The 144,179-nt window shown below is 42.2% G+C and overlaps 1 protein-coding gene across 1 annotated transcript; it reads right to left on the reverse strand.

The window, feature by feature from the left end:
* Window positions 1-7,515: 7,515 nt before the first annotated feature.
* On the reverse strand, window positions 7,516-104,370 carry LRRC8C (leucine rich repeat containing 8 VRAC subunit C). The gene is made up of 3 exons (XM_082266558.1): window positions 104,236-104,370; window positions 20,757-20,898; window positions 7,516-10,522 (listed from the first exon to the last, which is right to left on the reverse strand). Exons 2-3 carry the CDS (start codon window positions 20,892-20,894, stop codon window positions 8,258-8,260), a joined length of 2,403 nt encoding a protein of 800 aa, XP_082122684.1. The 5' UTR covers window positions 20,895-20,898; window positions 104,236-104,370; the 3' UTR covers window positions 7,516-8,257.
* Window positions 104,371-144,179: the final 39,809 nt, after the last annotated feature.

A 144,179-nucleotide genomic window follows, 5' to 3' on the forward strand; every position in this document is an offset into this window, starting at 1 on the left:
ATGTATGAATTTGCCCTGCCAAAGGTTGAGTCTGGGAAGACAGGACTCTGTTGGTTGCTCATTGCCCTAGTTTGATTTGCTGTGGTTTGACAAACAGAAATTGCAGCAATAGTTGGTTGCAGAGCTGAACCTTTCAAGAGTAAAGAGAGCCCTTAAGAGCGTCTCAAACTTTCTTCAGGGGAATCTTTGAATGAAGGAACATCTTCAATGGGTACAGTAAGATGTTTACTTAAAGAGTTTGTTACCCCAAAACTTCATATTCTTGATATATGCCTGCTGTACCATGTACTTGTGTGAGAAAGTATCCTGTTCTATTTATATTGCTTCCTTTGTGCGAAATCCCCGGTGTTTCTGTTACTCCCTCTGCTTTCCTATTAAAATCGGACCACCCTTAGCAGGAGAGCACACCATGGTCAATTCTCTAGCTATGCTGGGAACTCAGTGTGCTCTCCTCCAATGATCAGACTTGTCCTGACACGCCCCTGCAGAACAGCCATTTAGTGGGAAGCTCAGTGTACTGCTGCTTCTCCTCCCCCAGCTCATATGCAGCTGGGAACAGAGGGAATGTGATCATTTCTATTTTAAACTGAATGGGTTGTTTTACAAAGTGATCATTTACAATCACTTTAAGGCTGAGATGACGGGGCCTATTACCAGAACAGCCCACTTTTTTGTGAATTTGTTTTCCACTGGATAGAGCCTGACAATGATTCTCAGAGATCTGAAATCTTTCCGAAACTGTTTTGTCATAAATTGTCCATTCAATTTGTTCATGAATGGGGAATTTTTTAGACTTAGCAGGTCACTTAGTACCCAAAGGGACATGGCGTGATGATGGCTAGTTTAAGTGTGACAATCCCATCACTTTTGAGCACAGCAGCAGTGAGCATATCAACATTGACAAGCATACTGTGTGAAGCTGTAACAACAGATGTATAGGAGCCTGGGGGGGGGGGGGGGGGTGTGAGATAAATATTTAGAAGCCCTACTCTAACACTGCCTCTGGGTCCTCAATGTCTTCATCTTCTAATATAGGCATTTTACTTTTTGACTCTGGTAAAAACAGCAGAGAAAGAGGAGCCTGGTGTGTTTGAGTCCTGGAAAATGATGGCTGCATTAAAGCCTTTAGTTGTCTGAGAAATTGTGACATAGTTGCAGAAAATAAATATAAATGTAACCGCGCAAAGTGCAATACAAGCAGCAGCTTCAAGTGTGACAGCACCCAAAATAAATAAAATAAAACAAGCTGCGCTGTGAAGAAAAAAGTGACTCGCTTAAAATCACTCAAAAATGTAAATATGAACATAAACGCAAGTGACAAAAATTATAGCAGATAGATGAAGTGTCCATAATATATGAATCAAATAAATGTGTCCAATAAATCATAAAAATATTGAGTCTCTCAATAATCCAAAGAGTTCCCAAGAACCGTGAATGAAGAATATGAAGAAACAGTATCCACCAGTATGTGTATTGACCTCCACCAGTAGTATATACTGTTTACCAGATCTAGGTGAAAAAAGAGCCAAAGATATCAAGCATAAACTGTTATGGATATTCAGGGGCAGCTCTCCGCTATCCATCCAAGGATTTAGACAGTATGGACAGGCATATTAAGGTACCTTGACAACATCACTTTTGACTAAACATACGTCGGTCGTGGCGAGCTGACGTCACCGGAGCGGGACAAAGGGTGGGTGGAAGAGCCGACCGGCCGTCGGCTTGTGTTCATCTAATTGCTCATACCTACCCTGCATTTTGTAAGTGCAATACTTTATTATACCAATAAATGTTATGGTTTTACGCTATGGATTTCCATATATATCTTCCACATGTTATTGTGATCTGATGGTGGATGCCCCTGTCCATACTGTCTAAATACTTGGATGGATAGCGGAGAGCTGCCCCTGAATATCCATAACAGTTTATGCTTGATATCTTTGGCTCTTTTTTCACCTAGATCTGGTAAACAGTATATACTACTATTGGAGGTCAATACACATACTGGCGGATACTGTTTCTTCATATTCTTCATTCACGGTTCTTGGGAACTCTGGATTATTGAGAGACTCAATATTTTTATGATTTATTGGACACATTTATTTGAATTAAAAGGAAGGTGGGAAGTGCCTGAATACCATATAAAAGGCTCTAGGAGGAAATGGCAGTAATAGTGCAACCAGCGATTTGATGTGTTACCTTATTCATCCACATCAGACTAAGGTCTGAATGGTGGAATTTTAATGTCAAGTTTGAAAAGTTTACCACTGTATAAGTGAATTAGTTTCTAATGGCATCTGTGTTCGGACCTATGCACTCGCTCCTGGATGCATGTCAAACTTTGACATGCGATTGTGTTCTACTTCTATGGGTTGTGGGTTGCCTGCACATGCATCTGCCAGAAGCTCTGCACGGAGGACGGGCTCAATTGCCCATCTAAATGAGCCCATAATAAAAACTATTCAGGATACACATAGGTGTAAAGAAAGTAACAGAAATATTATTTCTCAAACTTGCTATGGGGCTCCAGTAACGGTCCAATAATCAGAATGACCCTGCCTTAACTGTTAATGTTGGTGGTCCCTATATATTTATAGGTCCAGGCTTTGGCCATTACTGTAGTCATACCTCGAACGAGTCTTCGGGATCTGGGTTCCATAGGGATGGCCCACGGCCCTGCATAGCACTCTGTGGCTAACTATATCCATTGCATGAAGTGCTAAGGTGAGTACCAAGACAGGATCCATAGCACAAAGCAACAATACAGGCCATCCCCACATTGTGGGGTCTGATTTTGGCTCCCGGGGTTTGACCATGGTTCTTTGGCTATTAGTGTTTTATAAACAGTGAGGGGTTGATTGAAGAATCCAAAGTAAAATAATAAAATGAGTTACGCTAAAAGTGATTTCTCCAGTAAAGAGAAAGGGTCCATAACCTTAGGACTAGAGCTGCACGATTATTCGCTAAAAAAAATCATGATTTTGATTCAATCCCCCTCAAGATCTTAAAGGAGTTGTAAAGTCTCAAGGTTTTTCATCTTAATGCATTCTACAGTATGTATTAATGCATTCTACCTTCTTGGTTGCAGCTGTCCCCCAAACCCCCCCGTTATTCTTACCTGAACCCAAACGTTTTAGCGATAAGCACGAGCCCAGCAACTCCAGCTGCTGTCTCGGGTCCTCATTGGATGGATTGACAGCAGCAGGAACCATTGGCTCCTGGTGCTGTCAATCAAATTCAGTGACAGAGGAGTGGGGGTGGGGGCGAGCTCTGCTGTCTGTGTCCATAGAAGCAGCAGCGGGACTCATAAGTGTGCCCGCACGGGTGCCACCATGGAAAGCGACTCTACGTGGGGGCACCCAATGAAGAGGAGGAGCGCCGGGGCACCTCAGAAAAGGAGGACAGGGGTTGCTTTGTGTAAAACCATTGCACAGAGCAGGTAAATATAACATGTTTGTTATTTTTTTTTTTTTTTTTTAAAAAACCTTTACAATCAATTTAATCTGGCATTTCCATGATTTATGTAACAGTGCAGAGCCGTTCTCTGCTTACAGCTGTCAAAGAAAAATAAAACAGCTGGCAAAGTTTATCACAACATTACTCAGTGCTGAGAGATAAAGAGAAACAATGCATCATTTGGTTCCTTTAGATCAAAAGGATGAACTTCGGTCTGTGAATGAGGTCAGTTTAACCAATTAAAGACTAAAGGCCCGTACACACGATAAGAAAATCTGTAGGGAAAATTTGTCCGACGACCTATCTGCCGATTTTCGGATTGTTAGTATAGTGCATTCGACAGCCGACTTAGACTTTTCAGCCGAAAAAATCCTGATGTGCAGGCTATAACATTTTTGTCATCCGTCAACACAACGTCTGATTTTTGTCTCATTAGTACAGATTTCGACGGAAAAAAATCTTAAGAGCAAGACTAGGCATGCTCAGATTCGAAAGAACACATACAAATCAATCCAACACGACATCACTTCTGAAGTAGAATTCTGTTGTACGGGAAAATTCATATGAAAATAAGTTCTTCACTTTCCACATCAGACTAGCATGCCACAAAAAACTAAAGACAGATCATTCGATAATTTGATCGTGTGTACGGGGCTTTAGCCTCTTTCTGACATTTGTTGCTTACAAGTGAAAAACATTTTTTTTAGCTAGAAAATTACTTAGAATCCCCAAACATTTTATATATTTTTTAGCAGAGACCCTAGAGAATAAAAAGGGGGTTGTTGCAATATTTTATGTCACACTGTATTTGTGCAGCAATCTTTCAAACACAATTTTTTGGGGAAAAAATACACTTCAATGAATTAAAAAATTAAAATAAACAGTAAAGTTAGCCCAATTTTTGTATAATATGAAAGATGATGTTACACCGAGAATTGTGATCTTTATTTTAGGCAAAAAAAAAACTTGATTCTCATTTTAGCCAGAATCTTGCAGCTCTTCTTAGGACACTAGCAAAATACTGAAGACTCACTAGGTGGAGTAGGGTTACAGGAAGATGCCCAGGGTCTATGAATATCAAGCCTGCGTCCTACATTTTACAGTATGTATAAAAATTAAAAATGCCATGGTCACAAAGTTTGGTAAAGACTACCCAGATTTTCCAGAGAGCTTGTAATTTTTTGGAAAGGTACACAGCAGTATGTGTTTGAGAAAAAAACATTGAATGAGTGTGTATATATATATATATATATATATATATATATACTCACAAAAGTTGAGTACACCCCTCACATTTTTCTAAATATTTTATTATATTTATTATTATTTTATATTTTATTATATGTTTTCATATGACAACACTGAAGAAATTACACTTCGTAAAGTAGTGAGTGTACAGCTTGTATAACAGTGTAAATTTGCTGTCCTCTCAAAATAACTCAACACACAGCCATTAATGTCTAAACTGCTGGCAACAAAAGTGAGTATACCCCTAAGTGAAAATGTCCAAACTGGGCCCAAATAGCCATTTTCCCCCCCCCGGTGTCATGTGACTCGTTAGTGTTACAAGGTTTCAGGTGTAAATGGGGAGCAGGTGTGTTAAATTCGGTGTTATCGCTCTCATTCTCACTCTCTCATACTGGTCATTGGAAGTTCAACAAGGCACCTCATGGCAAAGAACTCTCTAAGGATCTGAAAAAAAGAATTGTTGCTCTACATAAAGATGGCCTAGGCTATAAGAAGATTGCCAAAACCCTGAAACTGAGTTGCAGTATGGAGGCCAAGACCATACAGCGGTTTAACAGGACAGGTTCCACTCAGAACAGGCCTCGCCATGGTCGACCTAAGTTGAGTGCACATGCTCAGTGTCCTGTACAGAGGTTGTCTTTTTGGAAATAGTCATATGAGTGCTGCCAGCATTGCTGCAGAGGTTGAAGGTGTGGGGGTCAGCCTGCCAGTGCTCAGACCATACACAGAACACTGCATCAAATTGGTCTGCATGGCTGTCGTCCCAGAAGGAAGCCTCTTCTAAAGATGATGCACAAGAAAGCCTGCAAAAAGTTTGCTGAAGACAAGCAGACTAAGGACATGGATTACTACTGGAACCATGGCCTATGGTCTGGTGAGACCAAGATGAACTGTGGTCTGTGGTCTGATAAGATCAAAATAAACTTGTTTGGTTCAGATGGTGTCCAGCGTGTGTGGCGGCAGCCAGGTGAGGAGTACAAAGACAAGTGAGTCTTGCCTACAGTCAAGCATGGTGGTGGGAGTGTCACGGTCTGGGGCTGCATGAGTGCTGCCGGCACTGGGGAGCTACAATTCATTGAGGGAACCATGAATGCCAACATGTACTGTGACATACTGAAACAGAGCATGATCCCCTCCCTTTGGAGACTGGGCCAATGGGCAGTATTCTAACATGATAACAACCCCAAACACACCTCAAGACGATCACTGTCTTGCTAAAGAAGCTGAGGGTAAAGGTGATGGACTGGCCAAGAATGTCTCCAGACCCTATGGAGCATCTGTGGGGCATCCTTAAATGGAAGGTGGAGGAGCGCAAGGTCACTAAAATCCACTAGCTCCGTGATGTCGTTATGGAGGAGTGGTAGAGGACTACTGTGGCAACCTGTGAAGCTCTGGTGAACTCCATGCCCAAGAGGGTTAAGGGAGTGCTGGAAAATAATGCCGGCCACACAAAATATTGGCACTTTGGGCCCAATTTAGACATTATTAGTATTATTGTACTCACTTTTGATTCCGGCAGTTTAGACATTATTGGCTGTTGAATTATTTTAAGGGGACAGCAAATTAAATTTTTTTACAAGCTGTACACTCACTACTTTACAATGTAGCAAAGTGTAATTTCTTCAGTGTTGTCACATGAAAGATATAATAAAATATTTACAAAAATGTGAGGGGTGTACTTACTTTTGAGAGATACTGTATATATGTGTGTGTGTGTTCTATATCTATATTTTAGATTGGTCAAGGCAAGCTGGCTAAACTCTTACATTTTCAAAAACTGTACATTTGATGACTTCAAGATTTCATTTGCTTTTAACATTTGATTTTGGAATAAATGTAATCTCCTGAATGGAAACTCATACACTGTTACACATTTGTTCATTCAAGAAAAAATTTCCATCCTGTTCCTTAGAATTTTCTCATTACTATGGTTGAAAACAAACTTTGATTTGACACCCCTCACTATTAGAAAATCGAATAAACGGTTTAAAAATGAACAATTTCCAACAAAATTCTACTAGTGTATCACCAGCGTTGGAGTTTATATTTTAGTCTAATTGAAGTGCCGTAGAATTATCAGTGAAGTGCTGTGGAATGATCTGAGTGTTTAAACAAGACAGTTAAAAAAAAAACACAAACTGAAAATGTTTTTGCATTCGAGGATGGGCCAAACACTTCCTAATGCCTCGTACACACGCATCGATAATCGGCCGACCGATCATCCGACTTTTGTCCAGAGTGGTGTTTTGTTGGTTGGAATGTGCCTAGACTGCACACGAATTTTCTCGGCCAACAAAAATCAACTTCACAAGTGATGTCATGTGCTGGTTTACTTTCCGTGTGTTTTTTCTTCTCTGAGCATGCCCAGACTTGCTCATCAGATTTTTGTCTGCCGAAATCTGTACTGACTGAAGGAAAATCGGCCGTTGTGTTGACGGCCAATAAAAATTTTATAGCCTGCACACCAGATTTTTTTTCGGCCGAAAAGTCGGAGTCGGTTGTCGAAAGCATCATACTAACAAGCCAAAAATCAGCCAATCGGAAGTTGGCCGAAAATTCCCGGCCAATAATCGATGCGTGTGTACGAGGCATAACTACTCATCAGCAGCTACAGAATGGGGATGATTTACAAAAGGCAAACAGACTGTGCACTTTGTAAGAGCAGTTTCACAGTCTATTTGCCTTTAGTAAATCAATTCCAATATGTTGAGGTGAAGTTACTGACAAAAAAGCAACTTTTACTATTTACTAAATATAACATTTTAAAATTAATTCAATAAAAAAAGCAATTGCAGTGTAAATGTGTAAGGTGTTTGTTAAATAAGACTTTAATGAAGATCAGAGAGGATTTTGGAGCCGTTAATGTAGAAATGATAAAAATATTTCAGCAGTTTGCCGTTCCCTGGAAGACTAGCAGGATAGGAGCCAAATAATAGACAAGGACAGAAAGCTGTGAACACAATGAAAAATAAGCACTAATTAATATGTCTGGCCATAATGTAAAACTTTAGCCTTGTATTTAGAGTATGCATTTTGATAGTCTGCCTATGCAATTGATTTAAGGCACAAAATAACATTACATTTTTTTTTTTTTTTTCATTTTTGGCATTCATTCACTTCACATAAAAACAAATATAAGTAATAAGCAATGTATCAGTGACATATTGGTCCCTATAACGGTAAAAAAAACACAAATAACTGTACAACAGGATATGGTCAAAAAAACATAAAATGTTTCTCAGAACCTCATACAGTACCTGAGCACTTAAAAATGTAAAAGTCTAGCATGTCCATAAAATGTATATTGCCCTGCAATATTTTTTTAAAATGCCATATGTTTAAGGTCAATATGCATCATGATGTGTTAAATAAAAAAAACACATTTTATACAGGAGTAATGCCCACTATGAAAGGACCAAGTTAGGAAAATAAAATCATAAGGCAATTTGAAGTCCATTATTAAGGTGTAGTAACACCCCCAGTAGTTTGTGATTGTATTTCCAAGGCCAAAAAGTAACAGACCAATATAGTAGTGCTGACAGACTACCAAGTGTTACTCTAATTTCATTTGTTCTCTAACATCAGATGGAAGTGTCTCAAACAAAGATTCTTCTACAATAAACCCATGTTTCTTCAAGGATCTACAGTCTCCAAGTTCTGGTGGTAAAGTCTCAAAGTGATTACCTTTAATGTCCAGATGAGTTAGGAACACTAAGTTTCCAATTTTTGGTGACAGTGAGCACAAGTTATTTTTTCCAATCCTTAAAGTTTTCAGTTTCTTGCAAAAATATAGTTCATCTGGAACGCTTTCTACTTTGTTGCAAGATATTGAAAAAAACTGCAAGCTTTGGAGAACCCCAATCTCAGGAGGAATGAACCTGATGTCGTTATAACACAAATCTAAATGTCGGAGTTTGTGACACAAGAACAAGTGAGAAGGAAGCACTTCAATTTTGTTGTTGTTGAAGCATAGATGTTCCAAACTGGTAAGCTTTTTTATGTGTTCTGGGATGTAAGTAATACTGTTGTGCCAAAGCTTTAAGGTGATTAATTTGCGCAAGTGTTGGAAACTGAGAATTTCTTCAATTGACTTGAGATTATTTTCCTTCAGATCCAGTTCTTGGAGTGATAACAGACTGAAAATGGCATGGGGTATGCGCTCTAAATCACAGTGTACAAGTTCCAGCGCGGTCACGTTTATCATCTTCTTCAAATTGTTCAGCATTACCAGCTTGGTGCCATCATTATGCATGCACAATTTTTGAAGATGTCCAGCAACATCAACAGCCCCTTGAGGAATTTTAGATAAATTACTTTTGATATATAGTATTTTTAGACTCTTAAGCTCACGAAAAGACTCAAGGTTGATGTTTTTTGACAAATCAGGGCTTAAAGAGCCAATGAGATAGAGTTCCTCTAGATTCCTTAGGCTGTACATCCAAGGTGGAAGTTGTTGAACATCGTCAAACTTCACTCTTAGTATCTTTAGGTTTTCTTTTAGAAATGCCAGGGCTGCTGTGTGAATTTTGATGGAACACTGATACAAAGTCAATTCTTGGAGATTATCGAGCTGAGCAATTGTTGCTGGTATGATGACATTATTAATAATTTCCAGCTTTAAAGACTGTAGCTCTGTAACTTCAAACACAGTGTCGGGAAGACCAGAAAGCATAAACAGTTGTAGCTCCAAACGGTTGGAGGCATTTGTTTGTAACCTCTGCCTCAACTTATCTGCTGTCCATTCATTATTTAAGTTCAACTGCTTCAGTTTGTTTTCACTCACTTCTGAAAGGAAAACAGCAAATCTTTTGGAGTACAGTGGGTCATACTGATCAATCATATGAAACAAAAAGGCAAAGTCATTTTTGACATCAGGTATGTCATCAATGCAAGTCTCCTGACGCACATATTCAAAAGAGTATTCCTTTAAGGATCGATGGAACAACCAGTAAAGTGTATAAAGACAAACTAATCCATACACACCAACAAAGCACAAGTAACAAAAGGATAGTTTGGAGAACAGATGTGCCATGGTGTGGTTACAGGAAAAGTTCTTATAGCCGGTCATATCTTGTATGTCAACATCACAGTCCACCGTGAATTGTACTTTTGAAACAAGTGCACTGTTATAGCAGATAATAATGAGGAATTTAAGAACCTTAAGGACGGTCTGACGAACATACATAGCATATAGCAAATCCCCTTCCTGAACATGGAGCCGGAACTTTTTTACTTTTTCAAACAAGGCCTTGGCTTGTTCTCCTTCTTTTTTGTCCAGGGCCCCAGCGGCTGCTTTATCGACCACAATTTTTTCTGGTATTGATTTGAGTGACTGAGTCTTAACAAGGGGGCTCTCCACAGCAGCAGGGTTACTAATGGACTTACTCATATTGTTCTTTCGATTATCCTTCTCCTCTGGATCCTCACCAGACACTTCAGATAAGGCTCGTGTTGTCCAGGGGGAGTCAAAACATTTTCCAAGTATGGAAATAAAGTGCTCGATTTTTGAACTTGAGCCGGGAAATTTGAACCAGAAGTTGCTACAAACCATGAAGATTAAGGTGTGAATAAGCACTAGATATGGAAAATATTTAGCATACCAGTGAAGAGCACGCTCGTAACAAATTTGATTAATAAAACTATACTGCTGAAGATCCAGATCTGTTTTTAACCCTTTCATTTCCACAGTCCCAGAAGGCGTTAATGGCTTGGGAGCAGGAAGAGGCACATTGAGGACAGGACTTGATGAGTTATAGACAGAAGTGTTTTGAACTGTATATACTCTTTTTGGCAGACAGATTATCTTGTCCTGCATGACCTAAAAACAAATGGTACAAAAGAGGTAGAATGTTTATTTAGGAATGACACAGAATGACACAACGTTAACATATACAGTCAGGTCCATAAATATTGGGACATCGACACAATTCTAATCTTTTTGGCTCTATAAACCACCAAAATGGATTTGAAATGAAACAAACAAGATGTGCTTTAACTGCAGACTTTCAGCTTTAATTTGAGATTATTTACATCCAAATCAGGTTAAAGGTGTAGGAATTACAACAGTTTGTATATGTGCCTCCCACTTTTTAAGGGACCAAAAGTAATGGGACAGATTAACAAACATAAATCAAACTTTCACTTTTTAATACTTGGTTGCAAATCCTTTGCAGTCAATTACAGCCTGAAGTCTGGAGGTCTTTCAAATGCAATTTTTTGAGGGAAAAAATACACTTCAATGAATAAAAAAATAAATAAAAAAAAACGAAAGAGTAAAGTTAGCCCAATTTATTGTATAATGTAAAAGATGATATTATGCCGAGAATCGTGATCTTTATTTAAGCATTTTATCTCATTTTATTCAGAATCGTGCAGCTCTACTGGAAAACCAGAATTCGATCAGCGCCAATGGCTGCAAGCACTGATCAGTGTATTCTGGCAGGGGGAGAAGTCCCCCTGTCAGAATACAATATCTCAGCGGGAGAGATCCCCACATCAACATTGCTTGTGATGATGTCAGGTCAGGTTTTTTTTTTTTTCATTCAATCCACTGGCTGAATTGAAAAAAAAAAATATGTTTGTACCCAGCCTTAGTTTGGTTATGGTACGGAAGAAACTAAAAAGCCATCTAGCAAAATACTGTGAAGATCCAGTATTTCCTCCTTTAATTCCAGTTTTGGTCAAAATCCAAATCATTCCTATGGGAAAATTTGTTCATGGCTAGCAAGGCCATTGTTATTACAATGGTAAACCAATCACTGCCCAAGCGTATCCCAGTGGAAGTTGTTAATAAATCAGATTATTACTTATGAAAAGGTTATGTATGAGAAACTGTCCTTAGAGAGTTTGAAACTTACGAAGTGAATCTACATATAACTTTGTGATAAAACCACTCTGATTATTCTACTGTAATCTTGGAAATTCTACTATACATTTACCTTAATGGATTTACCCTATTTTATTTTCTTTTATTAAAAAATATATATACATTTTGTTTGGTTAGCGAGTTGCATGGCCGCACAATTACCAGTTAAAGTATTGCAATGCTAAATAGCAAAAAATGGCCCGGTCATGAGTAAAACCTTCCGAAACTGAAGTGGTTAAAGGTTAGGTTCACCCTAAATGAAAAAAACGAATAAATGCACGTAATTTTTTTTCAGAAACAATAGTCACAATTTTTTCCTTCTGACAATGGTCACAATTTTTCCTCCTGACAATGGTCACAATTTTTTCCTTTTGATAATGGTCAGATTGGGGTCATTGTTTCGAAACCAATCTATCCAAAAAAAAAAAAAAAAAAAGGTGCTTTGGCTGCCGCTGTATGTTAAATGATATGTAAACCCAAGAACTAATATATTACAGCTCACCAGTGGTGGTAAGCATCAGTTTTGTTTTTTCCGTAATTTCCAAAAATGTGTCTTTGTAACTTCCTCTGCACCCAACTGAAATCTCAAACAATGTTCTTGGCTTTCCCGACTTTTTTCTGTTAACTACAAAACATGAAATGGGCATGAGGTGAGAAGGAGGTGATTGTAGTTCAAATTAGGTGAGCAACCTAGGGAGATGGCGCTGCTGCTCAATGGATCCAGTGCAGTAATTGAGCATTGTTACTCTAAAACAGAAAGTGTGTTCCTGGCAGGATCACCAGGTCACATCTAAGGATTGGCAAGCTACAATATACTGTATTACATTTTTTATTTTTGGATTTACATACACTTTCAGTGAAAAGAACAGGTTGTGTAGCTGGATAAACATAGTTCAACTTTTTAATCCATGTATTATTAAGTTCTCTGTATTATATACAGAGAAATAAGGAGTTCAGATGGTGCAAAGTTAAAGAATATGTAAACTCACCATTTCATATTCCTGATACAGTATGTGCCTGTTGTACCATGTATTTGTATGAGAATGTCTCCTGTTCTCTTTGTATTGCTACCTTTGTGTGAAATCCCTGGTGTTCCTACCAGTCCCTCTGCTTTCCTACTAAAAACTGACCATACTAAGCAGGAGAGAACACCATGGTAGCTCTCTAGCTGTGCTGGAAACTTTAGCTGTGCTCTCCTCCAATGATAAGACTTGTCCTGACACCCCCCCCCCCCCCCCCCCCACACACACACACACAGCCATTCACGTTCAGTATTGCATTTACTAGTCTGTAGATGATATGGCTGCATAAGCTTTTTCTTTTATTTTCACCTTATAATGCTGAGAATAACACATTTCCTGTCCCTGCGTGGCTATGCTCACTCCACTGTATCTATGGAGGGAGTCATGGTTGCTACATAGGAGGACATTAAATGTCTGCCTTTATTAATCTCCATTACATTAATCTCCATTACATGAGGGGTGGGGAGATTAGTAATTTACAGAAGGAAGATACCATTATTTTTTGCATTCAGCTTACAGGAAGTGGAAAATAAACTGCATTTCTAATGATCTGTACTTGCCAAAAATGTTCTTAGTCTTTAAAGGGAAAACTTATGCAACCACCATCAACATCAAAGAACCGGTAAACTGCAATATGTTTAGGATTTGTTCTTGAGGTTTTTTTTTATAATAAACTCAACTGCCAGCTTTTACTGCCCCCTGGCTCCCTGTGTGAAACTAGGAGGATTTAGGAGGGGATTCCTAGTAATAAGTTTGTGGGGTCTTCTCAGAAATGTATTGAGATAGGGCTTTTGCATAGTTATTGAATTTTGAATAAACGTTATTAAACTAAACAGCTGTAGTTTTAATTATTTCTTACTGCTGCTGTTGGTGAGGATAAAATGAATACCTAGGCTAGCACGCTCTGCTAGTGCACCTCTCCTTAACCACCTACCCACTGGGCACCTAAACCCCTTCCTAACCAGACCAATTTTCAGCTTTCAGTGTTCTCACATTTTGAATGACAACTACTCAGTCATGCAACCCTGTACCCATATGAAATCTTCGTCCTTTTTTTCACACAAATAGAGATTTCTTTTGGTGGTTTTTAATCATTGGGTTTTCTATGTTTTGTGCTATAAATGAAAAAAGACCAAACATTTTATAAAAAAAAAATATTTTTCTTTGTTTGGGTTTTAAAATTTAGCAAATTTAGTCATTTTTCTTCATAAATTTTGGCCAAAAGTTATACTGCTACATATCTTTTGAAAAAATAACCTAAATAAGTATATATTATTTGGTCTGTGTGAAGGTTATAGAGTCTACAAGCTGTGTTGCTAATCATTGAAAATTGGTCACATCTGATGTACTGACGGCCTATCTCATTTCTTGAGACACTAACAAGCCAGGAAAGTACAAATACCCCCCAAATGACCCTTTTTTTGGAAAGTAGACATTCCAAGGTATTTAGTAAGAGGCATGGTGAGTTTTTTGAAGTTGTAATTTTTTTTCCACAATTTTTTTGCAAAATGAATATTTTTTTTTCCACAAAATTGTCATATTACCAAGTTATTTCTCACACACTGTATAGGCATACTTGCAATTACGCCCCAAAATACATTCTGCTACTCCTCCTGAGTATGGAGATTCCACATGTGTGAGACTTTTACACAGCCTTGCCACATACAGAGGCCTAACATCCAAGGAGCATCGCCAGGTGTTCTAGGAGCATAAATTACACATATAATTTCCTGACAACCTATCATACTTTTGAAGGCCCTGGAGCACCAGGACAATGGAAACGCCCACACAATGACCCCATTTTGGAAAGCAAACACCCCAACACATGATCTAGGAGGCATAATGAGTCTTTTGAACATGTCATTTTTTTCCACAAGTTTTTGGAAAACATGAAAAGAAAATGAAAACGCATTTTTTTTTTACGCAAAGTTTTTCATTGATAAGATATTTCTAGCACATAGCATGTACATAGCAAAAATGACACCCCAAAATACATTCTGCTACTCCTCCTGAGTATGGCGATACCACATGTTTGAGACTTTTCCACAGCCTGGCCAAATACAGAGGTCCAACATTCAGGGAGCACCGTCATTTCCTGACTACCTATTACACTTTTGTGAGGCACTGTAGGGCACTGATAAGCACTGTAGTGGCACTAATGTGGCATTGATGAGCACAGATGGGGCATGGATGTGGCACAGATGAACATTGACGTGGCATGGATTTGGCACGGATGAGCACTGACGTGGCCTGAATGTGGCACAGATGAGCACTGGTGTGGCATGGATGTGGCACGGATGAGCACTGATGTGGCATGGGTGAGCAGTGATGTGGCATAAATGTGGCATGGATAAGCACTGAAGTGGCATGGATGTGGCACGGATGAGTACTGATGTGACATGGATGAGCAATGACGTGGCACAGATGAGCACTGACGTGTGGCATGGATGTGGCATGGATGAGTACTGACGTGGCATGGATGTGGCATGCCTGAGCACGGATTTGGCATGGATGAGCCACAGATGAGTACTGAGGTGGCATGGGTTGGCACAGATGAAGCATGGGTGGGCACAGATGAGGCAGGGATGTGGCACAGATGGGCATGAATGAGGCATGATTGAGGCAAGGATAGGCGTAATTAAGGCACAGATTGGCATGCTTGAGGCATGGGTGGTCATGATTGAGGCAGGGATAGGCATGATTGAGGCATGGATGGGCACGACTGAGGCATGGATGGGCATGATTGGAGCACAGAATGGTATGATTGAGGCATGACTGAGGCACGATTGAGGCATGGAGGAGGCAGGGGCGGGCGGTGCTGCATGTTGTACAGCATGCGAGGAGAGGAGAGAACAGAATCGGACATGTGCCAGTTTGTTAACAACTGATCGCTCCGCCATTGGACAGTGCAATCACGTGGTAAAGGCCACTGTCATGTCATGGATCGGAGATGCAGGACCCGGCAAGCATGGACACTTCCATGTGCGCGCCCCAGGGGGGCACTTTGCAGCCCACTAAAATCAATGTCAATCCAGCGATATAAATGTCAACAAGCAGTTATATTTTTCAGTATCTAAAGGATTTATTTACCATTGTAGCCGTGGGATTATAGGAGAGCATTTAGTAGCATTCAATTGCACAAAACTTTAGTAATGTGTGATCATGCACAGTTAAAGCTGATGATCACCCTGAAAATAAACTTCCCTCCTCTCCAACCCCTCTCACCTAGGCAAATGACCTTCACTGCGTCTCCTGGGATAGGCACGTCACATATCCCAAGAGGTATAGTCTTTCATTCATAATAGAAGGATGGGGCATGCCTCACTGAGAGGCCCACAGGCTGAGCCCAGAAGAGACGCCAGCCTCCAGATGGTGACGGGGAACCCGAGTGGTGGCAGAAGAGAAGATGATCTCAGCAGGACAATGCTAGATCCAATGGGTCAGTGAGTATCTCAATTGTGCATAACCTGGTATTAACTGGTAATAACCCGATAAAAAAAAAAAAAGAAAATGAAGGGGAGCGTAAAGGACCTCTTTAAACACCTCTTTCCTGCTACTTGCGTAAATTACACAACAGGAGCCATTTGTTCCATCAGTGTAGCAATAAGCTACTAATCTTTGTAATTGCTAGTGCTCTTAGTAGAGCACTTGAAGTGTTTCTAAAGAATCAAGGTTTTTTACCTTCATGCATTCTATGCATGAAGGTAAAAAACCTTCTGTGTGAAGCAGCCCCCCCTAATACTTACCTGAGCCCCATTGCGATCCAGCGGTGTGCACGAGAGTCTCGGCTCTCTAAGCACTCTTCCTCCTCTTTGGCTGGGACAACAGCGGGAGCCATTGGCCATGGTGAGCCAAAGAGAAGAGAAAGGGGGTGGGACTGAACTTCAGTCTAAATGGACAGGCAGCAGCTCGGGTGCCCCCACAGCAAGCTATTAGCTCTGGGAACACTTGGCAGGAGGGAAGGGCCAGGAGTGCCAGCGGGAGACCCCAAAAGAGGAGGATGGTGGCTTCTCTGTGCAAAACCACTGCATGGAGCAGGTACTGTAAGGATGACATGTTTGTTATTTTTAAACAATTGCCCTTAATATCACTTTAAATAACTAAAATCACCTGTATAACTGAGACTTGGTAGGTTTTATTATATTATTTTATTTTTTATTTAATTTTGACTGAAGCCATAAGGGTCACATTATATCTATAGTGTTATGTTAATGGCAGGTGTGCAATGATCCAAAGAGACATTCTGCTACTGGTCCCCTTCACACTTATACATTGTGGCAACTCTTGGTTGACCCGTGGATCATTAGATATTGTCCAAAACTTTTACTGCAGAAAGATCACATCACAAAGGACCAAGTGTAATGTTTCGGAGTCGTGCAGGACTCCTTCATCAGGCATGTGACAGCCAATCACAGTGGTCACATGAATGCCAATCCTTCCCGCTCCCCTGGGTATTAGGAACTTTTACCCACTTGCCGACCAGCTGCCGTAGTTATACTGCGGCAAGTCGGCTCTGTCACGCAAAACGAAGTACCGGTACCTCGTTTCGTGTAGTAGTTAGTGGGGGAGCACGCGTGCCGCCGGAGGGCTAAAGGGGGAGCCAATAAGGGGGTCCAGGGGACACGATGTCCGCCGGACACCCTTGATCGCTCCCCAGAGAAACAGAAAGGCGGTCTGCCGAAGTAAACACAGCACACCGCTGTTCTGTCAGTGATGAACACTGGGATCCTGTGTTCCTCCAATTTAGGAAAACAGGTCTCTGTGTTCATCCAGTAAGTACATCCCACACACAGTTAGAAAGCATCACCTAGGCACACATTTAACCCTTTGATCGCCCTTGGTGTTAACCCCTTCCCTGCCAGTGTCATTAGTACAGTAACAGTGCATATTTTTAGCACTGATTACTGTAGTGTCGGTTAGGTGTCTGATCTGTCTGTCGCAATGTCTCGCTAAAAATCGCTACTGGCCGCCAGTAAAAATAATAAAAAAAAAAAAAAAATTACCTAAATCTTTCCCCTAGATGCGATAACTTTTGCGCAAACCAAACAATATACACTTATTGGGATTTTTTTACCAAAAATATGTAGCAGAATACATATTGGCCTAAATTGATGAAAAAAATACATTATTAGAATATTAGATTATTAGAATGTTATATAGCAGAAAGTAAAAAATATTGTTTTTTATTTCAGAATTGTCGCTCTTCTTTTGTTTATAGCACAAAAAATAAAAACTGCAGAGGTGAACAAATACAGTAAACCCCCCTCCATCGTGGGTGTTACGTTCCAGACCCACCCACGATAAGTGAAAATCCGCGAAATAGAAATACCCTATTTAAAATACACCTTAGGCATGTTTTTATACCTTTTATGGTACTTTTAAAAGCATTTTAAGGTCTTTAAACACACTTTAAAAACAATAGAAACACATTTAAACACATAAAAGATACTGAGAGAGAGAGCAAGAGCAATGGAAAACACAAAAATATTTAATTAGTAATGAATTCATTAATATAATAATATTAATAGGTCTTACAGAAAAAAAACGCAAAATACCGGAACCGCGAAAACTGAACCGCAATATAACGGGGGTTTACTGTATCACCAAAAGAAAGCTCTATTTGTGGGAAAAAAAGGACATCACATTTATTTGGGTACAGCTTCGCATGACGAAAAAAAGAAATTGGGCTAATTTTACTGTTTTCTTTTTTTTTAATTCAAAAAAGTTGTTTTTTTTTTCAAAAAAATTATGTTTGTAAGACCACTGCACAAATACGGTGTGACATTAAGTATTGCAACAATCTCCATTTTATTCTCAAGGGTCTCTGCTAAAAAAAAATATATAATGTTTGGGAGCTCTAAGTAATTTTCTAGCAAAAAAAAACTGATTTTAACTTGTAAACAAGTGTCAGAAATAGGTCTGGTCCTTAAGTGGTTAAGGGGGTAAAACCTTCCGATCCTTAAGTGGTTAAAGGAGATGCCAAGGCGGGTGGGAAGGGGTTAAACCCATATTTTACTTTTGCGTTATTGTAACACATAACACTCTGTGCGGCGAACTTCAGTGTCACTCATTTAGCATGGCACTTCAAAGCACTGTATAGAAGGTGGGGAGGACCCAGACTTCAGTATAGTACATACAATAGGTTGTGGTGTGCCATGTTAAAAAGTAACATGCAGACCTGGTTTTTATTCCACTGTCATTAGTTGGGAACTCATTCAAAATGAAAAGATGGCCTTAAAGTAAAACTAAAGGCAAACGTTTTTTTTTTTTTTTGTTTTTTTTTTTAGTTTTGGATAGAGTGGAGAGGGATCAGAACCCCTGCCATGTTTTTATTTTTGTCTGTGCCCCTATTAAGGAGATTGACCTTCTCTATTTGTCATGTTTACGATGATCATTGAAAGTGAAAGTAAAAGAAAATCCCCAATTTTGAGTTGTCCCCAGAAAAGTAATAGAGGGGTAACTTCCAATGGGGACACTAGTTCTGGTGACCTGGGAGTCCCCAAGAAAGTCCCTTAATTTAAAGGCATTTCCTCTCACTTTCTATTCGGCTATGGGACAGGAAGTGAAGGAAAATCTCTGCAATGGGAATCAGATGGCAAACAAAAATCTGACAGGGTTTATAACCCTCCCTTGCTCTACCCAAAAATAAAAAAAAAGTTTTGTCCATAGTTCTACTTTAACCACTTGCCTACTGCGTAACGTACATTTAATGCAGCAGGTTGGCTATATTGTGTGAAATCATGTACCTGTACGTCATTTCGTGCCACTGCCTCTAGGTGGCGCACGCACGCCAGCGGAGTCCCACTCGCAAGCTGATTAGAGAGAGGGGGGAGGATGACAGGGGAGAAGATGAAGATCTTGTGTTTCTGCTAAGCAGGAACACAGATCTCTGTCTTCCCCCAGTCAGAGCAACTTCCCACAGTTAGCAAGCATCCCCTAGGGACAGATTTAATCCTTTGATTGCCCCTGATGTTAACCCCTTCCCTGCCAGTGTCATTAGTACAGTAACAGTGCATTTTCTTTGGATTGGTGTTACTGGTCCCCAAAAAAGTGTCAGTTAGGTGTCCGATTTGTCCGCCACAATGTCGCAGTCCCGCTAGAAGTTGCTGATCGCCACCATTACTAGAAAAAATAAATAAATAAAAACTCCATAAAAATATCCTATCGTTTGTAGATGCTATAACTTTTGCGCAAACTAAACAATATGCGCTTATTGGGATTTTTTTTTTTAACCAAAACTATGTAGCAAAATACATATTGGCCTAAATTAATGAAGAATTTGATTTTTTTACATTTGTTTTATTGGATATGTTTTATAGTAGAAAGTAAAAAATATTTTTTTTTCTCAAAATTGTTGTTTTTTTTTTTTCTATCTAGCGCAAAAAATAAAAACCACAGGGGTGATCAAATACCACCAAAAGAAAGCTCTATTTTTGGGGGAAAAAAGGACATCAATTTTATTTGAGTACACAGCCATTAGGGGATAAAACCTTCCGGTCCAGAAGTGATTAAATAAAACTAAATTAGACTGTATATTAGTGGAGACAGCATAAAATTGTACAGATGTCTAGTAAAAAAAATACGATTTTTTACACTTTATTATTGGATGTGTTTTATAGCAGAAAGTAAAAAAATATAGTTTTTTTTTCCCCAAAATTGTCGCTCTTTTTTGTTTATAGCGTAAAAAATAAAAACCGCAGAGGTGATCAAATACCACCAAAAGAAAGCTCTATTAGGTGGGAAAAAAAGCACATAAATTTTATTTTGGTAGATCGTCGCACGACCGCGCAACTGTTAAATTAATGCAGTGCCATATCGCAAATAATGGCCTGGTCGTTAGGGGGTAAAACCTTCCGGGCTAAGGGGTAAGTGCTGGATAACACGCACAATACAATGTTGTATGTAGACCGTCACAAAAGGGTGTCAAACCGGTGGCCCTCCAGCTGTTGCAGAACTACAAGTCCCATCATGCCTCTGCCTATGGAAGTCATACTTGTAACTGCAAAGCCTCATGGGACTTGTAGTTCCGCAACAGCTGGAAGGCCAATGCACCGCAACAGTATCGAGACATGAGAATTTAACACACTGAAGTATCACTTTTGGTTGGACGTAACCTTTATGTCCTTACTGGCTTTAGAAAATTGATAGATAAATAAATAGAGTACCTGCAGCGTACAGCCAAATACGCCAATCATCAGCATGGCCATTGAGAGATATTCAGTGAAGACGTCCCACCAGGGTTTCAGCACCCGAAACGCTGGTAGCTGTTCCGAGAACTGACGGAATTCAGTAACTGGAATCATTTTCCTAAAAAACACACAAATACAGATGATAGAAATCAGCCGCATTCACAGACAAGCATGCGTGATAAGATTATATCTACACTACAAACCATACATTTACTGGCAATCATAATTCCCAGTCTAAACATACCAGAGTACAAAGATTAGATCTACATACCCTGACGTTAGAACTTCCAGATCCTAAAAGTGCAATTACCGTTTTCAAACCTTGATGCATATTTTATGGCAAGAAACAAAAGAAATGACAAAGTTCTGAAACTACAGCTGATTATTATCAAGCTAATGAAATCTAATACTTTGCTTTTATTGTTCAATTTCACTGTTAAGTGCAATCCTGGCTTAGAAATGGATATTAAAGGAAATGGAATTCAGCTTGCCCTGCGAAGAACGATACTGCTCAACGTGTGATCCTTTGCACTTACAGTACTTAAAGGGTAACTCCACTTTCGTGGGGAAAAAAAATAGCAAATAAAGAAAAAACAATATAGCGCAGCCCTCAAATTTTCCACTTGCCTGCTCATTTTGGTCAGTGCATTGTCGAGCACAGATAAAGCTGCATTCATGGGCACAGGTGAAGCTGCATTGTCTGGCACAGATAAAGCTGCATTGATGGGCACAGGTGAAGCTGCATTAACAGGCTCAGGTAAAGCTGCATTGATGGGCACAGGTGAAGCTGCATTAACAGGCTCAGGTAAAGCTGCATTGTCAGGCACAGATAAAGCTGCATTGATGGGCACAGGTGAAGCTGCATTAACAGGCTCAGGTAAAGCTGCATTGATGGGCACAGGTAAAGCTGCATTGACGGGCTCAGGTAAAGTTGCATTGACGGGCTCAGGTAAAGCTGCATTGACGGGCACAGGTAAAGCTGCATTGACGGGCATGGGTGAAACTGCACTGAGGGGTACGGGTGAGGTTGCATTGACGTGCACAGGTGAGGTTGCATTGACATGCACGGGTGGGGCTGCATTGATGGGCACGGGCGAGGCTGCATTAATGGGCATGGGTGAGACTGCATTGATGGGCACAGGGGAGGCAGCATTGATGGGCACTGGTGATGCTACATTGATGGGCACAGGGAGGTTGCATTGATGGGCACAGGGGAGGCTGCATTGATGGGCACTGATCAGGCTGCACTGATAGGCACTGTTGAGGTTTCACTGATGGGCACTGTTGAGGCTGCACTGATAAGCTTTATTGATGATACTGCACTGATGGTCACTGATAGGCTGCATTGATGGGCACTGATGAGGCTGCACTGATGGGCAATGGTGAATACTGGCCTCAGTGCTGAACCAGCCAGAGTGTACATATTGCGGGCACAGCCCCCGTCTTCCTGTCAGCCAGATCCTTAAAGGCTGGGAACTCTTCAACCGGTGGAACAGTCCACTTCTTAATAAGGGACTACTCATAGGGGTAACGCCTAGTAAATCGTTTGGGACTCCAAGCGGGCGCTTTGGTCGTCCCCACACTTTAGTGACAATTCTGTCGAAATAGGCAGGGAAAGGAAATACCTTTGATGGCTTGTGAGTGTCAAAGGGAACCTACCCTCCGTCGCAGCTGCGCCCTCGATCTTCAAGGTCTCACACACAGATACATTCAGTGGTTCCACCAGCGCCTTTTCGTGTGCGGTTGCAGATGTGGAGGAATCATCCTCACTATCTGAGGATTCCAGGTGTGTGGTCACAGACCCAGCAGGGTGACCCACGTCCGCAGTGGCAAAATCAGATTCAGGATCTGATGAGACAGATGAGGCAGGGGATGGCAGGGGGTGCTGTTTGCTAGCCCGTCACTCGAAAACCACCTCCATCTGGGGCATAAAGGAATTTAGGACCGCCGTCAGTGCATTGATGGATGGTTGGGACCCGGAGTGCCCAGCAGTCTCAGAGAGGCGATCAAGTGGGGAGATGTGCTCTAAAGACTCCATGAGTCACCAGCGGGACCCCACAAAAAGTGTAAAACACTGCAAAGGGACAACCCCCATCGTGCTGGCAGCGCCACCCTGTCACCAGGCACAAAGCACCAAGCGATCCTCAGCAGAGAGGGAGAGAACACCACCAGACTCACCACCCAGCAGAAACAGGCAACTGCAGCCACCAGGATAAACTGTACTCCATGTGCGGTGATCAGGAAGTTAAAAGATTCAGGAGTCAGCACCAGGGGATGAGGAGGTGCTCCCACCGCCGAAATTGCCACCCACATGGCTCCACTGTCATGGTCACTGCTATGTTCAATGGCAAACCACCGCAAAATGGCCGCCAGACTACACAAACATAGCCGCTGTGCATGGAAACACACAGGCTACAGCAAAATGGCGGCCCTACGAGGCTCCCAGGGACCCAGGAGGAAACCCCTAGGCCTAAAGGACAGACCCAGGCAGGAAAGGGGGCTCTGGCAGGAGCCCCCACCACGTACAACCCCCTGCACAGCCAATCGTCCTGTCGCTGGCGGCACACCTCCCGGCCCCCATCACCAGCATAGCGCCCTGCCCCCCCCAGAAGGTGGACCAGACCACCCACAGAGCCCCAGCATAAGTTAAGGGGGGTAGATTGAGGGGGGTGCCTAACGGGAAGGAGGGGAACCCGGGGGTCTGACCATCCCAAGGAGGGGCCCACATCCACCCCAAAATCCTCCAGTGGAAGAGGGGGGGGCAGCTACTCGCCCATACCAGGAATCAGGCGGGCACCGCTCCAGACAGAACCTCCTTTTCATCAAAATGGGGGGCTGTCGGCCAGGAGGAACACTGGGACTCGGGCAGAGACCTGGGTGTACGTGACCTCGAGAGGCGTTTAACTAGCAGGCAAGCCCCTGTCCGGTGGGGCTATGTCGCGGCCGACCTGGCGCGAAACTGAGGTCTGCGTGCGCTCGCTGGCCAGACTAGGGTGACGACTGGATCTAGATTATCCAGCCTGTCACCCAGTCCGGCAGTTGATCGCAGATCTCACAGGAAAAAAACAGTAGAAAAATGTTTATCTAAAAAGAAAAAAATTGCCAGGACCAGAGATCCCAGCAAGGAACTAGGTCCTTACTCCTGACTAGGCAGAAAAAAAACTGAGAAACTATAGCAGAGGAAGGTAGTATACCCCCTGGGGCTGCCCATAGAAGTAGCCAGATTCTTTTTCTGCCTATTGTCCTACTCCTGTAGGGGGCAGTATAACCCAATGGTCATGAAGATCAGGCACTGTGTCTGTCAATGAACGGAAGAGAAACATGTTTTTTTTTCAAAATTTTCTGTGTATTTTATTTTTTTTTTTAGCAAAAAATAAAAATCCCAGTGATGTATAAATACCACCAAAAGAAAGCTCTATTTGTGTGAAAAAAACAGATAAAAATGTTATATGAGATTGGTTATTGTTCCGCGATATGGTGTGGGCAAGAAGACTGCTGCCTACCTCACATATTCCACAAAGTGGGGTATGGAAATGAATAAGAGAAAGAGGTATAGGTGGCGCTGCCTATGTATTATGTGTATTCCTCATGAAAAAAAAACAAAAACAAGTGAAAAAGTTATATTGGAAGTGATAAACTAAAAAAATATATATGTATGTGTTATCATCTTATGGGAGAGATCGTAGGAGTCCTTGAAAACCTTCTTTGATGAAATTAACCATAACAGATATGGTATTTCATTAACTGGTAGTTGGAATTTCCAACAGATTGACTATCTAGATCTCCAGATATACAAAGTGGAGGACACGTTATATACCAAAACCTTTTTAAAATCAATGGACAGGAATGGGTATATACCTATTTCCAGCTGCCACCACCCAAAATGGAATGGAAAGATTCCCTAAAGGTCAGCCGATGAGATTGCGAAGGAACTGTGACAGGCTGGAGGACTATGATGAACAAGTTGAGAGGATGGTAAAAAGATTTAAAGAAAAGGGCTACCAAAGGAAGCACCTGGAGAAATTGAAGAGTGAAGTAAGGAATATGAATAAGAATACATTACTGACTAAAAGAACCAGAACAAAAGGAAAGGATATGGATTTGGCCTTCATTACAGGAATTAATAAACAGCTCAGATCTATTGAACATATTGCAAAGAAAATATTGGCCCATTTTGAAATCAGACAGGATACTTCCTAAGAGACCTAGGTTTATCTATAGGAGGGCCCCTACGCTCAGAAACCATCTGGTCCAAAACATTGTCAATCCACCCAAAAACGTCAGGCTGTTTTCGTAACTGAAAGGCTTCTATAGATGTAAAAAATGTCTACCGTGTAGAGTTAGTAGGAATCAACCCAGGAAGAAGGAAACTTTTAAATCCTCATTTACCAATAAATTATTTAAGATCAATGAACTGATTACTTGAAATAGTACACATGTCACATATGTTATTGAGTGCCCTTGTTGGCTTCAGTATGTGGGGAGGACCACTAGACCCTATTCGTCAGAATTAGGGAATATATCAATAATATTAGGAAAGGGGTTCCTTAAGCCTAGTTTATCCAAACATTTTAAGGAAGTACACCACAAGGACCCCTCGGGACTCATCTTTTATGGGATAGACCAGATCAAGGGTCACTGGAGAGGTGACAACAAAAAGGTCAAGGTGTCCCAAAACGAGACCAGATGGATATATCAATTGGGGTCCCTACAGCCTGGGGCCTCAGTATTGATATTTATTTGAATTGTTTTATTTAAAAATTTTAGGTTATTATAGTCCAATGGGGATTCTCAAAGTTGTAGCACCTTGGTGACCCTTTATAACATCATGTAGGTATATAAACGCTCTTCTCCTCATATTATTTACACATTCTTATATACATCTCCTTTAGGTGTTTGTTAGACCTACTTCTTAGATTCTATGTTTACTCTGTAGGTCCACCATTCTCTCATTATTTTCTATATACATCACTATAATATGTCTATTCTTTTCAATAATGTCAAAAATGTATATGATTTTATTATTTACTGTCTTATTTCTTATTATTTTACATAACCTAGTATTTTTATTTAATTTAATTTATTTATTTTAATTTTTAGTATTTAATACTCTTATTTTATATTTTAATGTATTTTTAGGCAGAGGTTACCTACCCGAATATATGCATTTCTTGAGATTTGACAACCGGATTAACTGAAGTATGCGATATTTGTGCTGTGTTTATTGCTTGGCATTTTTCTTACTTGTATATGGATTATAGATAGATAGACCCTGGCTGTTGGTAATTTAGATCTCCATGCTAGGGGACAGCGTTATTACCATTAGCTGACACTACTGGCCTAATTTAATAGGGTCAAAAATGTATATGATTTTTATTATTTATGTTATTTCTTATTATTTTACATTACTTAGTATTTTTATTTAATTTATTTATTTAAATTTTTTGTATTTAATACTCTTATTTTATATTTTAATGTATTTTTAGGCAGAGGTTACCTACCCGAATATATGCATTTCTTGAGATTTGACAACCGGATTAACTAAAGTATGCGATATTTGTGCTGTGTTTATTGCTTGGCATTTTTCTTACTTTTATATGGATTATAGATAGATAGACCCTGGCTGTTGGTAATTTAGATCTCCATGCTAGGGGACAGCGTTATTACCATTAGCTGACACTACTGGCCTAATTTAATAGGGTCAAAAATGTATATGATTTTTATTATTTATGTTATTTCTTATTTTTTTACATTACTTAGTATTTTTATTTGATTTATTTATTTAAATTTTTTTGTATTTAATACTCTTATTTTATATTTTAATGTATTTTTAGGCAGAGGTTACCTACCCGAATATATGCAATTCTTGAGATTTGGCAACCGGATTAACTGAAGTATGCGATATTAGTGCTGTGTTTATTGCTTGGCATTTTTCTTACTTGTATATGGATTATAGATAGATAGCTGTTGGTAATTTAGATCTCCATGCTAGGGGACAGCGTTATTACCATTAGCTGACGCTACTGGCCTAATTTACATATGACCACCAGTGTGTTTATGATTGCGTTGCCAAGCAACCACACAGTATAAAGACTGAGAGGTTGACCAAGATGGCGCTGCTCCTGATGACGTCATTCTGAGGAAACGCGTAGAGAGGAGACTAGAGCGCCAATAGCGCCACTTTCGGTTCCGAACTTCCGGTCCGTGGAATGCGCGGCATTCTGGAAATAACGTATCTCCAAACGACTTGAATTCCCCGTACCATTGTAAGTGTATTTTCTGTTTTAATAATAAACAATTTGCTACAGATTCACACTATGAGTTGCCTCTCTTGTCCACATACCCTGTGAGGAGTATCCCCACTGATCAGACCCAGGGAGACGGAGGAGGAGACACAGGTCCGTGTATTATACTATTTGTTGGTGCCTCTAACTCATGCCGGGGTTCAATCTTCTGGTGAGTGTGAAGCTGAGGGGGGAGCACGAGAGGATTCACCTTCTCTTTTTATCACCAAGAGACTGATGCTGCACTTTGGCAAATTTTTTTGCATTTTGTCACTTTACCTTTTTATAAGGACTTATGATTTTTTCAACGCATTAGATTGTTTATGGACTTATCTGATCACTGCACTTGTTGCACATTTTTGCATGGATAAGCACTTTTATTTGGCACTGTATTTTTTGTGATAGTATGTGTATAGTAATTCATTAGTTTGGAATGCTATTATGGCATATCAGGAATTGTTTATTTTTACACTTATCACTGATCTCATATGGGGTTTGTGCGATAGGATTATCTACTTATATATATTTTTAGTTTATCACTTCCAATATAACTTTTTCACTTGTTTTTTTTTTTTTTTTCAAGAGGATTAGACATAATACATAGACAGCACCACCTATACCTCTTTCTCTTATTTAAAAATTTCAAATGGGTACAGTGTTGCATGACTGTACCATTGTCATTCAAGGTGTGACAGTGCTGAAAATTGAACTGGGCAGGAAGGGGGGTAGAGGGCCCGGTATTGAAGTGGTTAAAAAGGATTGGATGTCTGTAGCCTCATTTCACCTAACTTCCTTTCGTAGGTTCTTAAGCTGTGCTATGTGTTTTGTATGTACATATACTGTATATTGAGAAACCTCAAATGAATACAATAGGTTTTAAGGCGACCTAAAGGTTCTTAGGATGGAAGCTTTCAATGAAACTGAGTTAGGGGTACAGAGGTAAGTCCTACTTACTCAACTGCCCTGCTATCTCATATACCAGTTGGTTTAGCATGGAGGTCTTCTATGGAGAGGCTACAAAACCATTTGCGACGTATATCAATGTATTCATGTACAGGAGTTTTAACCTATTACTTTATTGTTAATAAAAATCCCTTGGTCAATAAGAATAATATCATTTATAGAAAGGAAGTACTGCAAAAAATATATCCAGTACTGAATGATTAATGTTTAGAAATAAATGCATCCAGCGTCACTCAGCCTCCCTTAGCTTTCTGTTGATTACATTAAGGCAATTAATTACATTAGGCAAATAAAATCCCATCTGTTATCGATTTAGGAAAGGCTAAGAGTCTTAGAAAATGAATACAGAAGCCCCATCAAGAGTTCCAGATAAATGTATTTGTATTAATAACCAAAATTATTATAATTATGTTATCATATTTCGCAGCCTAGTAGTCTCCTTGGACATGGTATTTTTTCCTATAAATCTGTAACTGCAATACCAATGTTACATGGAAAGCTCTAGGTAATTTATGGATATTTCAAGTCCGGGTGGATGTTGCATGAACAAATAGCTTCTTATATTTCTGAGGAACTGCAACAATGAGGGCTGCTCTCTTGTTACAGTCATTACAAAGGCCTGCTCTCTGTTGAATTCAGAATGTACAGTATTTCATATTTAACAAAATAAAAAAAAACTATCAGTCTCTCAGCTGCAGTAAGACACAAGAGGAGCCAAATCAGGAATTCTAGATAAGATCTCAGAACCCCACCAGCAAAATATTCATTTTGGGCACTCTTAGACCCCGTTCAGACTGCGGCGACACGACTTGGTGGGGCGACTTGTGAAGTCGCGGTGCACATTGTGCACCGCGACCTCGGCGCGACTTGCACGGACTTCATATCATTGAAGTCAATGCAAGTCGCCTCCAGGTCGCCCCAAAGTAGTACAGGACCCTTTTTCTAAGTCGGAGCGACTTGTGTCGCTCCTATTAGAACGGGTCCTGTACTATTCAATGGCGAGCGACCCACCGCGACTTGTCAGGCGACCAAGTCGCCTGACAAGTCGCGCTAGTGTGAATGGACCCTTACCATTGAGATGTCCATGACCTGTGGCAATAAAAAGAAAATAAAAAAACATTGATCAATAGGGTCAGGAGGTGGACTTGAACCTGGGACCTCTGCTTTGTCAAGCAACAGCTCTTTTTGCTGAGCTACCTCAGATGCTGGACATCAGCGCTGCTCGATTAATCATTAAAAAATCGTAATCTCGATTCAACCCTCCTCACAATCCTAATCCATCATTTCCACGATTCATGTAACAAGTGAAAAACCAGAAAGAAAGAGGTTAATCTAACCCCACTTATATTGGGCTTTTAAATGGTGACTCCCAAATGAAAGAACAACCATATCAGTAACTTAATAGAAAAGTCCAAAAATGCATTTATTTAGTATCCAGTCATATATAAACAACCTCATAGTATGTAGGGCCATGAGCAGACATGGGGCCCATAAAAACATATACATTATTGATGTCACTGTACGTATTAACGGATAAAAAGTGCATAATGTGCCAACATGTTTCACGGCCTATCTATTCCGCTTCTTCGGGGCTTTTGCCATCCGTATACACTTCACAGACATCTAATATGTATGTATAGGGAAAAGAAAACAGCAACATAATACACGTACTATATATGCATAAAAATAAATCAACACAAATTTGAACAATTTAATGTATACATGGGACGGGGACGGGGGGAATAAATATGGGTGTTTCCTTTGTGGTTCATTTGCTTTGTGATTTAGTGGGGTTCTCGGGAGACCTGGGCATCACGCTGCTAATACCACGGATACTTGCCTGACTTTAGGTGGGCGGTTTGCCCATACACCTTATGGAGAACACCCCTCTCTACCTCTTATGATGGTGAGACATGATTAGGTATTCATGTGACATGGTTGGATTGATCCTATTTTTGGATCTCCTTAAAAATCTTTTTGGATTCTTATATATGTGTTTAATGCAGAATCTGTCTTCCTTTGTGTCTTTTCTCCATTTCTATTTTTCGTATGCAGGGCCGTATGATCTATCCCACAACTTACAGTGGTGAGCTCCTATGCACCCTTTGAGGGATAATTATATTCGGGAATTTGCAGCGTTTGATGCAATTTTTTTCTGAACTCCCCGACTGGAACACATCTGACAACCTTCCTGGTTCTTTTTTACTTATTTGTGGTAGGTATCCTATTTGTACCATACCCCTTCAAAAACAACCCTTTTTTTTTCTTGATTTTTTTATGTTGATTTATTTTTATGCGTATATAGTATGTGTATTATGTTGCTGTTTTCTTTTTCCTATACATACATATTAGATGTCTGTGAAGTGTATACGGATGGCAAAAGCCCCGAAGAAGCAGAATAGATAGGCCACCAAACATGTTGGCACATTATGCACTTTTTATCCGTTTATACATTATTGATGTCACTGTATGTATTATGTTTTTATGGGCCCCATGTCTGTTCATGGCCCTACATCTTATGACATTGTTTATATATGACTGTGGATACTAAATAAATGCATTTTTGTACTTTTCTAATAAGTTACTGATATGGTTGTTCTTTCATTTGGGAGTCGCCATTTAAAAGCCCAATATATGTGGGGTTAGATTACCTCTGCCTTTCTGGTTTTTCATATGTAGCTATAGGGCTGGTTTCTCCCAAATCTTTCTGACTCACATCTATTACCATTTGAAAAAAATTTCATGTAACAAGTGCTGAGCAGTTATCTGCTCACAGCTGTCAAAAAAAAAGCATCCAGAAAAGTTTATCACAACATTACTCAGCGCTGAGAGAAAAAGAAACATTGTATCATTTGGTTCATTTAAAGATCAAAGGGATGAACTTCGATCTGCAAATGGGGTCAGTTTAACCACTTAAAGATGAAGCCTTTTTATTTTTTTACACTTGTTGCTTACAAGTTAAAAATCAGTATTTTTTGCTAGGAAATTAGTTAGAACCCCCAAACATTATACATATATTTTTTAGCAGAGACCTTAGAGAATAAAATGGCGGTCGTTTCAATATTTTATGTCACACTGTATTTGCGCTGCGGTCTTTTAAACGCAATTTTTGGGGAAAAAATACACTTCAATGAATGAAAAAAATAAACAGTAAAGTTAGCCCAATTTTTTTGTATAATGGGAAAAATTATGTAATGCCAAAAATCGTGATCTTTATTCTAAGCAAAAAAATCATGGTTCTCGTTTTATCAAGATTTGTTCAGCTCTACTGGACAGCACCCTGCCTGATTCATTGGACAATCCTGCCTTGTGCTTTGATTTATGCTGAACCTTGAACTCTTTGCTCCTCCCATGAACTTCCTGATTTAAGCCATGTGTTTGCACTTCCTGTTTGCCAGATTATTGTGCTTCATACAATATTCTGGCCGCTGCCTCTGGCTACCTCTATTGCTACTTGGAATCGACCTTGCCTTGTGACCTCGACTACAAAACTCTTCTCCTGCACTGACCTTGGCTTTTGACCCCAACACTGATCATCGGTCTAGCGGTCCAGCCAATTCAACCTCTTAAAGAACTGAGACCTGTGCTTAGCCTGACATTATCGCCCATTGGTCTCCACTCACTACAGGTATTCTCCTAACACATAGCTAAAAATGATTTGATAAAAAAAGTTGTAGATGAAAAAAAAAAAAAGAGCAGACATGGTTGTGTCTTACAGAGCAACTATCAGGAATCTGTACTAGGTGCACCTATAGATGCCCTGACTACTGCAGAAATGTTAAACTCTTAATTAGAGACATCAGCGATGCAATTCTGAACCCAATATCAACACTTCCTGGAGTGTCGGACTGAGAGATTTTTAATCTCCCACAATGCCCCATCAACCTCCTCCTCCATTTATAGTAAAATACTAATACTCCCTTCACAGATACAGTGGAGAAGTGTGTGTAGCCACCCAGGGACAGTAATTGTTTAATTCACAGGATCCCCAAGTGATAATAAATGGAAAAGGTCTGAATAAAGAAGACAAATGCAGCCACCACATCTAAGAACTAATAATCTGCAATATATACAATTTTGGTTTTGGGGTTTAGATACCCTTTAAAAGCATACTGATAGGTATAAATTATTTCTTACAGCCACTAGAAGTAAACTCCTTGACAATAAATATATCTTACAAATAAGGAGTGTGAATGTCTGGACATTTTATTCAGTACGATTAAACAACAAAACAATAGAGGTGGCAGTTAATACCCTACTATACTAATATATGTTACATCATCAGAATAATAAATAACTTCTGTTTTATGGAACAATAAATCTGCAAAGTTACACACCTACAGAACAATTTATTTCCTCCACATCTCCTGATCACCGAGCATCCTGTGTATGTAGGTTAGTACTGTACTGCATGTTCAGTAAATGAGACATCACATTCACCTAGAACAGTGACAAAGCAGTCATATAAGAACGTAACTACAATGTTGAATTTATTACATACCTGAGCAAAAATTATTTCCATCTGAAATACAGTATATCATTAAAGGCTTTGAAATTGTGCCATTAAATAATGCCACACCTGAAATCAGGTGTGCTTGGTAAGAAATTTACCTTGATGCAGATAGTTACATACTAGGTACGGTTGAATAAAGACAACAGTCAATCCAGTTCAACCTGTGCAGATGTTCCCCCCAAGGTGAGATCTCTTCCATGTCAAAGTTACAATGATATGGCAGCAATTGTTTACTCACATTATTGCTACTGGGCCCAGTAAACTCTCTGTTCCTTTCCCCTTTTTCTTTAAAAGTTCTGCTTGCATTTATATTGGCTTTCCCCCACAACCAAAAAATCATATTGATAAGGTACTTGGCTTCCTTCCAAGCTGGCCCACTAACAACCAAAAATTATACTGATAAGTTACTTGACTTCCTTCAAAGCTTGCCTTCCAACAAACAAAAATCATACTGATAAGTTACTTGGCTTCCTTCCAAGTTAGCTCATCCGACAACCAAAAATCATACTGATAAGTTACTTGGCTTCCTCCCAGGCTGACACCTCCAAGAACCAAATAGCATATTGGTAAGTTACTTGGCTTCCTTCCAAGCTGGCCCCTTCAACAATCAAAAATCATACTGGTAAAGCCTCGTACACACGCACCGATTGTTGGCCGTGAATTTTCGGCCAACGTCCAATCGGCCGATTGTCGGCTTGTTAGTATGATGCTTCCGACAACCGACTGCGACTTTTCGGCCGAACAAAATCTGGTGTGCATGCTATAAAATTTTTGTTGGCCGTCACCAGAACGGCCGATTGTTCTTCAGTCAGTACAGATTTTGGCAGACAAAAATGTGATGAGCAAGACTGGGCATGCTCAGAGAAGAAAAAACACACGAAAAGTAAGCCAGAACATGACATCACTTCTGCAGTTGGTTGTTGTTGGTGACAAAATTCGTGTGCAGTCTAGAGCACATTTCAACCAACACAACAACACTGGACAAAAGACGGCCGATAGGTCGGCCAACAATCGGTGCGTGTGTACGAGGCTTTACTTACTTTGTTTCCTCCCAGCTGGCCCCTCCAAAAACAAAACATCATACTGATTACTTGGCTTCCTCCCAAGCTGGCCCCTCCAACAACCACAAATCACACCTGTAAGTTACTTGGTTATCTTCCACGCTGGCCCCTTTGACCACCACAAATCACACTGGTAAAATTTTCTCCAAAGCTGACCCTAGGATCTGTGCAGGTGTGAAAGGGACATTAGATTGTGAGCTAGTTTGAGGAATGACAGATATGAAGGGTTCTATGAACTTTGTAAATTAATGTGTAATATGATGGTGCTATGCACATTTGGAGAACAAATTCTACATCTCTATCATCTAGCTTGCATCCACCAGTGTTCCTTTTGCTCCAATGGCTAATGATGTCCCGCCTTAAGTTTTGTCTGTTTAGGACACAAGGTAGGGAAGGGTAAGGTTGATGTTTGAGGTTACATGATGGCTTCATGAGAATAGAGAGGAGGCAACAGATGCACTTGTATATGGGAACGTGCGTGCAGGTTATGAATACACATAGCAGATTTAATGAAGACCTGTATTATGGTTTGTATTTTAGGTATAAATGTGAAGGAGATTAGTTTAATGTAAATAAGCTATTAAAGAAAGCTGAAGTTTAAAAAAAAAAAATATTTCTATGCATAAACTGTAATTACACATTAATCTACAATATGTACTTTTGTTTCATCAAAAAGCTCCGGCTTCTAGTAGTACTTAATCCTTTTATATCACTTTAGGACTTCAGTGTCACATGTGTGGGTGTTGACTTGCTGTCAGAAGAGTGGGTGTGGCCTTTCGTGGAAGTGACTGGATTGAATCTAATGCCCCATACACACGTGCAGATTATCTGAAGACTTTTGTCTGCAGACTTACCTTTTCTATGTAGTGCAAGGGCCTTCCAGATTGCATACAAATTGAAAGTGTTTAGGTTTGACCTCATATTATATGGTTTTGGTAAGTCTGCAGACAAAAGTCTGCAGATAATCTGCACGTGTGTATGGGGCATAAGGCAGGGGTCTCCACACTTTCAAAGCAAAGGGCCAGTTTACTGTCCTTCAGGCCTTAAGGGGCCGAACAATGTCCTATTGTTGATTTTAATGGAAGGAATAGTGCCCCATTGTTGGTGTCAGTGGGAGGAATAGTGCCCTATCATTGGTGTCAGTGGAAAAAATGGCATCCCATCATTGGTGTCAGTTGGAGGAGTAGTGCCCCATGGGCCAGATAAAGGCAAGCAAAGGACCACATCTGGCTCTTGGGCCACAGTTTGGAGACCACTGGTCTAAGGAATAGCTAGTGTTCCACCAGAAACCCCCTAATGGGAGTTTGGGTTTATCTGCCAGCTACTACCAGGTCAATCAACAGGTACTCACAGATGTTGAGATGGGTAAGTGCCTGTAGAGCATAAGAAGTAGCCAACTATAACAGTACTGGCTGGTAACGAACCCTAGTAGTAAGGCTGACACACTGTAGTGGACAACTTGTAGCTGGATAGGCTAGTAACAGACTGCAGCAAGACCACTGGTATTGACTGTAGGGGACTGAGGGGAGTTCAACTGGACTCTCAGTATATAAACTCGGTGCTCGAGTGGGGAAAGCCTCTCCCGCTTGATTTTAAAAAGTCGCTCTATGTGGCTGTAACTCTTTGGTCAATACCCAGAAATGTGCACAGCAGTGAGTAACAGATGAGGAACCAGCACTAGACGATGGAAAATAAGTGACCATGCCATTTAGGGTCTGTCTGCGTGGAAACAAAACCTCTGTGTGGTCTCCAATAATCTACAGTACTCCTGGTAGCAGGAGAGGGGACCTTTGCCGAGGGCGTAGGGTCACATAAGGGCACTCAGGAGCGATGTTTATTTGACTGTTATTAAGAAAAAGGTACTCTTTAATCAAAGTGACATTCATTGGTGACATGTGATTTTTTTTTTTTTTTTATAACAGATGCACTTTAACGAAAAGCATTTGCCAGTAAAAGCAATAGTTAATGTAGCACAATATGACTGCTAGAAGTATCTTGAATGGCTGGAAATTATATAATGAAATATAAAAAGCCTAACCATTGTTTTCAGTTAGATAATGCATGTTCACCAATGCATATTGCAGATAAGGAAGTCTGAATACTAAGCACAGGCTCCAGCAGGCTTACAACTCTTGCACAAATTAACTGTAATGATGCTCATAATGGACATAGGATGCTATAGAAAATATACTTCCTGATAGTCAGATTATATTATCTATCCACATACAGTAACTACAATTTCTACATTATTCCTTTTCATATTTTCCCATTACAGCAAGTAACGTTCAATTAGGCTCACATTACAAAACTGAGCATGCAGATGATTTATAGTTGACAGACTTTTGACTAGCAAAATATATACATTGAGCATTATCTGGGTGTCCAGTGTCTTCTTTTGATGTATTGTAGGCTTGGTTTTCAGTAAACCTTTGCCCCAATTGACCGTCAGAAGGTCCGCACCCTTTTTGACCATCACAAACCCAGGGCTTGTGATAGCATTTGCTACCTGGCTCCTGTGCCTTGCTTTAACTCTGGATAGCTTCTATTACTGACCCTTGCCTGGGTATGGATTACTGTTCTGATTGATGCTTGCCTTGACCTTTGCTTGGATATGAATACTCTTCTGATTGCCACCTGCCCTGACCCTTGCCGGTTTCAGTTTGCTGCCTGCCTTGACCCCTTTTCCTGGAGTGGCGATTTTGGCTCTGAGGAAGAGGGTCCTCCCTCGAAACGCGTAAGTTACATCAGGTTTTGAGGATGCCATCACGCTATCCAGCAGTAGAGAAGTGTCCTGGAAGCGAGCGGTGCCCATTTCCTATATGCTTGTTCATATGCTACGTTTGTGAATATATTGTACGCTACCCTTCTTTGATTTTAATAAACTTTTAAGTGGTAATGCACAAGGTCGGTGCACCCTTCTCTTATTGTTTTCTTGTAGTGCCTTTTGGATACCCTTGGTCCTGAGGGGGGGGCAGCAAGACCACTTCATTTGTGTCATAAAACCGCCTAGAAGATTCACCACTCGAGCGCAGGAGAGATATTGTTCCTTTTCCTGGATAACAGACTACACTACTATCTGCTGTCTGTTCAAATCACTGCAAGCTTGGTATTCCACCAGCCCTGGTTGTTCCTGCACACAGCATCCTTCTTCAACCTTACCATCTTTAAGCCATCTCACATAGATAATGAGTGGTAGCAAAATATGGACGGCAGCAGGAAAGATGCGAGGGAGATACTGGCTGAAGAGAGCATAATAATCTGGCAAACAGGAAGTGTAGAGACATGGCTTAAATCAGGAATATCATGGGAGAAGCAGAGTTCAGGGTTCAAGACAAACAAGGTTTAAGACAGGATAATTTAAGGAACTGTCCAGGGAGCTGTCAAGCATTCCAGGTGGCTCAGCAAGAAGAGACAATGCCTGACACAGCAGAGAGTCCAGGTTCAAATCCATGCTCTAAGACAGGCAGGAGCACAACTGTGAAATAGTTGTCAAACCACTAACAGGAGTTGCCTGAACAAGGGCATTCATAGCAAAATCACCAGGTAATACTGAGGCAGAACTCTAGTAGAAAAAAACAATAAAAAAAAAAAAAGAAATTAGCTGGTGTTGCAATACTAACCTTCACTCCAATTTTTTCACCTGCAGTACTTTTGCACCACTAGATGTTCTCAATCTTCTGAGTAAATCACAGCCATTCTCATTTAACCAATTTCTTAGAACCCAGGCTTTCCGAGACCAGCCTCCAGCCTGCAACTGGACAGTGAAGGAGAAGCAGCATAGACCCTCACCTGTCTGTCACTCTGCTTTCTCAAACTATCAACATGCTCATCAGTGGCACATAAACGAATTGGCTTCCTGTGCTGCTTCTTATGAGCTCTGCTTTACAAGTACTGCAATCTATGAGTGCATTGTACAGTGTTTTTGTAATAAAGCACAAATGTGCTGTAATGATCGGCAACCAGGCATATTTGCTTTTATAATACAAAGGCAAGCCCTTAGGACTCACCCCCATGATGCAATGTTATGTGAGCACACCAAGCTCACATCACCATTTTAGAACAAGTTGTGCTAGATTTGGGGGATTCATGCCTATAATGTCTGTGATCGTGATGCTGAAAGGCATTTCTTCCACACCCTATGTACAATAAATGGATGTTGCTTCTGCATGTAATTCTCAGCACAGTGCTCGCTGGAATGCCCTTGAGATATTTGTTATAAAACAGGTTGTTGGGTGGTGTTGAATCTAACAGCTGGTCGTCATGCTAACTATGTCCAACTGATTCATGTTTGGCAATTTATTCCAAATGTAATTGGACAGAACCACTGACATCATAATAACAGACTTATTTTTAAAAAAAAATATGCGACAAAGTGTAAAAACACATGAAATACGTAAGTCAAAAGAAAATGGCTGACGTCTAAGCCAAGAACACTAATGGACAATAGAATAATATGTAAATTCATTTTATTATGTCTTTAAGTAATACTAAAGGCTCAGAGTTTTTTGTTTTAAAAGAACAAACATGCCATACAATGGTTTTCACAGAGCAGGCCCGATCCCACTTATTTTAGGTCCCCAGCTGTTACTCCTGCCCCCCCCCCGTGCAGAGTGCCCCCATTGCAAGCCACTTGCTATGGGGGCCCTTTTGCGTGCTTGCTACCGACCTCTGCTCTGTGCAGCAGGAACGTGGGGCACCTCCAGCACTGGCTGTATGTATGTAATGGCAAGGGGTGAGACGCTGGCTGCTAGGGGATCTATTCTAGTGGGAGAGGATCCAAGGTTGGTAGGGGTGGAGAAAGGGGAAACTCAGAAAGGAGGAATTCCTGCACCAATACTCTGAGAATAAATCCCTGCGTAGCACACCCCCAAACTTTGCACCTAGCGCACCCCTGAAATCTGTACTCTATGTGTAACACCCCCCCCCCCCCCAAACTCTGCACTCAGCTGGCGGCGGTGATCTGCAGTCATTTGCCTAATGGGGATCAGCTGCATGGACGCTATAATACCGGCTCCCAGCGTGGATCATTTGTGCGATCCATTGCTGGGAGAAGGCTGTCCATGCAGATTTCTGATCCCCTGTCATCTAAAAGGTACTCTCTACAAAGATCTCTTCATTTTTTTTCTTCTTAATTTTTTTCTTCTTAATCTTTTCTATTCCTTTGTGGCACTGTTTGAGCCTCTCATCCCTGTGCCTTTCTGCCAGAACAAATGGTGTCTCTTTGGACTCCTGCGATATGCCATTATACATTTGCTCCTCCCTTTTTGGTTTGAGCTGTGTATCTCTTTTGCCCACAGCCATACAGCCGCACTGGGTTTATATGTACTCAGTGTATATTTTTGGTTATATGGTGTGTTTTTCACTGACAACTTTTTTTCTTTTTTATCCATTTTTGTCGTTTTTCTTTATATACAATTTCAATTGTTAAAAGATAAACATGGCGATATTCACGAGACTCTTAAATGGAGATACATTATTGTTCTGGCAGTTCCTCTTTTCTTATCAGTGACATATCATTGTTATTAAGAAAAGAGACTAATATTTACAGTATTTTTTTAGCAATTACATCTTTTTTCTTTACATGGTCTTTTGCAGTATGGACAGGCTTATGTCTGACCCGTCCCGCTAAGCCAAGCTACTATTGGACTCCAGCTGCCCTGAATCAGGATATTTTTGAGGATCACAAACCCATCCCCCCTTTCTCCATCTTATGATGGTTGCATAACATCTTAAAGGAAAAGGAAAAAGGAGAAAAAAACCTTTCAGGCATTTGGCAGTACTTGGATCACAGTTTTCCTCCTGTTTTTAATCTGCAAGCCTTAAACTTATGTGTAAACCAACCCTGTAAGTAAAAACCATCTGTCAAAATATGTTGTGCATATATATTGTATAAACAGATATGATATTGTTAGAACATTATACATTTTATCTTTTTGAATACTTACAGATAGGACATTAGCGTTATCCCTGACGAAGGGGTCTCAAGAACCCCGAAACGCGTCGGATCTTCTGGTCCTTTTGGTTGTGTTTCTCTGGTTACATTGCACATACACCTGAGCTTGCAATTGTTTTTATGTATATATTTGCATGTTCCAATGTTTTCTCTTTTTTTGTATATATTATTTTTTTTCATTAAAACATTTATCAATAATTCTTACTTGTTGCAAACTTTATCTATTGGTGCCTAAAAAGTCCCAATCCCAGGGGAACCCCCTTTCTTCTCCTACACTTATCGGGATGTGGCACACCCATTGAGGTTCTCAGCAGGAACACACTTTGCACTCTGTATGTAATGTACTGCTGGTATTTATTACCTCTCTAAGACTCTTCCATTGTCAGTAAAATTTGGCCACACCCACTATTTGATGCAGTTTTGGGGTGTATGGGGAGGGAGAGGGTGGTTTTGCGGAGGGCGCTGTTGGGTTCCCACACCTATTTTCTGAGAAAAAAAGCCCTGGCCCTGTGTACCCATAAGACAAACAGAGCAGGGCATGGCCCCGCCACTGGCTTTGATTGACATCCAATGGCTTCTGCTGCTGTATCTGAACCAATGAGGAGCAAGAGACCTGAGGGAGCCTCGGCTATTTAGCACATTGCTGGATCAAGATCGGACTCTAGAAATATTGGATCAAGATACCCACGAGAAATATTCCACAAATGGTAATGTGTCAAGAAAATCAAATGCAATGAAGAGCATTCCACGGATCGAAAATTGTCTGAAGATTCAGAATTATTGATATTGACCAGTTGCCGACCGCTCACAGTGATACTACTGCAGTAGGTCGGCTCCCCTGGGTCCAGCGAGTAGACCTACATCGCTGGACTCCTAGTGGTCTCGCATGCTGCCGGAGGCTCGCTCCCGCTGTGTTTAGACACAGCGGGAGTCGGGCCGGAGGAGGAGAGACCCGGCGATCGCCGTCTCTCTTCCCCGATCGTCGGGGAAAGTGTGAGAAGTGTGGGAAGACCCACCTGTAAAAAAAAGCAGGCGGATCTTCTCAGTGACAGACAGGGAGAGATCACAGAATTCAGCATAGCTGAATCTGCGATCTCTGTCTGTGTCACAGAACCCCCAACCCCCCCCCCCACACACACACACACATCAGTAAGCATGAGGCATACATTTAACCCTTTGATCACCCATAGGGTTAACCCCTTCCCTGCCAGTGTCATTATTACAGTAACAGTGCATATTTATGGCACTAATTACTGTAGTAATGTCACTGGTCCCCCCAAAAGTGTCAAAAATGTCAGTTAGGGGTCCGATCTGTCCGCCGCAATGTCGCAGTCCGGCAAAAAAAAAAAAAAAATCGCAGATCGCCACCATTACTAGTAAAAAAAAAAAAAAAAAAAAAAAACAATAAAAATGACATAAATCTTTCCCGTAGTTAGTAAACGCAATAACTTTTGCGCAAACCAATCAAAATACGCTTATTGCATTTTTTTTTACCAAAAATATGTAGCAGAAAACAAATTGGCATAAAATGTTAAAACATTTTGTATTTTTACTTTTTTTTTTCAGAATTTCATATAAAAGAATGTAAAAAATAATGTAATTTTTTCAAAATTGTCTCTCTTCTTTTGTTTATAGCGCAAAAAGTAAAAATCGCACAGGTGATCAAATACCACCAAAAGAAAGCTCTAGTTGTTGGTACAGCGTCGCACGACTGCACAATTATCCGCTAAAATAACACAGTGCCGAATCGCAAAATAGGGCCTGGTCATTGAGCAGCCAAATCCTCCGGGGGGCTAAAGTGGTTAAAGGAGAAGTACAGCCAAAGCTTGTTTGGCTGTCCTTTGCCTGTGGATCACAGGAGTGCAGTTGTTGAAGTTGTCGGCTGACGTCACAGAGCCTGTCCAGGCTTGGGAAAGATTGCGACCATATGGTCGGGATCCACCCAGGTGGGAGCCTGAGCTGGCCGTTCCCGCCCCCTCCACAGCCCAGTGCTCTAGTGAGCAAAGAGGGACAGAACAGAGAGCTGCTGACTTACAATCACTAGTTCTCTGCTCGGGGAGCTCTGAGAACCGAGCGATCTTCAGTGTTTGATCGCTCGGTTCTCAGTGTTAGAGACTGTGGGGGACAGATGCAGCATCGGACCAATGCTCCATCCACCTAGAAAAGTATGAGTCAGCAAAAAAAAAAAAAAAAAACACATACTTCACTTTTAATAAATATCCCCCTTTAGTTTGTCTTACAATAATATTAATATTGTAATAGATCATTACATGTTACCCTGAGTCTAGCGAAAATAAATTCACAATATAAACACGTTCTCTACCCAACAAAGGGGGGGAAATTTTCAGTAAATTGTGGCAAAGAGGTCTGAGAAATATGGCCTGCTTACTTGTTGAATAAATTCAGCTTCGGCAGTAAGTAAACATTTATATTACTCATAAATGGAAAAGGAAGCATATCCACGGAGCATAAGTGACTAAGGCCGGCTTCCTGCAGTCTCATTTCTTCAGTGTTAACTGTTTGAGGAATTTACAATTGGCAGATCTCTGACACAAGCAGAAATATAGTATGTACTTATTATAGACATGCCCTACAAACTAAGGGGTAATTTTCCTAGTTTAGTTTCCATTTCAGAATCAACCATCCTTTGGCATAGCAGTAATTTGGGTTGTCTGAATAGCGCACTGCTCAGATACAAGAAGATGGAGGGACATCTACACCCAAGACTGGATGTGGACCAAAGGGCAACAGCCCACAATTCTGTAACTACATTTTCATTAGCTAAACAACCTTAGACTGTAAGCTCCTTGAGGGCAGGGACTGATGGGAATGTACAGTATATATGTAAACCGCTGCATAAACCGATAGTGCTATATAAGTACCTGTAAAAATAACAATAATAAACACGGCTCATAATGTTATGGTCCTGGAATGTGATGGTCCTGGAATTTAGAACAATATTGGGAGGCTCAGGAAAAAAATAAAGATTATTTTATTTTTAAACCAGGCCAAGCCACCCATAGACCTCTTTCACACGGAGCGGACCGTATTGCGATCCGCTCTGGCACTTTTTTTTTTTCACGGACACGGATGACATTTGTGTCATCCGGTCCATATGTCCGCATATCATCCCATCCGTTTGCGGATGATATATGGACATAATGTATGTCTATGTGATTGAGGATGTCCGCGGATGACACCGCTGACATCCGATTTTGCATCCTTTCCGTTTTTTAAATGGAAGAAAAAATAGGGTTCTGTTCCGTTCCAAAAAACGGAACAGAACTGAAAGGACGCAAATCTGATGCCAGCAGATGGTCATCCGCAATCCCATTGACATGCATTATGTCCGTATATCACCCGCAAATGGATGGGGTGATATACGGACATACGGAACACCCGTGTGAAAGGGGCCATATGCACACGAGCCCTTTTTGTTTAATGACAATATTGCTGAACTTTTTAACAGTGTGTGTGGTATAACAGGACCAGGTGTAGTATCTATTAACCACTTTACGTCTGCTCACAGTAATACTACTGCGGCAGAGTGGCTCGTTATCGTCTGACGACGTAGTATTAACGTCGTCAGACACTCCCCCTTCTGGGCGGCGCTTGCGCGCCGCCGGAGGCTCGCTCCCGCTGTTTTCATTCACAGCGGGAGTCGGGCCAGGGGAGGAACAGCGGCGATCGCCGCTGCTCTGCCCCGATCGCCGGGGATCTAGTGTGGAGATCCGCCCGCCTGTGTAAACACAAGCGGACGGATCTCCATAGTGACAGATCGGACTGTTCAGCATAGCTGGACATCCGATCTGTCCATGACTCACTCAGTCACCTCCCCCCCTACACGTCAGTAAGCACCAGGCATACATTAACCCCTCCCTCTCCAATAAAATTAACCCCTTCCCTGCCAGTGTAATTTTTACAGTAACAGTGCATATATATAGCACTGATTACTGCAGTAATGTCACTGGTACCCCCAAAAGTGTCAAAAATGTCAGTCAAGGGTCCGATCTGTCCGCCGCAATGTCGCAGTCCCACAAAAAAAATCGCAGATCGCCGCCATTACGCGTTAAAAAAAAAAACACCAAAAATGACAGAAATCTTTCCCTTTGTTAGTAAACACAATAACTTTTGCGCAAACCAATCAAAATACGCTTATTGCGATTTTTTTTACCAAACATAGGTAGCAGAAAACAAATTGGCCAAAATTTTTTTAAAAAATTGGTTTTTACATCTTTTTTGGGGGGAATTTCATATAAAAAAATGTTAAAAATATTGTTATTTTTTCAAAATAAACGCTCTTTTTTTGTTTATAGCGCAAAAAGTAAAAATCGCACAGGTGATCAAATACCACCAAAAGAAAGCTCTGTTTGTGGGAAAAAAAAGACGTAAATTTCGTTTGGGTAAGGCGTCGCACGACCGCGCAATTGTCAGTTGAAGTCGCACAGCGCCGAATCGCAAAAAGTGGCCTGGACGGAAGACAGCAAAATCCTCCGGTGGTAAAGTGGTTAATGCTTTTCATATTGACTTGGGTGATGCACAATGCTTATTATGATTCTCTTGATTGGGGCTTGCGCGGGTTTCTGCAATTGACAGAAAAAAAATTGCATTTGACAACTCCCAAAGAAAACTGCGGGGGAAAAATGTTTAACATAGCCACCTTATCCTGGCTTCCACCTGTGGCATAGGTGACATTACCCGTTCCAGCAGAAGCCTGGGCATTGTGGAGTTCCCAAAATCTCTACTGCACGATTCTGGAGCATCTTCTTGGAGGTCCTCAGCAACACCCAGGATCTTATTCTAAATGATGGTGACATGACCCTCTCCAGTGCGGAAGCCTGGGTAAGGTAAGTATATTTACTAACCTGTTTTCTCTACAAGCTTTTTTTTTTTTGGAATGTTCAACAGTTTTGCCCCGGGGGTGACCATGAAAGAAAGAAGACAGTGCTCGATAGTGCAAGGTCTGCTTTAAGGAAAACATCTGTCTGGCACAAGCTATTCCACCCATAGTTCTGTGTTTCTACTGCATTACTTCATTGTTGATATAATATTGTTTTAAAAGTATCCAGCCATTTTATAAGCACATTTACAATGTTACAAGGGAATGGAAATCCATTTAATTTAGTATTATAGTTGCTTGAAAATAACGTGCAGTCCTACTTCAAGAGCCTATAACTTAAAGTATAACAAAAGAGCAAAACATTTTTTTTTAGATTTGGAGAGGGATTGGTCTTGGAACACCTGTCAGGTTTATATTGATGTCTGTGCCCCTGTTGGGGAGATTTGCCCTTTGTATTTGTCCCGTTTACCATTATCAGGGACATTGAAAGTAAAACAAAGTTCCAAATTTTAGGTTGTCAAAAGAACAGAGGGGAAATATAGTAGGGACACTAGTTATGGTGACAATCAGGATTTCCCTAATTTTGGAGCAACTTCCTCTGACTTCCTGTTTTGGCTATGCCACAGGCAGTGAAGGTAAATCTACCCAATGGGACACATATGAATGCATTTAGTTCTACTTCAAATGAAAAAGCATACAATATATATTATATATATATACATATATTTTGTGACAGTGCAGTCAGCTGTGAGCGGGTATGTCACCCAAGATTGTCAGTCAAGCAGGTTGAGAGGCTCCAGGAGGATTGTTTTATTTGGAGGAAACTGGCTTTTAAGTTTCCTCATTGTTTTGTAAAGTCCAGTTGGGGGCCTGGAGATTTTGCAGCGATCTGGCTGGGAGGAAATCTCCAATCCTGGGACCAGGATTTAAGACTATCAAGGACACTGATGGTTCAGGTGTGGCTGGGTCTTTTAGGAAAGATGGGACCATAGTTCTGGGCTCCACCCCAGCAGACAGGAGGTCTGGCCCAGGAGTCAGGAGGGCTCCACATGGGAGTCAGTGCAGCACGAGGCTGCTATCTGGGTGCACTCTGTTGGGTGAGCTAAGTCTGTAGGAGACAAACAAGGGCCTGGAGTGTAAGGCCAGTGCAGCAGTGCTTCGAGTGAGAGCCAAAAGGGCTGAACAGCGTTTGTGTTGATGAGCAAAGGAATGCTGAAAACCCCTGCGAGGGAAACGTATTTTATGTACTGAACTTTCATTTAATAAAGATGGGCGAAGAAAGCCCTTAAAGCGGAGTTCCAGCCTCAAATACCTTTTTTAACTAAAAATACCCCTATAATACTAATCCATCGCCCTTTGCAGAACCGCTATTCTCATATTTACAAGGTGTACAGTATTGGATTTTAGTCAAAATCTTACTTTTAAAAACGCTGTCTGGGCGCGGCCATCTTGGATGTGGGCATCTGAAGCCCCAGTGTAATCTGCTGTGTCCTTCTTCCTGATTCCAGCCTCAAACAGCTCCCAGGATGCAATGCAAAGGTGGAAGTGATGTCACAGAGGGGGAGAAGGAGGAATTACAATCAAAAATGCCCTGAAAATAAGGTAAGGGACCCCTGAAAAAAATTGAAAATGCCCAATTGTTGATCAGCATAGCGGGCACTTCAGGAATCACTAAAGTTGCAAAATAGGCCGGAACTCCGCTTTAAAGAAGAAACAGCGAGTGGCGGTGTCCTTAAAGCTCTACACTTGGTGTGAAATCTCACAATAAATATATATACATATAGATATATATCTATATCTATATATATATATATATATATCTATATATATATATATATATATCTATATATATATACATACACACACACAGTATCTCACAAAAGTGAGTACACCCCTCACATTTTTATAAATATTTTATTATACCTTTTCATGTGACAACACTGAAGAAATTACACTTTGCTACAATGTAAAGTAGTGAGTGTACAGCTTGTATAACAGTTGACATTTGCTGTCCCCTCAAAATAACTTAACACGCAGCCATTAATGTCTAAACCGCTGGCAACAAAAGTAAGTACACCCCTAAGTAAATATGTCCAAATTGGGCCGAAAATTGAAAGTGTCTTCATCCCTCCGAACTCATGCACAGAAGCAATCGCATACGTAAGTTGCGCACGCATATGAAAACAGTGTTCACACCACACATGTGAGGTATCGCCACGAACATTAGAGTGAGAGAAATAATTCTAGCGCTAGACCTCCTCTGTAACTCTAAACAGGTAACCTGTAAAAAAATTTAGAGCAACGCCTATGAAGATTTTTAAGTACTGTATTTTCCATGAGCGAGCACAATTTTAAAGCGTGACAAGTTAGGTATCTATTTACTTGGCGCAAGATCATCTTTCATATTTAAAAGAAAAGTGGGACATACAGTAACTCATGAAAGTGAGTACACCCTTCAAATTTTTGTGGCAACAAAAGTGAGTACACCCCTAAGTGAAATTGTCCAAATTGGGCCCAAAGTGTCAATATTTTGTGTGGCCGCCATTATTTTCCGGCCTTGCCTTAACTATCCTGGGCATGGCATTCACCAGAGCTTAACAGGTTGCCACTGGAGTGCTCTTTCACTCCTCCATGACGACATCACGGAGCTGGCGGATGTTAGAGACTTTGCGCTCCTCCACATTCCGTTTGAGGATGCCCTACATATGCAAAATAGGGTTTAGGTCTGGCCAGTCCATCACCTTTACCCTCAGCTTCTTTAGCAAGGCAGCGGTCATCTTGGAGGTGTGTTTGGGGTCGTTATGTTGAAATACTGGCCCATGGCCCAGTCTCCAAAGGGAGGGTATCATGCTCTGCTTCAGTATGTCACAGTACATGTTGGCATTCATGGTTCCCTCAATGAACTGTAGCTCCCCAGTCCTGGCAGCACTCACGCAGCCCCAACGTAATCGCGGCTCCAGGCAATCAGATGGCCAGATGCCGCGATCCCGGAAGACGGGCGACTGGACATGTCGCCCGTCATAGAGGTGAGTGAGCGGCACGGCGGGGGCTCGTTCTAAGGTAAGTATTGCATAATGAGCTAGTATGCGATGCATACTAGCTCATTATGTCTTTCTCTTGCAGGGTGGAAAGAAGAAAAAAAAAAAACTCACAACCTCTTTAACTGGGAGACTGACAGGCATTTGCAGGAGGCTTTTTTTTTTTTTTTCTTCTTTGACAGCTGTTCTCTGCTCCCTCACAGCTATGTAAAGAGCAAAACCGGATAGGCCCATGGATCTGTTATTTTTACCGATCCCCCGATCCAGCTATTATGGCCATATCGGCGCCGATATCCGATCCTAATATCGGATCGGTGCATCCCTAATTTCATGTCTGAGGTTTACAACTATTTTAAATATTCCCAGTGCAATTTCAGAAGAAAGCCTTTCATAGTGGAGGTTTACTCCCAAATAAATGTTTTTCTTATTTGCTTTCTGCAGTTCACCAACATACCAGCAGATTTGTAATTTTTTGAGAAATCTTGACAGTAAAGTGCTAATACTGTTTGTATTGTGCATATGCCCTACATTTCACAATTTCAGGATCAGCAATATACCAGAATGTGTAGTTTGCAATGTTAGGGTGACATAGACGGTCACACCACCTTCCTTAGGAGATGGGCCTTCCAGGGAAAATCCCAGGTGAGACGCTTTCTCACTGGAAAAACCTAGAATAAAATAAATATTGGACTTACTAAGCAATTTCAACAAATCTTCAATGCCTTTTTAAGAGAAACCTAGAGTTCTGTAATACTGTCATCTTGCTTTGTTACATACTGTTCAGTTTTTAGGGATGGACGTTCCCAGCCACATTTATCCCCATCTTTTTTACTCATAAAAACAGGTTTCCAGAGAATCAGTTGGAAAATGCAAAGGAAAATGTTTAGGCTGGCCAAAAATAAGTAAGCATCTGTAAACCTGAAATAGACAAGCATCTGTAATCCTCCTTAAAAATAAAAAAAGGAGTGATTTAAGGACTGCAGACTTTCATTTACCAGGTAAACATGGCTCTGCAGCCTCTACAGTACATGTATTCTTCTCAACAGGATGCTGCTAGACCTTTTCCTGTTAGTGTGAATAGATACGGTCTTGTATCGCTAAGGTACACAGAGTCATTCTACATTTCATTTTCATGCAGAGGAAAATACATTTCAGTCCCCAGTGAAGACAAACACTAAAATGATAAGGTACAATATCTATTTTGGACAACCACAGACATAACGTCACATTTCCTCGAGTGAAATGTTTAGACTGTGTCAATACAGTAATAGTATGTCCTAAGTGTCCAAGTTGCTGTCGGATTTATAAATAGATGTCTATAGTATGAGTATATATATGTATCATGTACACCAGTGGTCTCCAAATATTTTAAACAAAGGGCCAGTTTATTCTCCTTCAGACTTTAGGAGGGCCGGATTGTGGCCCGCAGGGGCAGTAAATGTACCGGGCTCTGCATCAATGAGAATAAATATGGCCTCAGGTTTGACGGTCAATAGGAGAAAGGAGCAGTGCCCCTATTAGTAGGGGGAATAGTATCCCATCATTGGTATCGGTGGAAGAATTATAAGAATAGTGCCTCATATTAGTGGGAGGAATAGTGCCCTGAGGGCCAGCTAAAGACTAGCAAAGGGCCACATCTGGCCCTCGGGCCACAGTTTGGAGACCCCTGATGTACACTATATTACGAAAAGTATTGGGACGCCTGTCTTTGCACACATGAACTTTAATGGCATCCCAGTCTTAGTCCGTAGGGCAGGGGTCTTCAAACTTTGGCCTTCCAGTTGTTCGGGAACTACAATTCCCATCATGCCTAGTCATGTCTGTAAATGTCAGAGTTTTACAATGCCTCATGGAATGTGTAGTTCCGCAACAGCTGGAGGGCCAAAGTTTGAGGATCCCTGCTGTAGGGTTTAATATTGAGTTGGCCCACCCTTTGCAGCTATAACAGCTTTAATTCTTCTGAGAAGGCTGTCCAAAAGGTTTAGAAGTGTATCTATGGGAATGTTTGACCATTCTTCCAGAAGTGCATTTGTGAGGTAAGGCACTGATGTGGATGAGAGGGTCTAGCTCACAGTCCCTGCTTGAATTCATCCCAAAGATGTTCTCTTGGGTTGAGGTCAGTCAAGTTCCTGCACCCCAAACTCGCTCATCCATGTCTTTATGGACCTTGCTTTGAGCACTGGTCCAAATCCCTTGGTGGAGGGGGAGTGAGGTTAATTCTCAGGGGTTGGGCTTGGCCTCTTAGTTCCAGTGAAAGAAACTCTTAAAGTGATTGTAAAGTCTTGGTTTTTTTTTTCTATTAAAATAACAAACATGGTATACGTACCTTCTCTGTGAAATGGTTTTGCACAGTGCAGCCTCTTCTCGGGTCCCTCTTCAGAGCTCCTGGCCCCTCCCTTCTGTTGAGTGCCCCCACAGCAAGCAGCTTGCTATGGGGGCACCCGATCCGTGCTGCAGCTCCCTGTATCCATTCAAACACAGAGCTTCCGTTCGACCCTGCCCCTTTTCTTTCCTGATTGTCTAACTGAGTTTGATTGACAGGAGCGGGAGCCAATGGCGCCGCTGCTGTGTCTCAGCCAATTAAGGGAGAGAGTCCTGGACGGCTGAGGCACTCGTGGACATCGCTGAATAGAGAGGGGAATCAGGTAAGCATTGGGGGGGGGGGGGGGCTGAGGGGGACTGCTGCACACAGAAGGATGTTTATCTTAACGCATAGTATGCATTAATATAAAAAACCTTCTGACTTTACAGCCCCTTTTAGGTCAGCATACCAAGACATCTTGGACAATTTCCTACTCCCAACTTGGTGGGAACAGTTTGGGGATGGCCCCTTCCTGTTCCAACATGACTGCGCACCAGTACACAAAGCAAGGTCCATAAAGACATGGATGAGCGAGATTGGGGTTGAAGAACTTGACTGGCCTGCACAGAGTCCTCTCCTCAACCCAATAGAACACCTTTGGGTTGAATTCGAGTGGAGACTGTGAGCCAGGCCTTCTTGTCCACATAAGTGCCTGACCTCACAAATGAGCTTCTAGAAGAATGGTCAAACATTCCCATAGATACACTACTAAACCTTGTGGACAGCCTTCCCAGAAGAGTTGAAGCTTTTATAGCTGCAAAGGGTGGGCCAACACAATATTGAGCCCTACAGACTAAGAATGGGATGCAATTAAAGGTCACGTGCGTGTAAAGGCAGGCGCCCCAATACTTTTGGTAATAAAGTGAATATCTGTAACTATATAAAAGCAGTGTTGAACTTTTTGACTCTGCACTTAATCTTTTTTTGTTTTTGGAGATAAATAGGATGCTTTACTTTTTCTTGCACTGAAATCCACAATATCCCAACAACTCAGTTTAGTAAACCTGTACTTCCCTTTCAAACCAAATTTGGTCATATCTATGATGTCCTGCTGGTTGAAACTTTTCTTTGTGTTTTGCAATCTAGTAAAAGACATTTTGCGGTTTGCATTTGTCATCTAATCCGAATGACTGTATTGCTTGTTGCCTTTACACTTACCTTTTGGGTAATATAAGGAATAATGATGTCTATTATACTGTAATATAGGCATAGAAAGGATCTCCAATGCTTCGCAAACAGTAATCTCTCAGCATTTGTTCTTTTAACCGACTGTGTGATATACTGTATCTAGAACAGGGTTTCTAAACCAGGGCTGCATGGAACTCTAGGGTTCCTCCTGAGGTTGCTAGGGGTTCCTTGAGCAATGGGCAATTTCTGCCTCTCAGATAAGTTTCCAATGACACCATTGTTCCTTTTAGCTATCTGTAAGGGCGTAATTCTTCCCAATGATGACAAGAGTACAGAGCATTCTTCCTACTGACTGTCACACTAATGTGTCATGAGTTGTACATTTTTATTAGGGGTTCCCCGAGACCAGAAATTTATTTCAAGGGTTCCTCTGTGTTGAAAAGGTTGAGAAAGGCTGATCTAGAAGCTTTTAACTTCATATGGCCACACTTGGAAAACGCTCAAACTTCCATAAAAAGTAAAGCAGAGTATCCTGTATTACACAAGACTGTGTAGTGCTGAGTCTAAAATAGCATTTCTGAATGCTAGGGGAATACAGAATAACCTGGTGAGGAGCTGTGGTAGGAAATGCATCACTCTGCTTTTGAAGCAATCCCACACATGGCCGGAGTCATCTTTTACGGGAGTTGTAAGAAGGGCATTAACAGTCTTTTTTTGGAAGCTGTCAAACCTTGTGCTATTAGCTACTACTACAACTTAGAGGAGATATGCGAAGTGCCCAGTCTAAAAGCCATTGAAGGTTTCTCTAATTCACGCTGCTCTTTACTTTATATTTTACCAAAACCCTATATTTGTTCCCCCGTCCTGCTCCTATTATTATGCTTTTACACTGACCTCAGATGCAGTATGGAACAACTTCCCAAAACTGCACCACCACTAAACTGAGTTTTCACCTTTATTTTTCTGTAGGGCATCATTGCTGCTTTGCCTACACACTGCAGTACAGGAGCCTAAGGAAAAGACAGATGTAAACAATTCCTAGCAGGGCGGAGGTGTGTGTTGGAGCATGAGAGATAAGAGGGGGTATGGATACCCATACAGAGCTCTTTTAGTTAAAAAGTAAAACTTGTACTTAAATCGATTGTCGCTTGCCGTCCACCCCATAGCAGTTTTACTGTTACAGGGAGGCAGCTGTTTATATATATATATATATATATATATATATGTGTGTGATACTGAACTTCCGCCTTGTAGGGGGTTTGCATGCTGCTGGCAGGCCACTTCTGCTGTGATAATTCACAGCAGAATCCCATCTGTGGTTGCCCAGGAGCTCGATGTCCTCTGGCACCCCCTGATCGTCGACAATACACAAAGAACTGAGATATCCCTATGTACACAAGGCATATCTCAGTTCTGACAGGGGGGAAGGGATAGGTTTAATGTTCCTGCAAAGCAGGGGCTAAAATCCATTACTTCCCTACAGAGATGTATAGTAACTAAGTAGAACTACTTCACTACTGTACTTAAGTACCGAAAGGCGGTATCTGTACTTTCCTGGAGTAGAATTTTTTTCTCCTACTTCCACTTTTACTTCACTGCATTTTTTCGATGATTTCAATACTTCTACTCTGATATTTTTTTTATGTGCTGCATAGTTACTCGTTACTATTATAAAATTACCACTGCCAGAATAGTAGATGGCGGGTTTCATGAAGCTCAAAACATGTGTATTATCAGCGCATACAAAAATAAAAGCTACTGTATGTATAAATAAAAGCTGCATTTGAAATAATAAAAAACAATATGATGTTCAAACTTTTGAATTCTTTCTTTAATAACTACATAATACAGTACTTGTACTTTTACTTTCAGTACTTGAGTAGCAATTTTTTTTTCAAAACTACTGGTACTTTTACTTTCAGTACTTGAGTAGCAAAATTTTTAAAACAACTACTTGGAATACTTAAGTACAAAAAACGTTGAATACTTTAGTACTTCTACTCAAGTCACTTTTTGATCGAGCACTTCCACTTCTACTCAAGTCACTTTTTGATCGAGCACTTGTACTTTTACTCAAGTATTGGTTTCGAGTACTTTATACAACTCTGCTTCCCTAGTAAATGCAGCACACAGTTAAAAGAGAAGCATGAGATTTACATTTTTTTGTACTTACCTATGTGGATGCATCGGTCACCCGCTGGCTCTAACACTAAGAACCGAGCGATCAAACACCGTCGATCGCTCAGTTCCTATAGCTCCCTGAGAAGGGAGCTAGTGGCTGTCAGTCACTTGCCCTCTACTCTGCTCCCCCCCCCCCCCCCGCGCGCTCACTGGAGTGCTGGGTTGTGGAAGAGGCAGGGGCGGCTCGCCGATCCAGGCTCCCCACCATTTGGTCGCAATCTTTCCTGAGCCTGGAGCGGCTCAGTGACGTCAGCTAACTGACTGCTGAAAACGGTCTGCACTCCTGTGATCCACAGGAAAAGTACAGCCAAACGAGCTTTGGCTGTACTTCTCCTTTAAAATACAAACACTAGTTAGGTACACAGTCAACCCCTTGATCACTCCAGATGTTAACCCCTTCCCAGCCAGTGTCATTAGTACAGTTCCAAGCAAAGGGGCAAAAGTGTCAGTCATTGTCAGGATGTCCACCACAATATCGCTGTCCCTCTATAAGTCGCTGATCGCCGCCTTTATTAGTATATAAAAAAAAAGAAAAAAAAAAAGAATTCCATAAATATATCCAAGAGTTTGTAGATGCATTACCGTTCGTGTAAACCAATCAATATACGCTTATGGGGATTTTCTTTTTTTTACCAAAGATATATAGCAGAATACATAATGGCCTAAATTTATGAAGAAATTTAATTTTAATAATTTTTTTTTATTGGATGTGTTTTATAGCAGAAATTAGAGTGGAAAGTAAAAAATATTGTTTTTTTTTTCGAATCTGTCAGTTTTTTTTCATCAATTGTGATCAAATACCACCAAAAGAAAGATCTATTTGTGGGAAAAAAAAATGACATACAATTTATGTGGGTACAGCATCGCATGAGCACGCAATTGTAAGTTAAAGTAACGCACTGCCGTATCACAAAAAATGGTCTGGTCATGAAGAGGTAGAGCTGCACGATTAATTGTTAAAAGATCGTGATCCCGATTCGACCCCCCCCACACACACGATCTTAATCCAGCATTTCTACGATTCAGCCAATTATATTTTTGAGGACAGGAGAGAAGGATATGATAAACGAATTTGGTGCAACGCTTTACAAAAATGAAAAAAGTCAATGTGATAGATAAATAAATAAAGTCCTATGTGTAACCAGCTTGCCGTGAACCGACGATCCTTTCTTGATTTAGTAATGTGCAATGTGTCAAAACACTCACCAGAGAGCAAATAACATCCAGCATTCGAATATAAACACTTGTGCCCAAAGTGCCCAAAGTGTTGCACAGTGCTTCTTATCCATGATAACCCTCCACCATTCTATACACTCACAGGACAATGTAATAGAGCAGCACGAAATGCCAGCAGAATGCTTGGATGTATAGGGAGAGGTATAAGCAGTAGAAAGAGAGAAGTGCTTATGCCGCTGTACAGAACACTGGTGAGACCTCACTTGAGTATTGTGCGCAGTACTGGAGGCCATATCTCCAGAAGGATATAGATACTCTAGAGAGAGTTCAGAGAAGAGCTACTAAACTAGTACATGGATTGCAGGAAAAAACTTACCAGGAAAGGTTAAAGGACCTTAACATGTATAGCTTGGAAGAAAGAAGAGACAGAGGGGATATGATAGAAACTTTTAAATACATAAAGGGAATCAACTCGGTAAAGGAGGAGAGCATATTTAAAAGAAGAAAAACTACCACAAGAGGACACAGTTTTAAATTAGAGGGGCAAAGGTTTAAAAGTAATATGAGGAAGTATTACTTTACTGAGAGAGTAGTGGATGCATGGAATAACCTTCCTGCAGAAGTGGTAGCTGCAAATACTGTACAGTGAAGGAGTTTAAGCATGCATGGGATAGGCATAAGGCTATCCTTCATATAAGATAGGGCCAGGGACTATTCATAGGATTCAGATATATTGGGCAGACTAGATGGGCCAAATGGTTCTTATCTGCCGACACATTCTATGTTTCTATGTTTCTATGTTTCTCACCAGACAGTAAGCCATTGCCATAGAACCTGATAACTTCATATCCAAAACTGTAGGGGGTTAAGAGCACTTCACGAGGAACAGATGAAGGATGGCGTGCCGTGACACACCGATCGTTCAGTACACTCACAGAATGCCAGTCTGCCTATGTAAACAAGGGAGATTGTCATTCTGTCAGTACAGAAGAGGTGGATCCTGTGTTTCTGTAAAGCAGAAACACTGATCCATGACTTCCACTAGTAAAAGCACCTCCCCCACACCAATGTGAAACATTAGCTAGGCACACAGTTAAATCTTTGATCACCCCTGATGTTAACCCCTTCCCTGCCCGTGTCATTATTACTTTGACAGTGCATATTTTGAGCACTGAGCACTGGTATAATGTCCCCGGTCCCCTAAAAAGTGTCAAAAGTGTCAGTTAGGTGTCCAGTTTGTCCACTGCAATATCGCAGTCTCACTATAAGTCGCTGATCGCCACCATTACTAGTAAACAATTAACAAATAAAAATATCCCATAGTTTGTAGACGCTATACCTTTTGCGCAAACCAATCAATATACGCTTATTGTTATTAGACATGTGCAATTCGCCTTAGTCCGAATACAAATTTGGACAAATTTTTTGGTTATTCGGAGATTCGGATGTATCCAGATCCCTGGATTTACATCGAGGGACACTATTTTTTTAGTTTTTATTTCTTTAATAATCAAAAACTGTTTCCTGTGGTTCTTACTTTTTGACACATATAGTAATACAAAAGTTATAATGGCTACAAATTATGGTATAGATCAGGCATCACTAAATGGCGGACCGCGGGCCAGGTCCGGCCCCAATCACTCTCTCAACCGGCCCGCAGCGGTCTCGCCATTTAGATGCCTGTTCTTCTCTCAGCTGTCACGCTTTCGCTTTCATCTTCACAGAGCCAACTGCGGGAGGCAGGGACAGTTCTGGAGGGAGGGCGGAAGCTAAACAAGCCAGTGATTGGTTGCTAAGATAAAGGGCATTCCAAGCAACCAATCACCAGTTTGCAGCTTCCGTCTTCTATTCAAAGCTACTGTGCCTCTCGTCCTCCTGTCTGTGTAAGGCAGGGGAAATGTGTGAAGATAGAGAGGTGATGTGTGGCGAGGACGGAGTAGGAGGAAGAATGGACTACAGCAGAACAAGGTGGAGTGTATAAATAGGTCACTATTTTTACAGCATTAGAAAACTATGATCACTGAGTGGGGAGAGATGTTGCAGCAGTGATCACTGTGAAGGAGGTAGTAAGAAGTGATCACTGCTGCTGATTGATGGGAGATCAATGTCTGAACCTGTGTAAACCCTACATCTGGTGCCTGCTATGTCTGCTGTGTGTGATGGTTGCAGGAGACATTGAAAGGGATCAAAATGCTAACTAATTGTCAGAGTGCTATAGTGCTTTTTTTCTCCGAATGTCAATCTTAAGTGCAGTCATTGTTTGCTGCCCCCTATTTTATGTTAAGGGGCACACTGATGGGCACAGCAAAATGTGTCCATCAGCATGCCCCTTAAAGTGGTTGTAAACCCCCAAGTAGTGTTTGTATCTAAAGGTAAGCCTATAATAAAGCTTACCTATAGGTACTGTAGATATCTACTAAACTTGCACCGTTTGACGTTATCAGCACATGCGCTCTGAATGAACCCGTGTGCCCTGTGCCATGATTGGCGGCTCCCGGGCGCATGCACAGGAGTGACGTCCTCACTGCTCTGGCCAATCAGGTGGCCAGATGACGCGAACTCGGAAGTAAGACGGCTGAACATGTCAGCCATGTTACCAGTGAGCGAGCGGCGCTGCGGGGGCTTCGTTCTAAGGTAAGTATTTCATAATGAGCTAGTATGCGATGCATACTAGCTCATAATGCGTTTGTCTTCCAGGTTTTTTTTTTCTGAGGTTTACAACCTCTTTAACATAAAATGTACCCATCAGAGTGCCCCTTAACATAAAAAATGGGGCATGCTGATGGGCACATATTATGTAAGTGGGATTGCACTGATGGGCACATGTTAAGGGGGGCACTCTGATGAGGACACCTGAAGTAAGGGGGCACACTGATCTGAATACCGGATCTAAGGTGGCACTGTGATGGCCCCACCTGATGTAAGGGGGCACTCTGATGAGGACACCTGATGTAAAGGAGCACTCTAACCTTATTCGATGGGTACAAATGATGTAAGGGGGCACTCTGATGATGGCACCTAATGTAAGGGGGCCTTATGATGAAGAAACCTGATGTAAGGGGGGCACTCTGATGGGGACATCTCATATAAGGGGGTACCCTGACAGTGGCAACTGTTTTATGGGGGGACCCAATGTAATGAATCACTCTGGTAGGGGCACCTGATGTAAGGGGGAACACTATTGGGGACAGTTACAGAGTATTACCAGAGCGTGTGGAGAAAACAGTAATAAAAGCATCATAGAGCGTGGCTGTGCCAAAAAAAAGGAAAGTAGAAGCGTACAATCTTTCATGGCACATGCTTGAGATTCGGACCTCGGCCAGAAGAAAATTTTAGTGACCGGACCTCCTTGAATTTTAATTCACTACCCCTGGTATAGATTTATGGAATTTTATTTTTTTTACTTGAAATGGCAGCGATTTGCGATTTTTACTGGGACTGCGACATTGCGGCGGACAAATCTGACACTGGGTGACACTTTTTGGGGACCAGTGACACCAATACAGTGATCAGTGCTAAAAAAATGCACTGTCACTGTACTAATGAAACTGGCAGGGAAGATCAAAGGGTTAAATGTGTTCCCTGGGAGTGCTTACTAACTGTGTGGGGGGTGCTTTAACTGGGGAAGACAGAGATCCATGCTCCTACTTAGCAGAAACACAAGATCTCCTATTTCCCTCCCATCTGACAAAATGGCGATCTGCCTTGTTTATAAAGTAATGTTACTGTTCTGCCTCTCTCAGAAATGATAGTCGGGTGCCGGCGAATATCAGGTCCGCCGGACCCGCTGATTGGCTCCTGCTGTGTCCAATTACAGTGGAAGCAGATCGTCAGCGCCAAGGCTCGGAATAAAAAAAAGACGTACAGGTACGCAATTTTAGGCTAAAGGGCTGTCCTGCCGCAGTATATATGCGTGGGGCAGTCCGGGAGTGGTTAAGATGCTCCTACTATTTGGCCACACCCACTATTCCATGCGGTTTGGCGAGGGGCATGGTTGAGTTCCTGCTCTCCAAGAAAAAAAGCCCTGGATACATTTATATAGTTTTAAGGCTCGTACACACTAGAAGAAAATCGGGACACAACTTTCTGCAGCCGATTCAGAATTTTCGTACAAACATTCTCGAAGGGACAAACTCCAAAATGTTTCTCATACGGGAAAAAACAAATGATTTTAGTTTAATGTGTACCGTTCTCGTATGATTTTAAGAATATTTAGAAAAGAAAGACTGTGCATGATCAGAAAGAAAAGCAACCAAAAAAAAGCCTTTGTCGTATGAGAATTTTCGTACAAATTTTCGTTCATCAGTTTCAATTTGCTGTGAAACAACAAGGAAAATCAGACGATTGTTCGCCCGATTTTCTTATAGTGTGTACCCCACTTTACTGATACACCTGACCTTTGGGGGCACCCATAATGCCATAATGCATACCCGCTCATGATGAAGTTCAGCGCTCAGATTTCCCAGCCACCTAAGGCTTTTAGATCATCATGTTTTACTCTTGGGAAAAAAGGTCTGCACTCTATTAATGTCTTTTCCAGAACTTGTTATAGTTTCAGAGCTGTCTGCTGTACTTTATTCCCTGGAACAGCTTATGTTAGCAGACATGTTTATAGACCTTGGTCCTAGAGTTCAGGGATATCCATGGAATTATATGTCATGGCTGCCATTCACTTGGTCTTACATATTACTGGTATTGTATATACCACATCTGCAGGACTGCTAGAAGTGCTAACATCCTTCCCATAACCCCTTGTACCATTCATAAGTACTGCTGTCCTGTGAGATAATGAAACTTTCAAAAAAATCAATAAGCTTTTAGTTTTCATTATGGAACATAAATTACATTGCGAGTACATTGTGACTTTAAATAGAACTCCAGCCAGAACTTTTTTTTTTTTTTTTAGCTCTAAATAAAAATAAATTGGGATAGAATCTCTGTCAGATTTTATTGCTCTTGGTGTTTAATTTAGGAGGATTTTCGATTCACTTGCACTACTGGAAAAAGTGAGTTCTCCAATGGGGACAAAGACAGCAAAAGGATATTAGTAGAGTAAGGAAGGTTGCTGTATCCCTATAGGGGGATTTTTTTTTCTCACTTATTCTATTAGGGCTCATTTAAATAAGTGGGTGCCCTCTGAAGAACAATCTGTTGTGAATTACTTTTCAGAGGGCATTTAATAGTGAGAAAGTGTTATTTTGCCTTTTTAACCCCTAAAAACCTGCACTGTATTTCATGCGGTTGCAGCACACCCCATTCACTACTGCCCTCTAAACGTAACAGGGTGGATCATTTTTGCCATGCTTCAATGTAATGTATCACACTCGTGGCATGCGTACACCCCCATCGGCTGCCTTAGCAGCTTAAGGGGGAACAGTTGAGCGGGCGGTAAAAACGCTCAACCATGCATTTTAAATCATCCATTATTATACAGGTCAATACATCATTTGAATCAGACAAAGCCTACCACAGGGCAGGCTGCTACTGCTATGCTGTCTACTTTGCTAACTTATAGTGCTCTGTGGTTCTATGTCAAGCACCAAATATGTATTTGTTAAAGTAATTGTAAAGGTATTTTTTTTTCTTTTTTAAATAACAAACATGTGTATACTTACCTGCTCTGTGCAATCAAATTGCACAGAGAAGCTGCAAACCTCCTCCTTTCGGGTCCCCTCTCGGCGATCCTGGCCCCTCGCCTCTGTCCAGTGCCCCCATGGGAAGCCGCTCTCCATGGGGGGAACTCAAACGTGCTCGCACCCGAATCCTGCTGCTGCCTCCATTGTCAATCAAAGCCCTTGTCACTGGCTTTGATTTACAGCACTAGGAGCCAATGCCTCCGGTGCCCCAGCAAAGCCAGCAAGACCCAGAAGTGAGGGGAGAGAAGAGCTGCAGAGCTGCAGACCTGCACAGCGCTGGAACGAATAAGGGCTCAAGAAAAATGTAAATTGATCATTGTGACGTAACCGTAGAGCACCCAGCTTGGGTGCCTCTGTCAAGATACAGCTTCCTCCAGCTCTCCAAACCCTTCCAGCAGACCGAGAGCTAATACCAGCCCATTTACCCTAAGCATCATACACGGACAAGATGCTGGGATCAAACCAAAGGAATAACTATTTACTGAAGAGGAATACAGGTTTTTATACACTTCAAAAGTAGGTCAGTCACCACATGAACATTAAAAACAAATGCAACCCAAAACATCACAAAATAGTTATATAACGAGGTAAAGTTGACACAAGGCTAATCCCATCATAGGAACCTCCAAGAGTTAGCCAAATTAGCTGACAGAAACAATAGGTGACTCAAAATAACAGTGGGAATTCACACCTAGGAGGCACACAATTGGAGACACCAACTTTAGTAATCTGTCTACCAAACTATATCAGAAAAATAAGTAATCAGAAGAAATTGTTCCAGCAGTCTGATGCAGTGGAATTAATTTATCTTCACAGATTTCTTGAGGGATATTTTTGATAAATATTGCTGTCCCAAGTGAAGCAGCCTCTCCAGCCCACTTCAGAAAGGATGCTTCATTGTCCTTATTCAGAGAATTAATCAAAGCCTTGCTTTTAGCGTTTATCACAGTGTTTTCCATCATTAGGGAATGATCTGCTCTCTCCATGGGTCATAATTAGTGGGTAGAAGGATTGCCCCTAGTCCACTCCAAAAGCCTCTGTCCCAGTTGGGTCTGTCGCAATAGTCAATAATGTTCTTCTCTTGTATAGAGCCACGTACAACAATGACAAGATGATGCCCTTCCAAATTTCATAAAGTGTGGTCCCCATGGCTTGAGAAGCCCAACACTGCGATTATGACTTGACTTCCTTTTGTTTTGTATTCTGATTGGCATTACCCTAAATATTAGGGTCCTTGTTTATGTGTCACCTTTTTCAACTTTTAGTGAATTCAACCAGGTCACTCTCTGGAGACTACTCATGGGACTTGTCCTCTGCTGTTGAAGGGGCTTGATGTTTGCTCTGTAGTATTACTTTCTCTTTGGGTTTACAACATATTGCCTAGTCCATTTGACATCCTAATTTGTGTGATGTCTGAGGGAGTAATGTATCATTTCTTACCCTGCTGATGATCCTGACGAGGGTACGGGGTGGAGAACAATTTTTTTTTGTCACGCTCTCTTTTTTTTTGATAGACTCTGATTGCAGTTTTGTATTGAACCTATTCAATATTATTTTTTTTTAAACTCAATTAAATATAATTTATTAATTGACAACACAAAGAATATAAAGGTTTACGTAGGAACCTACAAGTACCAGAGAAAAGTCAGTGTTAGCGTATTTACTATATGTGCTCAAGGCAAAAGGGCACAATACCCGCTTCATTTTGTTTCCCAACAGGCCTATGATAAAACAATGCACACAGTACTGTTTCAGCCCTCTAAAGGGCATATACAGTATTTGAAGAGAATCCTTTGAAACCAATATGATTTCAAATGCTTTGATCTAACTTTGGGGGAGATTTACTAAAACTGGAGCACTCAGAATCTGATGCAGCTGTGCATGGTAGCCAATCAGCTTCTAATTTCAGCTTGTTCAATTTTGCTTTGACAACAAAACCTGGAAGGTGATTCGTTTCGGCAGAGTTGCACAAAATTTTAGCTCTAGTAGATGAACCCCTGTGTGTTAAAGTTCACAAAACTGCATAATTGTGAACCTAGCCCGTCTTGTCCCATTTTTAAAACTTTCAAGTATATGTGCAGAAGCTTTGATTGTAACTTGCATTTATGGACAATCCTTCTCAGAGCTGAATAGGTATGAATCAGAAAAAAAATGGCATTTTTTTACTGTAAAATCCATTTCTCTGATGTCCATTGACGGACACAGCTCCTGATTCTTCTTAACCATTGGGTTATACAGCCCCCTACAGAAGAAGGACACTAGGCAGGAAAAGTCTGGCTACGCCTATGGGCAGTCCCAGGGGGTATACTCCCTCTGTCTGCTACAGGTACTCAGTTTTGTTACAAGCAGTGTCAGAAGAATTACAACTCCACAGAGGGGTGGGTGCTGTGACCATCAATGAACTTCAGAGAAATGTATTTTACAGTAAGTCAAAAATCCCATATTCTCCTTCGTTCATTGACGGACACAGCTTCTGATCTTCTTAACCACTGGGACGTCCCAAAGCAGTATTAAACAAGAGAGGTAAATAGGAACTCAACCAAAACAATTGGAGCCCACCTGAAAAAAAAAAACAATACCCACTCAAAGAGGAACAGGTCCTCTAAATAGCAGCCTGCAAAACTTTGTGTCCAAAGGAAGCATCTGCAGATGCAGTTGCCAATCAAAATATACTAAAAGGGCACACCAAGCTTGCTAAGACATTTAGCCCTGGTTCACACCAGTGTGATTTGTCATGAAACTTGACAGTTCCAATTTTCATAATAAATTGCACCACATTGCCGGTGTTCCGTGAGAATTACCTACCCGTGAGAAAAACCTACCCCTCGTCACTTCCGGTGCTCGGCACTGTATGTAATGCAGCGGTTACATTAAAACAGCTGTGCTGAAATACGAGTCATCTCCGCTCCTGTGCCTGTCACTTCCCTGATCTCGGATAGTAAATATAAAAGCGGCGGCGGGTGTATGAAAACATAAATCACGGAGCCGAGAGCCGCTTTTATATTTACTTGCCGAGAGCAGGGAAGTGACAGGCACAGGAGCGGAGAGGACTCGTATTTCAGCACAGCTGTTTTATGTAACCGCCGCGTCGGTAGGTTTATTTCACTGTACACCGTGATCGTTTCATACTAGTGCGCATGCGCACTAGTAAGCTCCTCAGTTCTTCCATTAGGTATCCGGGGCTCTGAGCATGCGCACTGCTGCGCTGCTCAGCTGTTTCTGGCCGGAAGTGACGAGGGTAGGTTTTCTCACGGGGTAGGTAATTCTCACGTTACACCGGCAATGGAACAGTTCAAAGCACCATGACCCTTTGAAAAAGGTTCCAGCACTACTTATTCCCAATTTACAAAACGCACTGATCTGCAGATTTGAAATTGTGCTGAAGTAGCGCGATTATAAAGCCGCACTGGTGTGAACCAGGGCTTAGTCATGGCTGCATTAGTGGTTGTAAACACTGCTCGTTCTCTAACAGTATAGAGCTTTTTAACGTTTTTGCGCGCAAACTTAAACAAAAACTTCGTCTTAAATGGCAGTTTTCATTTTGCTATAATTTTTTTTAAATCTTCTGGATTTTTTAGCAATGATGGCAGCCAAGTCTAACTTTTATCTGGATTCCCAAATTCAGCTCATAAAGCACAACACTTGACATGCTGTAAAATATTTGGCAGGCGTAGTCAAGTGAATTAAATGTATTGGAAAGCCATAAAAGCCTAATGCACAGACTGCAGAGAGAACACTTGTTTGGATTCCAATGACTGCAGTAAAGTCCCGTTGGGTATATCTGTTCCTCATTGTTGCAAGGAGATTATTGCAGAGATACTTATGTATATGGATGTATTTCATTTAAGCGAAACAAGACAAAATAAAAGCATCTTCGGTTTTTAATTGGTACACTCCAGTTTAGCTTGGTCCTAAATCCAAATTAAACGTATTAAGGCCTGGCTCACACTTGTGCGATGCGGGAAAACCTGCGAATCCTGTGCCGGTTCCCGCATCGCACCTGAATTGCAGGCGGTTCACACTGACATCTGTGAACCGCTGCATGTGTCAATGTAAAGTGAATGGCACCCTCAGATCGGTTCGCAGATCGCAGTGCGAATTGTGAAATGGTACAGGAATCGGATTGCAAGGGTGGGAACACCCATGCGATCCGATTCCTGTGCAGACCAAAAAAGGGTCCTGTACAATTTTGGTCTGAATGCGATGTGATTTTAGCCATACAAACTGTATGGCTGAATTTGTATCGCACGTGATCTGCACAGCAATGCGGTGCAAATCACATACGATGTCTGTGTTGTGAACCCAGCCTAAGTAACACCAATGAACCCCTCTGAGAACAATGCACCAATAACAGGATCCCTAAGAGAGCTGAGAAAGCATTTACCTGTCCTATGGTGAGCTTCCTCCCTAGCAAGGCATTGATTCTTTACTATTCAATAAGGCACACAGGTGCGATGCGGGAAACCCTGTGAATCCTGTGCGGGTTTCCGCATCGCACCTGAATTGCAGACGGTTCACACTGACATCATTGGTATTACCTTATTTCAGCCAGGAAGGGGAGATTCTCAGCTACCTTGGTCTATTGAGTGTTGGAGGTTCTACGCTCTCAGTGCAAACTTCCTCTATATTTTGGGCTCGTATTCATGACTATTGGGCATTGATCATGCACTCCATTTATACAGTGATTGGTTGCTGTTTGATAAAGCACGCTTAGTCGTGTGAAACGCGTCATCCTTTTGTCCCTTGCATGATGCCTGTTACATGCTGTGCCTTTTTTTACTTTAATAATAAATTCTGATTGCATCCTATGGGAAGTGCGACCATTTCTCTACTATTCTTACGACTGGTTGTTGTTTGTTGGGCCTTGTAAACACCTCGGCTGGTGGGAGAGCGACCAGAACCTTGCTTGGTATTTTACTTTTTTTTACGCCAGGAAAGCTATTGTCCTTTACTGGAAATCCCCTACTTCACTGGCTCTAGATAAATGTAAATTGATCGTTGTGCCTCTGTCAAGATACAACTTCCTCCAGCTCTCCAAACCCTTCCAGTAGACCGAGAGCTAATACCAGCTCTTTTACCCTAAGCATCGTACACAGACAAGATGTTGGGATCAAACCAAAAGAATAACTATTTATTGAACAGGAATACAGGTTTTTATACACTTTAAAAGTAGGTCAGTCACCACATGAACAATAAAACCAAATACTACCCAAAACATTACACAAATAGTTATATAACGAGGTAAAGTTGACACAAGGATAATCCCATCATAGGAACCTCCAAGAGTTAGCTAAATTAGCTGACAGAAACAATAGGTGAATCAATTAACAATGGGAAGTCACACCTAAGAGGCACACAATGGGAGAGACACAAGATCGTGTAATCTGTCCACTAGACAAGTAATCAGAAGACAATGTTCAAGCAGTCTGATGCAGTGGAATTAATTTATCAATGCAAATTGCGAAATAGTACAGGAATCGGTTCGCATGGGTGTTCACACCCATGCGTTCTGATTCCAGTACAGACCAAAAAAAGGGTCCTGTACCATTTTGGTTCCAATGCATTTCAAATTCAGCCATACAAAGTGTATGGCTGAAATTGCATTGCACAGACATTGCATGTGATCTACACAGCAATGTGGTGCGAATCACATGTTCGCATCAATGTGAACCCAGCCTTATGTTAAATTCTTACATATGCTCACTAGCGATTAGTTATCTCCAAATCCATAACTGAAAGATTACAGCACTGCACTCAGGATGAGAGCTATGGGAAATCTTCTCCAACAACATTATCAGATTCATGCTGTAACTAGATTAGGATAATTGCTGCTATGCAGTAATGATGTCATACACACTGACAAGGTTATCAGGCAGTATTGGTTCCACTAAATATATGGCATGCTATTAAAGCATGGCATGTAAACAGAAATCCTCAGAGCAGCGTTTGGGCTCATGTCTTGCTCTTTTTTCCATGCAATGCACGTGTTTGAATTGAAAATATAGCATTTGACAAGAACGCCCGTCGACATGAGCCCTTAGAAAGTAAGGAATACACCAATGAAATACAAGGGAGCAGTTTTATCTGCCAAAAAGATTGATATCTGTGTCTATCCACTTACATTTTTTAATTGGATATGTTTGTTTGTTTTTTCAAATGCGTCGGTCTATTTTTGTTTATATGCGCAAAAAATAAAAACTGCAAAAGGTAATCAAATACCACCAAAAGAAAGCTCTCATTGTGGAAAAGAATACACATTTTATTTAGGTACAGCGTCGCATGACTGTGCAATTGTTAGTAAAAGTAAAGCAGTGTTGTATCGCAAAAAATGACCTGGTCAGGAAGGGGGTAAATCCTTCTGAAGCTGAAGTGGTTAAACAGCTCAGCAATTGACATTTAAAATCATGTAGCTTTGCCCAAAGAATTTGGCATGGGATGCTTTCAGCACCAGGAGAAGTATCCAATTTAAGGGGGTTTTAAGGTCTAATTTAGTTTGAGGTTAGGGGAATAGGGGGAACTGGGTTGAGAATAAGGATTAGATTAAGGCCACATTCACACATGTGTGACCTAAAACAAAATTGATGTCCTTTTTCCCACAAATAGAGCTTTCTTTTTGGTGGTATTTGATCCCCTTTGCGGCTTTTATTTTTTGCGCTATAAACAAAAAAAGACCGACAAAATTTTGAGAAATAATAATAATTTAGGCCAATATGTATTCTGGAAACAAAAAATTGTGGGAATAAATCCTCACGTAAAACCTTTTTTTTATATATATATATATATATATATATATATATATATATATATATATATATATATATACACGTGTACAAGAAAATAAATTGTTTGAGCTACTTGTCAAAAACAACAGTGGGTTGTGTGAAATGTAATAGAAAGGGGAGACAGCGCTCAAAACTTATACATGAATCAAATAAACACTGTCAATGAAATTATAAATATAGTGAAAAATCACTTGTGAAAATAATATATAGCAGAACACTTATAAACAAATATCAAGTGAACCAAGGGGTTCCTTAGGGTGCTCAACTTAAAGTGTCTCTGCTTGATATTTTTGCAGTTCTAGTACTTTGAAGGTGCTAGTGCAAAAGGTGCAATAAAATGATTTTAGGTGATAATTCCAAGGTGCTGAGTGCTCAGTGCAGATAAATGTCCACGAGCAGGATCACAAAGGGGAATCTGTCACCGAGTAATGCACCCACTTACCAGACGACCCCTTGGGGTCTAGGATGGGTAAATGGTCTCTTTAGAATGGTTCCCGTTCTTCCCACCTAACTCTTTCTACCGGGGTGTGACTGAGGATCCGTTCCTCTATCTCAGAAAGAGCCGGATGGAGTTTCCACTATGTGTCCCGTTTGAAGATATGGTGGTCTCAATGGGGCATAAAGGAAGTAGGGAGACTAATGGTGTAGTATGTATAATCAGATATTTAATAAAATGCAGTAGTCACTTACATTACAGTTCAAGAAGCACAGCTCGATCAGGGAACGATGCGAATGCCAGTTTGCATTCCGGCTGTGTTCCAAAAGCCGGAACGGACATGGGGCGTAGTACGGGACCCGACGCGTTTCATCATAAAACGTATTCCGTCATCAGGGATCCCATGTATATGTATTCTGCTACATATTTTTGGTGAAAAAAATTCCAATAAGCGTATGTTGATTGGTTTGTGCAAAAGTTATAGCGTCTACAAATTATAGGATATTTTTATTTATTTTTTTATTTTTTTTACTAGTAATGGCGGCGATCTGTGACTTGGGGACCAGTGACACTAATACACTGATCAGTGCTAAGAAATATGCACTGTCACTGTACCAATAGCACTGGCAGGGAAGGGGTTAACATCAGGGGTGATCAAAGTGGTAAATGTGTGCCTGACATGTGCTTCACTACTGTAGGGGAGCTGTTTGTACAAGAAGAAGGTATAGATCAGTGCCTCTGCTTAGCAAAGACACAGGATCCATGTCTTCTGTAGTGACAGAACGATGATCTGCTTTGTTTACATAGGCAGGCCGCTGATCTGTCTCTGTACTGAGGCATCAGCGTGTCCTGGCAGACATTGAGTCCGCTGTACCCACCAATCAGCTCCGGCTGTGTCTAATCGTGGCAGTGCACATGAGCACCTCAACCCCGAAAGTGCAGGATCACGTACTAGGTACATGATCCTGTGCAGGAGAGCCGCCTTGGTATATCTACAGTATACAGTTGGCAAGCCGTCGTTAGGGGTGGTTGTACATGGACTGAAATTAGGCCGGTTCAGCGGGGGCCATCTGAATTGCCATCTATGTGTGGCCATCCCTCTTTGACAGAAGTCGATCAGTAGACCTACTTCTGTCAAACAAGACTATTGGAAAGCCAATCAAATCTGTTGGAAAACCAATCGGCTGCAAAGCTGATCATTCAGTGCTGTTCTCAATCAATTCCTGTAAGCAGGGGGCGGGGCTGGGTCATGCACACACACACAGCTCTGCTAAGGATTGAGCGAGCAGCTGCGCCCCCATAGGAAGCGACTTCCTATGAGAATGCACCGAAAAGAGGAGGCGTCTAGAGAGCCAGCAAACCAAACATGCAATATATTGCAGCTCACCAATCCTTAGATGTGGTGGCTGCATTAGTTTCCTTTTTTTAGGATTTTCCCCCTCTGTTTTCCAATGGTGATCTGACCAATAACACCCCACCTGTATTTTACAGTCGTGGCCAAAAGTTTGGGAATGACACAAATATTAATTTTTACAAAGTCTGCTGCCTCAGTTTTCATGATGGCAATTTGCATATACTCCAGAATGTTATGAAGAGTGATCGGGTGAATTGAAATCAATTGCAGAGTCCCTCTTTGCCATGAAAATAACTTAATCCCATAAAAAACATTTTCACTGCATTTTTGAAGAAGGCTTTAGGGTGCTAAAGAATGTCCAGCAAGCGCCAAGACCATCTCCTAGAGTTAATTCAGCTGCAGGATCGGGGCACCGCTAGTGCAGAGCTTGCTCAGGAATGGCAGCAGGCAGGTGTGAGTACATCTGCATGCACAGTGAGGCAAAGACTTTTGGAGGATGGCCTGGTGTCAAGAAGGGCAACAAAGAAGCCACTTATCTCCAGGAAAAACATCAGGGACAGACTGATATTCTTCAAAATGTACAGGGATTGGACCACTGAGGCCTGGGGTAAAGTCATTTTCTCTGATGAATCCCCTTTACGATTGTTTGGATCCGGGTTGCATGTGGAAGAAACCATGTCTGGAGAAGAAAAGGTGAGCGCTACCATCAGTCCTGTGTCATGCCAACAGTAAAGCATCCTGAGACCATTCATGTGTTGGGTTGCTTCTCAGCCAAGGGAGTGAGCTCACTCACAATTCTTCCCAAGAACACAGCCATGAATAAAGAATGGTACAAAAAAAATCCTCGAGAGCAACTTCATCCAACCATCAAAGAACAGTTTGGTGATGACCAATGCCTTTTCCAGCATGATGGAGCACCTTGCCATGAGGCAAAAGTGAGAACTAAGTTGCTTAGGGAACAAAACATCGAAATTTTGAGTCCATGGCCAGCAAACTCCCCAGACCTTAATCCCTTTGAGAACTTGTGGTCAACCCTCAGGAGGTGGGTGAATGAAAAAAACCCCACGAATTCTGACAAACTCCAAGCATTGATTATGCAAGAATGGATTGCCACCAGTCAGGATGTGGCCCACAAGTTGATTGAGAGCATGCCAGGGTGAATTGCAGAGGTCTTAACCACTTGCCGACCGCCGCATGACTATTTACTGCGGTGGTCAGCCCCTCACAGGCAGAGCGACGTACGTCTACGTCGCTAGCCTGTGAGGCTTCTAGGGAGCGAGTGCGTGCCGCCGGAGGCGGGCTCCCACTCCCGCTCGGTCACGGACCCCCCCCTCGCGTGTGCCCAGCGGACCCGATGTCCGCTGGGCACTCGCGATCGTCCGTGACACCGGAAGAAAGGCAGGCGGCTGATGTAAGCAAAGTGTCATTCTTCCCTGTGTAAGAATGGAGATCAGACGGTTCTACTATGTAGGACCGTTGATCTCTGTTCTTACACCAGTAGCCATGTCCAATCACAGTTAGAAGCACGCCCCTAGGACACACTTAACCCCTCCCTCACCAATACAGTTAACCCCTTCACTGCCAGTGTCATTTTTACAGTAACAGTGCATATGTATAGCACTGATTACTGCAGTAATGTCACTGGTAACCCCAAAAGTGTCAAAAATGTCAGTCAAGGGTCCGATCTGTCCGCCGCAATGTCGCAGTACCGCAAAAAAAAATCGCAGATCGCCGCCATTACTCGTTAAAAAAACAACAACAAAAATGACAAAAATCTTTCCCTTTGTTAGTAAACGTGATAACTTTTGCGCAAACCAATCAAAATACGCATTTTGCGATTTTTTTTTACCAAACATATGTAGCAGAAAACAAATAGGCCTAAAACGTTAAAAAATTTTGATTTTTAAATTTTTTTGGGGGGGAATTTCATATAAAAAAATTTAGAAAAATATTGTTATTTTTGCAAAATTGTCGCTCTTTTTTTGTTTATAGTGCATGATCAAAAAAAATCGCACAGGTGATCAAATACCACCAAAAGAAAGCTCTGTTTGTGGGAAAAAAAAGGATGTCAATTTCATTTGGGTACAGCGTCGCACGACCGCTCAATTGTCCGTTAAAGTCACGCAGTGCCGAATCGCAAAATAGGCCCTGGTCAGGAAGGGGATAAAATCTTCCAGGGCTTAAGTGGTTAAGCTCCCTTGCCAGTTTTAAATGGTCTGTCTCATTCCTGTAACTGCAAGAGAGCATTTCTGGGGCCCGCCCTTCTACTTTCCATTATTTGTGACCTAGAGGTGTTCTCCATTATTTTGGCAATAATGGAAAACCCCATTTGAAGCATTCCAGTGTTACCGATGTCTGATTCTGTCCAGTGCTTTGTGAAAAATGTTACAATATTTTCTTGTCTACTCATTACGGGTGTGTGATGTCTCTTAAATAACCTGAGAAAGTCTTTGTCTATGCTTGATGATCTGTTCAATCTAATGGTCAAGGAATGTGATAAGCCAGAACACATCTGCTTCCTGAGGAAAAATAGAAACAATGCCATTGTTCAAACTAAATTGATCTCGACAATCAATAGGGTGAAAAGAATCCCCTGCACTCCTATAATAGCCACATTGCAGGACTGTTTGCCTTATTTATTGGAATCATATGCATTAGGTGCTGGTCACTTTATTTCCTCATTCCAGGTGATTATGATAAAAGAAAACTGGGGTAAAGGCAAGACATTACAGGGGGATACATCTGTTTTGGCCCCCAAGTACTGAGTCTGATCTACTGACTCATATGCCACCATGTTTTCTGTATTCTCAGATGAAAAAATTATTTGAGCCGGCCATACATTGATCTTTTTTTATTTTATTTTTTTATTTTTTGGTCAAATAGTAGGTTTCACATTTGATGTGAATGGGGGAATCACTTCAAGTTTTTATATATTTTTTTTTAGAAAGATAGAGCTTTCTTTATGTGATATTTTTAGGTTTTTGATACATACATGAAAAAATACAGAAATGTTTTTGAAAAAAAAAAAAACACCTTTTTCTTAGTTTCTGTTATAAAATTTTGCAAATAAATAATGCTTATTCATTAATTTAGGACACCTTTTGACAGCATCATTGTCAGTCTGGGGAGGGAGTAGTGTTAGATTTACATGAACTTGACTAACAAATTAAAGCCAAATTCCAGCTGACCCCTTTTAAGCAATTACAGCAAAAAGTTTTTTCTTTTGGGGAGTTTTACATAAATAAATAAAAGCTGATCATTGTAAGCACCACTGTCAGTAGTAAATGGTTTGTCTCAGCCCACTACCCTGCCTCCTTAGTTGGACAGCTTGGTCTGTTAACCACTTGAAGACCAGGCCTTTTCTGGCACTTTTTGTTTACAAATTTAAATCAGAATTTTTTGTTAGAAAATGACTTATAACCCTCAAACATTATATATATTTAGCAGAGACCCTAGAGAATAAACATGGTGATTTTTGCAATTTTTTAAGTCACATGGTATTTGTGCAGCGGTTTTTCAACTGTAATTTTTTTAAAAAAATACACTTTAATGTATATATATATATATATATATATTAAAAAAAACCACAATATATGTCCCAATTTTTTGTAAAATATAAAAGATTATCTTACGCCAAGTAAATAGATACCTAACTTGTCACGCTTTAAAATTGCGCACGCTCATGGAATGGCGATAAAATACAGTACTTAAAAATCTTCATAGGCGTTGCTTTAAATATTACCTGTTTCGAGTTACAGAGGAAGTCTAGCACTAGAATTATTAATCTCACTCTAACGTTTGCGGCGGTACCTCACAGGTATGGTGTGAACGCTGTTTACATATGCGTGCGCGACGTACGTGTGCGATCGCTGCTGTGTGCGAGCTCAGAGGGATGGGGGCGCTTTCAATTTTTTTTTCTTTTACAGGCGGTTACCGGGTTACAAGCAACTGACTTACAAATGACTCCTACTTACAAACAGAGGGAGAAAATAGGAAGTGAGAGGAAATCTACCCCTAGGAAGGGAAATTCACTCCTGTAAGGCTCCATGTACACGGGACGCTGGAAATGGCCATTTAGGAGCAGTTGGACGTTTTTTTTTAGAAGCCCCTGAACCCATCTACATTTTATCTTATCTGTCCATGTACACCAGGTTGTTTGCGGGCAGTTGCGTTCAGGGACTTTTTTTAGAACGCAATTATTTGCGTTCGAACGTGTGTTTCCCGGCGTTTCAAACGCAAAAACGCGACCGAACGCGGTGACCCGCGTTTGGCGTTCGCGTTTTTCCATTTTAAAGGGGAATCATTTTTTTGACCTCTAGGAACAGTTCTAAACGCAAACGCCCGCTAAACGCGGGTACAAACGCGACCGAACGGACGTTTCAAACGTCCTAAAAATTCCAGCATTCAAAGGGACTTTTAACAACGTCCCGTGTACATGGACCCTAAGAGTTATCATGGAAAAAAGGAGTCTCCACTAAAGCTTTATCACCAATCCTGGTTTCCACAACAACCCATCATTTTCAAAATCCAATTGTCATAGGGACAGAGAGTGAGGTGAAATCTTGTAAACAGGGGCACAGAATACAAAACAAACATTAAAGGGGTGTTAACCCTTCCCTATGCTATTCAAAAAAACGTAAAAATTATTTTTTTGGCTGGAGCTACACTTAAGAAATGTACCTGTTCAGACTTACAAACAAATTCAACTTAAGATTAAATCTCTCCTTTACCTTTAAAAGCAAAAGATAAAATTTTAAAAAAATTGTTTACTTCCGCCCTAGACCAGGAGTAACGCTATGACGTCGCTCTGGTCCTCCAAGGCCATAGAGGCAATCAGAGACGATCTAGTCTCATTGCCTCTGTGACCAACCGGCCGCACCGTTGGCGAGCAGCAGGAAGGGACGTCCTTCTGAAAGTGATCCAGCGGCTAATGCGCCAATCAGACAGCTTTCATGAAAAACCCATCCGCCGGCAGAGAAAAAAAATATACCGGGTTATGGCTGTAATGCAATTGGAAACAGTAACATATATATATATATACAATGCAGTCCGCAAATCTAAAGGATGCTGAAAAATAACAGACCTACTGGAGGGATCACCAGATGGAAATAAAAGAAAAAACCTTAGAAAATATAAAATGAAAACAGAGTGACGTACAGTAAAAGAATTGGTATGCCATATTGTAATTTTTTTTTGTTTTTGGATTTAACACTTAAAATACAGAGCCAATTTAATCTGTGTCCTTTATATCTGCCTGGAGATAAGCTTTAAGTTGAGTGGACTTTGTGACTTTAGCATACAGTGGGGAAAATAATTATTTGATCCCCTGCAGATTTTGTAAGTTTGCCCACTTACAAAGAAATAAAGGGTCTATAATTTTTATCATAGGTGTATTTTAAATGATAGAGACAGAATATCAACCAAAAATCCAGAAAAAAAACACATAAAACAAATGCTATAAATTAAGTTGCAGTTCAGTGAGTAAAATAAGTATTTGATCCCAAGCAAAACATGACTTAAGGCCCGTACACACGATAAGAAAATCCGAAGGGAAATTTCGCCTGACGACCGGTCTGCCGATTTTCAGATTGTTAGTATGGTGCTTTCGACAGCCGACTCAGACTTTTCGGCCGAAAAAATCCTGATGTGCAGGCTATAAAATTTTTATCGTCCGTCAACACACGTCTGATTTTCGTCTCATTAGTACAGTTTTCGACTGAAGAAAATCTTAAGAGCAAGACTAGGCATGCTCAGAGAGGAAAGAACACATACAAAACAATCCAACACATGACATCCCTTCTGAAGTAGAATTCTGTCGTACGGGAAAATTCGTATGAAAATAACCTCTTCCCTTTCCACATCAGATAGCATGCCACAAAAAACGGACGACAGATCGTTCGATAATCTGATCGTGTGTACGGGGCTTTAGTACTTGGTGTAGAAACCCTTGTTGGCAAGCACAGAGGTAAGACTGGTCTTGTATTCAAAGTCAGAATTTTTCTTCCTCCAAACACGGCGAGTCGAGTTAATGCCAAAGAGCTCATATTTGGTCTCATCTGACCACAGCACTTTCTCCCAATACTTCTCTGAATCATTTAGATGTTCATTGGCATGACTGTACATGTGCCTTCTTGAGGAAGGGGACTCGCCATGTTTGGAGGAAAAAAATGCTGACTTTGACCCTAAGAACACCATCTCCACAGTCAAGTACGGACCTGGAAACATTATGCTTTGGGGCTTTTTCTCTGCTAAAGATACAGACCGATTCTTCCGCATTGAGGGGCCAATGGATGGGGCTTGTATTGTAAAATCTTGGGTAAGAACCTTCTTCCCTCAGCCAGAACACTGAAGATGGGTCATGGATGGGTCTTCCAGCATGACAATGACCCAAAACATAGGACCAAGGCAACAAAAGAGTGGTTTATGAAGAAGCACATTAAGGTCATGGAGTGACCCAGTCTCCAGACTTTAATTATATAGAAAATTTATGGAGGGAGCTGAAACTTTGAGTTGCCAAGCGACAGCCAAGAAACCTTAAGGATTTTGAGAAGATTTGTAAAAAAAGAGTGGACCAAAATCCCTCCTGAGATGTGTGCAAACCTGGTCACTAACTACAAGAAACCTCTTACCTCTGTGCTTGCCAACAAGGGTTTCTCCACCAAGTATTAAGTCATGTTTTGCTTGGGGATCAAATACTTATTGTACTCACTGAACTGCAACTCAATTTATAAGATTTGTGTATCATGTGTTTCTTCTGGATTTTTGGTTGATATTCTGTCTCTATCATTTAAAATACACCTATGATACAAATTATAGACCCTTCATTTTTTTGCGAATGGGCAAACTTACAAAATCTGCAAGGGATCAAATAATTATTTTCCCCACTGTAATTGCTGCATTTACTGGAAAGCATGAGCAACTCTGTGAATGCATCCACTGGTTGCCCAGAATTGTTCTTTAATAACAGAATGTTCAGTAAATAACAGCTTTCGCGGGTTCACCATTCAGTTTAGGAGTTTTATGAAACGTAATTTTGAGAGGGTCTTCCTATATATATAAATAAGCTTTTTTCATTGAGTTGTTAGTAACACACTTACTACAATGTTCTCTTTCCTAGTGAAGATCATAGTTAATATCCAAGACTATCCCTGGAAAAGAATATTGGATTGTTGGGCCTCTCTGAGACTGTTTGACACTTCAAAATCCACTTCTGAAAAAAACCTTTCAAATGTCAGTAGCAATTGTTATTTACTGTAATTCATCCTATTTCCGCTCCTTTTCTAATACCAATGGTTCATAGTGATTAGAGACTTCAAAAACAAGTTCTCAGCTGGTAAATGTGTCCATGGGTACTAAAAAAATAATTTCCATGGCAACTGCAAAATATTCATTTTGTGGAACAGCGTGGATGTATTTTCTGGGATCCCCGTAGGGCAGACAGACGTAAAACCAAAGAAAAGCTTTCAGAAAGCCTGGCTTAAGAATCTCTGTATGGTGTGTCTGGACTTCATACTGCGTGACCACTGTCTACAAACCATTCAATTGTCTTTATATGAGACGTGAGGCGGCCGTACCAGTCAGATGTCACACTATACAGACAATTTCTGCAATGACATGCTATATTATGCACACAAGAGTGCCATGAAATATCTCCGGAAAAGACAGAGAGAAGTAGGTGGGGTGTCCTGAAAATACATATGTACAGAAAGGCGCTTCTAAGTGCAGTAAGTCAGCGATTTTATTCGAAGGCAGCAGTTAAAAACACTTACAGGATATGGAAGTAAACAGGCTCATCAATCTATAGGGTGCTCCTGGGATGGAGGGTATTCCTTGTCACTGTGCCAACCAGCAGCTGCAGAAATGAAGGGTCTGGAGGAGCAAGATGGCCACTGCACTTCTGAAACCACTGTGGAACCCAAGGGGCAGAAGTGACGTCAGGGGGCGGTTACACGTTTGGGAGCATTCTTAGAAGCTCCATCTTCAAAAGTTGTGTTTTGAACATACCTACCTCTGTTCTATCCCTGTCGAGATCCAAGTCTACTAAAATCAAGCCCTTAGTGCAAAAGTCCTATTAGCTGAATGTTTCAGGTTCTACATTTAAATTGGCCAAACACCAGTGGAGTTTTGTTTTCAAAATGTTTGTCCGATTTTCCCATGGTTAGTGTGGTAAAATAGATGTTTGTTTTCCCCTGTAGTGCTGGGAAAATTTAAAAGGAGCAGGATGGAATGTTTTTTTCTCAAACAAATTAAGTTCTGTGAATATGGTTTTTTCTCAAGCAAAATCTTAGAAAGTATAATGCACGCCTTCCAGGCACAACAGAAACCTGTTTAATATATCTTTGGAGTTGGATATCGCGCTGGACTGACTCGATCAGTCACTGGTCGTTGGTGGGTGTTACTGTGAGCAAGTAGGAAGAATTACCTTCCAATAGTTTGTGCCCAACTTGAGGGAAGGTGGCAGTGGGCCTTTTATTGGGGATTGTACAGTTAGTTGCCTCTAGGAACGGCCTTAAAGTGATTGTAAAGTCTTGTTTTTTTTTTCATTACAAACATGTTATACCTACCTCCTCTGTGCAGTGGTTTTGCACAAGGCAACCTGGATCCTCCTCTTCTCAGGTCCCTCTTTGCTGCTCCTGGCCCCTCCCTCCTGTCGAGTGCCCCCGCAGCTGGCAGCCTGCTATGGGGGCACTCGAGTCAAGCTGCAGCTCTATGTGTCCATTAAGACATGGAGCTGTGGTTCTGCCAAGCCCCCTCTCCTGATTGGCAAACTGACTTTGACTGACAGCCATGGGAGTCAATGGCGCCGTGGCTGTGTCACAGCAAACCAGGAGGGAGAGTCCTGGTTGGCCGAGGGACTCATGGACATCGCTGGACAGAGATGGGGCTCAGGTAAGTATTAGAGGGTGCTGGGGAGGCTGCTTCACACAGAAGGCTTTTTATCTTAATGCATAGAATACATTAAGATAAAAAACCTTCTGACTTTACAACTCCTATAAGGTTGTTTCTGCATGTGAACCTGGAAAGGTAGGTAGAAGAGTGTGCCCAATATCCAGTAAATGCAAGTTCGAAGATTAATTTGGAATTGTTTATTGAGAGTAGCAACTACGCTACCTCTACAAGCACAGCTGGTGACAAACCTAATTGGGACCCTTCCCCATTTACTAGCATGCAGTGACAGCCCTGAAAAAGGCCAAGTCCTTGTTCCTCTAAAACGCGTTGGCTTGATTTATTTGTTGCTATCAATAAACTACTTTAAATTCACCTTCCAACTTTCATTTACTGGATACCGGGCACTCCTTTCTACCTTAGTTTCCATGTTTAATAAATCTGGAATTCAAGGGCTTTTTAACAAAATTAATTGACTCAATGATGGCAAAAACGAATGCTCCGATGAACCATTTTTCTGTATGAAATTTCAAACAAAAGTCTAACCATGTATGGCCAGCTTTAGATACTGCAATACTCTAAATACAATTAGTTTTTTTAAATTATGTCCCTCTGATGTTTATATCTCCCAGGCAGTATTATCCTGGCAACAACACTTTGTCTAATGTTGTCTGAAGGAATGCAGAGGAACGATTCTACAGAAACAGTAGAGATTAACCCCCCCCCCCCGGCTTTAACCCCTTCCTGCCGCTGCCTCCTGGGCCTGTATAAGCTTCTAAATGCTGGGAGGCGGAGGTGGGCATTCGGGTCATGTGAGCACTGTGATTGGCTGTCACAGCGGTCACATGATCGAAAAGCTCCCGATTGTAAGTATGCATCAGGAGCTTTCTGGTCCCCTCTGGTGACTCTGCTGGGAGCGCACAGGTACGCTTCTCAAAAAGGGTTTACATACGACCACTTATATGCAGCCTCTCAGCATTAAAGCCCACCTGCTGAGAGGCTGACTATATGAGCCATGTCAGCAGAAACAGGCAAATAAGAATAAAAGAAAGCAACACATTTCAGGGTGACCTCACTTCCTCTTCAGTTGTCCAGACATAACACATATTGTTTATGTTCATCTATGTCAGATCAGGGGAAGGAAGCCATGGATTTGGGCCCCATCAAGGATACTGAAATCTTGACAGCTGGGTTCAAGGTGAATTGAAGGGTTGTACCCATTTACAGAGAAAAGTGTTTCCCAGAGAGTCCAATCACATACAAGTTGTTCAGTTTAGGACAGAAAAGCAAATCAAGCCTCTGGATAGTTGCAATACTCTCACTTTCCATAAATTATCTCCACTATACTTTGAACTATTTTTATTTGAACTTTATGAAGCCAAAACCTAGCAAGGAGACCAAGATGAGAAGACATGCTGTCATGAATATGTGCAACACTAAATATATTCAGCTAAATAAAGGTATCACCTACATTTTCACTTCTACACATTTAATGAATATAAAACTGAATTAAAGTGATTGTAAACAATCACCTTGTAAAACAACCCATTCAGTTTATAAATTATAAATATGTTTTTTCCCTTTTTATAAGTGATCACATTCCCTCTGTTCTAAGCTGCATAAGAGCTGGGGGAGGAGAAGCAGCAACATACTGAGTTTCCCAGTCAATGGCTGGGCAGCCGGGGCGTGTCAGGAAAAGTCTGATCATTGAAGAAGAGTACACTGAGTCCCTAGCATAGCTAGAGAACTGACCACGATGTACTCTCCTGCTTAGTGTGGTCAGTTTTACTAGACTTTTTCATAACTTGTTTTTCTATAATTATGCAATTTTTGTTACTCCTACACTATGATAGCAAAGTAAATATAAAGTTAGCATCTATATTAACAGATGCGTTAAAACTTTATTGACAAGTTTGGGTATAGTGAGGGGTTTAGCTATGCGGAAACCATACTGTGACCAAATCAGCTTATTTAGCCGTACTTCTCCTATGGATGACAGGAATGCAGTTTGTTCTGCACTTCGGTGACCCGTTTTCAGCAGACAGTGGGCTGAAACCCGCTGACGGCTGCCGTCACTGCGCCGGTCCAGGCTGGTGCAAGATCGCGACAATAAAGTCAGGATTCACCCACAACCCTGGACCGGCACCTGGTTCAGCCTCTCAGCAAGTCGCTGAGAGCCTGAGACAGCAGCTCCCGTCCCTCCACAGGCCAGTACCCCAGTGAGTGAGGGGGGGGGGGGGCAGACAGCGGTGACTGTTAGTCACCAGCTCTCTGTTCATGGAGCTCTGAGAACGGAGTGTTCAGCGGTCTTTGATCGCTCGGGTTCTCAGTGTAGAGGCGCCAAGGGACCGATGCAGTGATGCTGAATCCACCTAGGTAAGTATGATTTTGGAAAAAAAAAACTTCAAATTTTAATTTACAAACTCCTTCTAATCAGTTCTACAAGGGGAAGCACAGATACTCCTGACCACATCAATTTATGCAGCACCCACTGAAAACTGGAAATTATTTTTAGTTCGGTCAGATGTGGTCAACGTGTGGTCACCAAGAGGTCAGCGCATGGGGGGTTATTTACTAAAACTGGAGAGTGCAAAATCTGGTGCAGCTCTGCATAGAAACCAATCAGCTTCCAGGTTTTATTGCCAAAGCTTAATTGAACAAGCTGAAGTTAGAAGCTGATTGGCTACCATGCACAGCTGCACCAGATTCTGAGTGCTCCAGTTTTAGTAAATCTACTCCACCATGACCACATCTACAGCAACTGCACAAATCAGGGGTGGACAAATTAACATGGAATTGGGTAACCAGTCTGTCCAATCCTGGAGCCAACAGTTAGCCCACACACCCAGAAGTAGGGGAAATGGTGTACATTGTTAGTTTGCCAATCTGAAATTCTCTCAGATTTTTAAAGCGGATTTACACTGTACCTGAACACCAGAAAACAAAAACACTATTTAATTAATTTTTGGTATTCAAAACAAACTCCACCATTCATCCATGTCTCCATGCTTTATTTTGCTGAGAAATCACTTTCAAAACAGCCCCCTAGCATTTCTGGTCGTAGCCATCTTGAGCAAGGGCAGATGATTCATGTAGCATTTACTCACTGGAATCCATCTGCCCCTAGCTCAGGAATGCAGGCAGGAGGGTGTGCCTAGCTGAGAAAGCCCCCTCCTTCCCTCTTGACTCCTGGGATGTGTGACATAATGTGCCTAAGCATAGAAACCAGGAAGTAACCAAAGAAATGGATAAAAAAAAGTTTCAAACAAGTAAATAAAATATACCTTTCTACCTATTTAGGCTTCTTTCACACGGGCGTTCCGATCAGATCCGCCTGCCAATTTTTTAGGCGGATCTGATCAGATGCCCCATTCAGCCCTATGGAGCAGCGGATGTCAGCGGTGACATGTCCGCTGACACCCGCTGCCATCCGCATCCGATCCTGTCCATGAAATCTGGACGGATGGAAACCCTATTTTCCCTCCATCCAGGGGATCGGATCGGATGAGAGCGGACAGGCGGTCCGCTCTCATCCGATTCCCCATAGAGAGCAGCGGGGCTCTGACACCTCCCTCTCCGCACTATGTGCAGAGACTGAGCTGTCATCCGCCGGCTCAGCGGGGATCGGCGGATCGATCACCGCTGAGCAGAGCACGGTCCGCAACGGAATGCGGACCGTGTGAAAGAGGCCTTACTAAATGCTAGCAGCATAAGGAATAAAATAGTCAATGTTGATTGAGAGAGTGAAGCTCCACTTTAAGGTGGTCTATGCTGCGGTGGATGAGAATTAAGTGCACTATAATATGTGAGTGTGATTTTATCATTTTATTTTTGACCATAAAATTGATTTTAATAGAGTGGAAAGCACGATGGTTTTAATTTCTGTGAGTCACATGGCACTTGTGATTAACATATACGTTGGACTTTATTTTGTCTTTATTCCTTTTTTTCACTTGTTGTTTTTGACTATACACAGTTGTATTGTATACATTTTCCAGCACACAGGATCATTTTTGCAATTTCAATTAATGAATTGTGTTTTTCGTGCACAACTGTTTTATTGCTTTGCGGCACTTTAATTATATTCCAGGAGCCAGCAGGATTTTTTTTATTGTTGAAGAGCCGCACTTGTGACCCCCTGTATTTACCAGGCTAACCACCAATGACAATTAGCCCAAGCCTAAATTAATAAAATTACAGCCTGGAACAATGCATGCCACATTTTTACATTGTAATTGCAACTTTTGAATCTTTAGAAATAATTTTTCTGGAAGTACACAGGATTCTTTTACTGAGCTGTTTCTTAAAGTGCAAGATGCAGTGCAGTCGTGTTCAACCTCTGACTTAGAATCTATGAGTTACTGACTTGAAACAAGCATACAGTGATGGAAAACAGAAATCCAGGCGTACATATTTAGAGTGCTGTAACAAAGATCCAGGCAGTTAGTATGGTAAGGAGAGGCCAATAATGCTGCCTACATAGGTCGCTCAGCAAATAATAAAAATTATTATAATATAATATAATATAATAATAATATATAATATTATATAATAATTTTACCCATTAACCTTTCCAAATGACATTGCCCTTTCAAGGAACAAACTCCACAGACACAAGCTTGACGTCTGGTCTGGGCATCTCATGACTCATGGCAGCTCTAAATTAAATTGCCTTTTTTTGTTTGGATAACCACTTGCCGACCGCGTGTTTTTGCATTTCTGAGTAGGGGGAGGGGGGTGAACACTCGCGTGCCCCCCACCTAGATGTGCTGTTACTCGCTGCAGCACATGCCGATGCCAATGCCAATGATTTATGGCCGGGACCCGCCAATTAGTGGAGCGAGTGACAGGAGAGAGCTCTCTACTGACAGCGGTTATGTGCCGGTTTTTGTTTCCCTGCAAAGCAGGGAATAAAAGCTGACACATTCCTTAGTGAAAGCACCACACAGTAAACACATTACTAGGCACACCGTTAACCCTTTAGTTAAGAGTCATTAGTACCGTGTATATTTTTAGCACTGATCCCTGTATTAGTGTCACTGGTGATGTCATTGTCAGGTAGTCAGTTAGCCAGCATCAGTTAGTGTCAGATTGTCCGCCGTACTATTACAGCCTTGCTAAAAGTCACGCCATTATTAGTATAAAAAAAAAAGGGAAAATTCCAGTATATTTACCATAGTTTGTAGTGACTTTCATGCAAATGAATTAATATACACTTATTGGGTTTTTTTCTTACCAAAAATATGTAGCAGAATACATTTTGGCCTACATTTATGAAGAAGTTCATTTTTTTTACATCTTTTATTGGATACGTTTATAGCAGAAAGTAAAAAAAATATTTTTTAATTAACGGTCTTTTTAAATTCATATACTAGAAAAAAAAAAAACAGTGGTGATCAAATACTACCAAACAAAAACTCTATTTGTGGGAAAAAAAGAATCCAAATTGTGATAGAGTACAGTGTTGCATGACCGCGCAATTACCAATTAAAGTAGTGCAGTGCCGAATAGCAAAAAATGGCCTGGTAATGAAGGGTGCAAAATCTTCTGCAGTGCAAGTGGATAAAGATGTATAAGCCAATGCCTCGTGGGAAATTCGGCTTCTGGAAGCACACGTTAGTAGCAGAATCATCCAGAAGCGCCTTCCACTTACCTCTATGGAATCACTAGACTCTGGACATCTAGTCTTACAGATACAACCGGCCCTTTGAGGGCAACCAGAATGCTGATGCGGCCCAAAATAAAATTGAGTATGACAACCGTGTTATCATTCTACATATTTAGCTCAGGGCTTGTCAAATTTGCTTTTAATCTAAAAGCAAAAAAAAAAAAAAAAAAAAGCTAAAAAAGTTATATATATATATATATAAGCCAGTGTTTTAGGAATTAGCAAATCTTACGAATTTTACACGTTCCCGAAGGTGAACTCATCCTTTAACCCTTTCACAGCCAGAGCCATGTTTGCATTTTTTTGCACACGTTTAAACATTTTTTTTAGGCCTGAAGATTACAAGAAAAAACAAAAATTATATATTTTCTAAAAGCAGACACTCTAGAGAATAAAATAGTGGTAGTCCTATTTTTTTATGTCACACAATATTACTGCAAAATTTCAGTTAAAAAAAAAAAAAAAAAAAAACACATTAACGCCCGGCCTTTATGAGAATGACAGCCGAGTGGAGGATCCGTTATCCTGACTGGTTGTCATATGACATCTTGCAGGATACGCCGTTCCTGCACGCAGAGCAGCAATCGGTAGTGCTGTGCGTTCCTCGGACACACCGCATCTCCGATCTCTGTAAAGAGCCTTTGACATAGGCTCTTTACCACATGATGTGCTGTGAGCAACCACAGCTGATCACAGCGGTAACCAGGAAATGCGGGTAATCGGCTTTATTCACTTCACTCTGACAAGGCGCGAGTAGAGGAGAGCTGAGGGGGGTCTGCGCTGATAATCATATCATTGTATATCACGTATCATGTACACTTACAAAATGCACTTAAGGCTGCATTCACACCTAAGTGTAACCGTCTTTGCGGGCTTTTCCGGGGTTTTTCACACAGTTTTATGTGCAATTTTGGCACAATTTTATACAGCGTTTTTGAGCTTTGGCTTTTTTTTAATTAGCCAATAGAGAAAACTCATCTGTTGCATCATTTCTTGCTGGGTTTTTTAGCTTCCAACAGCTTTTATTAAGTAAGGGGTTAAAGTAAAAACTATAACTATAGGCAAAAAACTATAGGCAATTTTTTTTTTTTTCTCATTTTAGATAGAGTGGCGGAGAGTTCTAACCCCTTTCAAATTTTTTTTCATCATCTGTGTCCTATTTAACTGCTTGCCGAACGTTGCACGGCGGCAGTCTGGCGCTCCCAGGCAAAGCATCATACTTGGGAAATGTGAAACTAGTGTACCTCGCGCTTATGGTAAAATAATTAAATTAATTAATTAATTAAAACAGATGAATGAGCTGCTAGCTGCAATAAAAGTGCAAGTGCTTTTTAAATGTGTTGATCTGTGTTTGCAGCGCTGCTCAAAAGTGTTGATGTGTAAATATACCATAAATTACAATAAAATTCAAAAGTGCATATTGAAATTCATATGTGCATAATAAATAAATATATAAAGCTGCATAATGAAATGAATCATCAAGTGCAATAGTGCTGTGCTGAAATTGTGTATAAACGACCTGTTAAATATCACCATAAAACAAGTGCAGTAATAAAACTCATATAAAGTCCATAATAAAAGTCCTTTTTCAAATTATAAAGTGCTGGTGCTCATCCGTGTTGCTTGCGGGGTCTCCCCCTTTGTGGATGTACTTACCACAATCTGGTTTAAACTGAGCAGGTAATGGTAATCATGATGATCTTTGAATTCAATATTGTTGACTAGAATTCCAATAAAGACTCCTTTTCCTCTTTGAATACTCCCAAGTGTCCTCATAAAAAGAAAAAACTTTCCATGGTGAAGCCCGTTTAAAAATGCAATTTATTAGGGTTAACAGACAATGGGATACTCACAAACATAGTATTGTAAAAGACATGTAAAACACTCGGCTCGGTGGTTAACTGCTCCCGCAGCGTGCGCTTCACCGACCGGATATCATGTGACAGGGCTCTCGGCCAATCGCTAGACGCGTTTCGCTGTTGAACACAGCGTCTCTGTAGGGCTACAGAGGTAAGTACATCCACAAAGGGGGAGACCCCGCAAGCAACACGGATGAGCACCAGCACTTTATAATTTGAAAAAGGACTTTTATTATGGACTTTATATGAGTTTTATTACTGCACTTGTTTTATGGTGATATTTAACAGGTCGTTTATACACAATTTCAGCACAGCACTATTGCACTTGATGATTCATTTCATTATGCAGCTTTATATATTTATTTATTATGCACATATGAATTTCAATATGCACTTTTGAATTTTATTGTAATTTATGGTATATTTACACATCAACACTTTTGAGCAGCGCTGCAAACACAGATCAACACAAAGCATCATACTTGTACGGCGCTCGCCTGGGAGGAGCTAGGGGGCGATCGCGTGCTGCCGGGGACGCGCTCCCACCCCTGCTCGTCAGCTGGGGAGCCAGCATGTGTGACCAGCGGCTCCAATGGCCACCGGCCACTCGCGATCTCCCGCAGCAGTGCGAGAAGGACAGACGGCTGATGTAAACACAGCGTCTTTCATTCTCACTGAAATAATGACAGAGACTATGTGATCCTGCTGTATAGGATCGCATGTCTCTGTGATTACTCCACAAGCCACGCCCCCTGACAGTTAGAATCACGCCCCTAGGGACACACTTAAAGTGGAGTTCCACCCTATTTTTATACTTACCTCCATCTTCTCGCTCCGGGTCACCTGAAAAAGAAATGGATAATCGCATATTTTTTTTTTTTTACTTACCTCGTAGCGAAGAAAAAATACTTACCTTACTTCCTTCTTCCTCCTTCCTCGGCCGCGGCCCGTCGTCACTTCCTGGCTCTGCAATGATTCCTGGGAGCTGAACGTCATAGCTCCCAGGAATCATTGCGCCTGCACCGGCCCCGACGTCAGTTCCGGGCCGCGCGCGTCATCCCCTTCTAAACAGCTTCTGGGCATGCCCAGAAGCTGTAGAGGGATGACGCGCGCGACCCGGAAGTGACGTCGGGGCCGGCGCAGAGCATCGTGGGACCAAAGAAGGCGGAAGAAGACGCCGAAGGGGATCTCGCTGGCTTCAAGCTGCCCACATCTGAGATGGCAGCGCTAGACAAGACGTTTGCAAGGTAAGTATTTGTCCTAACAGGTAAGTGCAACCCGGGACAGATCAGAGGCTAGCCATTGTGGAATGTACTAGCCCTGACTGTCCCGGGGGTATTAAAAAAATAAAAAAAAATCCAGGGTGGAACTCCGCTTTAACCCACTGATCACCAGTAAAGTTAACCCCTTCCCTGCCAGTGTCAATTTTACAGTAACAGTGCATATTTATAGCACTGATTACTGTAGTAATGTTCTGGTACCCCCAAAAGTGTCAAAAATGTCAGTTAGGGGTCAAGTCTGTCCGCCGCACTGTTGCAGTCCCGCAAAAAACATTGCAGATCGCCGCCATTACTAGTTTAAAAAAAAAAACTTAAAATTACATAAATCTTTCCCGTAGTTAGGAAACAACTTTTGCGCAAACCTATCAAAATATGCTTATTGCAATTTTTTTTACCAAAAATATGTAGCAGAAAACAAATTGGCCTAAAATGTTAAAAAGTTTGATTTTTACATTTTTTTTTTGAGAGAGAATATCATATAAAAAAATTTGAAAAATATTGTTATTTTTTCAAAAACAAGAAATTTTTTTGTTTATAGCGCAAAAAATAAAAATTGCACAGGTGATTAAATACCACCAAAAGAAAGCCCTGTTTGTGGGAAAAAAAAGGACATCAATTTGGTTTGGGTATAGCGTGCAATTGTCCATTAAAGTGACGCAGTGCCGAATCACAAAAATAGGGCCTGGTCTTTGAGCAGCCAAATCCTCCGGGGCTAAAGTGGTTAAGAGATTTCCTTTAACTTCCTGTCCCATAGCCAAACAGGAAATGAAAGGAAATGCCTGCAAGTTAAAGGAATTCTTTGGGGACCCCCCCCCCCCCCAGGTCACCAGAACTAGTGTGTCCCTTGGAAGATTTCCCCTTGACTTTTCTGGGGACAACCCAAAATTTGGGATTCGCTTTTACTTTCACTTTCAATGATAATGGTAAACAGGACAAATAGAGAAGGTGAACTGACATGTGTTCTAATCGCTTTCCACTCTATCCAAAGCTAAAAAAAAAAAAAAGTTTTTAAAGTTTTGCCCTTACTTTGGCTTTAAAGCGGTTGTATACTCAAAAAAAAAAAAAAAAAAAAGACCCTGCAAGACAAAGGCATAATGAGCTAGTATGCATCGCATACTAGCTCATTATGAAATACTTACCTTAAAACGAAGCCCCGACTTGGACCCCCGGACACCGCTGTGGGAGCGGACATGATCCCTCGGCGTCTCTTCTGGGTTCGGCGGCTCCGGCGCTGTGAGTGGCCGGAGCCGCAATGACGTCACTCCTGTGCATGCGCGCGGGGGATTAACTTTCCGGCAAGGAACTCTGAAGGTCCGCTGGACCTACAGAGCGCATGCGCCGCTAGCGTCAGCGGCTGCATGCATTGCAAATATCAAATACAGTATCTCCTAAACCGTGCAGGTTTAGGAGATATTAATTGTACCTACAGGTAAGCCTTATTATAGGCTTTCCTGTAGGTAAAAGTCACAAAAATCGGTATACTACCACTTTAAGGTTGGGTTAGGGGTTGGGGGTTAGGGGTTAATACAGGGCTTGACAAATTTGCCTGAAATCTAGGAGCCAGCTAAAAAAGTTAGGAGCCAGTTTTTTTTTTTTTTAAACTAACAACCAAGCTTTATTTAATAAAACTGATACTAAATTTACACATAAATACGACTAGAACCCCACTCTCCTATATAGCGCAATTGGATGGAAACAGACTGTCTGTCTCTTTCCATCCGATGCCATCTGATCGGATCCACGGGATGGATAGAAAATAGAACCACCATCCGTCTGTTTTTGGCGGGCAGGGTCAGATGGCGGCAGATTACCGCTCCATAGAGGAGACTGAACGGTCCGATCAGGTCTGCCTGAAAAACTGACAGGCGGACCTGATCAGACAGCCCGTGTGAAAGGGGCCTTTGGCTGTGGCACGGCGATGAGGAAAAAAAAAAAAAGATATATATATATTTTTTTTTTTAATAAGAATTGAAGAAAAAAAAAGAAAACATTTTTTTATTTTTTTTTTTAATAATTAAAAAAAAAAAAGAAAAAATTATTTTTTTTACATTTAAAAAATAAATTAATAATAACCACACTCCCTGTCCACTTACCTTTAAGCAAAGGTAACTGGACAGAGAGATGAAGCCTTAAAAAACTTCCCTCTCTTCTCCTCTTTGGAAGGAGAAGAAAAGGCATTGAGAACATGCATTACTCCCGGCCACCACAAGAGGGCGCCAGTTCCCCTAGCTTCTCATCTCACAGAAGAAGGCCGAAAAGCCGGGGACTAAATTTCTGGACGGCGTGGAAGTCCGTGAACTCGAAGAGGAGGTGGGGGGCGCAAAAGGGACAGGACAGCTCAAGCAGGGCACCCCAGGCGCCAGGTCGCTAATTCTAGTCGCAAATGCGACCTGGCGCCCGGGATTTGTCGAGGCCTGGGTTAATACATTATTTATTGACTTTTTATTATTTATTTACTTTTTTGTTAGGGTTAGGGTGTTAATGCTACTACTACTACTACTACTAAATGTTAATAATAATAAATTAATAAATAAATGTAAAATAAATACACAAATAAACAAAAATAATCATAAATAAATAAATAATAATACATAAATAAATACAATAAATTAATACTATGTAATTATAAATAAATAATTAACCCCTAATTTTAAAAACAAATAAAACAATCATAATAATAATCATAATAACAAACACCCAAAAAGGCCTGTATACGCAGATTTTATTTATTCCCAGTGTGCATGAGGCCTATAGGAACTGCGGGTGACAGAGGTACTCAAAGTGGTATAAACTGTCAGCCTAAAATAAAAAATGCGTTCAGGAGTAATTTTCATATTTCCATGTACAATATATTATATCGCACTTCCTACAGACTTCAGTTTTCACATCTCCATTTCCTGACAATTCTGGTGTCTCTCCACTTTATGAAGAATTGCATGTACACATATGGTCCCCCGTGTATATGAATCCTGTACTACATCCTCACTATGAAGTCATAGTGCTGAACTATACATTCCTTCTAAAATTCCATACCCCAGGAACTTCACAAGCAGCCAATTCATGGAAATCCTTGTGCATGCGACACCAGGGCACTAAGCGACAAACAGAATTAATCCACTGCGTGTTCCCGCATCGCACCCGACTCACAGGCAGTTCATACTGCCATATGTAAACTGCTGGAAGGTTCAATACAAAGTTAATGACACCCCCCATCAGTTCGCATATCGCAGTGTGAACACCCATGTGATCCAATTCTGGTGTGGACCAAAAAAACGGTCTTGCATGACTTTGGTCCGAATGCAATGCAAATTCAGCCGTACAATATGGCTATATTCAGTGATTCTTATTTTATCCAGAATTGTGCAGCTCTACCTGAGCCCTTGTAACACTAAGGAGTCACATGACACCGGGGAGGGGAAAATGGCTAATTGTCCCAATTTGGACATTATCACTTAGGGGTGTACTCACTTTTGTTGCCAGCAGTTTAGACATTAATGGCTGTGTGTTGAGTTATTTTGAGGGGACAGCAAATTTACACTGTTAGGGTCCATTCACACTAGCGCGACTTGTCAGGCAACTTGGCCGCCTGACAAGTCGCGGTCGGTCGCTCGCCATTGAATAGTACAAGACCCGTTCTAATAGGAGCGACACAAGTCGCTCCGACTTAGAAAAAGGGTCCTGTACTACTTTGGGGCGACTTGCATTGACTTCAATTATATGAAGTCCGTGCAAGTCGCGCCGAGGTCGGGGTGCACGCTGTGCACCGCGACTTCACAGTTCGCCCCACCAAGTCGTGTCGCCCCAGTCTGAATGGGGTCTAATACAAGCTGTACACTCACTACTTTACATTGTAGCAAAGTGTCATTTCTTCAGTGTTGTCACGTGAAAAGATAGAATAAAATATTTACAAAAATGTGAGGGGTGTACTCACTTTTGGGAGATACTGTATACGCACAAGTGATCCTGCGCAGTGCGGCTACCCTGTAGCAGTAAATCTGCTATGGGGCGGTTGGCAACTGGTTAAAATATATTTCTCGATAGCCACAAAGGAAATAAATTAGGGATGCGCAGATACCCAGTGTTTTCACGAGTACTCGTGAAAATGCTCCCGATACTGAAAAACAATACTTTGTGGTGCGATTTGCGATACAAAATGAATGGGCGCAAATCCTACTGTAAAGATCTGCATGTGATTTGAACAGAAATGCAGTGCGATTCCTGTCTGAATTGCATGCGATTTCCCCCACCGCTCCTGTGTGTGCGAACCCAGTAAAGAAAGCGAAGGGTCATCTAGTGTAGCAAATGGTAGTTTATTCAAATGTTAATACAACTCACAAATTGTCCGGCGGTCTGTCCCAAGCTGGTATCACTGCCGCCTTATACCCACAGGAGTCCCGCAACTTCTCCTCCAGCCCTGTGAGCACCTCCAGCGGCCGTAGTTTGCTATCATCAGCAGGACAAGCAGATATGGATTGGACAAGATATTTACTTTGTGAGTTGTTATAACATTTTAATGAACTGCCTATTGCTGCACTACATGGCACTTCGCTTTCTTTACTGGGTTCACACACACAACAACGGTGGGGGGGAAATTTAGTGCAATTCAGACAGTAATTGCACAGAATTCCTGTTTAAATCGCATGCCATTCTTTGCAGTGCGATTTGCGCCCATTCATTTTGTACGGACGCAAATCGCACCGCAAAGTATTGGTACTTGGTAGGGGTCGACCGATTATCGGCAAGACTGATATATCGAGGGCCGATATTGACTTTTGCCGATATATCTGTATCGGCCCCGTAACTGACCGATATTGCCGATATTCCAAATATTGCTCATGTAATGGTAAAATGATGTCACATAGCATAATTCTGTTTACAAATGTAATTGAACATCATGGGCATCCGCAGGTAGGGGCAAGGGGGGGGCAAATGTCCCCCCTCTGGAATCTCAACTTCCCCTTTCAAGTGGTTGTTAAGCCACTTTATACCATCCTGTCTGGTCTGTTTAATAATCCTGTGTGCCTGTGTATGTGTTTTAAAAAACAAATAAGCCCTTTTTTTGCCAGTTTTCAGAGGGCCGAGCGCTGCTCACGTGACCCATCAGGTCTTTCCTCTCCCCGTCTGACAGCTGCCTGCAGGGCCAAGGATTCCTCACTGGTGTCAGTCTGGAGGGGAGGAGGAGGGGAGGGGGAGAGGAGGAGAGAGGCGACGAGTCACGTGAGCGGCGAGTGGCACTCTAAAAACTTGTAAAGAATGGCTTATTTTTTATAAGACACAGGGGCACACAGGATTATTAAATATACTGTAGACAGGATATGAAACTTTAAATAAAACTACAGCAGCAGGAGGGGAGGGGCACTGACACAGGAGCAGACTGGCAGGGAGGGAGGGGGAAGAGAGGACAGAGGAGGACAGGAGGGATGCGGGTGACGGAGGCACGTAAACTGACCACAGTGTCAGGTCTCAGCAGCCATGGTATACCGTGGTCAGTTTACAGAGGGGAGGACATAGCCAGGCAGGGTCAGCCAGGTATTTTAGGTGATAGAAGGGGCCAAATTACACAGCAAAACACTGTGCTGTATCACATGCTTTAAGGGAACCGGTGTTCCGTGAGAATTACCTACCCGTGAGAAAAACCTACCCCTCGTCACTTCCGGTACTCCGCACTGTATGTAATGCAGCGGGTACATTAAAACAGCTGTGCTGAAATACGAGTGATCTCCGCTCCTGTCCCGGTCACTTCCCTGCTCTCGGATAGTAAATATAAAAGCGGCGGCAGCTGTATGAAAACATAAATCACTGAGCCGAAAGCCGCTTTTATATTTACTTGCCGAGAGCAGGGAAGTGACCGGGACAGGAGCGGGGATGACTCGTATGTCAGCACAGCTGTTTTAGGTAAGCGCCGCGTCGGTAGGTTTTTTTTCACGGTACACCGTGATCGTTTTATACTAGTGCGCATGCGCACTAGTATGCTCCTCTGTTCTGCCATTAGGTATCCGGTGCTCTGAGCATGCACACTGCTGCGCTGCTCAGATGCTTCTGGCCGGAAGTGACGAGGGGTAGGTAATTCTCACAGGGTAGGTAATTCTCACGGAACACCGGATCAATATTTATTTATTTTTTTTAGGTTAACAAATGCTTTAAAAATAAATGCTGCTGTTTCCTCTTCAAAAATAAATACTCATAATAAGTACAATGACTTAGCCCCTCCCCTTCATGACATTGTTGAAAAGGGGCATAGCATGGGTGACCTTAAAATTATGCCCCCCCCTGAAAAAAGTTCTGCGGACGCCCATGTTGAACATGCCACTGACATAATGTACAAATTAAAGATATAAGCAATTCCACATTAGCAGATCTGCTGGCAGATCGGTATCTCTCACCCACTTGCCGTAAGTGATACCCGGGTAATACCGCTCCATTCGGCATCCACTCAATACTGCTCTGTCTCTCACCCGCTCCATCTCCCACCCATCCGATACCGATCCGTCTCTCACCCACTTGCCGTAAGTGACACTCAGGTGATACCGCTCCGTTCGGTATACGATTACGATCTCAGAGGTCACGTGGTTACGCTTCACCTCTGCATAGTGAAAACATGCGTTCCTGCGTGCGTTTTTCTTTTTTTTTTGGTGCGATTTTCATATGTTTCCAAGTGTCGCACATTGAGAATCCCATTTACTTGAATTGGCCGGCCTCTACGCATTTGTTGCACCAAAGAAGCTCAAGGACGACATTTTTGCAGAGCCAGGCATGTTTTTTCACACACAATCATGGCAAGTACAGGGATAGGGCCTCATCCACATGGGTGTAAAGAAACGGATTTTGCTTTATTTTACTGACGCATTTTCTAAAGCCAATACCTGTTCTGTAACATGAAAACAAACAGTCTTTTACAAACATAAAATCAGAGTTGTACTCATGCGTCACGTTTTCGCGCACCTTTTTCTCCTATCAGCCGAGTATAATAACACCTTTTTCGGCGGCTGAAATTTCGGTGCATCTCTAGTTCCATAACTTTACAGAGCACTTAACAAATGCCTCCTAAATATGGAGAAATTGTGACTGCATTTTTAAGGGTACATGCGATTCACAAACACGTGTAAGTTTAACCCAATGCTGACTGTTGCAAAACAGGAGAAGCCATGATGCCATTAACCTTCAGAAGCTCATTACCAAAGAGCACACTCTGCTCTCACGCACAGAGATATCTAAATACACGCGTTCAGATGGAGCGCATTTCTAAACACACCTGGAGCCACGCAGTTCCTAGCAATGGCTGACTTCACAAATAGATGATCAGCTGCGTCTCATGCGATCATTCTAGCTATGTTTGCACAACCAAGAATTGTGTGTATCCTGGGACCGTGCAGCCGGGCTTTCTGCAGCTAAACATATGGAAATGCAATTAAAAGAGAAATTGCAGCGCTCAGTAAGCTGAATACCTTAACTACATCAGCTCTGGAAGATTTACCCCACCCCCCTTCATGACCAGGACATTTTTTTGTGATAAGGCACTGTATTACTTTAACTGACAGTTGCACAGTCGCGTGATGCTGTACCCAAATAAAACTGAGGTCCCTTTTTCCCACAAATAGAGCTTTCTTTTGGTGGTATTTGATCACCTCTGCATTTTTTATTTTATAGCCTTTAAACAAAAAAAGACCGACAATTTAAAAAAAAAAAAAAAACAATATTTTTTACTTTCTGTTATAAAACATATCCAAAAAAAAAATTAAAAAATTCTAATTTCTTCATCAATTTAGGCCAATATGAATTCTGCTACATATTTTTGGTAAAAAAAAATCCCAATAAACGTATTTTGATTGGTTTGTGCAAAAGTGATCGCGTCTACAAACTATGGGATATATGTTTGGAATTTGTATTTATTTTTTTTTTTTACTAGTAATGGCAGGGACTTATAGCAGGACTCAGATATTGTGATGAACAAATTGGAGACCCCGTGACACTTTTGGTGATCAAAGAGTTAAATGTGTGCCTTGTGAGTGTTTACTAACTGTGGGGGAGGTGCTTGTACTGTGGGAAAGAAGAGATTCGTATTCCTGCTTGGCAGAAACAAAAGCTCACTATCTTCCCTACTGGCAGAACGGCGATCTGCCTTGTTTACATAGGCAGACCGCCACTCTGCTTCTCTCCCAAAGGATTGCTGGGTGGCGGTGGACATTGGGTCTGTTAGGCTTGCTAACTGGCTCCCACTTTGTCCAATCACAGCAGGAGCGAATTGCTGGCAGCACGTGTGCCCGCCCCAGACCCGGAACTGCAGAATCACATATGGCCGACGCAGAGGGAGGACACAGGGTGAAAAACGGCTGGGGTGAGTGCACCGCTGGATCCTGGGACTGGTGAGTGGCTGTTTATTAAAAGTCTGCAGCTAAACTTTTTGTAGCTGCTGACTTAGCCCCCGTTCACACTGGGGCGACGCTACTTCGCACCGCGACCTCCGAGGTCGCGGTGCGAGCAGCGCGCCGCGACCTCGGAGCGGCCGCCACGGACTTCATAACATTGAAGTCTATGGCGGTCGCCTCCTGGTCGCCCCAAAGAAGCTCCGGACCCTTTTTCTGAGTCGGAGCGACTTGTGTCGCTCCTATCAGAACGGGTCCGCAGCTTCCCTATGGGAGGCGACCTGCGGCGACCTGTGAGGCAACCAGGTCGCCTCACAGGTCGCCCCAGTGTGAACGGGGGCTAATAATAACCACGAAAATGACTTGAATTCCGCTTTTGGTAATCAGGTCCATAATTAAAAAAATGAAACAAATAAAAAATGTCTTTATTGAATCTTCTGCTAAATGGTAAATAAATGAATCCAAATAAAAGTATCCGAGTGATGATCCCCCACCAGTGCTATCAGAACACCCGGTATTTGGAGGCAGGCATTGACTTCTAACAAAAACGCCTGTAATCTGCCAAAAAAGAAGCTCATGTACTTTTTTGAGCTTCAGACGTTTTGCTTCAGGCGACAAAACGCTCATATGTGAAAAGGGGCCATTGAAATGAATGGGATTTTGCTTGTTGGGCGATTTGAGACTTCAGAGATGAGCATTTTACGAGCTGAAAAATGCTCAGGTGTGAACAGGTCCTTAAGCAGAAATTCACACTCACCAGATGTAGTTGCTGTCTAATATATCAAAAAGCAGAACTTGCATACTACAGGGTATAAGGCTCCATTCACATATAGGCATCTCGGATCGAAGGCAGAATTGCTGCGATTTTGCCCACGATCTTGAACCAATGCAAGTCGCGGGACGCCTGTGCGATTCCCATGACTTGCAATGGCACCCCAAACGCGGCGCAATTTTGTCGCAAATATCAACCGACTAATTGCGGTAAAATCGTGCAAACAGAATCGCGGGACGCCTGACGCCCAAAAAAAGAACTTCTTTTGGGCGACAGGCGTCCCTTAATTCTGTTTTTGCTATTTTACTACGATTCATCAAGCGACAATCGCAGCAAAATGGCGCCACACTTGGGGTGCCATTGCAAGTTACGGGAATCCCACAGGCGTCCCGCGACTTGCGATGGTTCGGGCTCATGGGCAGAATCGCGGCAATTCTGCCCGCAATTCGAAACGCCTATATGTGAATGGGGCCTTAGGCATGAGGAGAAAGGCGTATATTCTGTCCCCAAAATCTCAAAAGACTCCCATTCCAGAAGATAGCCTCTTATAGAGCCTAAATATGCTCAGATATATGTACCTGTATATTGTTCCAGACGACTTCCTCTTATATGGTTATAGAAATGCTCAAAAGCTCAGAGTATTCCATCCAAATGATGAATCACCAGTAACATAAAAACAAAAATTCTCATGATGCAATATTTATTGTTGTTCAATCATGAAAATTCGTTAAAATTAAAGAAGAGCGGGCAAGGTGCAAATGGCACTTACATATGTAACCGCCACTTCACAATAAGATGGCGGTAGGACCTTATGCATCCAATAATAAACATATGTAGTTGGTATCACTTACATTATAAGCTGCCAGTCTGAACCAGAATGGCAGCAGAACCTCAGGTGATGAGTTAATAAAATTCTCTACAGCTGTTTCACGCACACACGCATCACCAACTACATATGTTTATTTATTGGATGCATAAGGTCCTTCGCCATTCCTAATGTGGAGTGGCGGTTACGTATGTAATTGCCTTTTACATCTTGCCTGCTGTTCTTTAACCACTTAAGCCCCAAGCCTATTTTTGACACTTTTTGTTTACAAGTTAAAATCATTTTTTTTGCTAGAAAACTACTTAGAACCCCCAAACATTATATATATTTTTTAGCAAAGACTCTGGAGAACAAAATGGCAGTCATTGCAATATTTTTTGTCATGCTGTATTTGCGTAGCGGTCTTTCAAACGGCATTTATTTGGAAAAATTATGAAAAATCACATTTTGTATATTGTGAAAGAAGATGTCACGCCAAGTAAATAGATACCCAACATGTTACGGTTTAAAATTGCGCACACCCGCGGAATGGCAACAAACTACGGTCAGTAAAAATCTCCATAGGCGACGCTTTAACATTTTTTAACGGTTACCAGTTTAGAGTTAGAGTGTAGCTCTTTTTTAAAATTATTGCCCACGCTCTGGCGATCGCGGCGATACCTCACATGTGTGGTTTGAACAGCGATTTCATTTGCGGCGCGACTTCCATATACGTTTTCTTTCGTGCGGGAGCTCATGGCGATGGGGGCGGCTAAATTATTTTTTTTCCCTATTTATTTATTTATTTATTTTTTTTTATTTTAACACAGGTTTTTAAATAAAAAAAAAAAAATCTGATCACTTTTATTGCTGTCACAAGCAATGTAAACATCCCTTGTGACACCAATATGCAGTGACAGGTACTCTTTACGTAGGGATCGAGGGTCTAAAAGACCCCTCCACTACACTTCCATGTATGCAAAACACCGAAAACTGCATTTTTAAATACATTCACTTTTTGAAACTGCCGCCTTTAGCAGCCAAGTAACCCGGATGTGACGTCATGGATGCCGCCTCCGGGTTACGTCATCGGAGACCCGATCGAAGCAGCATCCGGCTTAGATCGGGACTCCATCCAGCCGGTGGGACGAGAGGCCCGGGCAGAGCGGCGGAAGGCGGCGGGAGGCCGGGGTAACGATCGAGCGGCCGCATCGGTAATTACCGCCGGAAAGCCGACCGCCGGCTCTAAACAACGGTACCGGGATGATGCCTCTAGCTAGAGGCATCACCCCGGTACAACCACTTAAAATGAGCCGACATAGGTCTACGTCAGTCTGCGTTAAGTGGTTATTTTTAACGCTTTTTCATGCTTGAACACCAATAAATATTGCACCATGAGACGTCAATGTTAACCCTCAGAAGTTGCATGAAAGTCATACCTGAATGTTATACAATGCAACTTGTGTGCAACAGTTGTCCATTATCACTGATCAAAGGCAAAGTCGTATCCAAGTTGCACCCAAAGATGCGTCAAAGTTGCACTTCAAAGTCGGTGCAACTTTGGAGTCGTACAAGTGTAAATGAAGCCTAAGGCCCCTTTCATACTTGTACAACCTGAAAGTCACGCAACTTTGAAGCGACTTGAAGCAATGTCTGTGTAATCCTGTGGTCTATGGACCTCAAATCGCATCAAAGTCAGACCAAAGTAGTACAGGGACTCCTATGAAGTTGAAGTCGCACAGATATGACATATATATTAGTGATCGACCGATATCGTTTTTTACCGCCGATACCGATATTTTGGTCATCGGGTATCAGTATCGGCTGATATCTGCCGATATTTTCAGACATTAAAATTTTTTAATTTTTTTTTAAATGTCTACAGGTACTGTGGTGGAGGGATCTGGGGGTCTAAAAGACCCCAAACCCCTCCTCTGCACTTAAGCATTCAAAACGCCAAGTTTGGCTGTTTTGAATGCTGTAAGTTTTTTGAATTTGGCGCCGCCAGTACCCAAAAGTGGTGAAGGTAGGATTCCAGGGTCTCCCGGTGGGATGGGAGACCCGGGCGAGCCGCAGAAGGGAGACCCGGCCCTCCCGCTCCTTGGAATGAAAGCCGAGCGGCTTCTCAGCCGCATCGGTTGTCATTACAAGACAGCTGACCGTCGCCTATGGACACCGGTACCGGGGTGATGCCTCTAGCTGCAGGCATCACTCCGGTACAAGCACTTTCCCTGAAATATCGGCAATATCGGTAAATAAAAAGAGGATTCCGATATGTCGGGGAAAGTCCATATCGGCCCTTGATATATCGGCTTTGCCGATAATCGGTCGATCTCTAATATATATATATATATAGATATATATATATATATCTATATATATATATATATATATATATATATATATATGCGGTACTCATTGGAAATCATGGGGTATGACTTGTCGTGTGACAATGAAGTCCCAAGTCGCACAAGTGTGAAAGGGGCCTAAAGGTATTCAGCTTACTGAGCGCTGCAATTTCTGTTTTAATTCTATTTAGTGTTTTTGCATATCTGCACTTATTGCATGCTGCTACTCTACCATTATAAGTGCAGACAGAACACTCTTTTATACAAAGTGCAAGTACATCAAGATGCAGGAGAAATGAATTTAGAAAGCATAACGTTTGTTTATAGTTCCCTTCCTCCTGCAGAAGGGCCCGTGTGTAAGAGGCTTAGAAATCGGAGCTATGGACTCCCTTATATTCACACTAGGGGCACGGCTGCAATTTGCCTTATGTCCTGGGGATTCAGTCCACACCAGCAGGCAGCAAGCATTGTGCTAAAAAAATAAGGCATGTTTTTTTTTTTTTTTCTACATTATGTTCCATCACAATGTAACGCATCGCAATGCGCATAAAGATCACAGGCAACTTAGCCACTTGTCACCCGGGCCAATTTTAACATTCTACACATACATGTTACAATTTGCTTCTTTTTTTTTTTTTGCTAGAAACTTACCTAGACCCCAAATATTATATAGTTTCAGAAAGCAGAGGCCCTGGAGAATAAAATGGTGGTTATTGCCATTCTTTATGTCGCAGGATGGTCGCACAGTCGTTTATCAAATGCAATTTTTCAGGAAAGAATTCAACTAGATGCATTTTAGTGAACACAAACACAATATAATACCCAATTTTCTGGTAAAATATAAAAGACGATGTTGCGCTGAGTAAACAGATAACAAAGTTGACAAGATTAAAATTATTCATGCTCATGAAATGGTGAAAAACTACGGCAAAATACATTTGTGTATTCTCTGCTTCAACCTCTCTCAGCCTTTTTAAACACGGGGGAAGTCCTTCCAAGACTACAGGGAACCCTGCTAATAATTATGATATTATATATATTATATCTACAGCCCATGAGACATTAGCAGGAACAATAAATTGTATATATAAGAAAACATTATAGGAAATGATGAATACTGAGCGTATGTAAGACCCACGACTGATCCATGAGACAACATTATTTTCAGTAATGATAATGAAATGAAACAGAACATTATAATATCCAGAAAGGAAATGCAGACAGTGAAAACTGTAGTGCTCCTTCATTCACATTGATGGTCAGTAGAAATGTGACCCCCCCTTTGGGGGTCAGTTGGAAGACTACCACTTACATTGGGGGTCAGCGGGAAGAATACTCCTTACATTGGGGGTCAGTGGGAAGAATATTCCTTACATTGGGGATTAGTGGGAAGAATGCTCCTTACATTGGGGGTCAGCGGGAGAAATATCACTTACATTGGGGGTCAGCGGGAAGAATACTCCTTACATTGGAGGTCAGTGGGAAGAATACTCCTTACATTGGAGGTCAGTGGGAAGAATGCTCCTTACATTGGGTGTCAGTGGGAAGAATGTCCCTTACATTGGGGGTCAGTGGGAAGAATGCTCCTTACATTGGGGGTCAGTGGGAAGAATACTCCTTACATTGGGGGTCAGTGGGAAGAATATTCCTTACATTGGGGATTAGTGGGAAGAATGCTCCTTACATTGGGGGTCAGCGGGAGAAATATCACTTACATTGGGGGTCAGCGGGAAGAATACTCCTTACATTGGAGGTCAGTGAGAAGAATACTCCTTACATTGGAGGTCAGTGGGAAGAATGCTCCTTACATTGGGTGTCAGTGGGAAGAATGTCCCTTACATTGGGGGTCAGTGGGAAGAATGCTCCTTACATTGGGGGTCAGTGGGAAGAATACTCCTTACATTGGGGGTCAGTGGGAAGAATGCTCCTTACATTGGGGGTCAGTGGGAAGAATGCTCCTTACATTGGGTGTCAGTGGGAAGAATGTCCCATACATTGGGGGTCAGTGGGAAGAATGCTCCTTACATTGGGTGTCAGTGGGAAGAATGTCCCTTACATTGGGTGTCAGTGGGAAGAATGTCCCTTACATTGGTGGTCAGTGGGAAGAATGTCCCTTACATTGGGTGTCAGTGGGAAGAATGCCCCTTACATTGGGGGTCAGTGTAAGATTCTGGTACCTTCGGTACCCTTCCAGCCCATTTCTTCCGCATATAGCTACCTGTCCCTTTAAATCTCATGACGTCATCACTAGGCGCCGCTCTGAGCGGCTATTTCAATCGCCGGTTTTCACTCACAAGGTGTTCGTGCAAACCGCTTGTTACACAGCCTTGTCTGACGCTGCCGAAGCCTCCAGCTATTTCCTGTATCTCGCTACTGATCCTGTATCTCGCTACCTGATCCTTATCTCATTACCGGACCCCTCATCTCTCTAAACCAACTAGTGATAAGTACCCCACAGGGGATTCCTTCCTATCAACTTACACTATCTACTCTTGTATACTAAAGACTGTTGCTATCTATGCATTACTATTTCTATCATCTGCACTGTTACATAGATTGCTAGCTCTTGAGTCTACTACCATCTATATCCTTGCACTGAGTTAGCAATTCCTGTACACTTCATCTGCTGTCCCCTACCACCTGTTATTTGTACATGATTGCTAACCTATCCGCATACTATCTATCACCATCTGCTAACACTCCTGAACATTACTATTGAGTGCCTATCATTGCTATCACCACTCACGCCTGTCCTTTCAGCACATCACCTCTATACTATCGTATACAACCTATCACTCCAGGAACATCTTATCTGAGTGCCTGTATATTTGCATGGTGAGGCAGGCTGGGCCACAATGATGAGTCTGGAGAGTTGGATATGGTGATTCAACACATCTCTACACGACTACTGAGTGGAAATTCTGCAGCTGCAAATCCAGTTCACTAAACAAACGCCAGAGCGTTACAGTCAGTGGGAAGAATGTCCCTTACATTGGGTGTCAGTGGGAAGAAACCTTACATTGGGGGTCAGTGGGAAGAATGCCCCTTACATTGGAGGTCAGTGGGAAGAATGCTCCTTACATTGGGGATCAGTGGGAAGAATGCCCCTTACATTGGGGGTCAGTGGGAAGAATGCTCCTTACATTGGAGGTCAGTGGGAAGAATGCTCCTTACATTGGGGATCAGTGGGAAGAATGTCCCTTACATTGGGTGTCAGTGGGAAGAAACCTTACATTGGGGGTCAGTGGGAAGAATACTCCTTACATTGGGGATCAGTGGGAAGAATGTCCCTTACATTGGGGCTCAGTGGGAAGAATGCCCCTTACATTGGGGGTCAGTGGGAAGAATACTCCTTACATTGGGGATCAGTGGGAAGAATGCCCCTTACATTGGGGGTCAGTGGGAAGAATGCTCCTTACATTGGGGATCAGTGGGAAGAATGCTCCTTACATTGGGGGTCAGTGGGAAGAATACTCCTTACATTGGGGATCAGTGGGAAGAATGTCCCTTACATTGGGGCTCAGTGGGAAGAATGCCCCTTACATTGGGGGTCAGTGGGAAGAATGCTCCTTACATTGGGGGTCAGTGGGAAGAATGCTCCTTACATTGGGGGTCAGTGGGAAGAATGTCCCTTACATTGGGGCTCAGTGGGAAGAATGTCCCTTACATTGGGGGTCAGTGGGAAGAATGCTCCTTACATTGGGGGTCAGTGGGAAGAATGTCCCTTACATTTGGGGTCAGTGGGAAGAATGCTCCTTACATTGGGGGTCAGTGGGAAGAGTGCTCCTTACCTTGGGGGTCAGTGGGAAGAATGCTCCTTACATTGGTGATCAATGGGAAGAAACCTCCTTACATTGGTGATCAGTGGGAAGAATGCCCCTTACATTGGGGGTCAGTGGGAAGAGTGCTCCTTACCTTGGGGGTCAGTGGGAAGAATGCTCCTTACATTGGTGATCAATGGGAAGAAACCTCCTTACATTGGTGATCAGTGGGAATAATGCTCCTTACATTAGAGGTCAGTGGGAGAAATTTCCCTTTCATTGGGGGTCAGTGGGAAGAATGCTCCTTACATTGGGGGGTCAGTTTGAAGAATGCTCCTTACATTGGTGGTCAGTGGGAAGAATGCTCCTTACATTGGTGATCAGAGGGAAGAATGCTCCTTACATTGGGGGTCAGTGGGAGAAATTTCCCTTTCATTGGGGGTCAGTGGGAAGAAAACTCCTTAAATTGGGGGTCAGTGGGAGAAATATCCCTTACATTGGTGATCAGAGAGAAGAATGGTCCTTACATTGGGGGTCAGCGGGAAGAAAGCCCCTTACATTGGGGGTCAGTGGTTAGGAAAGTATTAGCACCCCTGGACACAGACAGCTTGCATCCAGGAGCGCACCTTTGTCCATAAAAACAGATAATTGCTCCATGTGTGATTAAATTGGAACTGAAGGCATTTTCCTGGAATTGCAGAGGAGTCCTGTCACCCCGCGCCATGCAGAGGAGTTCTGTCACCCCGCGCCATGCAGAGGAGTTCTGTCACCCCACACCATGGAGAGGAGTTCTGTCACCCCGCGCCATGCAGAGGAGTTCTGTCACCCCACACCATGGAGAGGAGTTCTGTCACCCCTCGCCATGCAAAGGAGTTCTGTCACCCCGCGCCATGCAGAAGGGTTTCGTCACCCGCGCCATGCAGAGGAGTTCTGTCACCCCGTGCCAGGTAGAGGAGTCCTGTCACCCCGCGCCATGCAGAGGAGTCCTGTCACCCCGCGCCATGCAGAGGAGTCCTGTCCCCCCCGCGCCATGCAGAGGAGTCCTGTCACCCCGCACCATGCAGAGGAGTTCTGTTACCCCGCGCCATGCAGAGGAGTCCTGTTACCCTGCGCCATGCAGAGGAGTCCTGTCACCCCGCGCCATGCAGAGGAGTTCTGTCACCCTGCGCCATGCAGAGGAGTTCTGTCACCCCGCACCATGCAGAGGAGTTCTGTCACCCCGCACCATGCAGAAGAGTTCTGTCACCCCCCACCATGCAGAGGAGTTCTGTCACCCTGCGCCATGCAGAGGAGTTCTGTCACCCCGCGCCATGGAGAGGAGTTCTGTCACCCCGCACCATGCAGAAGAGTTCTGTCACCCCCCACCATGCAGAGGAGTTCTGTCACCCTGCGCCATGCAGAGGAGTTCTGTCACCCCGCGCCATGCAGAGGAGTTCTGTCACCCCGCGCCATGGAGAGGAGTTCTGTCACCCCGCGCCATGGAGAGGAATTCTGTCACCCCACACCATGCAGAAGGGTTTTGTCACCCTGAGCAAGCCCAATGAGAATGCCTGAAGACAATCACTCGGGAAGAAGATGGCAGTGCTGGCGGGGGGCACCTCACAGAGTTCTGGGGGGACATTGTGGTCGGGGGGGTATAGTGACTTCAATAGTGAGAAGCTGTGGAAGGTGTGAGGACAGTACTGGTGTCAGAGTCCCCTGGCTGTATATCGGCTGATGTGAGAGGTGTGTGCCCTCTTCTCCCATACAATGTGAGGGGGACAAGGACACCCTGTACACAGTGACAGAAAGGAGCCAACCTGTAGCTGTGAGAGGAAGTTAGAATGTGGAGTCCATGTGTGCCATCAGAGGAGAGGACTGTCATCGCCCGATGCGGGACACCCCACACACGTGTATAGAGGGGGAGGGGGACATTCCCGCACACAGACCCCCATACAGCCCGGACTGGGCGGGGCTCCCATCACCCCGCACTCCACATCACTCTATCACTATATACATCCACTCACCCCGATCCCGGAGGACTCCTCTATGGTACTCAGTGTGATCTCAGCCGATCCTCATGTCTGCCCGCTGTGCCATCGCCCGATGTTCCTTCTCCGCTCTCCTCTCCGCCGCCTCCTCTCTTCTCTTCTCTTCTCTCCTCTCCTTTCCTTTCCTCCAGGACGATGCGGCCGATGCTCTGCCCAGCGGTGACGCACTCCTCCCCCAGTACAGGAGGAGGGGGGAGGGGGTCCTGGCTCTGGTCTGCCCCCTGTCATCGGCTCTGTGTGTGGGGGGGGCGGGGGGTAAAAATAGATAACAATATGAGGAAAAAGGAAGAGTCTGATCTATTTCTGCCTCAATGTCCTCTATGCCCATCATTGTCAGCGAGGAGGCCTAATGCCAGGCTGCGAGTTCCATCACTCACATTTCACACCGGATCACCAACATTCACACCGGATCACTGACATGCACACTTTAATCCACTAACATTCACAACAGATAACTGACATTCACACTAAATCTGTTAACATTCACACCAGATCACTGACATTCACACTAAATCCACTAACATTCACACCAGATCACTGACATTCACACTAAATCCACTAACATTCACACCAGATCCCCTAACATTCGAATCAGATCGCCAACTTTCACACCTGATCACTGACATTCACACCAGATCATTGGCATTCACACTCGATCACCGACATTCACACCAGATCACAAATATTCACACCAGATCACCAACATTCACACCAGATCACTGACATTCACACTAAACCCCCTAACCTTCATACCAGATCTCCTAACATTCACACCAGATCTCCAAACATTCACACCAGATCTCCAAACATTCACACCAGATCACTAACATTCACACCAGATCACTAACATCCACACCAGATCACTAACATTCACACCAGATCACTAACATTCACACCAGATCACTAACATTCACACCAGATCCCTGACATTCACACCAGATCCCTGACATTCACACCAGATCACTGGCATTCACACTAAACCCCGAACATTCACACCAGATCTCCAAACAATCACACCAGATCACTAACATTCACACCAGATCACTAACATTCACACCAGATCACTGACATTCACACTAAACCCCCTAACATTCATACCAGATCCCCTAACATTCACACCAGATCTCCAAACATTCACACCAGATCACGAACATTCACACCAGATCCCTGACATTCACACCAGATCACTGGCATTCACACTAAAGCCCCTAACATTCATACCAGATCCCCTAATATTCATACCAGATCACCAACATTCACACTAGATCACTAACTGATCGGGTAAACGGAATATCCATTTTTTTATGAGACATTTATTTCTGATTAAGCAGATACAGTATCTCACAAAAGTGAGTACACCCCTCAGATTTGTGTAAATATTTTATTATATCTTTTCATGTGACAACACTGAAGAAATGACACTTTGCTACAATGTAAAGTAGTGAGTGTACAGCTTGTATAACAGTGTAAATTTGCTGTCCCCTCAAAATAACTCAACACACAGCCATTAATGTCTAAACTGCTGGCAACAAAAGTCTTTACACCCATCCTTACACTGAGAGCAGGTCCATAGGTGTACCCAATCCATACCGCACCCATACTGTACTCTATACAGCACTTATTCCAAACCTAGACTGGAACTATTCTGCATTATACTGAACCTTTACTGCATTTGAACCAGATTCATCTTGCACCTGTGCCAAGACTATACCGTACCTATACTGTACCTATACTGCATGCAGGTTAACCTTGACTGTCGTTAAATACACCATTGGTCTTAAAGGGCCTCAACCATAGCCGGCAGAAGAACATCTTAAAGGAATGCCCCTCCTGTAATAATTATTCTACAATTCCCCTTTGTTCCCCTGCCACCCCCTTCTCTTTTGGGCAGTGCATACCCAGTTGGTTTAGGGCTAGCATTGCTGCCATCAATGCATTCTGGCAGTATAGTTCCAGCACTCTGTAAATTAAACTTTAATAATGCTTACTGTTGCACTTGAGGCTGCCTTGCTACTGTTTATGTTGATCTGGACACCAAATGTCATCTTATGCCTAGTCCTTACTGTGAATACCTTTGTATGCTAAATTGTGTTATTTCCATTGGTAATCCATTTTATGCTTGCCTTCTTACCAACTATATTGGGTAACAATATAATATGTTCTTCCTTACTACCAGGTTGGTTGCCTGTTTTCTCTGATATAAAGTTACTACTGGATACTTGGGATCGTGCGATCCACCACTGGGAGAAGGCAGTCCATGCAGCTATCTGATCCCCAAGGAATCCAAAGCTTGGACAGGCTCATGCTCGGCTCATCCCGCTAAGCAATAATTGGACTCCAGCTGCCCTGAACCAAGAGGCATTGAGGTCTTCAGTCTTCTTTTCCCATCTCCTGTATGACATATACAATTAAAGGAGAAAAATCTTACCATCGAACACACGGCAATGTTTGGGTCGTAGTCCTTTTTTCCTGTTTTTAAATCTGCAAGCTCTATGTCTATGTGAAAACCAACCATATAGGATGCCAGTATTATCCCTGACGAAGGGGGTCATAAAAACCTTGAAACGCGTCGGATTATCTGGTCCTGTTGGCTGAGGTTTTTTTGTTTCCATCATACACACACTTGTGCTTGCATTGCTTGCTTTTAATGCATATACAATTACTGTTGTACTTTTTTTCTATGTGTATTTAATAAATATAATTCATTTATATATTCATGATTTGTTTTTTACAAAATTGTGCCTATAAAGTCCCACCCCCAGGGGAATTTTTTGCTAATATACTACTGGGTACTAAGTATTACTTTCAGTGATTTCCTGTGATATTGTATGGTTGTACACTCACCCTGGTGTGTTACAGGGGCTAAAGTTTTTGGAAGAGTTTGAGGGAAAGAACAAAGGACCAATCCAAATCAGCGGTTCATATGGTGGTAGTAATACAAATAAGAAGGGAATTATTCCAATGGGGACATTAGCTCTGGTGACAACAAGGGATCCCTAACTTTGGAGGGATTTTTTCTTCCTGTTTTAGCTGTGGTACAAGAAGTTAAGGGAAATTTCCCTAATGGGACACAGATGGCAAAAAAAAAGTAAACTGACGGAGATTATAACCCTTCCTTAATCTATCCAGAATGAAAAAGTTTTGACTGTAGTTCCAGTTTCATTTTTCCTTGTTGCTTACTTTATTACAATTGTTACTTAATAATATTAGCCAATTTGTCCTTTTATAAATAAGTGTAGGAAAAAGCAATTCTATAACCCCCCCCGACACACAAAATTACGTCCTTACTAATTTGCTGATGAGCACACTATGAGATGAAACACACTAACCCCCTGGTGCCAAACACATGGGCCATATGCAGCCTTCAAGCTATTGGGCACCAGTTAGGCAGCAAAGTGGCAGTAGTGTCTTGGGCACTGAAACTCTCCCTGTATTCCAGCACCCGGCACTGAAAGAATCACTGTACCATGAGGCTGAGCTATCACTGTTCACAGTAAAATCCCTACCTGGGGAGAGAGAAAGTGGCACTGGGAGCATGTGATCAAGTAAGTTATCGTCCATGCAGGGTGATTGTGGGGGTTAACTTTCAATGCCATGATCACCAATCCATGAGGGGTTAACTCTCTCTGCCATGACCACTAATGCAAGTGGAGGGGATGGAAGGGTAAATCATTTCCCTTGGGATTAAAAAAGTATTCTAAATCTGAATTTCGCTGGCACTGATCACCAATGTGGGTAGGGTTAGATTTCTCTACCCTAAACACCAATGCAGGGGGGGCGGGGGTTGACTTTCACTGCAAGGTTATTTTAGCATCTACTGACACCAATGTTGGGGGTTATTACTGCCCTCACTGACGTCAATGATGAGAGTTACTATTGCATTCACTGACAGCAATGCTGGGGGTTATTATTGCACTCACTGACACCAATGCTGAAGGGTATTATTATTGAAACTGACATCAAAGCTGTGGGATATTGTTACTGATACTAACACCAATGCTGGGGGCTATTATTACTGACACAGACACCAATGCTGGGGGCTATTATTACTGACACAGACACCAATGCTGGGGGTTATTATTATTGCACCCACTTACACCAATACTGAAGGTTATTATTGCACCCACTAACACCAATGCTGGGGGCTATTATTACTGACGCCAATGCTGTGAGTTATTATTGCACTCACTGACACTAATACTGGGGGTTAACCACTTCCCGCCTGCCCTATAGGCGATTGACAGCGGGATTGCAAGTGGTTGCATTATCCTGACCGGACGTCATATGACGGCGGCAGGATAATGCGCTCTGACACACCGCATCTCTGACGTAGGCTCTTTACCATGTGACCAGCTGTGACTAATCACATAATATAAGAGTAGAGGAGAGCCGATCTGCGGCTCTCCTGACAGGGGGGGGTCTGCACTGGTAATCAGATCATTGATTACCAGTGCAGACCCTCGGGGGGGGGTGCCACTAGAACCACCAGGGATGCCAACCCATGACCCCAGGGATGCCCACCATGGCCACCAGGGATGGCAATCAGGGCTCAGGAAGCCCGCCAGTGCCCTCCCCATCAGTGCTGCCCGCCAGTGCCCATCATTACCATCTATCAGTGCCTCCCACCAGTGCCCATTATTGCCCACCAGTGCCGCCTATTAGTGCCCATCAGTGCCGCCCATCAATGCCGCCTATCAGTGCCACCTATCAGTGCCCACCAATGCTGCATATCAGTGCCCCCCCCCATCAGTGCCTCCTCATCAGTGCAGGAAAAAAATGTATCTATTTACAAAATTGTATAACATAAACAAAAAAACGGGTTTTTTTTTCAAACTTTTCGGTCTTTTTTTTATTTGTTTAGCAAAAAAGAAAAAACCTTGCGGTGATCAAATACCACCAAAAGAAAGCTCTATTTGTGGGGGAAAATGACATAAATTTGGTTTAGGTACAGTGTTGCATGACCGCGCAATTGTCATTCAAAATGCAACAGCACTAAAACTGAAAATTGGCCTGGGCAGGAAGGGGTGAAAATGCCCTGTATTGAAGTGGTTAATATTGCATCCACTGACACCAGTGCTGGAGGTTATTATTACTGAAGCTGACACCAATGCTGGGGGTAATTGTACTTCAACTTCTACAGAGCACATTGAAATACACTGCAAAAATGCAGCAGTACCACAATATTGGGGCTTTGATATACATTATAGAAGGTACATTATAGCACCCTCATTTTGAACGGGCTGTCTAACTTAATGCAATGCACCTCAGTTCACAAAAATGCGCTGCTATTGTGTGGGCCTCTGGAAGTGTCAGGGGACACACTTTAAGCTCTCCCTAATTTTCAATTTGACCACCAATTCATTTAAATTGTTCGATTTTCTTTTTGTTTATAATAGAATTTGCTTTATATATTAAAAAAGCTGACAAAATGATCTCAAACGATTTACTGACAGCAAACAATGCTCCTCTTGTGCGCTTGCTGGAATGACGTTGTATTAGGCGCCAGTTTAATTTTGCAAGTGGAGTTTTATTATTACTTTATGATATTATGGTTTGCAGGGAGGCTCCAGCGCATAAAATGCTCACATGATTCTGTTTGGTCACGAACAACATGTGAACCTTAAATAGTATTTAAGTGATGGTCAGCTGTATCCATCAATCAGAATACATACACAAAGCATAACAACCTTAATTTATATTTCCATTTCTAAAAATGTATTCTTTGCTTAAACTGAAATTTAGGTATGCCTTTTATTGCACAGTTACATAAGGCCTGCTTATACCTATGCAATTCCTGTGGAAGCTGAAAATCACTGAAATAACCACCACTACTACAGTAATAGTCAGTGGTGTATTTAGGTTTTGTGCTGCCCTAGGCCTGACTAAACTTGGGCACCCCCTAATTTAAATATGACCCATCCATTCCTGTAAAGGCCACACCCCTTCCTGTTTATGACCCGCCATGTCATCTGTAAACCACAGACCACAACCACAGTCTATCAGTGCCCATCAGTGCAGCCTCATCAATTCCCATAAGTTCAGCTTCATCAGTGCCCATCAGTGCAGCCTTATCAGTGCAGCCTTATTACTGCCCATCAGTGCAGCATATCAGTGCGGCCTCATCAGTGGCCATCAGTACTGCCCCATCAGTGGCCACCAGTGCAGCCCATCAGTGCCCATTAGTGCAGCCTATCAGTGCATCATATCAGTGCCCATCAGTGCAGCCTATCAGTGCTGCCTCATCAGTGGCCATCAGTGCAGCCTATAAGTGCCCATCAGTGCAACATATCAGTGCCCATCAGGGTAGCATATCAGTGCAGCCCCATCAGTGAAGCTTATCAGTGCTGCCTCGTGCCCATCAGTGCAGCACATCAGTACTTCCTTATCAGTGCAGCCTCATTAGTGCACATCAGTGCAGTTTATCAGTACCCACCTTTGCTGCATCATCAGTGGCCATCAGAGCAGCATATTAGTGCCCATCAGTGCAACCTATTAGCGCTTATCATTGCCCATCAGTGCAGCCTATTAGTGCCCGTCAGTGCAGCATATCAGTGCCCATCAGTGCAGCAAATCAGTCCTGCCTTATCAGTGCAGCCCCATCAGTGCAGTTTATCAGTGTCACCTCATCAGTGGCCATCAGTGCAGCCTTATCAGTGCCCATTAGCAGGGCAGCCATCAGGGGGGGACAGCCCATACACATGTAGGGGGCCCAGGGGTTCCAAGGGGCCCAGCCCCCCAGGCCCCAACCAACAAGACCGAGTTGTTGCTGCTGTAGTAACTAGCAATTGCTAAAGCAGGGCAGCGGCAGAGTAAGCCGATGCAGCTGAAGGGATGTCTCTTTGCTGGATTGGGATATCTCTTTGCTAAATATATGAGGCCGTCTCTTTGTTGGATTGGAATATCTCTTTGCTGAATATATGAGGCCATCTCTTTACTGGATTGGGATGTCTCTTTGCTGAATATATGAGACCATCTCTTTACTGGATTGAGATGTCTCTTTTGCTGAATATATGGGGATGTCTCTTTGATGGATTGGATTCATTTTCATTCATTAAGTTGTAAGAGTGTTAAAACAGAAGTGGGTGCACTGAAGGACTCGCTGGGATGGCCAGAGGGCGGGCCCCACAAAATGTTGGTGGTCAGGCCCAGAGGGGCCCAGGCCTAAAGCTGTGTAAGGGGCCCCAAAATTTCTGATGGCTGCCCTGCCCATTAGTGCAGCCTTATGTCATTGGATTAGTAAGATTACTCCTTTCTTTTAAGATATTTGGACTTGCGTTTGCTGCCACTGATTGTAATCATAGGATTATTTCACTTATTTGTATAATGACTAGAAAGTCCAGAGTCATTATACAGTACAAATTTTTCTTTTTTTTTTTTTTTTTTTTTTTTTAGCCCGTAGCGTGTGCAACACACTCAAAAGACTCCACCCGGTGCATAAAAAAGTGCACACACACAAAGTGAGAACACAAAAAGTGCACAGGGTGTGCGAAACTAGTGGTCTTCCCTCCGAGGAGGTAGGACCCAAACCTCATTCCCCCGGGGCGCAAGACTCCTGACAGGGATTAAGGTACTCATGGTCTGTCTGGCCGAAACCAGACCGACCCCGTTCTTCAGGGGGACTGCCGAAACAGCCCCCACCGAGTACTAAGTGGGGCTCCCCCGAAGGGAGACCCCATGAGAGAGGGCGGACTTAGCCAAAAGGCCATATCCACCCCCTCCCAAGACTTAAGGTAGGGCCCGAGGACCCACACCCTACAAGTCGTGCAAATAAGGAAAACAAAGGTGATAGTGCAGGTGACAAACTACAAAGAAAAAGAGACAAACAAAACAAAAAGTGGGGAAGGGGAAGTGGGGAAAGTGCTATGGTGCCATGTGAGGAACCAAGGCAGGCCTTCCAGCCGGAATAAAAAATTCCTCTGGTGCAAGCCAAAAGGCCTGTCCCAAGAGGCAGGTGCGGAAAAAGTGTGTATAGTGCAGTGACCAAGGTGCCAAAATAACTCAGGCGAGCTGCCCCTCACCAGTGAGAAATCAAGGCACCCCTGGGCTGCCACCCCAGGGGCACTTGCACTACGGGCTTTCTCTATCCCGGCCCAATGGCCAGACCGAGTGTAGCCCTTACCTACCAGGAGGTTTGGAACATGTACAGCTTAGGGAGAGCCTGCCTACAACTGGGGACAAGCCTTTTGCAAGGCCAGATTCAACCCAGGAGGAAAAGCCCTCCCACCGCCATCCCAATTCCTCACCAATTACATCCAGGAGCAATACAGACCGGCCTCCACGACGAACCAGCCCTCTTGCTCCCTTCAAACTGGTAGGGGCGGACCCATTCAAACCAGAAGGCAACGGACCCATCCGGCTTTCTCTGACAGTGCCTACTTCCCGGTCCCCCAGTGACGTCTGGAGCGCCCCGGTTCATTTCAGCCCCTGCCGATACTAACCATCAGGGTCCATACCAACTGATAAGAACAGATACTACACTTGATCTTAGCCAAAAGGCCGAGAAGCGATATTATACAGTACAAATAAGTGAAATAATCCTGTTATTACAATAAGTGGCAGCAAACACAAGTCCAAATATCTTATAAGATAGGCGTTATCTTACTAATCCAGTGACATATTGTGATAGCACATATGGAGGTGAGCAGATCCAAAATATTATTGCCATAATATACAAATAAAAGTCTTAATTGAATATGATGCAATTCAGTATGCTCGCTTAAGGGAAAGGATGTTTAAAAAATTGAAATTATATTATTGACATGATGCCCGCCATACCTAGGGGCGGAGGAGGGTAGGCGAAGCATTAGGCTGCAGCGCCACACTTATTAGCATTGGCGGCCGCTGGGCCAGTTGTATTAAGTGTGGTCGGTGGCCTGCGGTCTGTCCAAAAGTCCTCACCGGCCAGTATTACCATACCAGGAGGTAGCAGTGTGACCACTTTATGGGGCTGCCAGATTGACTTGCCTCCTGGACCCTGCCCTCCGGCCCAATTTGCCCCATAAGACTGTCACTATACGAAAAGTGTAGCGCAAGCCGGCGGGGACCATTTTCGTGTGGGAGCTGGGAGAAGGCTGTTTTTTTTTCATGCAAAGTGCAGCTTTTTTGCCGCCCCCCCCCCCCCTGCAGAGTGCTGCCCTAGGCATGGGCCTTGTTGGCCTAGGCCAAGATGCAGCACTGGTAATAGTACCAGTCTTCTAGGTCCAATGCCCTTTTGCAAAGTAGCCACAGGGAGTCACTCGCTCAGTGCTGCCGCTATTTACAGAATGCCATGTGTTCTTTCCATAAATAAAGAAAATGGAAATGAACCCCCTAGGGTGGGACTTTATAGGGCATACAGTGAAAAATATTGTCTATATAGAAAAATGGAAAATAGTTTATTCATAAATATACATGACAAATACGATGAATAAAAAAACAATTGATTGGACAAGGTGGAGATCACCTCACCCAATCAGAGAATGCCGCTATTATCTGCAATTACTGGCTGTCAAATAGATGGCAGGGAACTGCCTTGTATTACACAGCAGGAGCAGTTGTCAAAATGTAGCTACTATTTAAAATGACACTGCAGATTGTCAGAATTGCCATTGAGTAAATAAAATGTAACAATAGATCGTTAAATTGTATTTAATATTACAGTCATGTGTAGATCAAAGGCGTGACCTCTGATTTGCATACAACATCAGTTAGATGGAGTTAGATGAAACCTTACAACTAAATATAAAAAACTAGGACAAAATGGACTTTATAGGCAGTGATAAAATAGTTACATAAACCAGGGGCGTAACTACAGGGGTTGCAGGGGTTGCGATTGCAACCGGGCCCCATGCCCCAAGGGGGCCTGTGCGGCTCCCCTGTACACCTGGATAGGAGGGGCGGCTCCGGTGGGGGCAGCATGTAGAGAAATCACTGTCCACCTTTTTCCTCCTGTAGCTGCGGGAGGAAAATGGAGGAGATTGGTTCCTCTGTATGCTTTACCAGCTCCTTCCTTTTCTGAATGGGCAGAGTCATAGTCAGTGACATTGTAAAAAATAAAATAAAATGATAAAAAAGAATACAATTAAAATACCAAAAAATAAAAACTACTGACACCAGTGGGTGAACTTCCAGGATCGCCAAGGTCACACTTGCGACCGGGCCCTGGCATTCCACCACCGTAGGGAGGCCCCAAGATGGCAGGAAGGGGGCCCACTGCAGAACTTGTGAAATGGACCCGCTGTGGGACTGTAATAAAGGGCCCCGCAACCCCGCAACGAGAGTAAAGGGCCCCAGGATCAGTGGGAAGAGCCCCAGGCTTGAAGGAAAGGGCCCCGGCCAGGGGTCCAGGGGGCCCTTCATGGTTTCTTGCACCGGGGCCCTGAAGGTTCTAGTTACGCCTCTGACATAAACTTTATTTATTGACATATACCAAGATTTACAATATATATACAAATTCATATCATCAATATTAAAATCATACACTGGTTAATGAAATTACCCTAACCAAACCCTAAGTGTCTACCCCTAGTAAGTGGGGATATGATTTCCCACGATAGACACTACAGGTATGGTTACACTGATTGGACCAAATAAAAATAGGGTTTCCATCTGTCCAGATTTCACGGACAGGATCGGACTGGATAGCAGTGGGTGTCAGCGGAGATGTCTCCGCTGACATCCGCCGCTCCATAGAGGTGCATGGAACATCCGATCCGGTCCGCCTAAAAAACTGACAGGCGGATTGGATCAGAAAGCCCGTGTGAAAGGAGCCGAAGATGTTAAAACTAACCCCAGAAATATGTGGAAAGGTAACATATCCCACAGGGCACACCATGTGGGATTAAAAAAAAGAAGAAAAGTAACAGAGGCATAGTAAGAACTAGGAAAGAAGTAAAAATATAGAAATGGGGAGTAGAAAACACGGGCAAACACATACCTCCAAAACAAAAATCACCATGCTGAAATGATGGAAAAAAAGGAAAGAAGCACAATTCCCTGGCTGGTTTCTTGAGTTACAACTAAATAAACATATGTATTTTTTAAATGTATAACTATTTAATGCCATATTAATCCTTAGTTAACCGTAATCAGTCCTCTCCTCTATTATTTTTTTTCTGATTTTTTTTTTTTGTTAAAATAGAACTATATGCATTTTTTTTTTTTTTTTTTGGATAGAGTAAGGAAGGGTTATAACTCCTGTCAGATTTTTTTTTTTTTCACCATCTGTGTCTCATTGGGGAGATTTCCCTTCACTTCCTGACCCATAGCCAAACAGGAAGTTAGAGGAAATCCCTGCAAACAAAGAGAATTCCTTGGGGACCCCCAGGTCACCAGAACTAATGTCCCCATTGGAACATTTTCCTCCTATTACTTTTCTGGGGATAACCCAAAATTTGGGATTTCCTTTTACTTTCACTTTCAATGACAATGGTAAACAGGACAAATAGAGAGGGTGAATCTTCCTAAAAGGGACACAGACAGCAATAAAAACTGGCAGGGGTTCAAACCTCTCCACTCTATCCAAAATGGAAAAAAGTGTTGCCTTTAGTAATACTTTAATTCAAATAATTTTGTACTATTAATATTATTATTTTTTTTTTTCATTTTGTTTGCTAATTTTTACAGTGGCGCATTTAAAAAAAATTAGCAAAATGGGAAAAAAGCCTTTATTTCATTTGCAAATAACTTTGCCATGCTTTGTACCAGAAACCTAATTTTAGGACAATATTTATAATAAAATGTTTACTTTTTTATTTGCAGTAAGGCCCCTTTCACACTAGTGCGACTTGTCCCGCGATTTTGGACCGCAAAATCGCATGACAAGTCGTTTTCCATTATTTTCAATGAGCCCCATTTATATCAGTGCGTTTTGAAGTCGCACGACTTCAAAGTAGTTCCTGCACTACTTTGCCATGATTTGATTGCGTTTTGAGCCATAGCCATAGGTTTCAAAATCGCGTCAAAATCGCGGCAAAGTCGCCGCAAAATCGCTGTAAAATCGCGTCGCATAAGTGTGAAATGGGCCTAAAGTTACTTTTTAACTACTACTCAACACTACTATAAATAGAAAAATGTATTTTTGTCAAACGTTTGTACAGAAAATAAAATATTTTTATGCAAGACAATACTGGCAAAATAAATACAAGTTTGCCCACTCAAAACAATTTATATTTTATGTATTTAAAAAGAACAAAGTTATTATCAAATAAACAGCCTCAAAGTGAAAATATAAAAATTGCAGTCCAATTACAAATTGCTTATGAGATGGTACATGATATCCCAAAACTTGGCAAAATTCAGACCTGTAACTTTGACCAATGTTTAAGGGCATGTTGATCATTAAGTGCCTTTTTGCATATCTAGTGGGGTTGTCCCAAATTAAAAGGTTTTGGACAAATGTATATCAAGTAATATACCTTTATAGACTTTTAAGTAAAGCCATACAGAAATTGCCATATAAAGGACTGTAGAATCTGAAACCACCTTATTGCACAAAAAAGTAATTTTGCCTTTTAAGGACTTTATTTACCGTGGTAAAACAAACTTTGGTTTGGTTTGGAAAGCATATTGGTCCTCTACTTATTACTCAGGTGAATCAAAAGATGACATGGTATCTGATCCCTGAAAAAATAGCCACAATACTTAACGATAACTCTCACAAATGTGAGCAGGTTTGGTCCCCATGGATAGAATGTTATCCTCCTAGAGATCTTGATAGGTCTTTACTGCTTGTGTAATGAGGCTAAGGCAGGCCATAGATGATGCCAGGGCAGCCATCAGAAATGTTGGGGCCCCTTACACAGCTTTTGGCCTGGGCCCCTCTGGGCCTGAACACCAACATTCCGCAGGGCCCACCCTCTGGCCGGCCCACCGAATCTGCCCACTGGCCATCCCACCGAGTTCTTCAGTGCACCCATTTCTATTTTAACACCCTTACAACTTAAAGAATGAAAATGAATCCAATCCATAAAAGAGACATCCCTCATATATTCAGCAAAGAGACATCCCAATCCAGCTAAAATACAACCTCATATATTCAGCAAAGAGACATCCTAATCCAACAAAGAGATGGCCTCATATATTCAGCAAAGAGACATCCCAATCCGGTAAAGAGACAGCCTCATATATTCAAAAAAGGCACGTCCCAATCCAGCAAAGAGACAGCCTCATATATTCAGCAAAGAGATATCCCAATCCAGCAAAGAGACAGCCTCATATTTTCAGCAAAGAGACAGCGCAATCCAGAAAAGAGACATCCCTTCAGCTGCATCGGCTTACGCTGCAACTGCCATGCTTCAGCAATTGCTAGTTACTACAGCAGTAACAACTCGGTCTTGTTGGTTGGGGCCTGGGCGGCTGGGCCCCTTGGAAACCCTGGGCCCCCTACATGTGTATGGGCTGTCCCCCCCTGATGGCTGCCCTGGATGATGCCATTTTCTTTCCTGAAACCACAGTCAGTGTTGATGGGGGAATTCCTCCCATGGAGTTATTGTGTTCTCCCAGTAGGGAGCCATCCCCAGGGCTGCTGTTAGAAATTGCGGGGCCCGTACAGACTACCTGGCAGGGCCCCCTCAAGAAAATATTAAAGATATATTTAGCTAAAATTACAACAAAATCACTATTATCAGACACAAATATAACATAACTCGCATAATTCCTGCTAAATCTAAAAAAAAAAAAAAAAAACTATGTTAAATAGATAAGTAGATGAAATGAGAAAAATATACAGGCTGGGCAGTTGGAGCTCAGTGATCAGAGACAGAGAGAGAGAAACAAAGTTACAATTTACAAATAAACTCCTGAGCAGAGATAAGGGCTGGGAAGGGGGCCTACACAAGGGAGGGAGATTAGTGAGGGATGGTCTTAAAAATCCACAGGACCGTTTAAAGGGGAACCTTCTGGCCCAGGAGGCCACCAAAGCTCCAATGGTCTTAATGTCATACGACATATAAGACCCACTACATCTGGTAAGTGACCCAATTCATTCATTTACTCGGGACAAGGAATCGACACCATAGCCAATCAAGTCACAGCACTTGCACCTTCCAATTGTGAAGAATCACTTTCACTAAGGACATTTTCTTGAGCACAAAGTCACCATTTAATATTGGACTGTTTTTTATTTAATTTTTTAATTTTTTATTATTGAATTCTTATTTTTACTGAATTTTAATACAGTAACGTATACTGCTGATTGCAACATCATTCATTGTTTGATATCTCTACCTGAATTTTATGTCACAGTCACTCATGCACAAAGGACTATAATGTGAGCACAAAATCACTTTTCACTTTTTATTGTTCTTTTATTGTGGATTTTATATTTATATTTTATATATCTAGTCATTTATACAATTTATAATATAGGTCTAACTAATATTGGGAATCTCCATACATATAATTTATTCAAATCTATTTTAAAGATCGGCATTTGATGATGCCATCAAACTAGTTATCCAGCTAGCAAGCGCTGTATTTGGCCTTTTTTTAACAAAGACCATTCTTTTATACTACATCTTTTATTGTACAGCAGCTGCTTTACCTCCATTTGTATCTCTAACTTATCAGATTCCTCTATTTATTTATATATCCACCTCAAACCCTATCCTTGGCGCGCGGTATATACTTTGTATATTCTTTTCACATTAGTGAGGGATGACTGTCTCTTTCTCAACAGATTAAAGCTGATAGGAGGTAGAGGGACAGATCAGATTCAGGTGCTGGAGGAAGATTTCTGTATCTGTTGTCCATCATTAATCCCCCTCTCTGTGTGGGCCCCCCTGTGTGCTCGGGTCCCCTACAAGAGGGCTGGTGGTCCCCCCCCCCCCCCCCTATCAGCGGCCCTGGCCATCCCTGTCGGGAGAACACAGTGATTATTGGTAACAGCCATAGCCACTGGTAAAAAATGCATTGAAAAATCTGACATGCTGGTTGTACCCAAGTCGACGAGTGGATTGACTTGGGTAAAATTAGCCTGCCCATAGATGGTTCAAATCTCGAGCCGAGATTTGGACCATCTAAAGTTGTCTTTAGTGTTGCAGCTCGCCTCTGTGCTGATGGTACTGTGGAGACCCTATCCCCCCGTCATCTTTCACATTCTCTTTTTTTCCTAATATTTCTTTAGCTGGCCATACCTAAATCGAAATTTAGCAGGGACTGGCTGAATTTTGATCCATGTATGGGCAGGATGGTTGTAGATCTATTGACCAACTTCTCTATTACCACCCTGTCAGAGTTTTGCAACTCAGTGTTTCCGGCTATAGCTAATTCTTGTCTGTAGGTACTGTAAGTATGTGTGCCATTTAGTAGATATTCACATCCATTCAATGATGTTACTTCACATGTGCAGTACTCTCTGCATTCACAGTGCACTGAGTGTGCCATAAATGCAGAAGGCATCATGCTGCAAAGGGGACTCCCATGCGCATGTGTCATCACAGGTTGGCCATTCAAACGGGCAGAGAGCACGAACCTGGAAGGAAGACCAGGTGAAGACGCAAGCACCGGAAGTGGTGACATCTTGAGGGCTCTGTTTATAAAGTAATTCTGTCACAAACCTGCAGGGGGACATTTAGGAAACATTAATAGAGTTTACTACCACTTTAAAAGAGCCACAAAGCAAAAACAAAGGAAGGGTAGCAAATAAACCTTCATAAAACACAGCACAATAATTTGTTAATGCAGACCAGATCTTGAGACAATCATGAGAAACAAAATTACATTGTGAGGCAGGTAAATTCAATATATTTGTCTGCTGTATCAAGTTCTGAGAATAAACTCAATTTTATATGGTCAAGGTACAGCTTAACAGGATTCAAAACCTTTCTTATAAGGTTATAGAATCAAAACACTACAACAAGAAATATGGAATTTTAAAGTACATCTAAAACGGATCTTTCAGTTTTGGATGGGCAGTGTTGGACTGAATTATCCACTACCTTATTTTATTTATTTGGAACTAAGACATAAAATATTGCAACAAGATCTCTGAGCTACCAGGTCAGCTCAACTAGTGTAACCAATCCATTGGGTAAGTTACTTTTGTTCATGAAGTTTACATGATCATGCATGCAAAAGGAAGGGTGAGACCCCACTTACCTAGTCTTACCCTAGGTTGACATCTATGCCGCAGCGAGTGATATGTTTTTCTGGCGGCTTGCAGTGCATTTTGTGTTTTTAAACCCTTGAGTTTTTGTATGCAGTTTTCATGCGTTTTGCGTTTGTTTCTCTTTGACAAACTGTGAATAGCTGGTTGTTAAGGAGCAGGCCAAGAAGTCGGCTGCTGCGGGGTTCCCTACTGACAGCTCAATGTAAAAAAAAAAGGAATTGCTGCAATAACAAATATTGGGAAAAAAAACAGCGTGGGGCCCCCCAAAATCCACACTAGACTTATTTCCTAGAATGCAGCCCAGCAGGTCAGAAAAGGGAGGGGACGAGCGAGCGCCCGTCCCTCCCTGAACCATACCAGGCCACATGCCCATCAACATAGGGGGTGCTTTGGGGCAGGGGGGCTCTGTAGATACATTGTCAATCACAACGCCTGCCGCCCGCCTGTTCTGCCATCTGACAGTTCTTAAATAACTAGGGGGTGGGGCCACCCCCTTGTGATGTCAGTGGCCCAGCATGCACCAATCGAGGATATCACCAGGTGACATCGCTGGTGGCCCAGCCCTTTAGCTATTTAAGCTATTGTCAGACAGTTGAGCAAGCAAACAGCGGGAGCCTTCCGAGGAAAGTGGGGCTTTATTTTTCTCTTTTTTTCGGGTCAGCAGGGATGGTGGCGGTGATTGACATGGATCTAAACCGGGGGAGATTTTTTTAAATCTAGTAATAAAGGACTTGTCAAAAACTTCTGTTGTAGCTTTACTTACTTTTTACACTTTATTGGTAAATGGGTAGCGGTACTATGTACCCCATACTCATTCACATGGGGGGGGGGCTGGGATCTGGGGGCCCCTTTATAAAAGGGGGCTTTCAGATTTTGAATAAGTCCCCTGTCCACAGACCCCCACAACCACTGGCCAGGGATGTGGGAAAGAGGGCCTTGTCCCCATCAACATGGGAACAGGGTGCTTTGCTCAAATAAGTGTCTGATATAGATTTTGGTAGGGACCCCATGCCATTTTTTTTAAATTTTGGCATAGAGTTCCACTCAATATCCATACCAGACAGGATGGGTCCAGGCCACGCCACCCCAAGGTGCGGCCTAGTTGGAGCCCTGACAGAGGCTGTCATACACCTTGTTACAAGGTTTTGCTGTGATTTGCGTCTTTTTGGACTATATGTTTGTTATATGTTCCCATTCAAACAACATGCCTAAAAAAAAAAAAAAAATTTTAAAAATATTTATTTAGGTTTCTAAAGAAAAGGTGTTATGGCTGATTCTCATAAAAATATGGACATTCTCATGGTGTCTTTGTCCCCCACACAGAGTGAGCTTTACCTCAATACCATACCATCAGGGCAGCTTCTAAATTTTTAACCCTGTATTAGTACAGCCAGTGTTCAAATCTAGTCGACAGTTGATATATATATTAATATTTTACTAAGTTTTGCTATGTTAATTTGAATATGTACCAAATATATATAATATACTCATCAAATGTACTTTAAAATGCATATTTTCCTTTTTTATGAACAAGAAAATAATGGCGTTATACTGTTGGGCTGGTATGAAATTATTTCCAGGGCTGAATTTTATTCCCAGTCCGGCCCTGAGTGGCAGTATGGTTAAAGAAGTGTGTCTGCTTCCAGAAATACCCTGGGGAGGCCAAGTGACAGTTGTCCTTATCAACTGTAAATAGTTCAAGTTGGAGTATCCCACCATTCCCTTCTCCCATCCAAGTTCGACAAAAAATACCAAAAAACAAAACCCCTGGACTGTATTGAGTAACGAGAGCAACTGGGAGTAAGGATGGGTGAGTGAACTGTCGCTTGGCAACTGTCTGCAGGTAATCAGATGAGACCCAAGAAGTCATCACACAGCAAGCCCCACTGATATTAAAATGTTTACCTCAAGGTGTTTTAGTATGTGTTGGGTGAGCAAGGTGCGTCATCTTCAGGTGTGCAGAGAAATCACAAAACAATTCATCTGCTCCTCTGTGGGTAGCGTTACCTAATGAATACGAGTCTCTGACATGGAACAAACATGTTGACATTGAAATCTGAAAAATCTGAACTCCTATCCTGCATTCTTGTCCTAGTCAGGGAGAATTAGAATGACAGTCCTGGAGCAAGTCCTGTGGCAGTTCCCATTTCTATCCTCAAGGTTTAGGTTAAAAAAAGTTTTAGCACAATGACTGAAATTGTTCTCACAACTTGAAACTAACACCACACTAGATGGTCTATTTAATAAAAATTTGCTGTGCGAATGTCTCAAGCATTTATCACTTGCTATGGTCGGCAGCTCCATCTAGTGGCCATAATGCAAAGTTTTCCTAAAATACCCCCATCTGGAAAATACTGCATTATGTCCACTAGACCAAGCTGACAATCATGGGAAGTAATGTTTTATAAATAGACCCTATGTATTTATCCAGAACTAGTACCCAAAAAAAACAATGGCCCTGCCATTAGACTATGGTTATATTAACCTGGATAGAAGTGACCCTACCACTTTACCTAACCATTTCAGGATCCCATGAAAACAAGAGACTCTTGACTTTAAATGGCAGTTTTTTGGGAGTTTTTTTTTGTTTTTTTTGCTTAAAGTGAACCTTGTCACTCTCTAGCTTGGACAGGGTGTGTCTAAGTTAGGTCTCTCAATTCACATTAACTTCATGTTCCAAGCAAACCACTAAATACACAGTTAAATAACACATGCATGCCCCTTTCAAATATCTCATTTGAACCCTAGTTGCTCTGATAGACCTTTCTGTGGTTGACAACCAGTTGGAGATATGTTACGTATTTGGTGGGCCCGCTCATTTATAGCATTTTCTATCTGCTTAGATCATTATTTCAGAGATATTCCTAAGAACCATTGGCAGGCTCTCTTGCATACTACATTTAAAATAACAAAATACATTAACACATCATATGTTCTTCACAGTTCAAATAACTTTAGCTAGAAATTGGAAGCAGCAGCTCATGCCGCTTCCAGAGCTCAAGCAGAGGGTAGATAATATAATGGTAAATGAGCTTTCTTCAAGTCTCCTGGAAGACAAGCATAAGAAATGTATACATATTTGGGAGCTCTGGATACAGTTACGCAACATGGAGATAGATATTGTTAGCCTGTGATGTCTCTGGTTGGGTGGAAGGGTGGTCTGCCCCAGAAGGTGGACATGTAGCCTGAATTGATTCCATCCTTTTTTAGCTACCGTGTTTCCCCAAAAATAAGACCGGTCTTATAATAATTTTGGCTACAAAAAACACACTAGGGCTTAATTTAAGGGGATGTCTTATTTATTTATGGTATGTACAATAATCTACATTTATTCAAATACAGTTACTGTATGTCATCATGACAATCTTGAATTGGTTGTAACCCTATAAAAAAAAAATAATAATATCCTGATCCTTTAAACCATACGCAGCACAGTGCTTGTGCTGTGTCATTTACCCCTTGTTATGTTCTAAAAAACCTGTAATAAAACAATAAAATATTTTTTAAAAAGTTCCTTTGTCCCCCTGTCTTCTCTGCCTCTCTCCCTTGGTAACGTATCGTAAAAGTTATATAGTCGGTTTTGTAAAAAGATTATATAATGTGCAGTATGTCTCCTTTTGTAACTTTATAGTAAAAAAGACCTTATGTACAGCGCTGCTGGGCGCTCACATGACCCGCCGGACCTCTTCTTCCCCGACCCGAACACTGAAGAGGGAGAGGCCACTGACCTCAGCTGGGAGGAGAGGAGAAATCTCCAGCGGGTCACGTGAGCGCCCAGCGTTGCTGTAAATAATGTATTTGCCACAATAAAGTTACAGAGGGAGACACGCACATTATATAATCTTTTTGCAAAATAGATGAAATGTTTTTACAACTTTAACTAGGGCTTATTTTCGGGGTAGGGCTTATGTTGCAGCCATTCCCGAAAATAACGCAAGGTCTTATTTTCGGGGTAGGGCTTATTTTCAGGGAAACAGTGTAGTTGTGCTGTTGACACTGTATGAAGCAGAACCCATCACTTTCTTTCCTGAGTAATACATTTTCTACTTTTCTCTTACTGATCTTGTTTTCTCTTTTCCTACTTCCTACATCCTTACTCACAGTAGTCTCCAAAATGATAGGAAACAGCCTTGGAAAATACTTTTCCCCTACAGTTTTTCATACACAAAGATGAATTCTAGGTATTGTATACTTTACATATTTACATTGTTCTAGCTTGGACCACAGGTGTAACTAGAACCTTCAGAGCCCCCGTGCAAGAAACCATGTAGGACCCCCCCTCCCCCCCCTTCACACACACTCACACACACACCACAGTCTGCAGCATTCTCCTTCACTTTAGAGTTGCCCTGCACATAAGGGTTTGCAGAGTTCCCGTTTACATCAGAGTTCCCCTTTACATCAGAGTCCACAAGGTTCTCACTTTCATAAGAGTCCACAGAGTTCCCCTTTACATCAGAGTCTGCAGGGATCGCCCGTAGAGTGTACAGGAGAACTCTGTAGATCATGATGGAAAGGGAAATGCTGCAGACCATGATGCAAGAGGGGATGCTCTGGACTCTGGATGATTGGAGATGTCACACTGACCTCACCTCGGTCCTTGCTTGGGTGCAGGGCAGGCTCAGTCAGACAGATCTTGGTTTTGACCCATCATCCTCTTCTCCTCCTAGTGCTCTCACTCCCTCTTCATATCACCCACCTGTTCGGTATAGTTTCTCATATCTAGTGCCCTGTTTAGTGGGATGCTTCAAAACAAGTAACATTTGTCCTATTTGGGGCTTTGGGCGCCATGTTGTTGAAGATTAACTCCACTCTGTGCATATGGGCATACTTTAACAAAATGGAGATGGCAATTGAGACATTTGCCTGGCCCGGCAAGAGTGAGCTCCTGGGGATGGAGATCTCCTGTCCAAGCCAGTGCCTGGAGTGCGCTTCCGTGGACAGTGTAGAGGATTCTTATTTCAGCAGTTAATGTGTGTGTGTGTAGAGTGCAGCTGTGTGCTTACCTACCCTCCTGCTTTCTACAGACGTCACTGAGTGCCTGCCCTGGCCCCTGAGCCTGCCCGAACCCAAGCACCACCTGTCCCTCTTGGCCCTCCCAGGGTGGTCATGGCCTGGTCACAAATTTGACCATTGCGACCCCAATGGTTCTGCCACTGGCTTGGACCAATGTATTTATGCACAGTATATATGAATACTGTACCTGCGATATCCCACAAGAAGCTGGAAAATAATGTAGTAGACTCCACTACTCAGGTTATTGCCACTAACTTCTGGGTACTGTGCCTTGCTGCATTGTGAACACAGGAAGTTGGTTCACTGATTGGATGAGCTGAAGAGTGTGACCTCTTCAGCTCTAAAAGACCTAATATAAAGTCTAAAAGACCTAATATAAAGCCTAACTTTATACTTCATTCTCCCACCCATCCAACCCCCCCCCCCCGTCCCTCAGTGACAATTTTATCACTTTGAGGTCCCAGCTGCCAGTATTTACTTTTTTTTCCCTCTGTTTTAGGTTCTCTTCTGGCCATTCAAATGGATCACTGGGCCTTCGTCCTCCTCGTGCACTCCCGATTGCATCAATTTGCTGAGTGCAAAGAGCTGTGCTCAGGGGACAGGGCCATGATGCCCTGCATTTCCAGCCTTTCATCAGTCTTTTGAGTTGAAAAATGCTGGGCGTCATTCAACACAGAAGAGTGAGGACATCTTGTGACGAAGAAGAGATACTGCAGGGGGCTTCTCCTGATGGGAGGTGAGTATTGTACCCAAAGCTGCTTTTTCTAATCACTGTATGGGTGACATTCAAAAAAAAAAAAAAAAAAAGCTTGGCATTGTGCTTTGATGTTTATTTCTGAGCGAATTTTTCACACTGTAACTACATCAACATAGGTGGTTGTAGGCACAGAGTGGTTACAGGGAGGGGAGTGCATTAGGTAGGCTTGCCTTGGTGACCACGCTGTGAGCACAGCTAAAGCTGATACATACATGTTTACCTACAGCCTTAAAACACATCTGTTTTAATTCAGAATTTGACACAGCAACGTGTGAATCTTTAGGAATAATTTATCATTTAATCGGTAGTAAATCCAAAACCAAAATGTAATATTTTGCAGCTTACCAATTATTAGATGTGGTGGCTGCATTTGTTTTTTTTGGGCTTTTTTTTAGGCTTTTTTTTCTCAGTTTTCACCTGATGATCTGGCCAGTAACACACCTTCTGTATTAGATTACACCTTCAATGAATGTGATTGATGATTAAGATACCCTACACTTTCCGGCTCAGTGGAGGATTTCTTGTTCCATTTCAATCTTAATGTTTTTGGATATAATTGCTTGCACTACTTGCTACATTTTCCGGCTCAGTGGAGGATTTCTTGTTCCATTTCCATCTTAATGTTTTTGGATATAATTGCTTTGAGATATACCTTGTAGCGACCCCGACGCCTGCTCAGGGATATTGCTTCACCCCACCTCTGACCAATATGGGTTAGTAATGATTGATATGGAGATACATTGTTTGTAAAATTACTATAATATACCATTGTTGTATATATTCTTGTAGAATGCTGGTCTTTTCTTTGGTCTCTTTGGCCCTGAGGAAGCCCCAAGTGTGAAACACGGGGACCGCTAGACTGCACTCCAGTGGTACTTTTGTATCAACACCTGATATGGAGCAATTTATCTATTTTATTATGTATATGTGGAATGTTTAACCAATAAAATGCTGTTTTTACAATTTACTGTGCTTTATTTATAGACATTCCCCTCCCCCCTTTTTGGCCTTTTTGAAAATCGCGCTTTCTCTTTACATTTTGTTTTTTATGTATGATTTGGGATGATGGCCATATAATCATGGTACTTTGTGCCCTAATCACATCCAAGAATTAGTAAACTGCAATATCATAAATGTTTGCTTTTGATTTTATTACTGCTTTAAGGAAAATGCTTTGAGAAAATTGCAATAATTGTAATTGCTGACAAGTAACAAGAAAAGCAGGCATATGAATGCTTAGTTTTGATGCAATTTATTCCAGCATGACAGCAGTGTACAACATGGCAAAATGCTAACGCATTTCGGCCGTAGCCTTACTCATAGCATATACTCATATGCTATGAGTAAGGCTACGGCCCAAACACGTTAGCATTTTGCCATGTTGTACACTGCTGTCATGCTGGAATAAATCCCATCAAAACAAAGCATTCGTGTGGCGGCTTTTCTTGTTATTTGGAAGCAATTGCATGCATCTGGACGTTGCAGCCTGAGCACTGACACTCAGTTCCACATTCATTCCACTATGCCAGTGGCGTAGCGTGGGGGGTGCAGGGGGGGCCAGCCACACCGGGCGCAACATCTGGGGGGGCGCATCTGCAGTGTCACTCTGTCTGTCTGACATACACAGTTCACACACTGTCTGCGGCTGCCTCCATCTTTAGGTCGGGAGATGTCCAGCACGGCTGCCCTATGGATGAAAATGGCAGGTCGGGACGGGGCTGGACTGTGCCTCACCTGTCCATTGGTGTAGGGTGGGGTGGCGTTGCAAGCCAAGCCCCGCCTATGCCCCCTCTCCTCACTGCTCAGTCAGTTTAGCAGCCTGGCGCTGTCACAGAGTGGGTTTTTTTTTTAATTGCCTGATTAGAGCCAGAGGCTCTAATAGGCTTCAAAAAAGGGTGGACCCGGGGCGCAGAGCAGTGCGCCCCGAGCCCACCCATTGTGTGACAATAGCGAATGAAAATTCGCTATTGTCACACGGATCCTCCTCCTGGCCAATCAGGAAGCAGGTCCGAGACCCGATTCCTGATTGGCCAAAGGCGAGCTCATGCCATTGGCCGAGGAGGAGGCGGGAGGACTCGAGGAGACGCGGAGGACTCGAGAAGATGTGGGGAACTGAGGAGAAGCCGCCGCTGCAGGTAAGTCTCTCTGCAATGAAAGGGGGCATGCTGGTCTCTCTGCATTGAAGGGGGGCACGCTGGTCTGTCTTCATTGAAAGGGGGCACGATGATCTCTCTGCATTGAAAGGGGGCACGCTGGTCATTCTGCATTGAAAGGGGGGACGCTGGTCATTCTGCACTGAAAGGGGGCACGCTGGCCATTCTGCATTGAATGGGGGCACGCTGGTCTCTCTGCATTGAAAGGGGGCACGCTGGTCATTCAAACTTGTATTTAGATGCATTTTACTTTAATTACATCAGTATTTTCATAACAAACAATACATGTGCTTAGGGGGTAAGGGTTTCTTTAACTAATCTAGTGGAAAAGACTCGAGTGCTAAAATCCCGCGGGTTAGGGGGCGCAAATTACTTGCCTTGCCCCAGGTGCTGACAACCCACGCTACGCCACTGCACTATGCGGTAGAGCTAGGGTGAGTTTGTATCTACTCTATTGTAATTGCTGACCTTCTTTTGAATATGCTAATTGCCTTGATTCTCTCTTCTAATACCATGACACAGAACAAGTGGGCAGATCAGAAATGTCAGTGTGAAAGCATTGATTCAGAAAATAGTGAATCAATCACCGACTCACTATGGCAGGCAGGAAAATAGTAGTTTCAGAAAGGAAGGTCAGTCTCTATACCAGTGGTGGAACTACCAGGGTCGCAGGGTGGTAGGAGGATATGTGCAGGCAGTGCTTTGGGAGAGGGGAGGAGGGGGGGGAGACAGATTTGACATCACACCTTGCAGCACATGTCCTGTCCCCTCCCAAAGCACCCCCAGCACATATCCTCTTACCCCCCCCCCCCCAATCAAAGCGATGCCATCTGCCTCAGAGGGAGCAATTGCAGTGTCTGGGACCCTTGGCACCCTGTAAGATATGTGGGGCAAGTGCCCTGGGTACTTACTCTGGAATATTGGGGGGGGGATCTGTGTCGGGATGGAGTGTTGCTGCATTGGGAAGGGGGATTTGGGGTTAAGAGGATTTATACTAAAGACCTTTGTTACAGGGTGGAGAGGACAGGGGCATATGTACAGGGGTCCCAATTGCAGCGTATAGAGGAGGGGCAGTGGGGATGGAAAATAGAAAAACCAACCCCCTCCATTTTGGAAAACGGAGCCCATTGGTTCTTCTACATGCCACCCCGCTGTCCCTCCTATCTACGTCTGCTGCCCCCAGGCCCCTGTGTACTTCCCTGGCTCCCTCACCCCCCACAGGGCTTCTGGCTTTCCCCCTCCCCTCTCCCACCAGCTGCTGCAGGGGATGTGTCAGGAAGGAGAGATTGCACGGGGCTGGTAAATGTGTCATTCCCCGGCACTTTCATTGTCTTAATGATTAGAGTCAGTGATCCGTACTGATTACTGACTCTGTTCATTTATAACTGAGGCATAATAAACTGTGTTTACTATGCTTCAATTGAACGGGAAGCCTCTGTGCAGAGCTATTCCTGTCCATTTATTATGTGCAGCTGAGGCTGCAGAGATGTAGATTGAGGGCTGTGCCCTCAGTCTCCTTTCTGTCAAGGTCCTACCTTGCCCTCCTGTTGGCACCCATCTTGGACATGTGCAGATTGCTGCCTCTTATAAACTCTGATTGCATCATCACCTGCCTGCTACCTTGGTGTTGCACAGTGATGATGCTGCACACCTGACTATATCTATCATCTGATGGGTTGCAGTCCTTGCCCTTGTGTTTGTGCTTCAAGGTGCATCTCTGCTAGCAGCCTTCTGTTCTCAGTGTTCCTCTGAGTATGACCTGGCTTGGCTGATGACTCTTCTGGTTCTTGACCCGCATCGGCAGACGACACTACATCGGCAGACTACCCGCTTCTGGACTCGACCCCAACTTTGATGACTACTCCTTTATGAATTTGACCCGGCTTGTTCCTGCTCTCAGTTCCTCACTCTTGCTGTGCGTTTATTGTTACTTGCTCCAATAAACTGCTTGATCTTAACTGCATCACCATGTGGTCTGGTTTCCTGGCACCCTGGCAGATTCTTTGTCTCAAAAGGTGAAGAGGTCTGTTTAGCCCCTGATATCACACCAAAGCCCCCCAAATGGGGGGGGGGGGGCTTGTAAAAAAAAATAGTAAAAAACGTAATTGTAAAAATAGATTAAATAAAATTGTCAAAGCTAAAAAAAAAAAAAAAAAATCGTCAAAGCTAATGAACAAATAAAATAACGAAAAAAAAAAAAAAAACTTATGACATCAGTGGTGGAACTACCAGGGTCACAAAGGTCGTACTTGCAATGAGGCCCTGGTGTTTTGCCATCATTGGGGCTGCCCGGCCAGGATCAGGGGGGTCCTTTATGATTTCTTGCACCGGGGCCCTGAGGTTTCTAGTTATGCCACTGCTCTATACTACTATGGTCCCAGTTTACTTTAAATCCTAGTACACATGGGCAGAACGTCGGGCGGCATGGTCAGGTTCAATATAAACCAGGGTCGGGAGTAGTACTGGACTCGGGCCTGCTTCTGTTGAAGGGGCATTACTCAAAAAGGTTTGCTGACCAGCTCCCGATCAGCGCTCTCAGTCAATGGCTGAGAGTGCTGACTGGAGTGTTCTGGCGGGGGGGGGGGGAGGCTGTCAGAACACAATAGAACAGCAGGGGAGATTGCTGTACTAACGTCGGATAGCTGTCAGGTTTTTTTTTTTTCATTCAGCCCTGCTGGGTTGAACGCAAAGAAAACGAATAGTATGTGTTAGGCTTAACCCTCACCCTCAACCCAAGGACTCAAAAAAGTAAGGGGGACTTCTAAATGAATGAAAGGGATAAAAAAAAAAATATTACTGTTAATCATTAAACTGAACTCTAGGCAGATATAAAAAAGACACCAATAAATGTAGCTTTATAATCATTATTACATAGCTAAATATTGTTTTAACTGTAAGCAGTGTAAGTACTTGAATCTGACCTGGTATTGGCTTCCTGCAGTTCTTGAAGACTGGACTAAAGTGTGAAAGGAAGCAGCAGTACAAGTAGCCAATTTATTTATGTGCTGACAAGATAAATATTGTTAGGAGAGAACAGAGTAAAGGGGGAGATAAGCTCTTTGGTATGTTGCTTCTCCTTTCACTGTCCAGTCAAAGGCTGGAACGAGTCCAGATGACCTGGGCTCATGAGAAGTTTGTTGAATAATGCTGGGCATCAGGCTAAGGTAGTGAATAATGCTGGGCATCAGGCTACTACTAGAGAGGGAAATCTCTGATTTTGTATGTTTAATATGGCAACAAAAACTGGTTCTGATATTTAATATTTTAAGGAGCTATTTATTTTATCATGTTATTTTTAGCTACAACTCTGCTTTCAAGAAACTGGGTATTTTAAACAAAAAAAGTAGGGTGCGTTTACACCTATGCATTTTAATACACATTTTTGGTATGTAAAGGATATGAGTTATATGCAATGCTTATGAATAAAATTATTTTTATTTTCATATTTTAATGTGGTGCCATTGAAAAGGGCAGGGGGGGGGGGGGTTTATAATAAATGGCCCTCCCCAGACAGGATATCATGCTAACCCTGGGTGGGTTTGATAATAAAGTCGGCAGTGCCTCCACCCAGGACAGGGTCACTATGAACAGAGGGAATTTCCTTACTGGGAAATGAATAAGTAATCTAATCAAAGTAATTTGGAACAGAGGAACTACTGCGACCAGCATATAACATTACCCAAAAGTATGTAGATGCACATCAGTATGAAACTAATCCAAGCTTTATATAAAGATTAATATTATTACATACATCTAATGTACAAACCCATGGAATTGTGCACATATACCCAGGTAACAAAAATGAAGACATGGTCTGTTGCTACCAGTGATGCACCTCCTTTCCTAATAGTCATACTGATAAAAAAGGGAAAATTTGCCCTGGGACTTTAAATGAGGTGTACAACTCAATACAAAATAAACAAAATTGATCAATGTATTAAAAAGTAGATACAGTAGCCATCATATTACATCCAATACAGATACAATAATTCTAAGCCAATATAAAAGTTTCAGATATAAATACATGATTGAAAATGAGGCATCTTATATACTCAACACGTTTCATGAGCAACTGCTCACTTCCTCAGGAGTGGATGCACATTTAAACATGTCTATAAAATAAAACACCAGTTTTAGAATATATACCATGGTCGTAATAGATGATATCTTATAAGTCACAGGGGGCACCATTTAAAGGGTCCCCATACTTACAATTGTCTAGATTTTGATTGCTATGGCAACATTCCTGGCTGTGGTGGTCGGGCAAGTCTGGCTCGGGAGCTGTAGGGATGGGACCAAGGTAAACCCCAAGGGGGAAAAGATAGAAGGCGATATGTGAACTAGAAATTTGTCCATCCATAAATGCCATCCGAAATGATTGTACACGATGGATAAACAGAAGGTATTCCACAATAACTTCTAGATGAACCAGTAGCGCAAAACTTAACAAAAAGTAAGTGCCATAAACGTATGTGTATAAAGATACAACTAGTAAGACTGCACAAAGTCCAACACTGCACAGATGTCACAATAGCATCAGGAAATAATCATATTGATATTAATCAGTCCATGATCCTTCAATATTTCTCCTGGGATAATTTGATATACAGGTGTAGTTCTCAAAGGGTCACCACCACCACCGTGTTCCAAGGCGGGGAGGAGAAATGCCCACTCACCAAATGCTGTGGCCCAAGACACTTTCGTGTTTGAGCAATAAAGCCTGTAGGGTTAATTAATGATCCGTGTCATCCACACCGGGCATCACACCAACTCAGACCGTAAAGGCTTGTTGGTCGGTACAGCCCGCAGCCTCTTGAACACGGATTGAATATTGTAATGACACGGATCATTAACCCTACAGGCTTTATTGCTCAAACACGAAAGTGTCTTGGGCCACAGCATTTGGTGAGTGGGCATTTCTCCTCCCCCCTTAGAACACGGTGGTGGTGGTGACCCTTTGAGAACTACACCTGTATATCAAATTATCCCAGGAGAAATATTGAAGGATCATGGACTGATTAATATCAATATGATTATTTCCTGATGCTATTGTGACATCTGTGCAGTGTTGGACTTTGTGCAGTCTTACTAGTTGTATCTTTATACACATACGTTTATGGCACTTACTTTTTGTTAAGTTTTGCGCTACTGGTTCATCTAGAAGTTATTGTGGAATACCTTCTGTTTATCCATTGTGTACATTTATGTAGGTTAAGTAGCTGCATTGCCATTTCATATTATATTTATTGTCCTCATTCAGCGCTTGGGTCAGCTTATTATAGGTTTCGGTGAGTGCATAAGCTTTCTCTTTCATCCGAAATGATTGTTAGAAAAAAAGAATGTAAAAAATTAAGAAGTATGTACATCTAGTTATTGGCTATGGCAAAGCACCGGGGGTGACATAATATGGGAAGTGGAAAAGGGAAACACAAAGATCAAATATAGTGTGGGAAATGCAAAAAGTAGCTGTGACTAGTTTAGTTTCAGAATGAATCAAATAGGAAGATTAATCTCAGAAAAAATGGTGAAAGAGAAGAAATATAATAAAGTGTGTCTCTATAGTATGCGTATGATTATAACTACCCACCATGATGTATTAGAACTGACAAGCCAAGAGTAAATCCTTCATGTGAAATCAAAGAGCAAGGAATGAGCACCCCCCCCCCGCTATCCCTCCCATTTATACCCCAAAGGAGCGTAGCCAGTCCAACCCCTAATGCCATGAAGAGGCAGCTACAGAGGAGGAGGCGAACCCCAGATCAGCAAACCCCTCATGGGCGAATTGGCGCCAAAGAGTGAGAATCACCTGGCCGCTAGAAGATGACCTACTGTACAGCGATGGGATGAAAAAGAGAGAGAGAGAAAACCAAGCGCCGATCTAAGTGTAGCAATAAACGTTTCTTTAATATCACATAAAAGAGTGTTACTCACAAGAGTCCATTAAAAGCAGGCATCTCGAAAGCAGTGGGGCAGTCTGTGTGGTCACATCATGGGTGTCCTCTTGGGTCTGCTGCCGAGCTGGTGCCGTGAGGGACGAGCGATGTTCTCCTGTTGCGAGGCAGGGGATTTGCAGGTCCACAGCGGCGATGGGGCAGCTTCGGTGAGCAGGTCGGAGGATTGTGACATCACTTCCTGGAGATGCAGTGGGGGTGAAACGGCGACGCGTTGCGGAGCTCCGCTCCTTCTTCAGGCCTGAAGCTGTCCCATCGCAGCTGTGGGCCTGCTTTTGAGATGCCTGCTTTTAATGGACTCTTGTGAGTAACACTTTTATGTGATATTAAAGAAACGCTTATTGCTACACTTAGATCGGCGCTTGGTTTTCTCTCTCTCTTTTTGGATCCATACAGGATTGCTTCACCCTTTACAGCCTGCAGCCATCCAAGTGTTCCAGCAATCCCTCTGTCCTGTTCATTTACCTTTGCCCACACTTAGACTATTTTAGCAGCCTGCTCAGTCCGATCGCGCAATCTCCCCCCCTTTTCTGATCACAGCGGTGGGATGACACTGCGCACGCGCTGACGTCACACGTCAGGCACATTTACATGGCGCCGATGTATACTGTAGCTGGCCCTATCATTGACAGCAAGGGAAAAGCAAGGGAGGAGGACCTCCAATTAAAATTGCAGCTCCTGGGACAAAAAAATCCCCAACACAAACACATCAGTAGGGAATGGCATAGAGATAAGAATTATTCAATAACTATACCAGGAATTATAAAAATAATGTCTGGAGTGTCAATGTTCCTGAAGTAGGACCTTTTGGGTAGCAGTAAACCATGGTGGGCAAGAGGTGTCTTCCACCTAAATAACATGTAACAAAAATAAAGAAATGGTCTGTTGCTACCAGTGATGCACCTCCATCCCTAATAGCCATACATATAAAAAACTGATTTGTTGCCCTGGGACTTTAACCACTTGCCGACCACCCCATGCAGATTTACTGCGGCAGGGCGGCTCAGCTACGCATAATCACATAGATCTACGTGGTTAGACTCAGCGGAAGCCAGGCCGCAGGAGGAGCGCCCTCCCGCGATCGTCACAGAAACGGACAGAAGGCCCGCCTGCTTATGTAAACAAAGCAGACGAGTCTTCTGTCTCACACGCAGAGAGAGATCAGGAGTTTCAGCTAAGCTGAAACCCCAGATCTCTCTCTGCCTCTCACAGAGCCCCCCACAGTCAGTAAGCACAAACAGGCATACATTTAACCCTTTGATCACACCAATGTTAACCCCTTCCCTGCCAGTTATACAGTAACAGTGCATATTATTTAGAACTTATTACTGTATTAATGTCACTGGTCCCTAAAAAGTGTCAGAAATGTCAGTTAGGGGTCCAATCTGTCCGTCTCAATGTCGCAGTCGCTAAAAATCGCAGATCGCCTCAATTACTAATGAAAAAAATAAAATAAAATAAAAAGTCCAAAAATCTATCCCATGGTTTGTAAACACTATAACTTTGCACAAACCAATTAAGATTTTTGGGCTTTTTGGGATTTTTTTTTTTTTACCATAAATAAGTAGCAGAATACAAATTGGCCTAAACTGATAAAACAAATTTGATTTTTTTAATTTTTTTATTGGGAATGTTTTATAGCAGAATGTAAATAATATTGTGTTTTTTTTCAAAATTGTCGCTCTTTTTTTTGTTTATAGCGTAAAATTTTAAAACCGCAGAGGTGATCAAATATCACCAAAAGAAAGCTCTATTTGTGGGAAAAAAAAGGACATCAATTTTATTTGGTACAATGTCGCACGACTGCACATTTTTTGTTAAAGTAATGCAGTGCCGAATCACAAAAAATGGCCTGGTCATTAAGGGGGTAAAACCTTCTGGAGCTGAAGTGGTTAAATGAGGTGTACCACTCAAAACAAAAAAAACCTAATTGATAAATGTATTAAAAACCAGATACAGTAGTCATCATATTACATCCAATAAAGATACAATAATTTGAAGCCGATATAAAAGTTTCAGATATAAATACATGACTGAAAATTAGGCATCTTATATACTTGACGTGTTTCATGAGCAACTGCTCACTTCCTCAGGAGTGGATGTAAATTAAAACATATCTATAAAATAAAACATATACCCATGTATATACTGTATAGTTATTATCAGAGATTCCTGATAACATTCAGAGATGAATGTTGCAACAAAGTTCAGTTGCAGGAGCTTCTGAGGATGATCGTAATCTGCCATCCATATTGTTGTCAGAGACCTGAAGGCAAGATCAGCAATAATGGGGAGAGCCTCTAGCTTGGAATGCAGCTTCATCCGTAGGGTGGCACTGGAACTGAGGGTCAGCCTATCTACTCTACAGTCCATAGTAGCTTCTAATCGGCCATGCAATCAGACCTCCAACTACCTGTGGGCCATTGGATGCCTAACCTGGCTCTAGCCTATGCTGGTTACCAAGCTCTTAGCCAAAACTAGCTATAGAATCCCAGAACAGAAGGAACAGGGTTAACTAACATAACAGGAGCTGTCTATAAACTCTATTTCAATGGACAGGTTCAACTACTAACATACAAGCTAAAACATATGATGGCAGCGCATAGGGACAACACAAATGGGATCCAAGCGAATACAAGAGAGATGTCTCTTGTATTCCCTTGGATCCCGTTTGTGTGGTCCCTATGCACTGCCATCATATGTTTTATCCTGCTCCAGCATCCATCCCATGCTTTACTGGCCGGCAGCATAATGACTTCTTTGGTGGTACACTGGCCGGTTCTTATCCTTCATACAACAGGCCCCCCAGGAGCGCCTGGTTATTTGTTTGTACTAACATACAAGGTGACCACTACACATGTACACTGTATCACAGACTTAGCTATCTAGTATAGTGCATGTGAGATAACAAAAACCCAACAACGTGGAGACGGGAAGTGCTGTACATAAAAAACTCTGTGACACTAGCAGCACACCTAATTAACAATACAGACAGTAGAGGGCAGCAGATCCCTGTAGGTGCTATATCTGTTTGATGTGCATCAAACTGTGCTTTACATAGAATTAAATTGTAAAGTGGGTAGAACAGCTGGTACTCTCCTTCACTTCCAAAAATGTGAATGGGTCCTTGATATGTCTATATACAATGTAAGACTGCTGGTCCAGCATTGTATGTGATGACGTCAGCGAGGGGGAGGTCACATGACTGGAAGAAGAGGAGTGGCTTTGTGGGAACAAGTGATCGTTCATGCCAATAAGAATAGAAAAGTTATCATTGCTAAAGGCTTTTCATATAAAAGACTTTGATCTGAACCCTGTGGGACGGCAAGATGGTTTTCTTATCCTCCTGTATGACAAAATTGGCCACAATTGCAGACTGAAGTTTCTTTCACCTTCCTCTGGACCAACCCAGCTGGAGTTGGGATAGGTTGAACTTCATGACATCTGTCTTTTTTCAGCCTCGGTTTGTAACTATATGAACAGGATGTCATTAGGGAAGGCTTTTCATTCATTCACAGAAATATCTTCATATGTTCCTTATTATGGTTGATTAATATATTTCAGAGGAAAGTATTGCACAAGCTTGCCTTGTAATGGCCTCAACACAGCTTCCCAGATATCAGAGCAAGGAGTCAAAACTGATTAACAAACACTACCTAAGCTGAACAGATATGAACAGGACTTTGTGTTTTCATATTCACAGTATAGTGTGATTCTGATCTCTGTCCTAGAATTTATTTTCTGTAGTAAAGGTGGATTAGAGGTCTCTTTATAAAAGATTCATTGGACAAATGTCACATGCATTCATCAAGGTTGCACAAATGTCCCCCTCATTTTCTCTAACATTATGATTTTGTATGAGCGTCAGCTCCATCTAAAGGCCACAATGTGGTATATATTCCAATTGAGGTATTTAAGAAAAATATACTGCATTTTGGTCACTAGATAGAACTAACGTTCATAGAAAATCATAGTACAGTAATATCTTGGTTAGAGAGTAACCTAGTTTACGAGCCTTTTGAAAGATGAGCAACATTTTTAAAAACATTTTGCCTTGATATGTGAACGCTGTCTTGATATACAAGCAGTATTAGACTCACAATGCTAAAGTGGTTTAGTACAGTATAAGCATGCCATTCCCTCAGTTACATAACATTATGTGTCCCTGTGCCTGTACTGTATATAAAAGATGATGATTTCCAGTGTATCAGAATGTCTCCTGCCGCTCATGTGACTCCTCGTCTCTCTGCTCTCCCAGGCGGGCAGGGCCAAGCACTCCTGCTGACATCATCCAGGGAGGAGAGAAGCAGAGAGCCGAGGAGTCACGTGAGCACCGGGAGACGCTCTGATACATTAGAAATCAGCATCTTTTATATACAGTACAGACACAGAGACACATAATGTTATTTAACAGAGGGAATGGCATGCTTATACTGTACAGTAATGTACTTTATATATGATAGTAGCATATCTTTACTTATACCAATAAATGGTTGTGGAACGAATCATCTGAGTTTCCATTATTTCTTGTGGGAAAATTTTCTTTGATATACGAGTGCTTTGGATTACAAGCATGCTGCTGGAACTAATAATGCTCGCAAACCAAGGTATTACTGTATTAGAGAAATCAAAAAAGACAATTTACCCAAGGGACTTTGAAGAGTGGTGCTCAGTAAAATAGTGCAGCAAATGTGTAAAAACACAACATTTATTTAGAAATACACTATGAACACATACCTGGTATTTTTTACATTCATTGTATAAAAGTGAGGTCACCGTTTCACCAATGTACATATAAGATGCTAACATAATTCATAAATCATAATTAATTTGCAGACACTGTAATCTCTATGCATTTCGTGGGCCAACGCCCACCTTATCAGGAGACAGTTGGTTAGTATTGCATCTATGGAAAAACTATGTCAGTGTGTAAATTAATTGAAATTGTGTTCAACAGTTAGTGGAGAGCATAAAAACAAATTAAATTAGGCGGTACATCAATTTTAATACATGGGGTCCAACAAAATGTATAACTGAATATACTCACATGGAAGTAAATTGGATGCAACTCAAGACCACATGAAACAATTAAAAGGGATGACATCTGATTCTCAGATGCTGCAAGTAGCCACAGCAAAGGATATCCCCGGGAGCCGAGGGTAGGTGGGTGACCAAGACCCCCAGTGCAGAACCCCTATGAAAAGATGGGCTGGATAGTGTGAAAAAAATAAAATAAAAAATAGTATTTTTTTTTTTTTTTTTTTGCAATATTTTGGATAAAATATGGGGAAATTTGTGCAGCCTAGACAATTGCAATGAATATTTTATAAATAGATCCCAAGTGTATTTTTAAGGGAAATTACCTATATGTGTTTTTTAATAGCCTCCCAATTCAGCAGCACTATGGTAGAAGGGATTGGAAGAAAGAAGGGCAATACTAGAAGCCAAGCAGGCTCTGCTGTAAAAATATGTAATGACAAGGACCATGTCTACAGGGGGATGGAGTAGAGGAAGGAGACCCACCTACCTCACTGCCTTAATGCAGAGTATGACGATTCAAAGTGCATCTGAATTCAAAACCAACACCTTAATATACTGCAGCTTACAAATCCTTACATTGGTGATTGCATTAATTTTCCTTTATTTTTTCTTGGTGATCCGGCAAGTAATACACTTCCTGTCTTGGGGTGGTTATACACACTTCTACACTATATCTATGGAGGAGTAAGGTGGATACCCCTGGACAGCAACATTTGTCAATCTGTGGAGAGGGTAGTGATGTACAGTACTAGTAGATTAAGATTAATTTTGCATAAGTGAACAACAAATTAAAGTCGAACTCCACGCAACACTTTTTAAGCATTTACAGAAACTTTTTTTAACATTTGGAATAAAGGTTTTAATTAAGTTCTATAGTCACAGCAATACAAACAATAGTTACTGTATATTTGTCAATCTCAATAAGCTTACTTGAAAAATCATCTTTCCTGTTGTCCTGCTGGCCATCCCTTTCCAGCTTCTCCTCTACCGTTTACTTTTAGTTTCTGAGGACTACATGTCCAATGGTACCTTGCTGCCTGCAAGCAGTGACTCCTATACTGACTCCACCTCCTGAAACCCCTCCTCTGAGCACCTCTGTCGTTTAAAAGGCAGGCTCTGTCTTTTAGTTTCTGAGGACTACATGTCCAATGGTACCTTGCTGCCTGCAAGCAGTGACTCCTATACTGACTCCACCTCCTGAAACCCCTCCTCTGAGCACCTCTGTCGTTTAAAAGGCAGGCTCTGTGAAATATGTCACACAGGAGTGCCTACACGCAGGGCATGTGAATACATGCCATAGAATTCAGAGAAGTAAATGTGTAAAGATCTTCACAAACTAAGTTTACAAACTTTAAAATTGCTAAATTTAATAGGATTAGATTCAAAATAATTAAAATACAATGTAAAAATAAATATATGTTTTTTTAATTTTGACCACAGATACACTTTAACTACTTGCCATCCGCGCTACAGCCTATATACGGCTGCAGCGCGGACTCGAATTTTCGGGAGGCCGTTTTTAAACGGCCTCCCAGTGACACGCCCCCCGCGCGCTCCCGCGAGCGCGCAGCGGGGAGAATCTGTGTCGGCCGTGTCCCTTGGACACGGCCGATCACAGATCGTGGTGAATGGCCAATCACAGCGGCCATTCACCACGTGATCGGATCATCCAATGAGAGATGATCTCATATGTAAACATATGAGATCATCTCTCATCGCCGGCGCTCCTTCCTCACACGGAGCCTGCAGTGTGAGGAAGGAGGGAGAGCTGCACAGCGCCAGGGACAAAGAGACATGTAATCAGGGCACTGATCACCAGTGCCCTGATTACTACAAGGTAAAAAACATACACAGTGCCCCCCATCAGTGCCCACAGTGCCCGCCATCAGTGTCCCCATCAATGCCCACAATCAGTACCCATAGTGCTGCCAGTCAGTGCCCATCAGTGCCTGCTCATCTAGGCACTGATAAGCACTGACTGGCAGCACTATGGGCACTGAGTGTGGGCACTGATGGTGCTGCCCATCAGTGCTCATCAGTGCTGCCCATCAGTGCCACCCGTCAGTGTCCATCAGTGCCATCCGCCAGTGCCCATCAGTGCCGCCTCTCAGTGCCCAGCAGTGCCGCCCGCCAGTGCCGCCTCTCAGTGCCCAGCAGTGCCACCTCAGTGCCCAGCAGTGCCACCTCTCAGTGCCCAGCAGTGCCACCTATCAGTGCTCATCAGTGCCGCCTATCAGTGCTCATCAGTGCCGCCTATCAGTGCCCCCTATCAGTGCCACCTATCAGTGCCGCCTATCAGTGCTCATCATTGCGGCATATTAGTACCTCCTCATCAGTGCCCATAAGTGCCACCTCATCAGTGCCCATAAGTGCCGCCTCATCAGTGCCCATCAGTGCAGCCTATCAGTGCCCATCAGTGCCGCCTCATCAGCGCCCTTCAGTGAAGGAGAAAAATTTATTTTCAAATAAGAAAAACTTTTTTTTTTTTTTTTCAAAATTTTCTGTCTTTATTCTGTTTTTTTTGTAAAAAATAAAAAACCCAGAGATGATTAAATACCACCAAAAGAAAGCTCTATTTGTGTGAAAAAAATGATAAAAATTTCAAATGGGTACAGTGTAGCATGACCGCGCAATTGTCAGTCAAAGTGTGACAGCGCTGAAAGCTGAAAATTGGCCTGGATGGGAAGGGTGTTTAAGTGCACAGTAGGCAAGTGGTTAACTACTGTATATGAATAAAAACGAACCATTGGAAATACCACTGTTATAGAGCTGCACAATTCTGGATAAAAGTAGAATCAGTTTTTTTTCTGCTTGAATAAAGATCACGATTCTCGGCGTAACATGATCTTTCACATTATACAAAAAAATTGTGCTAATTTTACTGTTTATTTTTTTTATTTTTTATTCATTGAAGTGTATTTTTTCCCAAAAAGATGCTTTTGAAAGACTGCTGAGCTAATACAGCGTGACATTAAAAATATTGCAACAACCGGCATTTTATTCTCTAGGCTGGTCTCTGCTAAAAAATATATATATATATATATATATATTAATGTTTGGGGGTTCTGAGTAATTTTCTAGCAAAAAATACTGATTTTAACTTGTAAGCAAACAAGTGTAAAAAAAAGGCATTAGTCTTTAGGTGGTTAACCCCCCTGGCAGTCTGATTATGTCAGAATTTTTGTGCTAAAAGTGGTACATTGTTTTGCATAGAAGTATGTTTTTTTATATTTTAGGCCTGTAATTCTTAGGAATAACTCACTTAAATCTGTCCAAACAAGAGTCTAGTAGACATCCCGGGTATGATAAAGTTTGAAACACTAAATCATAAATGATAATATAATAATAAATTTCATCAAATTTTTCATTGTTTTCGAATATATATATACACACACACACTTATATGTATTTATACACATACACACATATAGCTGTGATAGGAGCGTAGCCCTATGCCTGCTAATTATTTAATTAGCGCAGGCATAGGGTTCTGCTACTTTCACACCTATATATGTGTATGTGTATAAATACATATATGTGTGTGTGTATATATACCCCTACACAGAAGTTCTGATGTTATGCCTGCCTCCAAAGATGCCCAAAAAAACGCCTGCTACAAAAACGCCCAGGTGTGTTGTTGCAGGCATTTTTTTTGGGGCATTTTTTGGGGCGTCTTTGGAGGCAGGCATAACATCTGAACTTCTGTATAGGGGTATATATACACACACACTTATATGTGTTTATACACATACACACATATAGGTGTGATAGGAGCGAAGTCCTATGCCTGCTAATTATTTCATTAGCGCAGGCATAGGGTTCTGCTACTTTCACACCTATATATGTGTATGTGTATATATACATACATGTGTGTTTGTGTATATATACCCCTACACAGAAGTTCAGATGTCATGCCTGCCTCCAAACCCGTCCACAAAAAAGCCCAATAAACGCCTGCTACAAAAACCAGGTGTTAAAGGAGCGAAGCCACTATCCTGCTCTATTGCAATTCTAATAGAAACAATCATTTTTCTATGGCGGTCACCCTGACATGGAAGGGTTTGGTCACCCTGCCATAGCAGTCAGAGTCAGTTAGCCCTACACTACACTACAGTCACCCTGACACTTAACACTTTCCCTACAGAAACTAGATTATTAAATCCAACTATAGTGGAAAATAGTACCCTAACTACACTGCATATCCCTTTCCTCACACTAATAATTGCTAAATGACACTTTGAAGCAGGAGTAACAGAACTGCTTCCACTCTCTTCCACGTCCCTGTATTACAATGCTAGAGATTTGGCGGGGCTATGTTATATACTGGGGGCGTATTCACTACTGATTGGCCTCTGGACCCCCTAGCCACTCCAATCACATTCCTAGCATCCTCCTGCCCCCTCAATTGACTTTTACTGATGGTTCTGGTCCAATCACGGCTTTTAAAGCCCAGTTCCTGTCCCATTGCATTTTGGTCACTTCTGGTAGCTGAATTCCGAGCTTTTTCAGCAAAAAATTTGGGTCGAACCGATGGTCGACCCGAACCGTTCGATCATCCCTAATAACCTCATCGGTCAGAAAAAACTGTAGGTATGCCAAGGGGTTGTCATGGTCAACGTCAACTTTCATACCAGGTGCTCCAGTAAATGGGAATCTTGGGGACGCTGCCTGATCCGTACCGCAGTACCAAGTTCTCACGTCGCTGAGCTCAGTTGCAGAATCGTCCCTGTTGTAATTTTTAGTACCTTATGAGGAATTTTCCCACGAATCGCTATCGCTCAGTTCTTCAAATAATTACGATTCACCGTCGCTGTTTTCCAGTTCGTCCAAAAGCGCTTTTGACATGGACTTTTGTTGTATTGTTCATTTAAGCACAAGAGACTCCATCTTGTTCTCAATGTTGAAATGCATTCTGT

The sequence above is a fragment of the Pelophylax lessonae genome (assembly GCF_965119305.1).
Source record: "Pelophylax lessonae genome assembly, chromosome: 8".
Lineage (NCBI taxonomy): Eukaryota > Metazoa > Chordata > Amphibia > Anura > Ranidae > Pelophylax > Pelophylax lessonae.

Coding starts and splice junctions, on each gene's coding strand:
- LRRC8C (XM_082266558.1), bottom strand. CDS start 20,894: ATGATTCCAGTTACTGAATTCCGTCAGTTCTCGGAACAGCTACCAGCG. Junction 10,523..20,756: donor TATTTGGCTGTACGCTGCAG/GTACTCTATTTA, acceptor ATTTGTTTTTAG/GTCATGCAGGACAAGATAAT.